This window comes from Mchenga conophoros, linkage group LG14 (assembly GCF_057382185.1).
Source record: "Mchenga conophoros isolate Kocher_MC1m ecotype Shallow Benthic linkage group LG14, M_conophoros_male_GT1.1, whole genome shotgun sequence".
Lineage (NCBI taxonomy): Eukaryota > Metazoa > Chordata > Actinopteri > Cichliformes > Cichlidae > Mchenga > Mchenga conophoros.
The window spans coordinates 29,984,631-30,109,162 of NC_140539.1; the positions used below are offsets into that span (position 1 = coordinate 29,984,631).

General features: G+C 41.3%; 4 protein-coding genes across 5 annotated transcripts; 3 read left to right on the forward strand and 1 right to left on the reverse strand.

Moving 5' to 3' along the window:
- Positions 1-20,741: 20,741 nt before the first annotated feature.
- Positions 20,742-25,279, forward strand: LOC146560062 (diablo IAP-binding mitochondrial protein-like). The gene is made up of 6 exons (XM_085243879.1): positions 20,742-20,834; positions 21,244-21,376; positions 21,480-21,602; positions 24,109-24,219; positions 24,370-24,466; positions 24,807-25,279. The coding sequence occupies exons 1-6, from the start codon at positions 20,791-20,793 to the stop codon at positions 25,010-25,012; spliced, it is 714 nt and encodes a 237-aa protein (XP_085100005.1). The 5' UTR covers positions 20,742-20,790; the 3' UTR covers positions 25,013-25,279.
- A 4,603-nt stretch (positions 25,280-29,882) lies between these two features.
- Positions 29,883-67,524, forward strand: nectin3a (nectin cell adhesion molecule 3a). Of its 2 annotated transcripts, none has more exons than XM_085243880.1 (6): positions 29,883-30,216; positions 53,555-53,905; positions 57,490-57,789; positions 59,741-59,858; positions 61,127-61,278; positions 63,576-67,524. In XM_085243880.1, exons 1-6 carry the CDS (start codon positions 30,129-30,131, stop codon positions 64,229-64,231), a joined length of 1,665 nt encoding a protein of 554 aa, XP_085100006.1. In that variant the 5' UTR covers positions 29,883-30,128; the 3' UTR covers positions 64,232-67,524. The 2 variants fall into 2 exon arrangements, with proteins under 2 accessions (XP_085100006.1, XP_085100007.1); XM_085243881.1 differs by having other exon boundaries at positions 53,558-53,905.
- Positions 67,525-103,410: 35,886 nt separating this feature from the next.
- LOC146560064 (uncharacterized) lies at positions 103,411-116,838 on the forward strand. The gene is made up of 14 exons (XM_085243882.1): positions 103,411-103,498; positions 105,791-106,105; positions 106,311-106,619; positions 109,897-110,181; positions 110,268-110,403; positions 111,200-111,363; positions 111,449-111,730; positions 111,862-112,161; positions 112,259-112,543; positions 112,624-112,786; positions 113,691-113,851; positions 114,010-114,085; positions 115,663-115,690; positions 115,797-116,838. Exons 1-14 carry the CDS (start codon positions 103,432-103,434, stop codon positions 115,941-115,943), a joined length of 2,718 nt encoding a protein of 905 aa, XP_085100008.1. The 5' UTR covers positions 103,411-103,431; the 3' UTR covers positions 115,944-116,838.
- A 188-nt stretch (positions 116,839-117,026) lies between these two features.
- On the reverse strand, positions 117,027-123,238 carry rrp8 (ribosomal RNA processing 8). The gene is made up of 8 exons (XM_085243883.1): positions 123,056-123,238; positions 122,820-122,937; positions 122,438-122,693; positions 120,177-120,981; positions 118,445-118,574; positions 118,253-118,359; positions 118,072-118,168; positions 117,027-117,733 (listed from the first exon to the last, which is right to left on the reverse strand). Exons 2-8 carry the CDS (start codon positions 122,922-122,924, stop codon positions 117,620-117,622), a joined length of 1,614 nt encoding a protein of 537 aa, XP_085100009.1. The 5' UTR covers positions 122,925-122,937; positions 123,056-123,238; the 3' UTR covers positions 117,027-117,619.
- Positions 123,239-124,532: the final 1,294 nt, after the last annotated feature.

Below are 124,532 nucleotides of genomic sequence, written 5' to 3' on the forward strand. Positions count from 1 at the left end.
ATTTTAGTGTTTTAAATGTTTTGATGTTCTGTTTGATATTGGACACACATAAATACACGCTGAATGCTTGCTGTGGAACACTGGGCAGGACAGTTTGGTTCTCCGTTGTTCACAGATTACACAATTAAAGGAACTAGGTTCCTCTTTTGGTTAAAATAATACACCACACATAGAATTTTTTACACATTTATTACATACATAAGGAGGGTAATGAGTGACTGCAGGTAATGTATGAAGTGTGAATGAGACGTGTGAACAAGGTGACAACCAACTAGCACCCCTATCAGGAAGCTCTAGGCAAGGTTACCCGCCAGACTCCGGTTTGGTAGAAGCCTGGTAACACCTGAAGGGATATTTCAGTGCTGACTCACCTTTAAAGCAGCGCCCCAGCTGTTAGTGCCTAACAGAGGCAGAAACCCAGCTGGCCCAAATTCTCCTTTAAAATCAATAAATAGAACATAAATTACCGGTGTGTGTAAATAAGTTGTATAAATCTGTTAGATCTGAAACTCCTGCTAAAAAACTTCCTCTCTACAACTCTTTTCTCTTCTCTCCCTCTTTCTCTCAGTTGGGATTCTGTGTGTGTATGTGTGCTGGAGAAATAAAAAAAAAAAAAGGAAAAGGGTCTCTCTCTCTGTCTCTGTGAGAGGAAAAAGGTGGGGGCCGAGTGAGCCCGCGGGGCCGAGCGGGTCCGCGGGAGCGAGCGTGTATGCTGTATGAGGAAGAAGGGAGTGAGAGGGAGCGAGTGAAAAGAGTAATCGAGTATTTGGTGATTTTTTATTATTTCAGAGGCACTGGGTAAGAGTTTTGACTTTAGCTGTGAGAGTTGTGAAAAGAGCAGGTTTTTCTTTTGTTGTAGACGGTGAGTAATCGGTGTTTTTCTGCCTATTGTGCTGCGTGGAAGACACAGAAGTGTAGAAATGTTTGTGGTTTATCTTTGTTTGACGTTTTATATAGAGTTGGTTGATTCAGGGTGATTTCTCCCGTTTAAGGGAGGAGTTGCATTGTGGTTATGTTAAAGCTTTGCTGTAGGGGTATGTGTGTGATTTTGTGCTGGCTTCGCATGTTTAAATGGATGCATAGAAGTTTGTCAGTGAGAAATTGTTATGGTGGGGTTTTAAAGTTAGTAAAGAGTCAAACAACGCCCACTGTTTTAAAAAGGCCCAAAACATCATAAAAGACACCTCACATCCTGGCCACTCCCTGTTCGAACTGTTGCCCTAAGGCAGACGGTACAGGGCAATCAGAGCAAGGACTAATAGACTCAAACACAGCTGTTATCCAACTGCAATAACACATCTGAATACTAGAAAAATGTCCACCATGCCACTCTTGTGTTAATCTATGCACGGTCTGAAGCATGACGGTGGGAATACTTAGTATTTTAAGTATTCTATCTATTTTATTGATTGAATTTTATTGTTTTTTTATATTTGATATTACTAGGGATGATGCAATGATCGGGGACCATTCTTAATGTCGTCGGTCTCATGACAATGACAATAAAGTTTTTGATTTTGATTCTGATTCTGAAATACACCCTCCTCAAGAGTTCAATGATTTAGGCAGTTATGTTTATACAAATACTAAATGTATGTTTAGTGTCTTCATACAGGTGTTTTTTCTTAACCTGGAAGCCTGAGTACGGCAGCAGAAGACAGGCCAAGCTTTGGCTAAAATTCACGGCTGGACACCAGAGTTGTCCTCACCCCTCCCGGTAAAACAAAAAAGAGAGAATGTAGTTTGAGGCGGGTTTTTCTCGCTGAACTGCTCTGGGTGCTGTGTCCCTGAATCTCACCAGTGTTAACCTCTGGCGGAAGACATGGAGAAAAGGAAAAGATGTTCCTGGTAAATCACTGAAACAAATAAAACCACACACAACCAGAGAAAGATATGAGAAGGGTGAGGAACAGACACATGTGCGTGTTAGAGAAATGCCTCGTTTGAGAAAAAGTTAAAGTAACCCATATACAGACGCACCCATACATGCAATGAAGAAACAGCTTACATACATGTGCACGTACATGCAAGGTTAAAGTAGCGACACTTAACATACACCTGTTTTTAAATGATATAGTTTATACATTACTGACAATTAAACGCTTTGGGTTGCAGGACAACAACGTAACGTCAAAAGACAAAGACACTGGTCTGAGGATTAAGTGAGGACACGACAAATTTAGTGGTTAAAAGGGTCGACTTGGGACATGTTTTTGTTGATCGTTTAAGACAAATGACTACTGAATGATAGGAAATTCCTTTTTAGGTTTCTAAACAGGATCTTAAGAATTTTAACACGTACCTGTGTTGTCCTGTCAACTTGAGGGGTTATGAGTTGATTATATGGTGAAAAAAAAAAAAAAACAAAAACAAAAAAGGGGGGAGACGAGATCTCGTTGTTTCTCCCCTCTCGGGATAACACAGCCAACACAGCACAGCCAACACAACATCATTTTCCTGTTCGCCTGTTTTGTTTTGTTTTTGTTTTTTCTGAAGGGCCGAAGCTGACCTGGACTCCTACCCTCCCCTCTACCATCGTTGCCCTCTCCGCGACCATCTTTGACCCTTTGACCCCTGAAGGCCACAGCAGCTGGACTCACAACAACAACTTGAGGATGTCAACAGTGCTGCAAAAGAGTGATCTCATGCAGCAGAGACGGAGAGCACTAAACCTAAAGCCCGTTTCACTACACGGGGGAAATTCCCAGGCTGCGTCAGCTGACAGAGCTGTGACGAGACGCGCATTAAGCCCGGAGGAAAAGGGACGGTGAGCAGAAGGATGCTGACCTCTGAGAAGAGCCGAACAGCAGAGCTGCAGAAGGCCGTGGACCATACAGAAGCAAAAGGGTCAAGGTACAAGGAGAAGATGCAGGCAGCTGCAACAACGGATGAAAACAGACCCAAAGAGGAGGGGAGGACCCTAGGCCATGCGTCAGGCCGCTGGTTTACCTAAACTACAGAACAGGAAGGTGATGAACACAAACATATACCAACACACGAACACACACTTCTGCATGCGCCTACTTAGAATGAAGGGAAACACACACATGAACACTTATGCACTTGTTGAGGGAGTAAAAACTGATACATACCCATGCACTAAAATCAAAATGTTGATTTAATTTACTAAGAAGTGACACACAATGCTCCAGCTGCTGCAATGAAGAATGCTTTACTGACAAAGGCTCAATGCTGCACACAACAAAGTCAAATACAGAATTTGCTATAATAATAAGCCCAGAGGGCATTTGTGTGGTCTGGGGAGCAGAGTCCGGAGCGGTTTGGTTATGAAAATGATGCCCGTGCGAGATATCTGGGGCTTAAGGCCTCGACTTAATTGTTTACTCTACACTAAAAAGAAAAGAAAACACTCTGAGCAGTGGTGCAGAGTGAAAACGAGGAATTAACAGTGTGAGTTTTATTTCAGAGCGCCACGTCATTGTGATGGAGATTTAATAAAGGAGGAACACACGGACAAAGAAGAAGAGAAGGGGGGGCAGCCCTTGAACGCGATTGCCTGAGGCATTAAAGTTCTGTACTAAATTCTGGTTTCCAGTGTGAGAAAAGTCACGCAGTGCCAGTAGTAGAGCTAGGTTGAGTGATGATTCTAAATTACTGTAAGTAAATCATCGTACACCGTTCAAGTTTCATGATAACGGGGATCTAGACTTTGTTGAACCCTAGGCAATTTGAACAGGTAAAAGTCGAGTGACCAAGTAGCAGTTGAATAAAAGTCATTGAATAAGTGTTGAAATAAACTGGCAGAATTAAGAGAATTAAAACATTTCAAGAGCTCAAATTACTTAATGGTTCAATTTTGTTTCACGAACGCAAAACATATAGGTTTAGGAATATGAAAAGGTTGAGGTGGTGTTGATTTGACTCTGTGTAGGTTTAGGTTGGTATTTTTATTGATGGGAAGAATATTCAGTGACAAGTCCTAAGACCCGGGCGTCTGCATTTTGTTTTTGTTATTTTTCATTTTATTTTGTTTTATATTTACTGATTTTTGTTTGTGAATCTTTTCTTTAAGCAGATCTGCACATCGGAAATTACAAGCATTACACGTCGGCGAGAAAATTGTTGTAAGTGAGTTTCTCCGCATTGAAATGGGTCCTGGAGGAAACACTTGTGGGGACAATTAGAAACGAGAGTCCCTGTTTAAAAAAGGATTCAGCGAGGTAATCCAAACTCAAGTTCTTGTTTCTTTTTGAGATGACGTCATTTTGCTGAGTGTGGAAACTAGATGCGACGACAGGTTTCACTATCAGCAAAGAACGGATGAATGGATGAAAGACTGGGAATAAAAACAAACGGACTGACTGGTAAAAGATGACAAGACTTGACCATGACTCAAGGTTAACCACCTCCACCTAGATAGGATAAAAGGGTGGATGAATTTATGTGGGTTTCTTTTACAGGAGTAGAAGGATGACAAAATATTCGAGGATGAGTGAACCTGTAAATGCCATTTTTGTGTCTTGTGTTGCTTACAGAGGTAACTGCGCAGCGTTACCATTTACATTTTCTTCCCTACAGGGTTACAGTTTTAATGTTTTTCTATTACAGGATTTCTGGGCGGATGTGTGAAGAAACGGTGTTTATGGGTTAGGAGTTGGGGATGCTATTACACTGTATTCTGGTGAGAGTGTTGGGGGAGACACACCCTGTCTTGAAAACTGTGATTCTTTTACAGGAAATGTTTTATAGCACCTATGGAATGAGGATGCCTGACTACGGTCAATGTGCTGCTAATGTTTGCTTTGCTTTGGTGAGAGGGGTGCAGTAGAAAACAGACAAGTGACATGAAAACAAGTAATAATAACAAATAACAAATTTGGGGACAGTTTGACCTAGAGCCCACTAACTGGCCATTAGGGGCTCTCTCTCTCTCTCTCTCTCTCTCTCGCTCTCTCTCTCTCTCTCTCTCTCTCTCTCTCTCTCTCTCTTGGAATAACATTGCCCAAAGGGTGAATAAAGCAAATTGTGGCAATAATAGTGATTTAATGATTGGAGAAACCTGAACATGATACTTGTCTGTTGAGCTGAATCGTTTATTACTCTTATGATTTTCCGGTGGGACTATGAAGATTTTTTTGGTACAGATTGCAGGTTGTTGCTCTTTAACTCCTAGAACACGCCCTTGGCGAGGTGGGGGGAACTGGACCACCTTTCTCTGCCCCATCATCCTCTATTAGAAGACATCCAAGCTAAGTAAACATGTCTTGGCCCTTTCCCCCTGAAATGACAGGCAGGCAAAGATGTTGCGTCTTTGTTTGCTTCCTGGCCCTGGGTCTCATTCCCATTGGCATAATCCTGATCGTGAGGGTGACGAACATTATCGTCTTTCTCTTGTTTAAATGCTTCTAGAATGGTTGTTTCTCTGTGGTGTTTTGTATTAGGCTTGTTATTGATTGTTTCCCTCACCCACTTCCTCTTGAAGGATATATCTGGTTGAACTGTGTCTGGTCGGGTTGTGAGGGTTAAGCGATGTTCTCAGGGTCTCCGGACTTAAGCCTGAGCGAATGTGTACTCCCACCACTGGATATAAATTGTTTTTTTCCACACCCCTTCCTCACGTTTTACCATATTCACTTTTGAATGTCCTTAGCAGTTACCGTTCTGAGTTTATTTTACGGTTGATTTATTCTTTCACATTTTCACGTTTATATCTCTCATTATTATAGTATACTCTGTACTCTCCACATTTTTATCATTACTTATGTTTTTTGGTTGCTGGGTTACAGGAACTGTTAATTTTGTGTCACTACCCTGGTTGCACTAACTCGTTGTATCCGTGTGTGCAGGACAGCTGTTACTGCTTTCGTCGGGAACCGAGACTGCTTGCAGCCGACCCCTGGGCAGGGTGGTGCCTGGACTCTTTTCTCCTCATCTGCAATGACAGATAAAGACAAATGATAAGACCCGAGGAGTTTTTCGAGCCAGGCTTCGACACGTCTCTGTGTTCCTTTGAATGTTACTTATTTTTGTGTGTTGACCCATTTAAGATGGGTCAAAAGGGGGATTTGAAGAAAATATAATCTGATCAAACATTATTCAGCTTTAAATATTGTTCAGCTTTAAAGTTACTGTGCAACTGTGTAATAAAAATGTGCTCACGACTTTGGCCTTGAGAGCGATAAGAAGCGATCGCCTCATCCTGCAGGCGAAAGATATCTGCAAGCGAAGAGACTAGAACACCCAAGGCCGCTTTCCTTTTATGGAGTTGTTTTTCTGCTAATGCAGCACTTTCCTCACAACCCCCTCCTGTAAGTTTTAGAGAATATATACCCATCCTCACAGCAAATATTAGGAATCTCCTGATGTGAGCTGTGTTGAGAGGTTGTCTCTGTCTCAATAAAAGTTCACTGATTCCCCATCTGCAGCAGGTGTCCGGTTGTCTTCATTCTCCGCCAGCCTGGTTAAGTCAATTCCTCCTTAACATCTAAAAGAACCTATTTAATGAAGGAAGACGGGTTCACTTTGTGTTTAATATTATTCTATTGCTGTTGTTGTTTTTTTTATATCCTTCAATGTTTACAAAAGAGAGGTCCCAAAAATCGATCTATATAGAGGGAGATATTATAAGTCGCGCTGCTACACTCCGATACAATGGGCCTTCTCGGCGGGATCACATTTGGTACTGTCCACATCTGCGGTCTTTGTGGATCTTCGGGAGGTAGAAGGGAGGTAAAACTGCCTATTTTGGGGTTCATCCGGGCCATATAAGAAGTCTCTTTGTTTTGCAGTAATGTATTTTCTACTATATAATTTACTCACAATACTGCGGACCTGAATTTGTGTATTTTGCTGAATGCTATTCTCAATAGATCTGTAATATTTTGCATTAGCTAACTGTCTATTAGCTTCCAAAATATATTGATGTTTGTCCAAAATCACAATCTTTGAGCCCTTATCCGCTGGTTTAAAGATAATGTTTTTATTTTGTTGAAGTTCCCTAATCAGTTCCATCTCCTCTCTTCCAGCACCATCTGTACGCCTTGTCCACTGTCGGAATCCTGCAGAGTCACGCGAATCGGCTTCAATTAGCTTCCCCACTCTCTCATCCAACTGGCCCCAAGTAGGTTCCCAATTAGATGGTAGCGCAAGAAAAGCCCCATAGTCCCCATCCTTTTTATCCTCCCCAAAGTAATCCAAGAGTTTAATCCTCCTATGATATAAGGAAATATCCCTCCATAAATCCTCCCTGTCTAGCGTACTTGGGGCTGGAATATAAGAAAGCCCTTTCTCTAAAATTCTATTTGTCTCATAGTGGGTTGGAATAGAGTTGATCAATTTAATATATTACTCTCCTCAGCACGCCAAGTGTGTCTAGAGGATTTCAAATCATGCAACCCATCTGTGGGCAAATGAAAATCCAATTGAATTCTATTAAGTGGATCAGTGAGAGACTGTAAATGGAAGATGGAGGCCTGCTTCTCCTTACAGTGATCCCGAGTAGAATCTGAAGGGAGATCCCCTATATTAGGTTCAGTATGAGTTAAAAATCCAATTGCAACTCGCTGCACCACTGCTTGAATATTCGCCCCGCTGTTTCCTGAGTCCAGTGGATGTTATCTGTGACCGTATGGAATTGGTTCTCGGCTATATGGCTTATCACAGGCAAGCGCTTTAGCGCAAACTCATTCACAATGTCTAAATACTGTTTCTGTTCCCGAGGTAAGAAGTGTGAATAATTAATCAATGGGAAGTAAATGTTTGCATTGGGGAAGACAGACTGAGCCTTCCTGTAGAGCATTCTAAGCTGTTTTATGGATGTTTTATGAGGGTCCTGGTCTCTGTTATTGATACCTACCGACACCACCACCAGCTTCACCAGTGCACGCGGAGGGGTTTTTTCCAGGATCTGGTTAAAATGATAAAACGACGCTCCTGGATAACTGTCGACCTGAATCTCACCTGAGCAATGTGGCGACATACGATACAGATTAGAGTCCCCCAGGAACCAAATTGGTTTGTTACATCTGAATTGCCAGTCCATAATCTTTCTCCCCTTATGGGTATTGGGAAAATGTACATATTTGTCTTTCTCTCTCTCTGTCATTTGTTTTGAGTTATTTCGTTTTTGATGTGAGGTTGCCGCTGACACATTTAGGGAGTAATTTTAGGGTCAGATGAGGTCGTCTGCGTCCCACAGTCGGCATTATTGCGCTTGACCGGGCCCTGCATCATCATGCTGTTATTTCCCGCTACTCTTTTAGCTGTGTCTCGCTCCCCTGTTCTTGTGTCCATTACAGCGGCACTCCCTTCAGCTTGCAACCTGTATTTTGCTGCCGTAGCAGTAGAATAAGAGATGAGTGTTACTCTCCTGTTCAAAGCCATGAATTTGTAAGCCCAGGTCATTCTGAGAGACCGCCACATTGCTCCTTGCCTGTGTAGGCTGGTGAAGAGATACACTGGTCAATTTTGTGGGTCTAGAATAATGTTTATTTGTTCTTAAACTGCCCTCACTTTTGTTAAATTTGCCAGCTGTTTCGATCCGATTAACATTACCTTCTGTGAAGTCACCTTCAGATGTTCGAAAGGGGGGTCTGTTTTCTTTCTCCCTATGTTGTCGGTCTCCCTCGCCCGCACATCCTTGTTGTGAAGGCTGTGGGGCAGAGAGGCAGACCCCTTTTGACTTACATTAGCTTCACGTGTCCCCAAATGGACCTGAGTGGGTGCAGCCGAGTTATTTTCCACAAATGTGGGTATTGGTGTTATAGGGGAGAGGGTCCGATTACGGGTCCCCTCTAGTGGTCTATTCATATGAGGGTCTATTGTTAATTCCTCTCCAAACGGAGTGGATTGAGAGTCCCGTGGGGGTGGATGGACCCTCTCTGGGCCGTGGCTATTCCTCCCTCTGTCATTTAAGGCCGCAGCCATTGATCTGGTCTGCTTCCCAACTATCACTTTGGGGTAGAGGGATGGGTGATGTTCTTGTTCTGATCTTTGCAATGGTGGAAAATCTCCTTCACTGTCTATGTCAAAATCTGATGTCGATGTTCCCTCCAGTGATATCTCGGGGGATGATTCTACATAAACTGACCTATCAGGTGATTCTCCCTCCCCTGAAAAGAAGTTCTGTATGGTTTCCACAGTAGATTGAGAGAATCTAGCCTTATATCTTTTTCCTGCCCAAGCAATTGCTATTCGGAGAGCATTTTCATTAAAAGAAAGGTTAGCGTAGTTTGTAATCACGCTGATGTAATGTTCTTGCAGCGCCAGCAGGTTGTTCTCTAACCACTGTTCTGTATTCCTCTCTACTGCTCTTTGAACCTCCTCAGAAGGTGAGGCTGGTTTAATGAAGCTCGTGAGTTTAATCACTTGTTTTGCCATCCCTCTTGGTGGATTTTTATTTGTAATGGCTAGATCTATGATTGCTTTATGATGGATTGCCTGTATTAATTTGAAATATTGTTTAGTCACAACACTTAATGTTGCCCGTTGCTAGCCTGAGGTTGGATGTATTCTACGGACCCGACATCAAGGACAAAGTGGGTCCCCGAGGAATAGGTTACCCTGCCATCCAGACGACGTCCTTGGTTACGCTGTATGTGAAAGTGTAGCCCTTTGGTAGCCCAGTGCTTTTCCCACGCACTGTCGCCGAGAGACAAAGGTATGGTTTCTATTTTCCTTGCTTTCGTGAACCTGAGACTGGACTGCTCACTCCCACTGCTGTAACTTTGGTCAGCTTAATGGACTGGGACCCTGCAGTCAGCTCCTGTTCACTACAGTTACACCTCAAAAAAGACTGTATATGGTTGCATGTTCAAAGGACATTTTGTTGGGACTGACTCGTAGGAACTGGGACTATTACCCTGTGAACATTGTAAATTGTGTCATGTTTGTGATACAGTGTTAATAATTCTGGAGAAGAGAATTTCTTTGTTTCATTATTTTATTTGTATCGTGATTTTTTTTTTTTTTTTTTTTTTGGATCCCCGTCTGTGGCTAGTGTAAACCCAGGGTTTTACAACAGTGGGATCACAATTGCCTGTTTCATTCGTTGAACCTGATTTCTTTTTATTTCTTTTGCATTTTTGTTTCTTGCCATCCATGATTTCAGGGCCCATCATAACTGATGGATGGTAAAGTTCAAAGGGCCATCTGAGCAAATTAAAGTTTAACATTGCTTAGAAGAGACCGTTTCATGTTTTTGTCTAACCCAAGTTGCCTTGGAGTAGGGGCACCCAAGCTATCTGGTTGGGGTACAGAAAATCAGAGGAAAGGTAGGCTAGGCTGTGTTTGTGTCTGATAGTATAGTATACTCCAGGCAGGCATCGTTTCTCAAGATTGAATCCTGGAGCCCCTCTTCTGTGCCCGTATCAGCCAGACAGCTAAAACCATTCTTACAGAAGTAAGTATCAGGGTCAACTGTACTGGGGGGGGGTCACAGACTCAGATCCCACCACCCACTAGTCGTTCAGGGCAACCTGTGCGCCTCTTCGCCCCTATATAGCGGGGCTAGTAGCCCCTTACACATGGTTTGTATTTTATCCAGCTTCTCTCTCAATAGCATCCTCAGCTTCTGAGCCAGAGGAGACCCAATGGATGGTGATTTTTCCATTTGTTCATTGAGGCAATGATCCAGCATAGTGAGCAAAGGTATGACCTTTGACCCAGACACCCTTTTTTCCTGAGAGAGCTCAGTGGTTATATCGTTAAATGGTGCTAGGACAATCAGACACTCTGAAATTATACCAAATTCCTCAGATGAAACAGGTGGGATGTCTCACAACAGACATCCCACCTGAGTTGAGGCTTCCTTAGTTGTTCCTGCACCACTGAAAGCCTCTCCTTACAAAATACAATTAAAGAAGCATACATTAGATTGTCAAGGGAGCAGAACTATACACTTAAGTAGCATTTAAGAAACTGTAATTAAGCCACTTAAGAACTTACCTTTGCAGTGGTACTGCTCCTGAAATATCCCACGATCTTCCTGGACTTGGCGCGGATGTCAGAGACCTCAGGGGTCTGGTCAAGGGCCTTCTTCACCACTTCAAGTTCAGGGTGTGAGCTATGCATATGGCATGTTTGGGTTATAGCTCCATATAAGCCTCCATATTGGCAGCTCCATCTGTTACTAGGCATGTGACTTTGTCAGTAATAGCCCATTCTGTCATGAGTGAGCCTTTCACTTGTGCAATATTTTCTGCAGTGTGTGCATTAGGAAAATATTGCACTCCTAAAACAATGTGCTGGACTCATCAGCAAAATGGCAGGTGACTGCAAGATAGGCCTCTGTGTTGATGGAGGTCCACATATCTGATGTCAGACTCACAGCTGCTGCCTTCTCAATGCTGGCCTTAGCTTTCCTTCATCTCACACAAACCAAAGGTCTCCATTACAGTGTTCATGAAATGCTGGGTGTATCCATCTTCTGGGGCGGGCCTACGGAGGAGTGCTGAAGATTTTCCTGTGAAGGAGCTGCTGGTGAAGATCATGAGTCCTGCTTGATCAGTGTGATGAGCTTCAATCTTCCTAGTGTTAAATGATGCCTCTCTCAGTCAGTAAACAGAACATCTGGCACAGGACAGCTGTGATGAAAGAAAGGGAAGATGTTTCTCCAAATCTTTGGACCCAGGAAACCCGGTTTGGTCCTCATGGTCTCCCTCACTAGTTTCTCCCCAGCGTGAATGAAGCTGTTGATAATAATGTGGAATCTGTTATTAAATGAAAAGAACAAATTAAAACTACACTACTATGAAACCTTCTGCTGCTGTCTTTATTTAAAGTTTCCATGTTAGCAGGCTGTGGAGTGCTCTGTCAGTGTAATTGATCTAAAAGTGTTTAAGTCTTCAGTCTTATGTTAAAATCTCAAAGGACAGCATTACATTTTTATATTAACAGTAACTCTGGGCCTCTGTGGATTGGGCAGCTGATCTAATCTCTGTCTAAAACTGGATAACAAAAACTAAGGAGTGCTAAATCATTCATTAATACAGACTATTAGAGTAACAGGTGTGTAGCATCGCTAACTAGCTAGCAACAAACCTCCAATACATTGTATATGCTAGCGGCTAATCTAGCAAATGAATTAACAACAGAGTGATTTTAGATGTTGTAGAACTATAAGATGATAAGCTGTGTGGTTTTTTGGGGGGGTTTTTTATAATTGTGACATGGCTGTATTTACCTTAATTGAATGAGTCGTCAGTCGTGGTAAACCCATCGGCAGATAAAGGAGCAGCCAGACTACGTAAAAAGTGTAGGGGACGTGTTCGAGGTCACGTCCAGCGGGTGTGTGTGGACGGGAGCGTCACGCAGACGCTCCACCTCAAGTCGCTACTGTGCAAACTCTGGCTCCAAAAGTGCAACATGGCAGCGTCGACATGCGGGATATTTTGGCTTCATTTTTGTACAATGGGATGAAGTGCTGTAGTGTCGTCCATGTTTTCTACAGTCATTGGCTGGGACCTCACAACAGCAGCACCTGAAGGACGCTTCTCTCTCTCTGATAGCTTGTGTTCTGACACCCGAGACCTGACTTTTGAGACCTGACACCTGAGACATGACACATGATACCTGACAACTGACACATGAGACCTGACAATTGACACCTGAGACCTGACAGCTTTTTTTCCTGAGACCTGAGGATGTCCTAAAATGTACACCCTACTGGAGATAGACAGATGAATTGGTGCTGCAGCTGCAGTGATCCAGACGCTGTACCAGTCCCTCTTGGTGAAGAGACAGCTGAGTGTAAAATGGTAAATGGCCAGTATTTGTATAGCGCTTTACTTAGTCCCTAAGGACTCCAAAGCACTTTACACTACATTCAGTCATCCACCCATTCACACACTGCTGATGGCAAGCTACATTGTAGCCACAGCCACCCTGGGGCGCACTGACAGAGGCAAGGCTGCCGGACACTGGCGCCACCAGGCCCTCTGACCACCACCAGTAGGCAACGGGTGAAGTGTCTTGCCCAAGGACACAATGACTGAGACTGTCGGAGCCAGGGCTTGAACCGGCAACCTTCCGATTACAAGGCAAACTCCCAACTCTTGAGCCTCGATGCGAGCAAAGCTCTCAATTTAAAAGTTGGTCTACATCCTTTATTCTCCCATTTGGGTAGTGACTAAAAGAACGAGATTGCAGATGCAAGAAGCGGAAATGAGCTTCCTCCAAAGGGTGGCTGGCATTTGACTAGGAGGCCTCCTCGGTCGAGAATGACAATGAAGTTGCCCCATCTATTGAGGACAAACGGTTCATTCAGTTGATGAATAATGAGATGTTCATAGATGATGCTAACAGTTGGGTAGCTCCCCTTCCCTTTCGCATGCCAAGACCACGGCTGCCTAACAACAGAGGACAAGCTCTGACTCATTTCACCAGTCTCTGCAAAACTCTAGAAAGGAAACCTGAGATGAGGAGACATTTTCTGGCTTTCATGCAGAATATCTTTGATCGAGATCATGCTGAACCAGCTCCAGCACTCAACGATGGAGATGAATGCTGGTACCTTCCCAGTTTTGGCATCTATCATCCACGCAAGCCTGGCCAGATCCGAGTTGTGTTTGATTCAAGCGCTCCTTATCTTGGCATCTCCTTGAACGATGTGCTGTTGACAGGGCCAGACTTAAATAACACTCTGCTGGGAGTCCTAATGCGGTTTAGGCATGAACAGGTAGCCATCACAGCAGATATTGAGCAGATGTTTCACAGCTTTGTTGTCAGGGAAGACCACAGGAACTTCCTCAGATTTCTGTGGTTTAAAGACAATGACATCACGAAGGAAGTTGTGGAATATCGTATGAGAGTCCATGTGTTTGGCAACCGCCCCTCTCCAGCTGTGGCTACTTATGGGCTTCGGAGAGCAGCTTTACATGGAGAGGGCGAGTTTGGGGAGGGGGCAAAGGAGTTCATACACAGGAACTTCTACGTTGATGATGCACTCAAGTCACTGCCATCTGCAACAGCAGCTATCAGTCTTCTCAAGGCAGCCCAAGGCATGCTTGCCATCTCGAACTTGAGACTTCATAAAATAGCATCCAATTGCCTAACTGTCATGCAGGCTTTCCCATCAACAGATCATGCAAAAGACTTGAAAAATCTCGACCTGGACAAAGATTCACCTCCTTTGCAGCGAAGTTCTTGCAACTTGTACAATGGGATGAAGTGCTGTAGTGTCGTCCATGTTTTCTACAGTCATTGGCTGGGACCTCACAACAGCAGCACCTGAAGGACGCTTCTCTCTCTCTGATAGCTTGTGTTCTGACACCTGAGACCTGACTTTTGAGACCTGACACCTGAGACATGACACATGATACCTGACAACTGACACATGAGACCTGACAATTGACACCTGAGACCTGACAGCTTTTTTTCCTGAGACCTGAGGATGTCCTAAAATGTACACCCTACTGGAGATAGACAGATGAATTGGTGCTGCAGCTGCAGTGATCCAGACGCTGTACCAGTCCCTCTTGGTGAAGAGACAGCTGAGTGTAAAATGGTAAATGGCCTGTATTTGAATAGCGCTTTACTTAGTCCCTAAGGACTCCAAAGCACTTTACACTACATTCAGTCATCCACCCATTCACACACTGCTGATGGCAAGCTACATTGTAGCCACAGCCACCCTGGGGCGCACTGACAGAGGCAAGGCTGCCGGACACTGGCGCCACCAGGCCCTCTGACCACCACCAGTAGGCAACGGGTGAAGTGTCTTGCCCAAGGACACAATGACTGAGACTGTCGGAGCCAGGGCTTGAACCGGCAACCTTCCGATTACAAGGCGAACTCCCAACTCTTGAGCCTCGATGCGAGCAAAGCTCTCAATTTAAAAGTTGGTCTACATCCTTTATTCTCCCATTTGGGTAGTGACTAAAAGAACGAGATTGCAGATGCAAGAAGCGGAAATGAGCTTCCTCCAAAGGGTGGCTGGCATTTGACTAGGAGGCCTCCTCGGTGAAGTGTTCCAGGTATGTCCCTGAAATAGTTTCTGTTAATTGATGCAAATGTGTTACTTTGTATTTTTTACCCTGGATGTTTTGTCAAATTTCCTTTAAGTCAGACTGAACTGCATTATTTTGAGTGGCAGTAGTACTTTTGTAGAAAACGTTTAAAAGTCCACAGCTTGTTGGTCAGGGTCAGGGTCAACATTTTTGCATTGCTTTGAAAAGTATTAAAAATGTTAAAATATGAGGAAAAAACATAACAGTATAAAAATATATATATATTATAGTCATTTTCTGTTATTGGTTTGTTGAATACATAACTTTTTTTCAAAGTCAAAAAAGTGTCCAGGTGAGTAAACATGTTTGCAAACACCATGAAAAATGAGTTGGTAACATTTCAATTATACTGTTTGTTTGTTTTTATTTTTCTTCTCTAAAGAAAAATAAAAACTCTCAGAAATCACAATCACAAATCTTGACGGAAATCTTGTTTCATGATTTCATAATTCATACATGAAACAGTTTAAGTATGAAACAGCAGATTCTTTTTTTTTTTTTAGGACATTTCAGTGTTGGAATCATTATATCCATGTCAGGAAAATTAGACGTATGTCAGGAAAATGAAACTTTGCTTGGTTTTAAAACATTGCCAAATTACTGCTCAAAGTTTGACCTGCTCATCAGTTTGATGTCATGGGGGAGTTCCAGGTTGTTTGTCATCAGTTGATGTTTTCTTTAATGCAGTCATAATGATGATAATTAGCCAGTTGACTTTATCCCTTTGTGTAATAATAATAACCTCCACTGAAACTAATTAAAAGTGATCATTAACGGGATCATTAATTATTTAAAGACTGCTCTGTTGACTGGCAGTTAATGACAACACATGCAATAGCAGGTAAACAACAGAAGGTTAAAGTTACTGGGGAAAAATAGTCAACAAAACTTAAATTGAAATTACTTATATTAATGTTAAGATATATTCCTGACTGCTAAATGAGTTTGAAGGTGTGGAGAAATAATGCTTATATGACAGGATCTATTGCAAAATGTAGGTGTGCGATATCTTTCACACCTTGCTATCTTCATATGACCTTTTAATTTGTTTAATTTGCATTCGTGGACCCTGATCATTTGTGAAGTACAAAAGTTAGTTACATTAAACTTCCAGTGCAGAAAAGTAAATAAGTGGTATTTAAAAATGCAGTCAAGCATTTTTTATACCCACCCCAAGAGCTATAATCAAAGAATTTTTTTCTTTTTGTTCACCATAACTTTTTTAATCTAGCTTTCAGCATCGTAGCATTATATTGTGATATGTCATAGTTTCAATAAGAAAAATCCGCTAATTTAACATCTCTGTGCAGAAGAACAATCATTCATAACCTGAGTTTACCTGATTTCTGAAAAGTCACTTAAGAAAAATTCAGAAACTGGATTTTGGCAAAACTTTAAATGGTCATATCACCATTTGGGATAGGTGGCTGGTCAAAGCATTCTTGTAATTCTTCAGTATGTTGGAACAGTGAAATTTGCAAGAGCCATCTAAGAGCATGGCTTTGCACAACACTCACTTTGTTATTTACACAATCTACAATTAAAAATAAAAATACTTCTGCTTTCTATTAAAAAAAAGACAATCCAATCCAACTTTATTTATAAAGCACTTTAAAATAGCCAGCACAGCACGTACAGTAAGTAAGTTAAGAACAGCCAAAAAATAAAACACAAATACATAAAATTACATTTGAAACAGCCCTATATTTAAAAAAAAACAACATAAAACAACATAGAATAAACTAATAAAAAATAAACTAAAAAACAACATCTCACAAGGTGTCAAAGGCCAGCATCTCACTAAAATCAGCATCATCAGCTCACTACAACCAATTAAAAAAAAACAACAACAACAACATCTCACATGGTGTCAAAGGTCATGGTGAAGAGATGGGTTTTCAGAAGTGATTTAAACACAGGCAGAGAAGAGGCCTGTCTAATCTATAAAGGCAGATAATTCCACAGTTTTGGAGCTGCTACAGTAAAAGCACGATCTCTTCTAAGTTTACGCTCAGTCCTGGGTACATTCAGGAAACAGCTGACCTGAGAGAGCAGGTGGGTGTATAAGGCTGTAGCAGGTCAGAGAGATAAGATGGGGCTAGGCCATGGAGGGCTTTAAAAGCAAAGAATTTTAAAATGAATCCTAAAAGGAATGGGCAGCTAGTGAAGTGAAGCTTCACAGGGGAAATGTGCTCAAACGTTCGAGTGCCAGTTAAAAGACGGGCCGCAGCATTTTGCACCCTCTGTAGATAAGCAATGTATGACGCACTGACCCTTATATAAAGTGCATCATAGTAATCCAGCCGAGTGCTAACAATTGATTTTACGATTGCCTTAATCTGAATGTGAAGCTTCAGTTCAGAATCCACTTTGACCCCCAAGTTTGTGACAGTTGGCTTATTATATTGGGCCAATGAATCTAAATACACATTGGGGGTCTCAGTGGGACTACCAAAAACCATCACCTGAGTCATTTTGTCAATGAATTTTAAAAAGATAAGAGACATCCAAGCCTGAATGTCATCAAGTCACTGAAGTAATGGCTTTATGGAATAAGTGCCTTTTTTCTTTAGAGGGACATAGATCTGACAGTCATCAGCATAAATGTGAAATGCAATGCCGTGTTTTCTCAGTATAAAACTAAGAGGGAGCAGATACAAAGAAAAGAGGAGGGTGCCTAGAACTGAGCCCTGTGGGACACCACAAAAGAGAGGAGCGGGGGACGACACATGGTCACAGAGACTGACACAAAAAGTTTAGGACCTGAACCACTCCAGTGCTGTGCCCCTAATGCTGTTCCTACTGTTCCAAACTAGAGAGTAAAATGGCATGATCCAGTGTATCAAACGCACCTGTCAAACCTAAAAGCACAAGAACAACACAGTGGCTAGCGTCAGTAGCTAAAAAAAAATCATTAAAAACTTTTAAAAGGGCTGATTCAGTGATATGTAAGGATTTAAAACCAGATTGGAAAACCTCTAAAACATTTTGCTTTTCCAGAAAGGTCATTAATTGGCTGTGAACTATCTTTTCAAGAATTTTCTAGAAAAGATAGTTTGGAGATAGGCCTGTAATTTGCAAGAACCTAGAATCAAGAGCAGGTTTTTTAGTCAGGGGTTTGACAACAGCATGTTTAAAATCATTAGGGACTACACCTGACAACATACTGTGGTTTACCAGCTCAAGAACCAACTGTTGGTAACACCTCTTTTAAGAGTCGAGGAGGGACAGCATCATCTGGAGACCCCGCAGGCTTCAAATGACTCTCCTTTAAAGAGAACAGAGGCCATGTCCACACTAACGCATCGTTTTCTCTCTGTTTTGGTCTCCCGTCCACACTGAGACGGCGTTTTCCTCAAGGAAAAATGCAGCATTTTGAAAACGCTCTCGAAAACGCATACATTTAAAATGGAGCTGTCCCATCACAGTGTGGACACTCGAAAACGCAAACTTTCTAAAACAATGACGCATTTTAGTCATGTGATGCAGTCACGTGACCAATTAAACAAAGATAGCGAAGGGCATTACAGCAGTTGTTTTGATTGTTCTCGATTTTGACAGCCCTAAAAAGATTAATATCAGTTTGTACATGCTCCAGATGGCTTTTCTTCAAATTCTTTAATTCTTATGCGCATACGCATGACTGGAATGTAAGCATTTTGGGCCGTTTCAATGTGGACGCATGTGTGGACACGGAGCGTTTTCAGACGAAAAACACAGTTTTCAAATCTATCCAGGCTAGTGTGCATAGTCAGTGTCACCGGCTCAAACCTGTCAAAGACAGCAGAGCAGGAAGCAGAGACTGTGGGGTCATGAGCAGAAGGAGAGATTTCAACCATGGTGGAGGAGACCTTCTCAATAAAAATGTATAAAAAGATTTTTACAGGCAAGGGCTCGATACAGTCAGTATGTGGTGCACTAAGAACAGAGTTAATGGTCTGTTAATAAAACATGCGAGTTGTGACATTTTGATAGATTAAAGTCAGAGAAGTGCTTACTTTTGGTACCTTTTACACTTTTTTGATACTGACTCCAACAGTCCTTTAGCATCTGTAATGACACTTGTAGTTTGTCCTTTCTCCATATGGGCTCAGCTCACAGCACTCACATCTGACAGCTCGGGTCATGTTGTTCAGCCAGGGCTCAGATTTAGTTTTAGGCAGCCTGGTTTTTAATGGAGCCACAGTGTCCAAAGCAGTCCCGCAGGTGGAATAAAACCAAGAGCTCAGTTCCTCAGTCTGGGTGCATAAAAACTCCAGGATTTTATAGCTCTGGTTAAAAACTCATGAAAACTGCTCAGCAGTGGAGGAGTTAAAAATGTGACAGTGCTGAGCAGCAGTACGAGGTTTAACTGAGGTACAGGGAAGAGAAACTACAAACATCACACAGAAAACACAGGATCACAAATCTCTATGTTAAAAACAGAAAAACCATGAGATAAAACAAGATCCAGTGTGTCCACGTTCATGTGTGGGACCGGTCACACATTGCACCAAATTAAAAGAATCGATAAGGTTTAAAATGCCCTTTGCCATGGGCATGTCAGGGCAACACACATGAATATTTAGAAAAAAAGACACACAGGAAGAAATTTCAAATGCATGCATGAGGTGCAGAAATGTGCCAAAAAGACCATAACACTTCTGGGGGTTTTTTCTGCTTTTAGTTTGGGTGTCTTTTTCTAAGGGCCTTCAACTTGTCTGCCTGTCTGTCTATTTGATTTCGATAGATAGATAGATAGATAGATAGATAGATAGATAGATAGATAGATAGATAGATAGATAGATAGATAGATAGATAGATAGATAGATAGATAGATAGATAGATAGATAGACAGTGCATGTAGCTCTTTAACCACAGGGGGGCGACCTTGTGTGTATTTTGCAGAGCTTTCACTTCATTGTTAGATGAAGATTACAAGATTGTCCAACACAAGGCACATTCAGCCCTTGTAGAAATTAATATGAAAGCTTTGACAGTTACACAGAAATACCATGGGTGAACACTCCAATTTCAGTATTAGCAGCAGCCATTAATACCATGTAGTCAGAAATCAGAAAGCTGTAATACACTATTTCAGGGTTTAAACATGGGGGGGGGGGGGGTGTAAAGAATCAGTCTTTCAATAGAAAGGCCTTTCAATAGAACAAAGATATTTTCTTTTCTTTTCTTCTTTAAATCAAAATCTATAAAAGGGCAGGGACAGGGTTTAAGCAGACCTGATCATACAGAACTGGATATTTGGAGCACTTGACACATAGGAATGTGATATTTCCATGAATACCTGCGTCTAAGGAAGTCAAGAGTAATATCAAGAGTAAACGTCATGAGTATTGTATATATTAAACTCCTAGAAGAACAAGTCTCTTTGTATTTTTTGATTTTACTGAAGAATTTCCATATCCAACAGTCATACATCCTAACATCATATCTTCATCATCATATATTCATTTTTATTATTAGTTTTTATACTGTGGCAACCCCAATGCAATAACAGCCTAATGTTACGCAAAGTGTAAGATAATGAAGATGTACATTTTAAAAATGCATAAATATGCTCCCAGTGCTTTGTTGCACCCTTGTAGTTTGGATCCTGCTGGCATATTTCGCATGAGTGAGTACAGAAATGATTTGTATTCTCACAGCAGTAAGTAGTCTAGTCATTATACTGATAGAAAATGTTTTCCGTTTTATTAGATGTCATTTAAAAAGAACAGCGTTAGAAAAGGTTAAATGGATATAGAAATGCACCCTGTATTGTATGTCCCTCCTTGGCTTCCGTTGGAGCCCTTTGCTCGATGTGTTGTAATTGCGGCCGATCAATATGGCCGCGCTTAGGAAGGGAGCAGTGTATCTCCGTTTCGTCAGGTAAGGCATTAAGGTTGAATAAACATACGTACTGATTTTGTCATCAGGTCGATTTATCCTAGGCTGAACTGACTTTTGAAAAGAAAATCCTTTAGTGTAGGAAAATGATTTTTTTGTTTGATATCGCGGTTAACAATGGCAACGGGAAGTTATGAGTCTTAAAGTCATAACTCAGCTACGCTTAAATGAGCGTTGTTTTTGTGACTCAATAAAAATGTTCAAAATTACATTCATTTGTAAACCAGCTTCACTTTTGTTTTAATGTTTTATTTGGTTTTAGTTTGTTTGTTTTTTTCCCCTCGTTGGGCTTTTTGAGCTTTGGTACCTGATCGACTGGTAAAAACGTCATGGATTTCACTGGAATTCGCAGCCTGAAACTGAAAGTATTTTTTTGTTTTTGTTTTATCAGGAGTTCCGGTAGTGTCCTGTTGAGCAGCAGAAAGCCTGCAGTTAGTAAACTGGGAAAATGGAGAAATATTCTATACACAGGTGTAGCGTCGTTAGCTGTGGGCGGTGGGCTGTGTGCTGTACCTTTCAAACAGGTGAGTCGGCCTCCCTGCCCCAGCAGTTGTTACAAACTTCACAGCAGTATATATCCGCTACCTGACCTACTTTACATGTTTATGTTCTGTGTCTTTGCTGCAGGTTGAACCCCTTTCTCATGACTCCCTAATCAAAAGAGCAGCCTCTCTGGCGACCGACAGCTCAAGCACTTTTCTCTCTCAGACCAGTCTAGCACTAATAGATGCCATCACAGAGTACGCCAAAGTAAGTCTGGCTCTTATGGGAAACTTTCTGTCCAATTAGTAAAATCTAGTCCAAGTTCATGTTTATTGTAGCATTTTTACCATCACAGTTGATGGGAATTTATCTCGATGGGCTCACATATACTGCAAGAAACATCCAACAACACACAACTCTGCACAACATGGTATAAAAATACAAGTTCATGCTATAGATCACCCCATAAAAAACTCCACTGGATCAGTTTTCTTTAAAATGGCTTTAGTGGAACAACAGTCCACAGTGCAAGAGGATCATTTAATATACAGCTTAATATATAACTTTTAATTATTATAATTTTTTGTGTTTATTATAATAAAGATAATAGTATAAATTTCAGTGCATAATACGTTCAGATTATATCATCACAGCTGGATGTAAATAAACTGAATTAATAAAAGGTTCAGTGCGTATTTAAGCTTGGGGGTAGGTAGTACTCCTGAAGTCTGATATTCTGCTACTATTACTCTTGTATCTTTTGCCTGATGGGAGAACATTGAACAGGTTATGTGAAAACTAGTACTACATTTTTCTACTAAAGTATATACTGATCAGCCACAAAGTTGAGTAGTACCTGCCCAAACAGTTTTCACCTGTTATGACATGGTCGCTCTGTGCCCATGCTCAAATCTTGGCAGCAGATCCTTTGGATCCTGTGTTCTGCAGGGTGGTGTGGGCTCCATAGATCAGAACGTTCTGGCCCATCACCTAAAGATTATACTGTGATCATAGGGGTTTGGAGGCATTATATTGTGTTTTTGCTAATGTTTATTTATTTGGTTTCTTGTGTGTGCCCCTTGATTTTGCATTAATTAAACATAATTCAGTTTGTGGCTCCATAATGTAGTACTTAGTATAACACATTTGATTTAGCAGATTAAAGGATGCTGGTTCAATTCCATTTGAGGAATTCCCCTTTGGGGTTGTGAGAGGAGGGACATCTGGCGTAAAATTCAGCCAAATCACTACCTGCCTACTTGCTGTAATGAGCCTCTGTGAAAAGGCAGTAGCCAAAGTAGCTGCTTGTTCTTTTTCTGACAGAATGCCTTTCCTGTCTGTGGGAAACAGTAGCCCGATCATGCCTTGCTCAAAGCAGTAACATCATCACTCTGTCATCAGCAAAGCAGACAATCACATAATTCAGTATATAAACACCTGGTCCACAGACTCCTCAGTCTAACATCTTGTAAAGATTATTACTGCTGATGACACCCACTGGCAGCTATACCTATCATCAAGCGTTGCACAGTTCTAAATAAGAATTAGTAGACTATCAGTAACTACGATCAATACATGTGTTCACGAAATCCTCAAAACATATCAAGAAAAACTGGTATAAAAACAGCATGCTGTGACTGTTATGAACTGTGTGTTTCAGCAAATACTATTTTCGTTAACATAACCGAGGCTGTTTCAGTTGCTTAGTACAGTTCAGTGAGAGAAAAACAAGTAACAATGTCTAAATTTGTCATGTGTAACAAAAAAAATGTTCTTTCAAAAATGAGTTTTTCAGCATTTTGGGGGAGTTAGTTTCTTTTTTGTCACATCCCCATGAAAAAATTGTTCACACAGCACACTTGTTTTTATTTATTATAAAAACAACACAGTGTCCCTGTAAATAAATGTCAGTAAACGACCTGTGGATCATGTGTCATGTCTGGAACAAATACATCAGTGAAGTATTTTTTTGACCTCTGCAGTGGCATCAATGCTTGCACGGTGGGTATAGCTGGGTTTCACTGTCAAAGAGTTCCCACAAACTATTTGCTGATTCTTTTGCTGTGGTTGCTGCTGACACTGATGATGATCATAATGACATATGTTTTTTGGGTATTTAGTGTCATCAGGTTTGTTCAGCAGTCTGCTGATCAAACATAGAAGCACCAGAAAAGCCACTTTGTCAAAAATGGCATGAAACGAACCAAAACATCAGTTAGCTGTGGTCATATGATGTGGCTATTTTGAACCATGTTTCAGACCAGTGTACAGAATATCATGTAAGGCCAGTATCGAGTTTCCCATTCCCAGTGAGTACACATCATGCCTGTTCAAAAATCTGCTTATTAGCTTGATAAATAAAGGTTTATAAAATCACGAGTTTGCAGACTGCAGTGCTTATCCTGCTCAGTGCAACACATTAAACTGCATGTGAAAATGCCTCCAAATATCACTTTGTTCCAACACTTTCATGCTCTCAGATTGCATCATAAATCTAGCAACTGTTTAATCTTGCAGTTAAAACCATTAAAATAAAGTTTAATTTGTTTGAACATGTGCAGTGGAGAAATGGACAACAGTAAATGGTGACCATGGAGCTGTTTAGGGATGAAGTGAAGAAAAAGACAGGGAAATTGTTGGTGTGACTTAAGATAATGTAAAGGATAAGGTGAAGTGGGGATAGATGTTCTGCTGTGGTGACCCCTGAAGTGTTCCTACTGTTTCCAAAGTACTACTAAGTTGTTCTTTAATAAGCTCCTTGTCCTTATTCCAGGCTGTGCACACACTCATTGCCCTACAAAAACGATATCTGGATTCACTGGGAAAACTGACCCCAGCAGAGGAGGATTCAGTCTGGCAGGTGATCATTGGCCAGCGTGCAAAGGTCAGTCTTCATTGCTCTCTTCGGTTAGAAGTATTTAAAGAAAAACATCTCGTTTTGTTTTTTTTCGTCATTCTTTGTAAATGTGACCACAGATTTACAAACAGGTTGCTGTAGATCTGTTTGGGTCTTATTCTGATTTTGTCCTGACAGGTTAATGACAGACAGGAAGACTGCAAGCATTTCGAGTCAACCTGGTTCAGTGCAATGAAGCTCTGTGAAGCAGCAGCTGAGGCCGCATACACATCAGGTGTGTTGTTTTTAAAAAAAAAAAAAAAAAAAACATGAGCTATTTGGCCTGTGTGGTACAACAGTCAGGTTGTAGTGTTGAGGCAAGTTCTCCTAGGGTTCATCTTTTTTAAGCTTTCTACATTGCCATTTGTGGTGGTTTCTATTCAGGTGCTGACAGTGTTGCACCTTGATCGGTGTATGGATCATTTGCTGTCACTCTGCAGACGGACAGGTTTTTGCATTTAAACAGAATGGAGATGATGGACAAGGAAGGCTGCCTAATGACTTTAGCTAATGTCTGAACTGGATAGGGTTGTTGTGTGAGTCTTTGAACACTGTTTGCATTTGTTTTTTTTCAGGGGCTGAGCATGCGTCTGTAACTGCAAGGACGAACATTCAGTTGGCCCAGGCGCAAGTGGAGGAGGCACGAAAACTCTCACTAGATGCAGATAAGAAGTTAGCCGAGACTAAAGTAATGGAGGTTCAAAGGATGGCACAGTATGCCGCCTCCTTAGAGAATAATGAGGAGGAAGAGGTGCCTGAGGCTTATCTAAGAGAGGACTGAAACAAACAGCCACGAGTATCAGAAAACAATAACTTCTCATTATTCTAACACTGTCTTCTTTTATGATGTGTAATATATTTGGTTTGGTCAAACTGATGTGCTTACATCAACAACATCAACAAAAGGGTATCTATAATTCAGAGCTTCTTGGAAGAGTGTTTCTTTAATGGGGTTTTTTTTTTGGGTTACCAACAGTGAACGAACACAAATCATTTGTATTATGTCAAGATTTATTGCAATAAATACAAACATCCTGTGTAAACAAAATGCAAACTGTTTTTCGTGTTGTTGTTATGGTGTTGATCCACAGAAAATGCGTTTTTAATTTCTGCTAAAGTTGGACAGGAGACCGTGTGTCCACTTTACATTGTTGCCAAACTCAATTGTTAGTGTTTCAAATGAGATGCACGAGTGCCAACTATGCGAACAAAATATCCCCTGTGGTCATTGTGAAAATGTTCTGTTTTCTAAAATGACCAGAAGACACTTTGTAAACACAGTAAGTTTGCCCAGATGACTGACTGTCAAGCACCTTCTTTGCGCATTACAATAATTCTTGCATGTTTTGTTTTGTTGTTGCAGTTGAAATGTCTACAGATTCCCACCCGTATGTCCCTCTGAAGAAGTCTTTTAAAAACGGCGTTAGCTTGCTTGTTATTTGTATCTCTTGTTTTCACTCAGCAGCTTTACCTTCACTGCTAATTACCCATGTCCTGATTGAGTTCAATAGAGCTTTTAGGCAGGTTTCAAAACCCCTCCTTTGCTTTCCTGTCGTCACTTCATCCACAGCAGCAGTCTTTCCACACCGCCACTGAACAGGAAAAAAGTGAAGACTCAACCTCTGGAAAAACATTAAAAATGTATGAATTATGATGCTTTAAGGAAAAATTTAAAACATGGAAAACAAGAGTTATTCATAATTGGATATAATGTCTTTGTTCCCAGGAAAGTTAAAAATGTGATGAAGCAGAGAAATTTGTCTTAGGTTATTTATGCTTATTCCAGCAGATGGCGATCTAAGTCCACTCCACTACACATCTTTGCCCTCTGCTTCAGTGGGATGCATTGCATTTACATTTTCATATCATGCCACATGTATTTTATATATGCAAAATGCAACTCATATTTTACTCCAGCACATGCAGCCGGTATTGATTTGTTTTGAATTAATAGTTGTGATTAAACAGGAGCCCCAGATTGTACTGCATACCTACATTTACATATGGCATTTTGTCCCTGAACTGGTGTCTGCACATAAAGTACAGTGAGACTCTGTATGAATTTTAATTAGTTTGAATTCCGAACACTGTAATTTATTTCTTCAGTTGTTACTTTTATGCATCTCTTAAAAGTTGATTGAATACTGAGTAATTTTAAATAACATTTTAAAGCTGTGCACAGTTATCGGCCTTATCCATAGTATGTCCTCTGTAACAGGTACTCTATCTTAATTTCACATGTACTTTCTTAAGGTCGGTGTGTACTACAGAGGCCATTTCATACAGAGCTCATTAAGGGAAAGACCTGTGTGGAGGTGCAAGCACAAGTGTGTAGCGTCAGCAGTGAGGTGACCTCTCCTCGTTGTAGATGGTCAAACCTTGGCAGGAGATTGGACTGAAAGTGTGGCTACAATGGGGGAGGAATGGGTGGGAGGTTTTGAGGTGTGCAAGGGCCAGCTGACCAGTGCGACTAGTAAGGAATGTTGTGTTTAACAAAGGCTGTTTTCACAGACTGTAAAACCAAATTTCCCAGACAGCCTGTGTGGATGTGCAGCCACTGGTCACAGGGGAGGTGGTGCCAGTGCAGCATTGCTTGCCTGGAAGAAAATGTAATAACACTTAGTGAAAAGTATTTTTGCTGCATAAAACCTCAATGAGGTAACCACAATTACAAAGGTCATGGGCCATAAATGCTCATAAACTATTTAGTGCTACTGAGGGGGGTTTAAGTATTTATGCAGCTGTATGCATTTATGCCAGTGGTGTGGAATAAGCCTTGCTGAAGCAGTTTTTGCCCAAATTGTTGATATAATTAACACATTAAGAGTTGGATAATCGAAAATAAGATGTGAATTATCATCTCATAAAGACAAGAGGTTGCCTGCTGCACTAACTCTATCGTTTCAATGCAAAGTGCCCCAGGAGGGGAGATTGATTAGTGAAAAGGCCATCACTTTCACCTGGGGATTTATAGCTCTTTGAGGATATAAATAAACCACCAGAGGGTATGAAGGTAAGGGGTACAGTGTGGTGACACATCCCGGGTCATGCTTTAATCACTGTAAAGCTGAGCTATAGCACTGAGAGGGAGTGAGTTCAGTTCTGCAGGAGATGGAGGTTCCCTGCAGAGTTCACATTGCCCTGATGAGGACTCGGAGCTAATAGAGTCTATAAAGACATCACTGCAGAATGAAACTGGTGGCTCAACGCGAGGGAGGCACATCGAAACAAGCATTTTTGCTTATCTTCAGTGAATAAATATGATGTTCGCCTAAAATTGCTGAGCGAGCAAGTTTATCAGCTCAAGCTTCAGTGCATGATAATAACACAGTGCTGCACACAGCGTCGGATTCCTGAATGTGTAAAAGCTGTAATTATCTCAAAGAAAAGAACAATGCAAGAGTGTTTCATTACCACTTTGTTTTAGGACAGAGTAGTCGAAGTGTGTCTGCATTCACGCTGATGAGTGCACACTTTTTTCCCCCCAGCACTGTACCTGCATGTGATTGCTTTGTCCTTCAGTGACTGATCTCCTGGGGTTTATATTAACTTTCACATTCACTTCCTTGTTTCCACTACAGTTTTAGGATAGTTCAGCATATCTGTGACTGAGTTAACATTAATAAGCTGATTTAAAAAAAACAAAACCTTTGTGTGCACTGTGTGCACTGAGGCTTGGTTAATGGTACAGCAATGTTAGCATTTCTGGTGTGTGTAGGGGTTATTGTCAGTTTCCTTTTTTACGTGCTAAAGGACTGAGGGAGAATGGCTCATGATGCGTATTTTGTGTATTTTACTGTAATTAAGGAGGTTAGAAGGGGCATAAAGTGATTGACTGGACTTGCTAAAGTGAAAGCAGCACTTATATCATCTTACAATCTCCTCAACACCTGCTTATGAAAATGTGATGTAAAATAGATTGGGTTTGGTCATTAGAGGGACTGAAGGGTAACCAGTAGGTTGCTGTTTTTAATCCCCACAAAACCCGTGAACCCACTAAAAGCATCTTTAGTATATTCTTAAGCAACTTGATGAACCTTTGCCTGTTCAGTTGCTGCACTGAAGACGATAATCATGATTAAAAAGCAAATGGTTATTTGTGCTATAAATAGTTCTGTTCACATTTAATGTCTGTTTGCACAAGTGAGACCTTAAAACAAGGAAATTCCTCACTCGTTCCACAAAAAAGAAGAAGAAAAAAACAAACAAATAAACAAACAAAACTTCATTATATGTGAGGTTTTAGTACTTCTTTCTTATAAAACTGTTTATGATCCTTATCAGATAGGTTTATATTAACTTAGGGGTGAAATCAATATCTTTTTTTGAGCCTAGTCATAGTCAAAATTTGATCCTTTCTAACTGCAAAAGTCCTTTCAGATGTATCAAGATAGTCTTATGAAACTGTGCCTCTTAATAAATGTAGTACTATTTCATCAATCTTGCGTATGAAAATGTTTTCGACTCCCTCTTGCTAATCCTGCTGTCCCTACAATAACAACAACAATGACTGCTATTGCTAAGGTTGTAATATTTCATGTGAAAATAATTAAGCAGTTTAGATGTTTCTACTTTTTTTTCATCACCCGGGAGGTTTTTGATCGGTCCCATATTTTACAGCCCAAACATACAGCAACAGATGGTTTATATGGCCCCACGGAGACCCGATTTCAAATCATGCAGTCAGTCTGGGATTGCGTGAACAGGCAGACGATACCAAGACAGCCTAAATCCACTGAAGCACTATGGCAAGTTATCCAAGATGTTTAGACAACCTCATTTTCTTTGACAGGAAGAACTGACACTGTTTAAAAGATAAAGAGTGCTTATACCAAAAAGTTCTACTTTTAGCCGCTTTTTAAATTAAATTAAAAACAAGAATCACTTATTTCTGAAAGCATCCTTTCTTTGCTGTAAAACTAGACTAAGTCGTCTATTTTATGACTGGATAAAGTCACTTCAGTTTGGCAGTTAGCCTATTGCATACTTGAACTATACTGTGACATCTAAAAAAGCTCAAAGCTATCTGAAACGTCAGTTTGGGGCAAGTTTTCCCAACACAATCAATACAAGCAAGCCACGATAGATTTTTTTTTCTTAAGACTGGGTTGTCTACTAAGAGTCAGTGCTTACATTGTAGTATCTGCTCTAGGCTTTGAAGCCCCCTGACATATACCAATGAAATTATAATGAGAGAAGATCTACTACCAGAACAACAACTACTACTACTACTACTACTACTACTACTACTAATAATAATAATAATAATAATAATAATAATAATAATAACAACAATGAGAAGAAGAAGACAAAGAAATGAGCGAAAATAAGAATAAATAACTAAATGGATTTGATATATAAATTTAAAATTTTTTCTTAACAATCAAACATCGACAACTGGCTCCACACGAGAAACTAACTGAAATTAAACGTAATAAAATAACAATTAAACATAATTTAGAGTGCTGATCGTGATAGCCCTGCTACCTATATTTATGTTGCCCGAATCTGTATATAAAGTACCAAAAAAAAAAAAATCCCACAAGAAAACCAACAAACAAAAAGACAAACGGCTCAATGACAAGCATTTCAGAACTGCGCTAAAAGTGTATACACACGGAGACGAGTGGGTCAGCGCGCGTGCGTTCTTAAGTTTCATGTGTGTGTTGTTTTTTTTTTTGTTGTTTTTTTTTTGTTGACTTGCAGAATGGTACAGCCCACGCGGTTCTGTAGCTATGGAGAGAGGCTCCCCAGGAGCACGAGCCAGAGAGAGAGAGAGAGAGTGAGAGAGAGTGAGAGAGAGAGAGCAGGGACGAGCGAGAGAGAGAGAGCAGGGACGAGCGAGGAGCGAGGAGAACGGATCCGGGAGTGCCGAGGCGCACAGACACACAGGAATCATGGAGAAAAGATTACCGCTCAGGAGGACTTTGCCATCTAACGGACTGCGACTTTTAATATCCCTCCTCACCGTATACGGACTTACCGGTGAGTTAACGGTTTCTGTATCATCCCTCCCATAATACTTTTGAGGCCATTGAAAGAAGTTGTTGCAGTAGGATTGCTCGGAGAGGGTCCTCACGGATACAGTCCACTACCCAAACCGGCTGGCTAGTTTTTGTTGTTTTGTGGTGGGCTCGTCCTGCTGCATTTAAGCTAAGCTTAAGCAGGCTAGTTGTTGCCTGTGGACAGTTATCTTTACGTTAACACTGATGGGAAAGTAGCTGCTGCGTCAGTTGACCGTTAGCTAAAACTCACTCTCCTCCCCCCATTTGAATTCAACTCCGTTAACATCAGTTAACTTCTTTACATCGGAGCGACTGTTACACACAAGCTAACTGTGTTAAGATTTTCAGCTTATTCCAGGAGACATAACTCAGACACGGCACTGATTGGTGTTATGGTGATAATGGGCAGACCTTCAAGCTGAGGTTACTTACAGTATGTCACATCATGACTTGGCTAACATCATTCAGGGCGTTTGGGGGATTTACCGGCTAGTTTGTCTCCCACCCACATGGTTACAAACTGAGGAGAAGCAGTGATTAGAGGTGCACAGAAATAGACAAGAAATGGAACAATCCGGGTGTCACGTATGGCTAGGAAAAAAAAGAGGCTCCTTTGTGAAAAGTTTGCCAAGTGGTTGGTTACAGATGGATTGTAGGTTATGTGATACACGACAGAAGGAGAGTCAGTGCAGAGTCTTCAGCTTTGGGGTAAGGGGTGGCAGGGGAAATGAAGACATATTTGAGTGCATGCACTGCAGTCGCAGAGTCTGTAGAAGTATTGACCTGCAGTTGGGCTGCATGCCAGCTGAAGCACCTTCCAGCCCCCTCACTGTCCCGAGGAGAGCAGCTGGAGAGCTTTGCTGTGTCTCAGACACAAACACAGATGGATGCTTAAGTAAATACTACCCAGAAATACACCAGTGTTCTTTTCTTTTCTGAATCCAAGAGCAATACACGAAAGAACAACTTTTACTGTATTGCTCATTGTAATGTGTAACATAGTGTTGGGCGGTATGGAAAAAAACCAACTGCATGATGGTATTTTTTTAAGATTCTGGATGGTTCATAATAGAGCTATTATTATTACTATTAACTTTTTCATGGCCATCTGTAAGGTTTATACAAAAAAAACACTTCTCTTTTAAACCATTTAAAAGAAAAAAAAAACAATCAAAATAATAAGTAAACCACACTTAGACTCTTATCAGTAGTGCTCATGTGTTCAGTAGACTCGGTCCTTAATAGACTGCTTGTTCTGCTTTTAGGTTAGATGTCAAACTGGCTCCTTAGCATTAATATTTCCACAGCAGAGCTGGGTCTGAAAAAGCCTTGACTAACCTCATATCGTTGCCCTACCTGATTCCCTTTTGCTGTGTGCGAGTAGAGTTCCCTTAGACTTGCCTCCAGTGAAAGTCCAGCACAGAGACAGCATGACACAAAGCGAGTCTCATTTCTTTACAATTGAAAAATCAACAATCGACAAACCCAGCTCCTCTCTGGGTCTCAAGTCATTTGGGTTCATCCCCAGTCTTGTTTTTTTCATCCCCCATATGGCTTCACTGTTCTTGAATGTAATGAGGGAAGCCCACCCTTACTTCCCTAGCTGTTGACACATTGTTATGATGTGTTCAAACCATATGCCAACAGAAGTTTTCATGCGGTGTGATTACATACAGAGTGAGGCGAATTGACAGAACGTTGCGCTACAGGAGTTGGGATGAAGCTGTTTGCTCAACTTGTGACACACACAAAAATCCACTTCACTCTACGATAGAGGCAAAAAATAAAGAACAAAGCTCGGAGAAAAGCGAGTGAAATCATAGTAAGGCAAGGCAAGTTTATTTATATAGCGCAATTCAGCAACAAGGTGATTCAAGTAAGGTCTCAAAATACGTGATCCAACTATTGTGTTTATTTTGTCTCTGCCCTCTTTTAAGGGCAAATATTTGTTTGTTTCTAACTTGACTATGTTCATAAGACTAATGCAAGGTCAAACTTTGTGATTTATGTCACAACACTGATATTTCTTGGCACCTTTCTGTTTTAGTCATGTAAATGTACTGTTATTAATGCTTTAAGTGGTTTTATCATTAATTATTCCGTACCATGATTTTTTTTCCCCCACAGGTTGTGGATTGTTAATATTGTGTATGATTGGAACTGAGTTAATATGGGTATCATCTCAGTACACTCTTCTGCGCTCCTAGTGGCAATATAGTGCATGTAAACCACTTGGAAAACCTGAGCGAGCATTTCGCCTGTTCACCATTATTTTCAAAATTCAAACATGCATGAAATTAAGCTCAGGATGCTGCCCAGCACAAGTGTGGCTCCCAATATAACAGTAACTAATGGCCTTTTAAAAGCTGTGCTTTTTGCCTAGACACTTAGAATTACTATTGATTTATCTCTAATTATATTCTTGCTTAAATGCTTGATCCAAACAATATGTGTTACAGTTTTCCAGAGCTTAAGCTGATGTACAGAGATGCCATGTTTTGTCAGATCTGTAATTAAAGAGCAGATATTTTTGCTTTAAAACCCTAGAAGACTGAGCAAAAACTCTCCGAGAAGCCATGTCTTGTCTTAAATTGTATAATATCTGCTCTTATAGTAAACTGATTAATCGGTTGAGCACTTGTCTTTTGCGCCTGTCCTCCTGCTACAGTCAGTTTCATTTCAGTTGCTTTCAACAAATGTTTTTAAAGAAGCCTCTTCGTGCCTTTCTTTTTGTGTCTGTTCCCACAAAACACTGGTTCATAAATCATCACAGCAAACCGATAAACAATGCAATGTTGCAATCTAAGCTGATTAGCCTCAAAGGCGTGTTCAAGTGTGTTTGTTGATTTTCCAGTCCAACATGGTACCTCTACAGCCAGATTTTCTTAGCATGAACACATACGATAACGTAGCCAGCATTTTTAGTTTTAGGGGTTTTTTTTTTCGGTTTTGTGTTTGGATAAAAATGTGCACAGGTTTTTGACTCGTAAAAACATTGTTAGCAGCCATGTGGTCCTAGGGGACATTGTGATGTAAACACTTTTGAAGTTAGTTTTCTTCACTTCGCTGTAGCGTGTGGACAGGATTTTTGAGGAGGGGATTTGTTAAAAGGCGTGGCCACTGGCTGTGAGGACTGTAATTGAAGACCATAGTTTTGTGGTTCCTTCTCTTGGGGCCACATGATTCACAATCTAAATAAATAATGTAGTAATGGAGCCACCCCAAATTACAGACTCAGAAATAGATTTGAAAAAGCAGTGCAGCGACTGAGCAGGTTTGGTCCTTAAGCTTAATATGATTCTGGACTCATTAATTGACAGCATGATGTAGCCAAGAAAGTTACTTTGTCATTAGGAATATAATTAAAACAACCGTGGCTTTGCCACCACATGGTATAGGGCAGATCAGGTCAAGACCCTTTTGTTGGGGGAGGAGATTGGATAACTTAATATAAAGTTACATCCCAGTCTTACTGGCTTTTCTGAGCAATTACAGCGTTAATACCTTGGATCGAGTGATTTAACTTTTTCAGGACTGATTACAGACATTAGTAATTATAGGATAACCAATATTTTAATATATTTTTAAAAATAGCATGTTGTCATGTTTTTATTCTGCTATTTTAATGCTTATTTTTTATGTTTTAAGTATTAGCTGTTATGGTGTTTTAGTGTCTGTTTAAGCCTTATGCACTATTGGGGTTAGCACTGTTGCCTCACAGCAAGAAGGTCCTTGGTTTAAATCCACCATCTGGCCAAGGCCTTTCTATACGGGTACACCGACTGCAGATGTTTACCTGTCTCTCTGTGTTAGCCCTGCGACAGACTGGTGACTTGTCCATGGTGTACTCTGCCTCTCACCCTGTGGCAGCTGGGATAAGCTCCAGCTACCCTAAATTGGATAAGCAGTAGAAAACTGATGGATGAATATTCAGTGTAGTCTGAAGCTGCCTGCTAACTTAACCACTAGCATAACCCTTTGCCCTTTTGCTGTTTTAGTGTAGCTTTCGCCACTGTAATCCTTTTTCCTTATCTATTCCCAATATGTCTTGGTTTTCTTCAGTTTTGACAGCATTGTCTTACTTTCACCCCTCCAGCTGGCCTGATAGCAAGCCTGCTATCCTTGCCTTCATTGGATGTCACTGCAAAATATTGCATTTGATCATTAATGCATCTGGGAAACTGTGCATGCTTGTCATGGTTGTGTGGTCGTACAGCAGAAAGAATTGCAGCATTTATTGCAAGGTCAGCTATATCTGCGATATGCAGTCCAAACCACAGCTCCACTACGGGAGCTGCTTCAGACTGTGTTCTGCTCTGTGCTCAGTGGTGATAGGCTTTTGTCCATAGCATGTAAACAATCAGAACATTATGTGGGTAGGACCCTATATCACAGAAAGTCATACAGAGAGAGGCAGTTTTGTATTGTGACAAATCAGCATGCAAAAACACAGAATAATGACCCCAATAATCAGCCTATCCATAGCTAATGCTTAAAAAAAACACCCTTTGTCATGATAAATTTTGCACCACTCACTTGATGCTTCTGCATATTTCAGCTAGTCTCTTCCAAACAGTGATAGTGATAATTTAGCATGACCTATTGATTTATTTGTCAGTAGATTCAACCATTTCTCTTCATTGCTGATGTTAATTATCCACAGTTGTTATTTGTTATCAGAATTATGAGCAAGAAAAATGGCTTTGAAAGAGCATTTTAGCATTTGGATTCACATGTGTGGGTCACAGCTGTCACATCCATCTGAGCCTCCTTATTTGATCTCAGTTGAGAAGCAGCTGACTGAACACCCCTAATGACATTAAATGCACACAGGGTTTTCTTTTTGAAGGAAGGCCATCAGCAGATGAGTGTGTGGCTTTGTTGTGTAGGCTTGTGTGTAGGCTGTGTGGGGAGTTCAGGGAGCAGTCTGTGGTCACCGGCTCCTGTTGACTCCACCCTTTGCTTCCTCTTCCATGACAGATGTGACTGACTGTCAGAGGCTCTGAATTGCAAGCAGCTTCCTGGTGGTCCTTTAGTGAAAGCTGAGTTGTAAACCGCAGTTTTACCTCTTCAGCAAATTTGTTTGTAATTTAAAACACATCATCGTCAGTGACACTAAAGTTGCTGTTTGTTATACCTTGTAAGTGGGGCATAGAAGATGGCACCACTTTCCATTCATTCCAGTGTGAATAGCTCTCTTTTTGTGTTCTTTCTTCTTGAGTGGGCTAATGCACCAGTACGCTTTGGTATTGACTGCAACATTCCACCAATGTGTTCCAAAGCATTTTGTTGTTTGTTGAACCACTTGTCATTGACATATGAATCTTTCAAAGATCAAAAAGGAGGCACCTAATTCAAGGGATGAACTGCTGTGCTTTTGCACATTTTGCAATAAAGCACATTTCACACAAATGTGCAAGTAATGCAAGAAAGTCTAAGTAAGCTTGGCTGTGTTAAAGAATAAAGGTAATCTTATCAAATATTGACTTTCAAGAATTATTAGAATCGTAAAAGCTCTACTTTTTGACTTATATACTGTATACAACCCAATTTCCCATTGTTCTATTGGAGATTATGTATCGGAATTTCAGGAGCGGGACCACGCCTCCAAACACGCTCCTTCCGGTTGTCATCTATATAGGTTCCCCCAAGTTCTGCAAACTGTTCATTCTTGTTTACATGCCCCACCCTCCCTCCTTGTTCTCAATTCTTTAACTTCTTCACTCCTATTTAGTATATGGGGATCTGCCAGACCCGGGAACCGTCGCCAGTCCTCTTCGAGGCCTTCCCCAAACCGCAGCTCAATTCATGTCCAAGCATTCACCTTTACCTACTAAAACGCTGTCAAACCTAAAACGAGGACGTGGGCCCAGCTAGTGAAATAAAATATAAAGAAATGAGGGGTGACTATATAGAATCCATCTAAAAGTAATTTTTAACCCCACTGTCTCATTTTGTCAGTCACTGACTTCTGGTGGTATTTGTTGTTTTATGTCTGTACCAACTTTAGTAGTTACCAGTCATTATGACTGCAGTGCCTGAGTGCTTAGCCATTCAGAATTGGAAGGAAAGGGGAAAATATAGAAAAATACACAAAAAATGCTAATATTAGCAGTACTATTTTTACTAGTGTGTCTTGCCTACTGAATAAATCTTGGATAGACAGGAATCAAATGTTTCAATTACTGAGTCATAGGAAACGGTGCTGTATAAATGTCTTCCAGATATTTCCATGGTTAATTACCTACCGTGAATGAACAGAGGGAAACTTTTTAAACAGTGTTTTTGTCTACTGTTTTCAGGAGTCCAGGGTTTTTCCCAGAAAAACAGAAAGAGTAGATCACATTGTGTGGCTGTTAGGGTCACATGAGCACACTGTTGCTTTACAGTCCATATTAAAAAGCTATACATACAGTATGTCCACAGTCAGCAATCCAGTTCCCCAGGAGAGGAGCACAGAGGTTATGGGAAACAGGTGTGGCGGCTGAGCTTCATCCGCTCCGTCTCATTTGTTTCACTCTTTTCAAGTGTGGGATGAGCACGCAGTCAGTTGTGTGCACTGACACACCCCCTGCCACCCAGGTGGGAGATTAACACCCACCAGTCAAATACTGGGCAGTGTTGGTCGTAGAGGGGAAGCTATCTGCAGCGTGGTCTCGTGCCCACAAAGTATGGTGAGTAAGGTGCATTAAATTGAATAAGAATAAGCGCACCTTCATATTACTCATCTGCTCAACCGCATCAAATAATCTCCTGTTGTGTTCTGACTGTGTGCCTGAGTGAGTGACATTTTTACCTATGTAGGTAATTACAGTCAAGACTTCTAACACACATACTGCACTTGAAAGTTTCACAAAATGTGTTGGCCACAGCGTTAAGACAATTTTTTTTTTTTTCTTGAAAGTAACTGTTCTTTATTCCCAGTTTGCATCGTACACAGTTTTGCTACTAGTTGGAGAGCAGTTTTGAGAGTGTTTGCAGATCTTTTATACAGACTACTGTGGCAACCCGTTAGTAATGAACGTGATTGCAAGGAGGTTTTTGTGACGTGCCCTCTTTGTACTTGATTTCATCGCGCAAGATCCAGCAACCTCCAGAAACTACTTGACACTCCAGGAGGGAAGGGGATCATTAACCGTGTGACTGAGACCTCAGTTATTTATTTATTTATTTATTTTTTAAAAAGGTATGTAAAGTGGGGCCCTGCGACAGACTGGCGACCTGTCCAGGGTGTACTCTGCCTCTCGCCCTATGACAGCTGGGATAGGCTCCAGCGCCCCCCGCAACCCTGAAAAGGATAAGCGGAAGCGAATGGATGGATGGATGGATGTAAAGTGGGATTTTTTTTTTTTTTACATATTTAAGAAGTCATGAGTACACCTCCTTTCATGTGCATAGGCTCAAACTCTCTCCTCAAACTCCATCTTTTGTTTATTTTTAGAGGTTGTTTAGTTTTCCTTTTAGCACCAGCCATGTTTTACCCATGTGTGCTCTAAGTTCTCTAGCATGATGTTTATTTAGTAATAAGACATGTGATATGCACAGAGAAAGAAAACAGACATTTTATTGAAAGATGTTTTCACCTCCGTCAGTCAGTCGCAATTCTGGCTTTTATCAAAGACCTTATTTACCCTCCTTCATCTGATTCTCATTGTATGGTTCTTTTTTGTGGGGATAATCATTGACATACACCTGAATTAAGCAGTGGAAGCACAGAAATATTTGGCTAATTGGAGGTTGAAAGGTTCAGTTCCTTGTTCCTCCTGTCCTCATGTGTGCTTGGGCAAGGTACTGAGCTTCAAATGGCCCCAGTTGCATCCATCTCTGTGTGAGTGTGAGATGGGTAAAAAGCACTTAAAGACATGTGGAAAAAGAAAAGTCATATATAAATACCAGTTCACTTGCCGTTTACGGTTGAACTGTGATCCAAACCCAGAAGTGAGAAGGAAATGTTCACTGCATGCGTTATTTACAATAATATATTTTCTCATGAGTGACAGCCTTAAATTATTTCTTGCATTACCAAGGGTAGTTTAAACATCTGACTGCGGAATTTAACATTTATCTGAAACAGCCTGTTTGTCTTTAAGAAAATCAATGCCGTGACACTTTTTGGATTTCACAGTTACTGTTTTATCTACTGTGGTCCAGGTTTTCAGACACTCAAACCCAGGGAAGGAAAACCTGTCTCCTAATTCACACTTTGCTAAATTGTCTTTCTGAGCATGGTCCAGAATGCAGATTTGTTGCAGTAAAAGCTTCAACACAATACTGCACAGCCGTACTCTTGCTGGTTTTCAGACAGATTGTTCTGTTCCCCTGAGAATCACCGCTACACTACCCATGTCCATGCAGCCCCCTTCTCCATTCTTCAGTCTCTCTGCTTCTGTTTTAGTTTCTGATCCCTTCTTCCTTTCAGCTGAATACATTTCCCCACCTTGATTAAAGCAGAAGCAAAGAAGAACAAACAGACTGCAGGTTTTATTACTTTTTAATATTGATGAAGGGAAGTGGACTAGGGCTGGGCGATATGACCCAAAATTCATATCTCGATATTTTTTAGCTGGATGGCGATATAAGATATATATCTCGATTTTTTTTTTAAGCCGTAAAGTAAGAACAAAAAGAGAGTTCTTAGTCAAAGCTGTGTCCCAGATGTCACACAGGCACTTTTATTAACATACAGCACAGATGTACATGAAAAATTACTCAAAATTAAATTATGAGCATTCATTAAATAATAACGCTCCATAAATAAAAGAAAACAAGGTTGTTTTTGTGCTAAACAAAGAGCTCACAATTGTGCAGTCAAAATGTAAACTAAAAGACGCTGAGCGTAATAACAAAGACAGACAGATTTCACAGCTGCTCTGTTCCCAAGTTTTACTGTGTGACTGACAGCCTGGAGTTTGAAATCCGCTTCATAACCACGTCTCTTACAGGTGCCATTTATGGTCCTTATACACACACAATACGGTAATATTACGTTGATGCACAGTACGTATCACTCCGCGAAGCTCCTCGGTAGCCGTAATGCGCCGACAATCTATCAAGCGGTGCAGCTCCGTAGCTTACCAAAGTCGTACTCAAACATTTTTGACAGATTGCTGAACGCCGTGTACCACATAAAATCGGTTCGCGGCCACCAAGCACAACCAGAATTCATACATAAGGCGCGTGTGGAATACACCAGGCACAGACACACGCACACACAGGTAGGTACAGCCAACTTCCACATTTATTCAAGTGTTGTTGTTTTGACAGCTGACTCAGTCACACAGTCTGACAGCTCACGAGCCCAGCTGATCTCTCCCCTGGCCGCTCCTCCTTGTCTCACTATAAACACAGCGGAGGGAGACCATCATCAGTCCATAAACAACATCAGCTATTCTTACCGGCCTCGCAGCGCCGCCCTGATGAGCCTTCCGCTCCACTCCTCCCCTGCAGCTGCGCCCGGGGCCACGCCTCCGCCACAGCGCGCTATCAACTTTTGAGAGAATGAAAGGATTTTAGGGTTAGCGCTGTTAGCTCGTTAGCGCGGTTAGCATGTTTAGCTCGTTAGCACGTTGACGCCGTCCAGCCCCACGCATGGGGCGATGCGCAGTAACTCGTTAACGGAGATTTGCCGTGTCCGTCTTGTCGCTGCCTGCACGTGAAGCGATGGGGTAGGAGGGGGAGTTGTCTTCAGTGAAGGCGAGGCGGAGTAACGTTGCGTAGAGACAAAAGTGGACGAAAGCGAGGCAAACTTGCGGCTCCACAACTATAATTATAACGTAACATAGACTATATCGATATAAAGGATATTGTCACATCTTATATCTCGTATAAAAATATATCGATATGTTAAACTCGATATATCGCCCAGCTCTAAAGTGGACCATATCTGTACACTTTTTTTCCCCACATTAAGTTACTCTGTCACTGAGGGGATGAGTCATAAATCAGTGCTAATCTCTGAGAAACTTCATGGTTGTTGTTGTTTTTGCCTTGGAAAGAATAATCAACAAAACAAATGGACAGACCTTTTAGGTCTTAAAAGAGTGGAACAATATCAGATTTTTGAGAAAGCAAGGCACATACTCTACATCCTAAATGTGTTAGGCAAGCAATAACAGAAATCTTTGTTTTGTACATGTGAGCTTGTGTAACCTAAATTTGTTAAATCTATTTGTTAAAAGTTTGAATCTCTTTTGATTTGAACAAATGCAGGTGAATGTGGAGAGTGTGTAGAACGTACTTATGCATTTGCCTGTTTCTCTGAGGTCCCTGTGGATACAAGCTTCAATCAGCTTTGCATTTTGTGTTTTAACAAAAGACCTGAGTGACCCAGACACCTACATATTATCTCCTTGTTCTCTCTGTTGAAAGTGGGTGGCACATCTGAATAGAGAGAAGCGCCTTAATCTGCTGCAGAAAAATGGTGAGAGTATGTGAGTGGGTGTGCCGGAAAAACAAACTTCCTCTTAGCAGGATAATGCTGGGGCAATGCCACACTGACCAAACTACTTACTACTTATATAAACAGGATAGGATTTTGCTGGTTTGCTTTACTTCCTCCCCCTTTTGTAAAACAGCCAATATTGCTCTATACGTGCATAGAAATCATAATATACTAATTGCACTAATTAAAACCCACAGGTGTAAGCCTATCTGAGTGATATCTGAGTCTGTCTTTAAGTTATTCCAGGTGTCTGGATAATATTTTGTATGATTTGTCTGTTTGATTGTGGTAGAAATCATAAAGGGGATTACTTTAATCAGTAATTGAAATCTGGTTTGTTTAACACTTCGGTTAACTGCTGGTCTATGCTAGCCTATGCTAGGCTATAGGCTCGGAGCCTATAGCCTCCACCTGGGTGTTTGCAGGGACAGCAAGAGGTCCTTGTGCCACGGGACTCGTGCACCTTAAGAGAGATCATCTCAGTAGCCACAGGGACAGTGAAGAGCTGAAGCCAAAAACCAGCTGTTACCTTGGTTGCATGCCACTGAACACCAAACAAAGGCAGCTGCAGGTTCATCCTCAGAAACCTTTTACAACTTTTGCCCTGGATAGATCTTGTTGATCAAAGACTCTTTCCGTCATTGCTCAAGTTAAGGTAAACTGTGACTGTGTTTTGGCTTTCACACTTAGTTTATGCCCATTTGTTGCCCTTGCGAAATTTGGCGCATGCCAAGAGTGATATCAGAAATACTGGCAGCAGCACTGTTTTTTGTCTGACACACAGCCGGCACATCCAGCTTGGAACAGATTGGTCTTTACCAGCAATTCAATTACATGTCAGCATAGAAACTTAGATGAAGATGCTGCAGCAGTTGAAAAAAGATGATATGTTTGTAAGAAAACTGGGGATGAAAAAGCATACTGAGGCCAGTACGCTTTAAGCACCAGTGGTCATGGGGCTTTGCTGAGGTTAAAGTTTACACGAGCAATGGCCAATGCATCAAGCATAATCACAGCTTTAAGTTAGGACAAATGCAAATCACCGAAAGAAGAAAGGTTGTGCTTGACTCTGTAATAGTTGGAGCTATAATCTGATAAATTATCCAGCATGGTTATACAATATACTAAAATGTATCAGGATTTTCGTGGTCATGTTTTTAAAAAACTCAGATCCCATCAGAAGGGATCATATTAGCTTCTCTAGTCCAAACAACACCAGGCATAATGTATTAGTACTGGGCATTTGACTGGAATTAAAACTGTATAATATTTTGCCAACTCTAGCCTGCTGACTTTGCAGCATGAAGTATTTTGCTTCATACTCATATTTAAATTAATATCATAATGTGAAATTATTATTTGGGGAACTTTTTGCAACAGAAAATATGACTGCAGTACACACCCTCAGCCATTGGTCATAATCTTGACATTGTGCTTATGTTGTATGTGCTTCAAGGTTGTGGTTTGGTGTGGCTCACCAATGACTAATTGTAAAGTAAAAGAAAGTATGAAGTTGATCAAGTACTTTTGTAGTCCAAGCAACTTAGAGTCACTTTCTTCTGCTTTTCATTCATTTCATATCAATATTTAAGCTTATTAGCATGACCACAAATGTATTTAAATATGCTTGTAATCAACATTCAAGTTAAGTGTTTAGCTGATTAGAAGATAAAATGGCATAATTGAGTATTTTTTCATATCCAGCCACATTATTGTTCCATCTTTGTTGGAGTTAATGAACACAGCTCTTTGTATATACACAGATGATGTCCACGGAGTAGCATTGTTTTTGACATTCATAGGCCTTGGAGATGATAATTTTAAATACTGTTTGTTAGCAGAAATTGGCATCATGCAAGAAATCCAGAATTAGACAATCATGAGAATCATTTGAAAGCAAAACATTGTAATTCCCTCTGGGGGCTGTGGGAAAGTATGTTTCCATTATGTTTGATTGGCTTAATGAAAGTACAGTAGCCCATTTAGACTCAGCGAAAGGCAGTGGAGTCTGTGATCAGTAGAGAACTCATTTTTTCTTCGCTGTAAAGCCCTCAGCACCACCCAACAAGGGCGGGATCTATTTCTGTCCTAATTTCTTCATCAGGAAATTACAGTAATTTTAAGGGAATAATGACATGTAAATGTGGAGGCAACAGCAGGTACCTAAAAACAAAGTGTGCCTCTAAGGTCATTGCAAGGTTAACATAGTTTAGGAGGCTGTTGTTTTCACCCAACTTCTTTTATTAGCACAGAGCCTGGAGTGGAGGGTTATCCTTGTAGCCATAGTATACTGTCCTTGCTTGGCCTGTTTGGGATTTTAACAAATGCTGTGAATGATTTACTGGGATTAGTTAATCGGATACTAAGCCACCCATGAAGCGCACCTTGTTGTTTTGTAGACACTTCACTGGTGCAATGTCTGCCCAGACAAGTCAACAGTTACTAAAGCAATGGATTGCTGTGAAATGTTTATACAGGACGTGTCAAACTCATTTTGGTCAAGTCATCGGCCAAATACATTCCAACTTGATCTCAAGCAAGATGCACCTTTTCCCTTTCTTGAAGTCTAAATATATTCACTTGAATAATGTTTTTTTTAAAGATGTAATGATATGTTCATTACATCCAATTACTCAACTCCCCTAAAAATTTACCAGATTCCAGAAGGTATTATTTCTTTTCAAATTATCTTTCTAATCTATTGAGTAATCCATTTGGAAAGAGATGACCTGCAGCCTAAGTGTAATTTTCGTCACTGTGTTGTATAGTGACAGTGGTCTATGTTAGCACTTACTTGTCAGGGATTTCATACACTTAAGCTCTAATTAAGAAATTCTCAAATTGTTGCCTCTCTATTTTAAAAAAAGAGACCTTCAAAATTAAGTTGCTTATTCTCACAGCACAAAGGCATATTCTTCTTCGTCTTCTTCTTTATGCCTCATCCCATGCCAAATCATTTTAATCTGGGAAGAAATTCCATCTGATCCCCCCCAGAATCAGATAATTTATACTAAATGAACAGATTTTATCTAATCTGAAAGTAGATAAAACATGTTTATGTTTCTCTGCATCGTAGGTATTAGATTGGTGTAGTTTTGCAGTGAAACTATGTTGTATCCCATGCTATTGAGGCAGGTTTCTGGAAGTTGGTTGTAGAGAAAATCACAGACAACTAAAACAAGATTTTACTTCAAATTGTGACATATGGATTGGGTGAAAATTGATTTGGTGGCAAAAATATTGGAAGAAAATAACACAAATTAAAAAGTGCAAAGTTGTGACCCATGCCATTGTACTTTAAAGGTCTTTAACTGACAAAGGATTTGTTAAATGTACTGAAGTTGTATAAAAATATAGACCGGTTTAAATGGAAAGCATTTTTTTTTCTAATTTAACTCACATGTCTTTTTTGCTTTCTTAGATCAGCTGTGACTTTTGTAAATAGCCTTCTCTGTTCTTTTCCACATGCATGGAAAAATAACATTTCCACCCATCTTTGGGTCATCTAGCAAATTTGCACGCACATACTAAAGTACCGCAAACCCCCACAGCAAACAATAACAAATCCCACACAGTAGGACAGGACACTGTAGGAATGTTTATCTTCCACTATGTGCCAAGCAACACAATGCCCTTCACAGGTCCTACGGCACAGCTATAGTTGACTCTGATGAGAGTTTGCTTTCTGTCATGACACTCTGTATGCCTACATTATTGATCTTTTTTCTTTTAAGCTCCGATCTTTAATCAAATGTGACTCAGATGTGAAGGACACACAAGTCTGCATTGCTATGGGGGAGCAAAGAGAAAGAGGTTTTTAAGAGGACAGTGACATGTGAAAGAGGCCTGACCTGCCCCTTTTTTAAAGGCCTGTCAGCCTGTATTTGTCTATGTCATGAATTAGACCCCTGAAAAAAACTCACACCCTCACAGGATATAATACTCGGAAGGAAGGAAGAGGGGGGGTTCACACTGCACAAATATTTCTAACAATAAAAGCATACTATTCACCAATGCACCACTTGGCCGATCCTGTTTCTAACTGATTAAGGAAGAGTTATAGGTGCCGCAAGAATGAAGAAAAGATGTGGGGGCCTGTGTTTGGCATATAGGCATTGTCTAATGATTTATTTTTCCTTGCTACTACTTTAGAAGCTAACAATACTAAGTGGTTCTGCACTGCCAGTTCACTTTATTATATTAGCGGTGTTTAAAGTCATAGATGTCTCTCAAATAGAGGACCTGGTACAATGTCTGCGAAAACAATTCCCATGTCCACTTAAATATTAGCGGATAATTATTTTCTGAATTATATTCTGACCTGCTTTTTGTGTGATATTGGCAGTGTGTGCAAATGAAATTATCAAATGAATGTTAATGAACATTTTTACAATGTGACCTTGATCATCAGAAGGAAGTTTTAATAGTAGGCCAATGGTTCTGTTGGCTTATACGAGAGGGAGAGAGTGTCTGTAAGGAGTATAAATTACTGCACTCATTAAACGGTAATGAAACACTGCCCTTCAACCCACCTACCTCCTACACTCACTTAAAAATCACTGAACCAGGAAAGGGAGCAAGCTGTAGGCTAACAAACTGGAGAGGAGCATGACAGGGATAACCTTTACCTTCAGAATGATCATTTTTCCCACTTCGTTCAGAACAGCTTCAGATATCTACTGTGATGTTATTAGAGTGTAGTCAGGTTCACAGACATATTTTCATTTATAAGCCAAACTGATTTGTTCGATAAGTTCGATAAGATTTTTTCTTAGACCTGGTATTCTGAGGGTTTTCCATTGACATGTTTCATATGCTCCTCCTTGAATCGCTACCTTATCGTGGTGGAGGGGTTTGTCCCAGGGATCCCAGGGGCTATGTTGTCTGGGGGCTTTTGTCCCCTGGTAGGGTCTCCCATGGCAAATTGGTCCTGGGTGAGGGACCAGACAAAGAGCGATTCAGAAGACCCTTATGAAAAGGATATCGAGGGAACAGTTTACCCTGCCCGGGATAGGGTTACCGGGGCCCCGCCCTGGAGCCAGGCCCGGCGAGGGTGCCCGAGCGTCTGGTGGCTGGGCCTTAGCCCATGGGGCCCGGCTGGGCACAGCCCGAAGAGGAGACATGGGCCCATCCTCCCGCAGGCCCACCACCCGCAGGAGGCGCCATAGGGGTCGGGTGCATTGTGTGCCGGGTGGCGGCCAGGAGCGGAGGCCCTGGCGGACTGACCCCCGGCTGCCAAGACTGGCAATAGGGACATGGAATGTCACCTCTCTGGTGGGGAAGGAGCCTGAGTTAGTGCGTGAGGTTGAGAGGTACCGGCTAGATATAGTCGGGCTCACCTCTACGCATGGCTTGGGCTCTGGAACCAGTCTCCTGGAGAGGGGCTGGACTCTGTCTCAGTCTGGAGTTGCCCCTGGTGAGAGGCGGCGGGCTGGGGTGGGTATTCTAATATCCCCTCGGCTTGCTGCCGGTAAGTTGGGGTTTTTCCCGGTGGACGAGAGGGTTTGTTCCCTGCGCCTTAGGGTCGGGGAACGGGTCCTGACTGTCATCTGCGCTTATGTGCCGAGTGGCAGTTCAGAGTACCCAGCCTTCTTAGAGTCCCTGGGGGGGGTGCTGGAAGGTGCTCCACCTGGAGACTCTGTTGTCCTGCTGGGAGACTTCAATGCTCACGTGGGTAACGACAGCGAAACCTGGAGGGGCGTGATTGGGAGGAACGGCCTCCCTGATCTGAACCCGAGCGGTGCTTTGTTATTGGACTTCTGTGCTAATCACAGTTTGGCCATAACGAACACCCTGTTCGAACATAAGAGTGTCCATAAGTGCACGTGGCACCAGGATGCTCTAGGCCGTAGGTCGATGATCGATTTTGTAATCGTATCACCAGACCTGCGACCATATGTTCTGGACACTCGGGTAAAGAGAGGGGCTGAGCTGTCAACTGATCACCACCTGGTGGTGAGTTGGATCAGGTGGCGGGGGAGGACGCTGGACAGACCTGGTGCACCTAAACGCGTAGTGAGGGTGTGCTGGGAACGTCTAGCAGAGGCCCCAGTCCGCGAGATCTTCAACGCACACCTCCGGCAGAGCTTCAACAGCATTCCGAGGGAGACTGGGGACATTGAGTCCGAATGGACCATGTTCAGCGTCTCCATTGCCGAAGCTGCTGCATTGAGCTGCGGCCGCAAGGTGGTTGGTGCCTGCCGTGGTGGTAATCCCCGAACCAAATGGTGGACACCAGAGGTAAAGGGAGCCACCAGGCTGAAGAAGGAGTCCTATCGGGCTTGGTTAGCCTGTGGGACTCCGGAGGCAGCCGACAGGTATCGACAGGCCAAGTGGCGGAGGGCTTTCGCTTTGGTGGCCTCAGAATCTCATCTCTGATTTTTGCGGATGATGTGGTTCTGTTGGCTTCATCGGGTGAGGGCCTCCAGCTCGCACTGGAACGGTTCGCAGCCGAGTGTGAAGCAGCGGGAATGAGGATCAGCACCTCCAAATCTGAGGCCATGGTTCTCAGCCGGAAAAGGGTGGAGTGCCCACTTCGGGTCGGGGATGAGTTCCTGCCCCAAATGGAGGAGTTCAAGTATCTCGGGGTCTTGTTCGCGAGTGATGGGAGAAGGGAGCCGGAGATCGACAGACGGATTGGGGCTGCAGCTGCAGTAATGCGGACGCTGCACCGGTCCGTCGTGGTGAAGAGGGAGCTGAGTGTAAAAGCGAAGCTCTCAATTTACCAGTCGATCTACGTCCCTACCCTCACCTATGGCCACGAGCTGTGGGTAGTGACCGAAAGAACGAGATCGCGGATACAAGCGGCAGAAATGAGCTTCCTCCGAAGGGTGGCTGGCCTCTCCCTTAGAGATAGGGTGAGAGGTTCGGCCATCCGGGAGGGGCTCAGAGTAGAGCCGCTGCTCCTCCACATCGAAAGGAGCCAGCTGAGGTGGTTCGGGCATCTGACAAGGATGCCCCCTGGGCGCCTCCTGGGTGAGGTGTTCCAGGCATGTCCCACCAGGAGGAGGCCCCGGGGCAGACCCAGGACACGCTGGAGAGATTATATCTCTCGGCTGGCCTGGGAACGCCTTGGTATTCCCCCGGATAAGCTGGAGGAGGTGGCTGGGGAGAAGGAGGTCTGGGCCTCTTTGCTTAGGCTGCTGCCCCCGCGACCCGGCCTCGGATAAAGCGGATGACGATGGATGGATGGATGTTTCATATGTAGTTCTAAACATGCCTTAAAGTTTGATGCTTGTTAAATATTAATTAAAAACAGAACACAACAAACAGAACACAAAAATGACCGAATCCCTAAATTTAGCTGAAAATGTTACAAATGGCAAGGAGCAAGCAACAGTAGGCAACTCAGCACAAACCTGCACTCAGCTTCCTTGCTCTCTGACCTCAGTAAATATTTTCCTGATGAGTTAATGACCTCAGTAACTACTTTCAAGGCTTACTGAATTTTGTATTTCATGATCTCCATTGGAGTCAAAAAGGAGGATAAAAGAAGGCCCACTGTGTAACTTTGTTTCAGTCAGATCTCCACATTACCAGTTGTGTTCACTTTCAAAAAACCACATAAGTGAGGATGGAAAGGCTCAACTTGAGATTGCCTTGTGTCTTATAAAAATTAAGATGGCAACATCCATCTTTTATGCGCAGTCTTTGGACTGTATATAAAACTGCAGGTTTGATCAATTATGTGAACTTGTTGAATTTTGTCATGTTCCTTTATGTTTATAAACTATGTAAACATTAGACAATTTTTAGCCATGTTATTGTTTCTTTTATTGTTGTAATTGCAATATGTACAAACATATTGAAACAGGGCTCTGTTGTAAATGAAACATTAGGTTTTAATAAAACCACCTGTATAAATAAAGGTTAAATACAATAAACAAAGCACATTTAAAACAACAACATTGACCAAAGTACAGGACATGAACAATAAAATAAGATATACACTCATATACATGCCAGCTCACAAGAGTAAATATATTTACAGGATTGCGAAAAATACATGGTAAATGGCCTGTATTTGTATAGTGCTTTTACTAGCCCCTAAGGACCCCAAAGCGCTTTACACATCCAGTCATCCACCCATTCACACACTGGTGATGGCAAGCTACATTGCAGCCACAGCCACCCTGGGGCGCACTGACAGAGGAAAGGCTGCCGGACACTAGCGCCACCAGGCCCTCTGACCACCACCAAGGACACAACAACCGAGACTGTCCAAGCCGGGGCTCGAACCAGCAACCTTCCGATTACAAGGCGAACTCCCAACTCTTGAGCCACGATCTCCCGTACAGCAGACTAAATATCTAAGCTCTCACTCCAGGATGTAAGCCAGGGAATAAAAAGTATTTTTAAAAATAAGCAATGGGGAGGCCAGCCTAACATTACTTTATCAGTATCATAAGTGTGAGATGTCAACTTAGAGAAACCCGGTATCAGCTCATGTCAAAAGTTAAAATGACCCAGCTCAGATTCATTTTCATGACCTGACATAGATCAGGATGTTTGTTCACTCTTCTGTTTTCACTGCTGAACTTCTACTGAATAGCTGTCCTATTTTCTTGCTTTGTGTTGTATTCATTCTCTGCTTAACTCAGTTTCCTCTTGCTTTTAGTCTTAAACCACACTCCCTCTTGCACAGATCCTATGTCTGCATTCTTCTCCTGTGAGGTCTTCAGATCAGTTCCTCATGAGTGCTGTTTGACACGATAATCTATGCATGGAGTTTGTCTACATGAACCTGACATATTGTCTGTTTTGTTGCTGCTCATGAATGTTGCTGGCTGTGGATCCCTCTTGTTTCACACTGCTCTGAAACGGACTGCAGGGTTCATTGGGAGGATCTCAAGCCACGAGACTGCTTCCTCAGGGGAGGTCAAGGCTGAAGCTGGGTCGGGTCTCTGATAGGTGGAGATTTTGGCTCGTCTAGTGGCCGACTTGGACTGTTTGAGTGTTGCCAGGCAAAAAGGAAGGTTTTGATTTACCATCGCGTCTTCCGAGCAGCTTGTCGCAATTAGTGATGTCAGCAGGGAAAGAAACAAATATGAGGCATTTCTTCAAAGAGCAAGCGTACTCTTCCCATGAGTTCATTCTTTCCTCGGGTTTCTGAAGAGAAAAGGGGGCAAAAGTGCAGCCTGTTTCTCTTTGGCCAAGTTAGGTTTTGCAGGTCTTCGTGATCTGCAGGCTAAGGTGTCACATTTAAACTGAACCAACTGGATTATAAAGCGTCAAAAACAGTGACAACATATAAAGTTGGACGGCATGATAAGTTTTGTTTGTATGTTTATTTCATAAGCCGTACTTTTTAGATGGATAACCAATAATAAACTTAGTGACACATCTGAGCTGTGCCTCAGCTCTGCGTTCTATTTTCTTGATTTAAACTGTATAACACTGTTTTTTAACACATTGCTTACATTTAGTTGCCTGCCGTATTTTAGACAATTTATCACAGCGCTCTAGTTTGTGAGCATTGGTTGTGTTTTTCATGGTTGCAGCTAGCAGTGCCAAGTTTCCCTACTCTCCTCCTGGCTGTAGGTATCCCATGCAGAGGCCATCTGTCTCTACTCCCCTAATGGTAAGGGTGGAGTCCTCTTTAAACACCTCCCCCACACACGCACTGCCACCACCACCCCGTTCCCTCTTATTTTCAAATGCCTACTGCAAAACAAACAGAGCATGGCATAGATGGAGTTTAGTTTCTTTGTGTGCTTTGACTGGCCTGAAAACTGACACGAGTCAGATAAACTACCTACAGTAGCAGTTGGGGTGTCGTGTCAGGTAGCAGCAGAATGTGGAGCATGTTGAAGAGAAGTTGGGTTAGAGACACGTGTCTGCATACATCAGTACAATGTCACGCATGCCAAGTATGTAAGTGTGCTGCAGGAGGGGGTTTTATCAGCCTGCCATCTACATTCTTGTTTCTGTCATAGATACGTTGTAGGTCTTGATCTCTCTGTCAAGCATTTGTCTTTTTTTCTTTCGTCAAGCCAAACAAATGAGTTGCACTAGTAAGGTGACAAAAAAGAAAACAGCTGTTGTGATGGCTCAGATGACTGTGGAGTAGAGAATGTGGCTCTGACCCTGATTCTCCCCCACACCAGTGCATCCAGAGGACTCCTATAGAAATAATGCAAACACAGGGCAACAAATGCACTGCAAAGCACATTATAGGGGAAATTTTTTTGTGGGGAAATGAAGTAATGACCCAGAGTGACTTTTCCAAATGTCATTTTCAGGCAGATGGCAAATAAGGCCACCTGGACTAAACAATTCAGGTTAAAAGTTTAGATGCAGTGCAGAGCTGTATTGGGTCAGTCTGCACACACAGAAAGGTTTGAAAATGTGTGTGAGGAAGAAGAAAAAAACTCAGGAAAGCCCAAATGTGACAGTACAGCACGAACCTTCACAACACAATGCAACATACATTTAAGACTGAGCAGCCATTCAAAGTATATGCCCGACTCGCACACATGTTCACACACTTATTTCTTATTTTGGAAGAGAGAAACTCAGTGTCTGTTTGTCCGTGTGTGTATGTGTGTAGTCACTGAAATTACAGGGGACGTAATGGAGCACGGGGAGCCTCAGCCTCATTGGCTGTATTCCTCAGAAACCAAGATAGCATTGCTGTGGCTTACCACTCACATTCATGCCAGCAACTCAAAATACCAGCCAGTGGACCACTTTTATAAGCTTTACTCCATACACATCCGAGACAACGGACAAAGTGGAACTTTATGGCTCCCAAATATAACTTACTCTGCAAGCATGTCAAGAAACCCAAGAAATACTGTTTGATTATTTTGAATAAAATCACCTTTTTATGTTTGATGTATGCAACTTTTTCACAAAGTTTAAGGTGGATGTATTCTGCTTTTCAACCTGAAGCAGGGCTGTAAGTCTTTGTACGACTCTGAAAAATGAGTAAACGTGCGTCAATCAATCACTCATTGGTGAGATTGTTCTAGAAAAAAAAAAAAACCAGGAAGGATTTTTTTCCATTTAGAGCACTAGCCAGAAACCTGCAATTTAAGACTTATTTCAGGTTACCTTTCCAAGATACAGCATTCATTCCCACCAAACTAGATGTTTTTGTTTGTTTTGTTTAAACACAGCCGCATGCCTGTCAGCAGTGATCTGTAAAGTGATAGGGATGAGAATCTTTGGCAATAAAAATATCCAGTTCTGATTGTTGGTGTCATGGTTTGATCAATTCAAAAAGGAGAAAGAGGATTTCTTTGTTTTGGTTCTTAGTTCTGTACACAGTAGGGTTGGCACATGTACTCTGTACTCCATAGGCTGATGTTCTTCTTTGGGGCAGCATAGTATTCTTGCATGCACCCATTGTATTATCATTATCCATCCATGCACAATGCACAATGTGTGGGGCACCCATCAGTAAAACGCTTGTATACAATGTGCCAAACTTTTGACTCCTATCATTTGCCTGCTGAGCTGCAAATGAAACTTAGCTGAGTGTTAAGTAGTGCTGATTATGTCATTTTCTGATTAAGGCGTGTTTACAGAAAATGACAGAAAATGTTGGTGGGCACGAGGCTCATTGTGACACACAACGAGCCTCGTGCCCACCAATTTCTGAAATTACCGTTAACTAGAGCCTGGTGAACTCTATCACTCTTGCAGATGCAGTAACTACATACTATTAGTAACACCAATTACAGACAAATGCAGAGAAAGCTCCTTCTGTAAAACTTATTTGTTTAGGTTATTTTTATGTAGCTTATAAATAGTATATTGTTAGTTTTTTGTTGTAAAGTTTGTGTCTATTATTTTGTAAGAAACACAATGGTGTCATCAGCATAAGGCAGTGGTCACACACTTATGGTTGGTTTGTGATGTACAACTAGGCTAATCCTAGCATACGCCTCTTTTAATAGATATTGGTCCTCATATGTGTTAAAAGGTTGTCAAATCTATCTTTTTTTCAAGATAAATCTTTTGACACATACAGATATGATACAAATGTGAAGACACAACCATTCATTTCACCAAACTGTAACTTTTTGCTGTGGTACTGTATTCGTTTTTCTGTCTACAGTATTCAGATGGTCATTAATGTTCAAAGCCAAGTTTACGGGTTGCATTTAAAAAAAAAACTGTGGTGGGCCTTAATTCAAATTAAGGGCCTCATAAAAATAGGCAATGAAGCCATCCTCTGGCTTGCTTTGTTTCATCTCCTTCCAGTAAATTGTTTTCTTGCTTGTTTAAAAGGTACTCTGATAATTAGCAAAAGGGACAGGCTGAGTGTCCTGTGGTGAGAGTGTGTTGCTTGTTAAGAGCAACCCAGAACCCAGAAGATATTTGTTCTGCTTTTCAACCACAGGAAGAAACATGAATGAAACAAATGGCTGTTAGTGTAACCTTGGGAAAACTACTCAGAATGTTCTGATATATTGCTCCATTATGTTTGGTGCACACTGCTAACATTAGAAAATTGGTCCAACATCTCACATAAGTGGGGGAAAAAATGTGTTGTAGTGCAGTTAGATACCACATGCCTTGTGAGTATATGCTGATGTTCTGTTTCCGAGAGTTGACACAATCCTCCAGAAAAAAATCTTCCTGAATTAGCTCATCTCAGCTACTGTTTTTCAAATTTAATATCGTCTGGTGGTGATAGTACATCTATATCAGTGTTGTTACAACTGAAAAACTGGATGAGGAGACGCAAATTGAATCTATGTGACTTCCCAGACAATTTTCTTCCACTGCTACACACCAGAGAATTAAAAAAAAATCTCTTAATCCAATGAAGTGACATTGTCATGAGAAATTCATTTTTCCCATTTTAATTATAAGCTGAAACTCTGTCTTTTGTATTTCTGAATCCCAACTCTGTTTTTTCTCTCAGCAGGTGTGAGCAGTAACCAGGTAGTTGTTCCTGAAAAAGTGAATGCAGTGCTGGGAAAGAACATCACACTGGGCTGCCGAATAGAAGTGGGTCCCAGCCTCAGCTTCACGCAGAGCTCCTGGGAGCGTCGTCTTCCTTCAGGCACTATTACCCTGGCGGTATTTAATCCCGAGTTTGGAACCTCATATTCTTCACAATATGAAAAACGTATCTCATTTGTTTCCCCTTCAATACGAGATGCCACCATTACCCTTGAAGGAGTTGACTTTACGGATATCGGGTCCTACACCTGCAAAGTGGCTACATTTCCTTTGGGCAATACACAAGCATCCACCCATGTTAATGTTTTAGGTAAAGTACTGCTTCCTCACTTCACTTCCTCACTGAGTGGTTCTTCATATTGTCCTTAAATCTCACTTTTTAATGAAGGTCATTGTTTGTTGTGATTTAGCAAAGCCTAGGTGAGCACTCAGTGTCTGCCCTGGAGGAAACAGCGGCTCCCTGAAGCAACCTAACGTTTAAATTACAGCCTGGACACATGCCATGTACATTTAAATCCCTGCAGGAATCTGAAGCTGCATAAAGGCTGCTTTGGTGTGGTCCCACCTATCTCCCTCCCCCACTGTTACTTTAAAAGAAAAGCCAATGTAACTGTTTTTATATTCACAACATTATATCCAAATGTTTCACAGAGTTTCCATGGCATCCTCTGTAAAGTCACTTAGGCCCTACATGCAAGACACAAAACGGAAACCTTCTCATTCAGCAAGCACATAAATATAATGCAGCAAGTTCAGAGTGTCCCAGCTCAATGCAACTTAGTTGCTTGCAACAACAGTTTAATTGTAGGGTGTGACACAGGGTGACTCTCATGACATTTAGTTGCGTTTTGCTAAGCTGGATTACAACTACAGTCTGCACCTCTTTCCCTCAAGGCTGTGACGATTGTTGATAGTTTTCTCTCCTTTAACCATTTGTCCATTATGTCCTTAAGTGATAATCAAAGCAAGGTTATTTGCCAGGTCACTAAACTAAAAATGAAAACTACCTGTGGATCCCTTCTGAGCTTCCAAATAAAATAAACAAAACAAAGCCGTATTATATTTTAATGGGTTTTCCCATTAGTATGTTCTTATTTTATCCAAACACAAAGCATACATTGAAAGCAGCATACGTTCCTTTACATAGAAGTTTCTCACTGTAGCCTCACTTTCCAGAGGAGCAGAAACACTGAACTTTCCCTGTGGTCAGCGTATGTTTCAAGCCCTAAATTGGTGCCGTTGCTGAGAGGAGGAGATTGCAGTGTAGGCAGCAGCAGGTTCTCATCATCCTCCAGAGACTGAAGGAGACTCTGATGTCTAATGAGCGGTACATTAAGTGCTGCTGTGACAGCCACGGTGTCTAGAACCTCACAGGGTTCAGTTACAGCTTTCTGTCTTCTCTGAACACCTTCTTGCATATTTTGTTTTTGTTTTTTGGGGGGGTGGGTGGGTCTTATATGGATGCATATATCCACACTCAAACACAAAAGCACATCCTTAGTCCTACTTTACATTTCAGATGTAATTAGGGTGTGGTGTATATTCTTTGCAGTATGATACATGTCAAGTGGAATGTAGATTATCTCACAGGGTATTTCTCTGTGAGAAGGCACATCACGATTACAACACCAAATGTCAGCAGGTTCAGAGAGGAGTGCCTTCCTCATCTCTGCTTTGTTTAGAGGTGACTTTTACAGTTTCCTCCGCCACTCTTTTGATCATGCAGCCCCACTGTCACAAGTCCAATGTGAACAACAACCACAGCAAACAAGAATTTCTGAATAAAACAAAGGTTTCTGGAGAAAACGTCATGGTTAATCCAGCATGCGATTGTGTACATAATATTGGTTTTCCAGTGTAAATCAAAGTTGTTTTAGTTTCAGCTTCAGTTTGTAAGTTAACTTAAGATTCCCAGTTTTGATTCCTGTTTATACTCTGAGGTTTATGCGAAGACAGATGACTGCGTTTTCGTTCCTTTCAAGTGGACTAAAGTAAATCAATGATACTTTCAAGCCCATGAATAATGCACCAAAGTCACGACAAACTTCATAATGATCAACAGGTGCAAGAGACGTCAGGTTAATTTCAAACCTCACACAATCGTGATGCAAAACTTGCTATGAATAGTATCAGTGCTGTGAGGCACAATCTCAATAATTGTATTAGCTTTCTCACGTTCTTTCATTTTATCTTTGTGTCAACAGCAACTCATAAAAAGGGCCAAAGCTTTTAAGGAACAGTTCAACAGGAAATGTTCTTTGCTATGTGAGCCAAAAGTCCTCGACATTAAACAATCGGAAAGAACCAAAGGAGGAAATTTTGACACATGACCCATTGTTTTCAGATACTTGCAGGGCAAAAGGAAAACTACTGAAAAAATAATTGGCTGTCTTTTAAACAAAACACACTAAATTACTGGCAAGATGTAAGTGTGTACTAATAAATGGTCCTGCTGATAACTCTTTAGAGGTTTAAGCTCCTCTGACTGTTCATATGGCCCAAATTGCAACTCTGTTCTTGAGAAAAGAGCCCAGCAAAGAGATGGCTTTTTCCAGTCTGTTGCCATACCCGAACTACTGCTTCAAACAGTTAATATTTCTAATTATTATTTTTTTATGCTAGATTTTACCGTAAAAATGTTCCAGTGTTTAAGTGCATGGCCATTGACCATGCTTTTAAACCTTTTCTTTATAGAGCTTTCCACTCAGCGTTTAGTCTGCATTTGTGGACAGGAAAGGGCCAGAGCAGCCAGATTGCTGAAGGGAAATCGTTACCCTTTCCCCCAACAGATTTCAACTCATCCAAAGCGTCCCCCTCCCTTTTTGACAGCAACTTCAAATTAACACCCCTGACTGATTTAGGTATTCTGATGCTTCAGCCAGCTCGCGTCCGAACACAGAGCTGCTACTGTTTATAGTCAGAGGCCTGCAAGGAGGGGCAGGGAGGAGGGAGTGAATAATGTGAGGTAGAGGACTAAGAGCAGCGTCCCCACCCCGGGACAGGAGACGCCAGGTTATTTTTGGAAAAAGGCGGTGCCGGTAGTTATTTGAATTTGTTGTTGGAACTCCTGCCTGTCTGAGGTGTCTTAAAGATGATGGTCTCGCCTTGCAGCGCTTGCCCCCGTGCACCACCTTTAAAACTGTCACCACTGTAGTAAGTGGAACAGCTGTTAGTCTTCATTTAAAAGAGGCAGCTAGGGGGGAGACGGTTCAGATTGTGCACTGCGGGACAAAGAATAAGGCAATGGTTTGTGATATGTTTATTTTGTGATAGATTAGAATAAGACAAACAGTTTTTACTGCTTTACACAACAGGTAGAGAGTTGAATTCTAGTCATGTCCCCTTCACATGGATCTGTTTTGTTTCTCTGTTGAGAAAATCCTTGTTGCGTTTAAACATTGAGTCGTTCTCAGGAAGCTGGTGTATCATTACTTCACCTCTAAAGTGCTGAGAAGAGTACGGTAACTCAGCTCCTCGTCTTCCAGTACAACAAAGTCAAATATAAACACAGCACAGTGTTGGCTGCACAGTGTTTTTCTTCAAAGTCCCATGCCTGCTTCAGGTATTGATGCACTTTTCACAGAACAGGACTAATGGAGGTTACTGCTTTGTATTACCTTCACTCAGACATACTTTATTTTTGACACACAGCAATAAAGAAGTCTCCACAGAAATGTGTACATATAATTGAATGGCGTGGTTCATTAATTTTTAAAGCATATAGGTGAAATGGAAGAAGTCAATCTGTGCTCTTTTGGCAGTTAAGTACACTGAAGCCTCCGGGCATTATTTATTCATATTCGTTCACAACGGGATCGATATTCATTTTGTAATCTTTCCCCCGTTCTGTCATTTCTTCCCCCTCCTCCTTCTCTTCACTCTCCCTTTACACAGTGGAGCCAAAAGTGTACGTGTCCGCAGGCCCCACAGCTCTGCTGGACGGTGGCAATGAGTCACTGGTGGCCACCTGCATTGCAGAGCGTGGTCTTCCTGAAGCCGAGGTTTTCTGGGAGACGGAGCTGTACGGGCGATCTGAGAAGCAGAGTCAGAATGAGGCAAACGGCATCACCACCGTACATGTGCGCTACATGTGGCAGCCACGGAGCTCCGCCCAGGGGAAGACACTCACCTGTGTGGTGAGACACCCAGCCCTGCAGACAGAGTTTCGTATACCCTACATGCTAAATGTCCAGTGTAAGTAATGAAACATAAGACCTTCCAATATAGATACCTTAGTTTTGGCTAACTGCAGATACACAGTGTGGCTGTAATACCAGTGTTGAATTAATTGGCTGTATTCCTGCTGAGGAAGAGCCAAGGAATCATCCTTGCAGGCTTAAATTAACATTGGTTTTCTAACTTTGTTTAAATAAAATGTAGCAGTTAATAAAATGTACTGATTCTGTATTAATTAGTAAAATAACAGATAAAAACAGGCTCAAGGTAAATTTAAAGCACATTATCATAGTCTTGTCTTAGCTCTGAGAGAATGTTTAGGCTGCTTTCATTTACAGCCACAAAACCATACACATGTCATGAGCTTCCAAGAGTCAGCTGAAGTGAAATAATATTAGTAAAGTTGTGTACAACACATTATGTTACCATAAAAGCGATAAAATCTACTGAACAAGCATTACACTCAGCCAATGTCCTCCTTGTGTAATTTCTCTATCACTCAACATAATACGTTTAAAGGAAGAGGAAGAGGCGCTAAAACACTGTTGTGTCAACTCACATGACCATAGATTTCAGTTAAGTAAAAAAAAATTCTCCCAACACATAAAGAAAAGCTGCTGGTATAGCTGTGTGAAATCCCTCCAAAGTGCTGATAGCTTCCTTCGTGCTATGTTATCTCTCACACTAGTTGCTGATACTGAGATACATCTACCACTTTGATCTGGCATGCACATATCAAATCTTTGCATCCTTGTTTTTAATGTCAACACTGAGGCTGCTAATACAGATAAATAAAATTATTAATCATCACTTTAAAAAATCAGCTGTCTTTAAAACAAAACAAAAGTCTCAGACACAGCTGAAAATGTATGTAGAGGTAAAAGTGTCAAATATAATCCTGCAGCCACTGCACTGAAATGCTTTTACAATATAGAACAAAATAATCATCATTATTATAACACTATATTTTTAGCCCTAAAACAACCAGTGTATTTTATCAATATTAACCCGTGCTGCTGCCTTGATTTGCAATGAGCATGCTCAGTAAATGTTTCTTCCTCGCCTATAAAAGAGCAATTTAGGAGTCGTCTTAATGTTCTAATCATTGATGCATACTTCCTTGGCGAGCAGTAACGTTACTCTGTGTTTGGACTGTGTGAGTGCAGGCTAATGAAGGTGTTTTATGAAATATTGATCAGACCTCAGCAGGAATTCAAGTAGCAGACTCGGGCTGCTGGGGGCAGCGGATGGAGACGCAGAAAAATCAAGGTTAATATGGGAAGAAAGGAGCTTCCCAGCTCAATAAATCACACCAAGTGCAGAGGCAAGGGATTCTAAGTGCAAAAGAAGCACAATTTCAACGTTGAACCGTGTGAAAAGGGTCAGCGGACATTGTGGGCCAAGACATCTTCTTGTGCGAAATAATGAGTTCCTCATTTATCCTCCAGAGAAATCAAAATGAAAAATTGGATATCTAAGACAGTGTTTGCCATGTTTTATTACAGTGGCATGTGCTGGGCTTCATTTAGGCATCCTCCCGTCTTCCTTGATTTTTTTTTTTTCCCCTTTGTCGTGGCGACGCAGTAGAGTGTATTATTAGCTGCAGTTCATCTGCTGTCTGAGTCTGTCATTTTCGAACTTTCCACCAACCCAGGATCATTTGTTTGTTCGCTTGGCTCGCTTTCACCAACAGATCCTGTGCCCTGTTACAGTCCTGCAAAGCCTTTTCTTTGTCGTCATGTGCTGCTGTGCTTTATAATACGTGCTTTGTTTCCTCCGGAAAAGCTCATTTGTCATCAAGCTGCAGGGATCACAATGACTGATTGTGAAGTCCAAGTCTTTTAACTTGAAAAAGAAAAAAAGAGAATAAATGATGGTCAGTGTGACCAACCCAACTGCAGGAGGAGGTTAAAAAAAGTACAGTAAAATTGTGATTTTTAAAGATTTTTTATTGTATTTTGTTTTACAGTTGCACCAGCGGTATCCATCATGGGAATTAGCAAAAATTGGTACGCTGGCCAAGCAAATGTGAAATTAAACTGTGAAGCCAAGGCCAACCCAGCTGCGCGTCAGTTCACATGGACCAGGTCAGTATGCCTCAACAGTCTCTGATATGTGAAATACAAAAAATGCATTATATCTCTCACACACATTATTATACTGGTCAGTCAAATAGCTCAATAATTAACACAGTTACTTGCAAACTGTGAAAAGCTTACAAGTTCTTTCAGTTGTAATTCAAATGGATAAACTGACTAAATGTGGAATAAACTAAATCTGCAGTACCCAGGCAGGGGATTAATTTGGAAAGGAAAGTGCTGAAGGCAATCCAAGAGCATTATTGCAAAACAGAATGCATTAATCATTTCATCTGAGTTATCTTGTTTGCACAGCACCACCAGCTATAGATCTAAATTTGGACTTAAGGAATTCAAGGCCAGGTACTGCTTAGACTCAGCTGTTGTAACCTTTGCAGCGCTGAGTAGAGTTTGAGTGCTGTAAAAGCGACGCACTTGTCAACTCATAAACCCGAGAAAAATCTTTTGTTGTCTTAAAGCAGTCGGGAGTTTATATTCATGATCTGCACTACTGAAGAATGTAAATAATAGAAGCCAGGGGTAAATACTCTCTATGGGTCATCAAGTAAAATCTCACTCACACGGAAGTACCCTGAAACTTGTGTGTTAGCTTAGTTGATCAGTAGCTCGTCCAATACCGGGCTCAAGGGACGCTTCATTAGCAATTACGACGGGACTGATCAGCTGTTGTTTGGTTCATTTGCATATATCTAAGATGGGTTTAAACAAACCTCAGTGAAGCAATGAAGTGAAGAAGCCTCAGTCTATAAATTACCTCCAGCATAACTTTCGGGCCTGGACACTGGAGCTGTCGAATGCACTGCTGCGCCCATCGGGAAGACTCCCTGCTATAAATAAAAAGATTCCAAACAGTTCATGCATCAGAGCAGCGCTGGCCTATTGGCATCTCTTTGTCATCATCTTGCTTTGAAAACAAGGACTATGCTCTCATTTGGGCTGACAGCCTCAGTAAAGTCTAGACAGCCAACCTCTTTTGGGCCAGACCTTGTGTTCATGCAGAAAGCTTTTTCCTCTCAACTGATGGCAGAGCAGGCAGCTCAGATTATCATGTGATCTTATAATAGTTGCACCAGGAAAACTGGACCAACAGCGCAGTGATGTCATCGCAAGTCTTGAATAGCCTTTTTCAGTTGTACATCGAAAATGATTTATCTTAAATATGAAGTAGTGATGTTTTTTTTTCCAGTCCTGCAGGCTTTTTTCTCTGTTGTACAGCACGCTGAAATGTCTGTCTGTCATGTTTAATTTGTGTACAGGTTGGATGGCTTGATGCCTGAGGGTGTTGAGATCTCAAACAATAGCCTTGCTTTCACTCGGCCATTGGAGCGCAATGATTCTGGAGTCTATCACTGCGAAGTGACGAATGACATCGGTACCAGCAGTCAGGTTGTGAACATTTGGGTACAAGGTATTTTTTCTCCCTTTTCTCTCTCTCTAGCTATTTAACAGCTCTCTTGTTGTTGTTGTTTTTTTTTTTCTTTTTTTGGTTTTGTTGTTTAACCATCTCCAGGGTTTTCACAAGAAAAGTTGTTTGACTAATTTAGACAACTAGTAAATTAGTTGCCAGGAAGGTCCCTAAAAATAAATCAAAACAGCCATTGTATTAAAACCAAGAGGGGTCAGCTTAGCCCCTGCAATCAGATTAGAGTGAAAATCCTGATGTCATCTCAGGAAATCTTGAGAGCTTACTCACTCTGAAACTAAAATGAATAACTGCCTTTTTGCATTTTTCATGCTTTTCTCATGTAGGATTAAATTCTTTTTTAAATCAGGGCCCATATCAACACTTTTAGCAGAGCTAGGTCTTTATATACGTATAAATGCCCCTGCCCTGATCCGCTTCCACACATTCCTGGCAACAGAGGAGCACGGGGTGCAGATAGAGTATCAGTACCAAACGTTTCCAGTGTTGTGGCTTTGGCAACATTAGATGTTTCAGATAAGGAAGCGGGTGTTTACCCCTGCTTGCTCAGCAGAGTACGCACTCATGTAGCCTTTCTCTGTGTTTTGTTTGAGGTCAAGTTTCACAGCAGGACCTAGTGAATTGTGCTTGCAGATTTGCAGTACACACAAGTTTGTTTTTGTACACCATGAAATATGTTATTGAGGAGTTGTTGTTTTTTTTACAGCTGCAGTTGCACAAATTATGATCGAATTAGTTTAATTGAGCACTTCAGAAATGAGACTATCAAGTAGAGAAAACCTCTTAATTGTATACTGGGGTTTCCCTGCAGTTGGATTTGTTGAATGTTGTAGATCCATTGATACAATTCTTGTCATAAAACATGCAGCTCACTGAACTGCCCCCGTCTGCCATCAGGGTGCGGATCCTGAGAACTCTACATCATTTTATTTTCATTTCTCCTCTCCTTCTTTTAATCCTATTCCAAACAAAGCTACTGCTGCTTTTGGCCACGTATTCCTCTAACACACGCAGTCTTTTTGGTTTCCCATTGTCGAAAGGAGTGAGCTGGAGATGTCCCAAAAAAGTCTGTCAAGCTCCATCTGCGTACAGTCCTGGTTTGGAGTCCCGCTCCAAACAAAAGCACAGCTGACATCCTGTCCGAGATGGACTTGCGCTGAGCAATTATCTTGCTTCTCTTGTCAGATATTACAACTTGGACATGCGGCCCCTTGCCTCTCTGTCCTGTAGAGATAGTTGGGTTGAGCTCAGTGATATTTCCTCCCCACACCCTCACCCTCCCCGGAGCTGTTTGGTGTAGCTGTTTCACATTCCCAGTTGCGTACGCAGCCTTGTGGTTTTTGGCCGCTCGTCTCTCAAATGATCAGCTACATAGTTGCAGACGCTTGTAATCTGCGTGGGGTTAAAATGTGCCGCTGCAGGGTGGGATTGATGGTGACTGATGAAGGAAGTGATTGCCAGTATATCGGTTCTCCAACCTTGATCTGTCTTCCTTTTCCTCTCTCCTGCTTTTGCTTTACTCCTGATCCTTCAGGCTCACACACTGTGTGTAATTGTAGGTAATTAGATTCTTACTCAGTTACCAAATCATGGAAATCATTATAGCTCTATGGGGATTCAGATTTTGATAACTGGTACTTAAGAACCTCCTGGTGATGCAGACCTTTTATTAGTGCGAGTCATATTGCTTTGTAGTCGGGCCTTTGATCTGCCTGCGCACTGATCGACAAGGAGTGTCAGACTGCTCTTCGTTTCAGAAGCTGGAGGTCATCATGGAAGCACTTATCCTGACCTTGAGCTCCAGGCAGCCCTTTCCTCTGCAGCTGTAGCAGAGAGCAAATCAGATGCAGGAACCGCACATCGATCAGTGTTTCAGCTTCTCACATGACTTCCCCACAGCAGAGTTTAGAGGGGAAAAAAGAGGGGAGAGCTAATCACACTTTCTCTGATGCGTAGGAGTGCACGTGCTCCGATCCCTCTCCGTCTCACTGTCATGTTCACGCACACATTGACATTTAACACTTAACCTCTTTCTGCCCTGCTTATTTCCCCCCGTTTTGCTCTACAGCACAGCTTTCAGCAGGCTCTCTCTCTCTCTCTCTCTCTCTCAAGAGAGGCATGTGTCTGTGCAGTGTTGGTATAAATTGATCTAAAAACCATTCGCACTTGCTTTGTTACAGAACATAAAGTGTAGTCTTTCTTCCTTTCAGTTTTATGATTTGTCTCTCCATCTGCTGTCTTTCCTCTCTGGTTTAAATCATTTCATCACATTTGCTCTGCAGATCCTCCCCCCACCACCGCAGCCGCCAGCACCACTGCCTCTGTCCTCCACGACACCCCTGGAACCGGCACTGCTGTGGACCGGCGGAGATCCCCGTTCACCTCCCCCACCTTGGCGTCCTTACACGACAGCAGCCTGGGTACTATAGTTGGTGGGGCAGTGGGAGGAGTTCTCTTCCTGATCCTCTTGCTGATCCTTGGCGGGGCTTGCTATATGCACCAACGTCGAACCTTCAGAGGGGACTACTACACCAAACAGTATTTGGGACCCTCCGACATGCAGAAGGAATCTCAGCTGGACGTGCTGCAGCCGCACGAGCTGCAAGAGGTCTACGGGGACAAAACGAGCAAAGGTAGCCAGGATCTGAAACCCAAATTGGGTGGGGATATCATTTACCCCGACTACACACCTGAGCGCAAAGACAGGGACGACTGGGTCGACAGGGGAGATGCCAACAGGGGTTTCAAGGAGGGAAACTACTACCCAGATCACTACAACAGCCAAAACATGCACCCCTGCGGGCCTCCTGTGCACAGCCCCATAGTCAACAACGGCTCCCCCTATCTCCCGGAGGACTGCTATGACAATGGTACAGACAGCGACTACGTGTCCCACATGGACGGATCTGTGATTTCACGCAGGGAGTGGTATGTTTGAAGAAACAAGCAAATGGAGGGGGAGAAATGGACAGCTGACTGAGAATAATTTGACAAATGACAGATTTAAATATCATTAAAAGCTGTGTCATTTCAGTTAAAGGATAAAAGAACATTTCTCAGCTCAGTCTCACAATGAGCTCTTTGAACAATACTGCTCTGCCTTGATTTTAACCACTTAAACCTTAAGGACATGGACATGGATTGCGTTTCACTTTTGTGGCATTTCAAGGAGCTGCAAATATGCTGGAGCGCCTCGGTGATATTATCTGTGTAGGTTTAAGAGGCTTCAGCGTACAGTGACGTTTCATCTGATGTGAATGAGGTTTTTCGTTCTCGTGTTTGCTACCTGTCTTTGTCGCAGGTCACATGTCAGGTGTTCAAAGCCTTGTCAGTGAAGTATTTATTGCCCTGACTGACTGAGCTCTGCTCCCATTAAATTCTGTGGCATTAAAAAAAATGATCTCATGATTGCTTACAGCCTTTTCGTACAGGCGAGCTGTTTATCATGACCGCGATCAGTATTTCTAGCAAATTATATTGCATGGTTTTGTTTTGGGTTTTTTGTTTTCCAAAGTATGTTTGTAAGTGAAAGGGAAAGTCGTGTTTAAAAGGGAGAATTACACAGGCATTGTACCAAAGGAAAGAAAGCTGACTTTACATAGACGCTGCCCCCGTGCACAGCTCTTCTGTGGCTTTTGTCATTTCACAGCATCTCCTGGAACTTTGTTATACTATGGAAAACCTGAGCGCAGTCACACTTTGTGGATATAGTTTTACTTTCAGCTCCAATTATTTTATTTTGTTATATAGTTGTTGTTTGTAAAATGCCAGGCCTGGTTGATTTGAAAACACCCATGGATTTGATGTCACAGCAGCTATGTACAAAGCAAAAGGGGCTAGTAAACCGCTCAACTCAACACCTGATCTGATAAAACTGCGAATGAAAAAAAAAAATCAGTCATTGCTATCTGCCATGGTTTTTTGGAAGACGATTTCTTTAAATGTGAGACAGCAGAAAATGTTTGACACTTTAGGTTAGCAGCACAGTAATAGCAGACTAATTAAAAACTATAATCAGTGAATGTAGCTACTTCGAATGGCTAATCCAGAAAAAGCGCAGACCCTAAGTAGAATTAAAACATTTGCTTTGATATTAACTTACTCATTTTACTCAGTGGAGAAATGTGTTAATTCAGTCACATTCATGCAGTGAAAAGCACAACTCTGTTATTACAGTTGTGAGCAAACATCAAAAGAAGCCACCCGGGCCTTGGCCTTCCCCACTTAGCCATGATAACAGGCTGTGATGCTGTCTTTTCCATTTTCCCTCCTCACTATCCTCGGATTTCTGTCGGTAAGACCAACACCAATAGGGTTTTTTTTTTTTAAACTTCACTTCAAAGTAATGTGTTATAAATACCAGATGTGACTGTAACGGCTGTCATCATCTAACATTACGCGGCTCCATAAACCACCAACAGTTTCACTGCTCCCGCTCGACACTCTAGTGTCGTGATTCATTATTGTAAATAAGCAACAAATGGAGAAGGAGTACTAATAAACTGATCCTTCAGTTTCAGATTGGATGTGTTTGTTTAAAGTGTGATTGTTTGAGTAGCTTGGAAACGTCGCGAGCAGTTGACGTCACTACTGTACAGGCCCTAATGCTGGGGTTTGGCTCCTCCGAGGATACGCAGCAATCATGGAAACGGGAAACTTAATCCATGAATGAAAAAATCAGAACCATGTAGGTTAAAGCTGTCTCTGCAATGGCTCCCCAAGGGAAATATATATATTTTCTTCTTTTTTCCTACAAACAACAAAAAACTTGGAACAAACCCCAGGAATATTAAGTTAAAGCTAAAAAGTCGACATCATCAGTGATCTCATCTGTTCCTGCTTGATTTGACCTCAGCCATTTGTTTCCTCAGGAATGATACATGAATCAAAGTGACCTATGCTAAGTCTCGCATGAATGGGAAAACGTACCCTTTTGGAAACGCACCACTTTAGTCAGCTTGTGTGTTACAGCTAGAGAAAAGTCTATGAATATGTATTAAAGTCAGATCAGGACAGGAGGTCAGGTGTATTTATTATTATGAGGTTTAATAGATTTTGGACGCACTTAAAAAAACCAAAAATATTTCTCCGCCCTTGATTTCTCATGCCAGAGCTTTGGTTGAAGGTTTAGAAGCTGAGAATAAACTACTTTAATCTCTTCAGCTCGCTCTCACTCTCATCGCCAAAACACACACACCCGCCCGCCACACATCTGCCACTGCAGCCCACATTCAAGGAGCAGTCCTTGCCTCAAACTTCAGGCTTTTTAATTAACTTTTATTTTTTTCCCCCCGTCATCACACTCGGCGACAGAAGTGCCCGGGCTCTCTGATATATAGCACGTCCATGTCTGCATGTGCGTTTTGTTTCTTTTTTTTTTTTCTATGGCCGATGATTCATAGCTGTCTGCTTCAGTTTCTTATTCAGTCTCAGCTACATCTCAGAAAGACAAAAATGAGCTGGAGTGATGAATGTTTTTTTTGTTTGTTTTTGTAGTTGTTTGCATGTAAATGAAACTATTTGCTTTTTATTTCTCATCACAAATGTTTCTATACGTGTACATATTGGGATTAGGTTTCGTTTAGGATTAGCTGTTCTCTCGGTTCGGTTTAAATGTTGGTGTACAGTTTGTTCTGGATTCCCCTACTGAATAGTTGGTGCCTTAAATGGGCTGAGCAATGCACAAGCTTAGGAACTTAAAACTATTAATATCATTAAAGAGGAGGACCGACTGGTTCTTTAATATGTATTTCATCTCCATATTTAAGATTTGCTGTTATCAAAGCATTAGAGTTGACAAAAGGTTGATTGTCATGCCTTATACGTTTTAAAAGAAGGACACATGTAACAAGTTGGTTACTGAGAGAATTGCAATAAGCAAAGTTTCACTGGGAATTTAGTCAAGCCAGATTCATAGAAAATATTATTGTCCTGTAAATATGCTGGCTTTTTTTATCATTATTATTATTATTATTGAAGAATCTTATTTTTTGTATGAGGTCTGTAATTTTCTGAGTATTAGTTTATCTTTCGAGCATTGAGGAGCTTGTCTCATGATAACATAGGCGGCGATCCTGTTTTCACTGCATTTTGTATTTGTTCTTGAGAGTTTGTGACCAATTATTTTGTACATTGTCATTTGAATGATTGATGTCTCACATGAATCGGAGATGGAAGTTTGATAGATTGTATTATGTTCCTTTGTTTGCAATAAAAACCACCATTATTGCACTCAGTTGTGTCCTGGGATTCTGTTTTTGCAAAGGATTTTAAATTCTTTTACTTTAATTATCTTGCATAGAGGTTTCCCTTATCAAATTAAAGCCTGTCAGTAAGACACAAGACTAGTACAATAGCCTTGCAAACCTTACAGTTAAGTCCGATTGAGATGTGATGGGCATGCAGACTTTCAGCTTTAATTCAGTAGTTTCACAAAAATGTTGCAGTATGTTGGCTACACCAAAAGTTTAAAGGTTTCTTTAGCTTTTTTTAGTCTAATTATGGCTTATTTCACTTGCATCAAGTTTGGAGCTCATATTGAAAATTCTTGTTAAAAGATAACAAATGCAAGTTCAACAGTTCTTAATGTCTTGATGCATGCTCAATCATCCAGGTACGTAAATCCCAAAAGGTTGATTCTGTCCATCTGGACGTAGTGTTCTCAGTGGGAGAAACGCTTCGTCACTCATCCAAGTGACTTCTTCAGTCTCAGCTGACTGCAGGTTTCCCCAACAAGAAGGCCCTGAGTAAATGTGGTTGTCCCAGCTGGACATTGTCAAAGCTGGGAAGGCACCTAAAGAAACCTCCAGCCGATCCAGGAGAGAAGAACAACTGCTGCCTAAGCAAAAATCCATAGTGATCACCTATGTGTCAGGAATATCGGAACAGCTGAGACGCATTTTTTCTAAACACAGTCTCTGTGGCTTTTAAACCCCAAAACAGGCTGGGCCCAAAAAGTCGTCCACCCCAAGGATCGGGTCCCCAGACACAATCAGAGTAACATAGTGTACGCCGTTAAGTGCCAGGAGGATTGCCAGGATTTATACATCAGGGAAACCAAACAATCTCTCGTGAAGCGGATGGCACAACACAGAAGAGCTACCTCATCAGACCAGGACTCTGCAGTCTATTTACACCTACAGGCCAGTGGACCCTCTTTCAATGATGAGGATGTACACAGAGGACAGAGAGGATCGCTAGTTTGAGCGCGGAGTTAAGGAGGCCATTTACGTGAAAAGGGAAAGACCATCTCTGAAAAGCATAGTAATGATCAAGGAACTGACCTCACAGGCCATTGCTCATTCAGTGGGCTGGTTTCAATTATTGTGCAAATGTACTGTTTACAAGGTTGGGGAAACCTGCAGTCAGCTGAGACTGAAGAAGTCACTTGGATGAGTGACGAAACGTTTCTCCCATTGAAAACGCTACGTCCAGATGAACAGAATCAACCTTTTCGTTCTTCTTAATCTGTCATAAAATAAAGTGCTAACAGTGTTCACCTGATTATGTAACTACATGTCAATAAACTGTCCAATTAATTCTGATCTGAAAGTACGGGTCCAGTGAGCTTGTGATCTCATTCATTGCCTTTGAAATAGCTCCTTTAAGAATAGGGACGAGGTCTGCGACCACTTGCAGTCAGTTGAGGTTAAGCGGTCAATTGCATGCAATCTGTTTGCAATGAATCAGAAATTTGTAAATCCACTGCTGGCTACAGACACAGAATTCACACTCACTTCTTAGATTCGGACTGACTGATTGATTGAAATATGCCTGTGCTTATAAATTAAACAGCAACCTTTGCAATCGGTCTGTCTGTGTGATTGCAGTCAGTGTGAGTCAGACTGGAGCTGTTTGGAAACAGGTCCTAACAGACAACCGGCGCAACTGCCTTGCAATTGCAAGTGGTTGCTGAGAGACTGAGGCTGTTGGATGTTGATTGCCGCAACTACTTACATTCTGTTGCTGACAGCAAAAATACTACATGCAATTATCAGGCAACCAGCAGTTTATTTCTAGTACCAAGGACATTGCTGTCCTCCTATAGTGTAAGTTGTAATACAATGTGATTGTTCGTTATTATTATTATTTGATTTAAAATCCATCGTGGTGGTGTACAGAGGCAAAATTGCAAAAACATTTATTGTCATTCATCTCCACACACACTTGTTAAATGTAAAGTCAGGGGTCAGTTTTGGTGAAGAAAGTGTTTCAGTCAGTGTTGACAAGTCTTCATGTTTCTTTGTGTAATGTTTCACTTGTGGTGGAAAGTTAATTCTTAATCTTGGAAACAAGATTTGACAAACAATAGTTGTGTTCAGGTTTAAAGGTCCACCATCCTAACACTAGCCCCAAAGAACAGCTAGTTTCATTTTCAGCTTCGCTCTATTAGAGAGAGAATATTTTTTTGTATGTGATTGAACTTGTTTAATTCTCTAGTCCCAGTGCAGATATGATTTTAAATATAGCCAAATTGTGGCGGTGAATGTCATTGATTCCAGTCAGATTAGGATCAATGGGGGTTAGTCAATTTCCATCTTGGGGTCTTTGTGGTTTTCCTTGAGCCCATTACTAACCACATGTGCAGTGCGGTGCAGCACATTGTCCTGCTGGGGAAAACCATTGGCATTGGGGACCTTTGTTAGGTGTGTGTGCTTGTCTTCAGCAATGTTTAGGTATGTGGTACATGCCAAAGTTTAATCTGAAGGGGTTGCCAAGACCCAAAATTTTCTGGTCAGTGTTATGCAGATCATCTGTCAGCGGATATTGCTGATTGGGGGACATTATAGACTTGTGTCCATTGGATGTCTGATCATGGATGGATGGATGGAATTCTTCCACACATGAAGTGAAGAGGTCATTGAAGCCAGAAACCATTAATCTCTGTCACCTTCCTCCTCTTCCACTATCCACACCTGTGTAGTTACTAACTGACCCATCTCACAAGGCTCTCCATCCTGTCCAACTCACCACCCTCTTCATCACTGGTTCACAGAGAGAAGAGAGCGATGCCGCTGCGTTTTTGTCACACCCGCACCAAATTCAGGGCTACTGACCACCCACAACTCCCCCCGTCACCCATCAGTCCTCAAAGAATAAGTTGTTTCTCTTTAAATACTGTGAACTTCTCACACTGAAATTATGCCCTGAAAACATTTACAAAGGAATTTACAATGGCATCCCTAATCCAGGCCCTCCTACTCTAAGTGCCTGCGTTTAATCCCCAGTGTTAACCTGGCTTTGGGAGTGCCGCTCACTATCAATATGTGTTGTTTAGCAAAGTGACAATCGCTCCCTCTGGTCCAGATTAAGCGGAGAAGGAGAAACCAGATACTTAATCCTTTGTGGCATGGAAAGAAAACTCCCTTCTTGGACTTCACTTTCATCACCTCAGGGTCCACGTCTGCCAGAACCAAAAGCACTCACTCTATTATCACAGTGTTGCCTGACTGGGATAACCCCAGCCTAATCCATCACTGCTACCATCTGCATGTTTGTGCAGGCAGGGTGGGTAAATAACGCCGTGTTGGTGGGCTTGGGTTACTTCTTGTTTTTCCTTTCTTAAGTTTTTGGCAGATGGCTGCAAGGGGCATTTTTTCACACATAATGAATCAGTCAGCAAATGTGTTTAGTTTTGTTACCTCGTAAACCACAGCGGGTTCCTTCAGCATTCCTTACAGACCCCACCCAAAGAAGTTCACACCAAAATGGGGATTCTCCATCAGACTTCAACAAGTCAAGTTTTCAAGTTTTCTCCCTCCTTGTTAGTATCAGCATTAACTTTATGTTGTACATTTCGTTGAAGTGAGAGGTAGCCACGTGTATTTAGTTCTGTGACCCTATTCTTCTTCTTCGAAAACAGAGGTTTTAGCTAATGAACACGACCGCAGCCCCGGGGAGCTCACATCAAAGGCCACAGCTGACTGAGCTGAACAGACAAATTGTTTGAACGCATGGATTTGGAAATAATGAACTACTGCAGAGGGTGGGAGAGTGTGGAGCAGTTACAACAAAAATGTTGTCACATGGCCCGCGGTCTCACCGGCCTTGTCTCGGTGTGAAGCGTGTGAGGCTTCGGGGCAGGGGCCAACTGTAACGGCAAATACTGGGAACAGAAAAAAAAACGTGTTTGACATAAACAGCTACACTTGTTTTTCTTTAGAGTGTTCACATTTTACTTAATGTTTTGATATTGAACCTTGATTTCGCTGTAGTTGTTTCCCAGTACATAAGATGACATGGAAATGCAGATGTTCAGATTTCAACAGTGGATCATTGGCAGCTTGTGTGTAAAAGGTGTCGCATGCAGCAATGAATCCGCCTCCGCAGCCCCTCTCAGGTTTATTGACCTTAACACTGTGGTTCAGCTCTTTGTTTTGGTTTTCCACCAAAAATCTTTACTGTTTTGGCTCATTTTAAAGCTCTCATAGGATTGTTTGTGCCTGCTCTGTTGGCTGGCAATTTTTTCTCTCCATGTCTAGTCATGGTTCAGTAGTGACCAAACCAATGTTTGTTCTTCAGTGTCCTTCTTACACTTCCTAGCAAGAGAAAGTTTGTGTTAAATGATTGTTTTCAGCTATTTCTTAATCAGCTATGATAAAATAAAATAAATTACATGTGCTCAAATGTCAAGGATGTGAAGAGAAAAAAAGGCTCACCCGGTTCTTTTCCTGGTGATGTTGACACTGGGGACAGAGAGGCGATGTTGGTGACTGTGCTTCAGTGGGAAATCTAGACCATACCTCTGTGGTAACTCCATCCTATCAGAAACCCTATGATGTCACATACGCCATCTTACTTGGACCTCCCCAGAAAGGCAAGGAGAGCCTTTAGAAAAGTCCCAGCATTTTATTTGTTTCCATCTGCTGGCTTTGCAAATAGAACATAGGACATAACCATAAGGTAATTAGCAGACAATGCACAATAAATGTCAGCAGTGATATTATGCAGGTTACATTGCTGGTTCTACAAAGATTCACAGCAGAAGTCTAAAGCAGTGAAGTGTTACAGATTAAGTTCATAATGCAAACAAATGAGAGAGAAGTCTAGAGGTGCATAAATGTAAACGGTTTCAAAGTGTTGGCTCAAGTAATCAAAGTCTGTTTACGTGGCGAAGACACTGAGGCCGTCTGTTTGCAACCATGTGCTAACCATATTAACTGTTTAAACAAAAACAAACACAGACGCGTTTTTGTTTTTTTTATTCATTTCAGTAATTTGATTAGAGCAATACTTCTCACTTTGTAAGAGACTAGACCTTTGTTCTGCATGGAAACAACATCAACATCTGTCTGTTTGTAGTTGAGTTTTGACCAGGAACATGATGCCAGGCATTGCTGAGATGAAACATATGGTATCTCAAGGCAAGCATCCATCCACTGGTCATTTAGAGGGTGCAGTTAAATATTTGACTCATAGGCGTCACCCATTGGTTTTGGTCATTGCAATCTTGTTTTTTCAGGCTAGACAGCTGAACTGAGCTATGACCACCTAGAACTAGTGTTAACCAGCTAGCTCCGGTAGCAAACCGCAAAATTCATTGTGATTCAGGTTTAAAAAACGAAACACAGAAACCAAAACAACAATCCTTTCAGCAACTTTTAGTGTAAACAGATGCTGTAAAGTTGGGCATTTTAACACAGCATGGGTGATTTTGGAGTCAAACTCAAGTAGCCGTTTATGGAAGGGCAGCTTTAAACAGGATTCACTCTTGAGCCAAAAAACATTTTGACTCTCAAAGTGACAACAAATGTGAATCCAAATGAGTCATTTTGATTTACATAAGCTGAATGTGTAAATGTAAAACGTGACAATCTATTTTCTGCTGTCCCAAAATGCTCAAAAGTTATCAACTTTGGTCCTTAAAGACCTCAGAAAACATTTAAAGTTCACCTGGGGAAATACAACTACTGAAAGGACCCTGCCCAGAGATTTTGTTTTTGTTTCGATTATGACACAAATTTCAGGCCACATTTTGTTTTTTTATTCTTGCTATTTATTTTTAAAGGATCCCACAACAAATTAAGGAGTAAGGAAGTTAGTGAAGTAACTCTTTACACAACTAGTCGTTAACTTGAGAAAGTCTATTGTCCATAAACAAATGACAAAAAACTCCATTCTGTCCTTAAGTTTTCCTTCACCCTATGGATGGAAAAGTGGTGCTGTCTGCTAAGAGGGCTGCTGTTCCACTCTGCCTTTTGGTGATTTACATGCCATAAGTGTAGGTTTTCATTGTTACAATGGAGAATTTAAATGATGCCGTATATCACCGACATGACTGCCGCAATGGAAACCGTCTTCATTATCCACTTTCTACTGCAGTGTAGAAAGAAAAGAGCATACAAATTTTGCCTATACAAAAGCTTCCTGGAGACAAGGGGTTCTTATCTGAAGCAGGGCATGTTTAGAAACCCTGCTGCATCACCTTTAAGCAGTAGATTTGACTGGTTTGCTGTACTTCCGACAAAGGAGAGAGGCTGGGCACTGTGACAAAACCCCCTTTGTGCAGTGAGTCCTCAGAGACTGAGAGCAAAGACAATGAAGGTTTTCATCGATGAGCCGCATTGTTACTCTGGATTGCACTGAGGGCCATTCACAGATCAGATCCCGTGTGCGGTTCCCAGCCCGCTCTGCTGCCATGGAAAAGCTTGCTGCTGTGAGGCTGCGTTTCTCTCTGCTGACTCAGAAAGTTTTCCAGAGACACTTTAAGGAAAAGTACTTGGAGCAGCATATCGTGTTGTGCAATATAAAGTTAAATGGGGAAGACAGAGTGGTTTTCTCAGGAGTCCATTAAATATAGTATAAACATGCAGGTTGGGGGAGTGTAGCAGTGAGAAAATATCCATCAGATCATTTGTCGAGGAGAACAGCTATCACTGCAGCCACCTTTAAAGACAAAAAAGCACTCATGTCAGGGTGAAAGGAGCAGACAGTTAACTGTGTGGTTTTTATATAAACCAGCTTCTAATTGGGCTCCGGGCATGCTACAACCTCTGATCAGAATGGGTGGGCAGCCATGTTACTGGGCGGCGACAGAAAGACCCCCATATCCCCCTCCATTGTTCTGCAGTGCTGAAGCAGATATAATCTTCAGTGAATTTTAATCCCTCCAAAACAATGCAGTGGTCCCTGGGAAGTCACCGTAGGGTATATAAAAGGTAACAACAACACACATTTGGAGCAGACTGAAATGCCGTTAGGAGTCAGCTGCACCTGCATATTTATTTGTGAAAGATATATGAGGTGCCTGGAGAAACTGCTTGTTTTATCATTTTAGGGCATCTGTCCAGTAACTGTCAGGATAGTTCAATAAAACGCAAAAATGTCAAACTGCTGGTGACGCTGGAGGACAAGTCAGAGGATCCCAAAAGTCATTAGAATACGTCATCCGGGAACTACGAATAGCCATTTTGGAGATGCTAAGATATTTCACCGTGAGAACTTTGAAACTCCAGAGATGGGTCAATTTAAGTACACAGTGATTTGAGCTGCTCTCAGAAAGCTGCACATTCTGATGTGTGCCACCTGGAATATTTTCAAAGCCAAACAAGTCCAAGCTGCAGTTTAAGTAACATGAAACAAAAAAAGGAAGGGTGACCCTCTTAATTCAGATGAGAATTTGCTCTCTTCCTCTGGTCGAACATTGTATTTTCTGCCTTTTTTCTTCAGTACAGTAAGCATACAATCACCCAAGGTCGCTGTGATTGTTAACTAGTGTGGTCATGGAAACACTCTGCATATCTTTAACTAGTCTATATGGCCTCCTCTAAGACTGAGATTGAGGACCTCCAACAGTGCATTTAAAGGGCACTTTTTTGTTTGTTCACTGGGGTTGCATGTTTACACCAGCTGGGCCAGACATTGTCATTTCCATTTGCATATTTGAGTTGAGCATGTTTGAGGCCTTGCTGCTGCTTGGTGAACCACAAGAACTGCGGGCATTTCCAGGATTTTTTAAATGGGGTTCCACAGGAAGCCTAAAAACTGGCCCGTGAGGGTGGGACAGCCCATGGAAAATAACCACATTCTATCAGAAATGAATATAGAACAAAACCACTTTAAAACTGCATGACAGTTCAACCAGATACCATGCACAGACCTCCTTCCTCCATATACATGTATTAGGAGAGGTGCCTTCCCTTGGCACTGAGACACAACATTCAACCACAAGATAACGGAGTTAACAAAATGCAGTGTGATTATAACCATTAATCTATTTTATCAAAAAGTAGTAAAAGAACGCTGTCTCACACGTCTTTTGTTTCAGGTTTTGTGGGAATTGTGGGTAGTAGATTAAACCACTGTGGAGCAGAATACACCATATTTCATCTATGATTATCACAGAAGCTTTAAGTGTATATTATTACATTATTTAACATTGTATAGTTAAAGTGTAAAAAGTATTTGCCGCTTCCCGATTTCTTGTTTTTCAGATCATCAATTAAATTTTAATATTATACAAAACTAAAGTGACCCTGGCAAGCACAAAAAGTGACCTTGTACTTCCCAAGCAGTTGTAACCATTACACTATGGGCCTATGTAGAATTTTTTTTAAACTAAACCTAATAGCTGCTTGTTAGACTTTTGGCAGCAAGAACTATAAAGAAGTGTTTGTGATTATTGTTTGTAAGAATTTTGGTCCACTCATCTTTGCATAATTGTTTTCATTCAGCCACTCTGAAGGATTTTTGACTATGATTAGCCTGTTAAGGTTATACCAAATTATCTCAATTGCATTTAAGTGTGAATTTTAAATAGGCCACTCCAAAACCTTCATTTTGTTTCAGAGGTGGATCCTGCTGCATAGCCAAAGTGTGCTTGAGCAGAATTCATGGTTCCATCAATTGTCCAGGCCCTGAAGTAGCAAAGCAGCCCAAGACCACCACACTAGCACCACAATCTGTGACTGTTGACTATTCTTTTCATGAAATGGAGTGTTACTTTTATGCCAGATGTGATGGGATGCAAACATTCCAAAATCGGAACTTTTGTTCCATCAGTCCACTGAATATTTTCCCAAAAGTTTTGGGGATCATCAAGAAGTTTTGGGGGGGGGGTTTTGGCAAATATGAGACAAGCCTTCGTGTTCTTTTGGTCAGAATTGAGTTTCACCTTTGAACTCTTCCAGTCTCTTTCTTATTGTTCAATCCTGAACTCTGACCTTAACTGAGGTAAGTGAGGCCTGCGGCTCTTTAGATGTTGTCCTGGGTTCTTTTGTGACCTCCTGAATGAGCTGTTGATGGGCTCTTGGAGTAATTTTGGTAGGCAAGCCATTCCTGGCAAGAATTGCCACTGTTCTTTCCAGTTATTTTCCATTTCTGGATAATGTGGTTCACTGGAGTTCCAAAGCTGGAACCCTTTGCAGACTGACAGATGTCAATGACTTGTTTCTCAGCTGTTTCTGTAGTTTGTAACATGATATGCTTTTTGACATTTTTACTCTGTTTCACGTCTAAATGGGATAGTGAAACTGAACTCAGCTTTCCAAAAAAATATAGTTAAACATAGTTCATTCATAATTTATTAAATAAAAAATGATCTTGGAGTATTTTTCATTATTGTTAATTAATGAGGGAAAATGGGATTTGTGGGGCTTTAACTTCTTTGTCTGAGAACAATTGTGGGAGAGAAATAGTCACAGGATCACTAAAGTCAATGGAATACATCCTCCAGCCACAATGAATATCTGTCCATTGTTTTAGTCTTGACCAAAGATCACCTGATCACCCGATAAACATTGTCATCCTCAGGGCCATGCTGCTGGCCTGCCTAAAAAAAGACCTCTCCACTACCATCGATCATTATCTGTCTGCATTTCCATCTGTCTTTCTGTTGTTCTCTGGATCCTCTGTTGTTATTTTTAGTGTTCAATCTCTGTCTCCTTCACCTGCCTGCGTCTGTCAGTCTGCTACTTCTACAAGGCCCAATAAGCAGTATCTAATGTGACTGAGCGGACACCCACCGCTCCTGCTGCACGCTTCCTGTGAACAGCTGGACCTGCAGTCTGACAGCCGGACCGGCAGTCCACACTCCACTCTGATCCCACCGACTCTGTGCATTTGTGCATGTGACGGCGCTCGTCATGTGACTTCTGCCCGGTTCACTGCTTCGGTGTCAGAGCTTATCAGCCAGCAGACCACCAGCAGAGGCTGTAGATGTTTGTTCCTAGTTCTCAGAGCAGATCAGTGGTCATAAAACTTCACCTCAAAGCCCCTGCCAACTCACCTTATTCTGAATCGGTCTGCTAGTTTGGCTTTTATCTTTTATTATCTGTTTAACTCTGATTTGTGTTGGCCGTCTTCATTTTCCAGCCTTCGCCTTGAGTCTTTTGTCAAGCTGTTTCCCTGTTTCCTGACGTGATTCCTGGCTGGGACAGATGAGCTTGTCGCACTCAGCTGTTCCTCTGGATGATGTATCACCAGCACTTGGGATTTAGTGCAGGGTCAGACAGAGCAGTCACAATTCAAAGCAGCCAGCATCATTATAACTTGAGTCATGTTGTCATTTCATGACTCATGTCGTTGTGTCATTTTGGTTTGGATATTTTAACTACATCTGTCGTTGCTGCGTGCTCATATCTATATACAGTTCTCCCATTCTCCGCTTATGTTATTTTAAGCACGTCCATATTTTCCTCTTTTTCTTAAAATTATCATTCAGTTTCACTTTTGTTGAGAGGCTTTGGTAATTTACCGCAGTAATATCATATTTTGAAGCCTATCTCCTTCTTTCATCATTCTTAACTGTGTGAAGCAAAAATAACTGCAATAATAACAAATCTCCACAAATTCCTTTCCACTTGCATATCCTAGGATAGGATAGAGGATAGACTTTAAAGTCCTGATGCTGGTCTATAAAGCTCTGAATGGTTTAGGACCAAAATACATCAGTGACCTCCTGACCCAGTATGAACCTTCCAGGTCCCTCAGGTCATCTGGATCCGGTTTTTTATCAGTTCCCAGAGTCAGAACCAGACACGGAGAAGCTGCATTCAGCTTTTATGCTCTTTATATCTGGAACAAACTCCCAGAAAGCCTCAGATCAGCTGAAACACTCAGTTTATTTAAATCCAGGTTGAAGCCTCACCCATTCTCAGCTGCATTTGAATAAAGCACCAAATCCACACTTTTAAGCTTAAATTTCAAAACTTACATTTAACTACTGATTTTATCTACTGTTCTGATTTTATCTGTTTTGATTTTATATACTGTTTTGTTTGTTTGTTTGTTTGTTAATTAGTTAGCTTGTTTTAATCAATTTTAAATCATGCTTTTTATTTGTTTTCAAGGTTCAAGGTTCAAGGTTCTTTATTTGTCACATGCATAGTTATACAAGTATAACACACAGTGAAATGTAGCCTGTAGTTTTTGTTTCTAATGTCTCTGTAAAGCACTTTGAATCACCTTGTTGTTGAATTGTGCTATACAAATAAACTTGCCTTGCCTTGCCTATGGTGAAAAAGAATGCTTTCATTGGACTCTAAATACATTCTTACTGCGTCCCCAAGAATTAAGAGAGTAAATAGCAGTCAGATGCTGCTAATAAAATGCTTGATTAATTAATCATCAGTGAGCGTGACCACATCTATAAGAAAGACTTATGGAACAATGTCCTTTGCACAGATAAGACCAAAGTGAAGATTTTCGGCCAGAATGCACAGAACCAGCACGTCAGCACAAACATCTCAAGCCAGCTGTCAAGCATGGTGGGAGAGGGTTGATGATTTGGCCTTGTTTTGCAACTTCTGTAACAACTGTTTTGGAACTTTGCAGTAATTGAGTTGACCATGAATTCCTCTGTATAACAAAGCATTCTAAAATCAAATGGAAAGCAACCTGAGAGCTAAAGTTTGGCATAAACTGTGTCACTAAACAAGACAATGATCCCAAGCACACCATCAAATCTACAAAACAGTGGCTGAAAAAGAAAAGAATCCAGGTGTTGCTGTCACCCAGTTAAGGTCCAGATCTCAACCTGATTGAAATACTTCAGTGAGACTTTAAGAGAAGTACATAAACTACAAATCTTAGTGAATTGAAGCAATGTTGTAAAGAAGAGTGGACCAAAAATTCTTAAAAAAACAACAACATGAAAAACTCATAAAGTTATAGAGAAGATGATTGCTTCATGTTAGTGCTGCTATAGCCTGTAATTAGTTTTTCAGAGGACTTTTTAGTGTCCTGTACAAAGAGCACAGAGTGCTTTTTTCATGACTGTACATAGTGCCAGTGGTAATCCAGAGCAAATTGTGCTGCTGTCCAGTTAACCTGAGGGCCTCAAGTTAGCTGAGTTATAAAATCAAGAGGCTGCATCAGTGGTTGTATAATAGATCAAAACTCACCAGTCATACAACCAAAATCTGTACAAGATGAATGAGATACAGAATCAGAATCTCCTCAGAATCATTTCCCGATTGACCACATGACTTACTTCCCCTCTACTTTAAATTAGGGCACTTTTGACTTAATTAAACACAACCATGATCATATACAGAACCAGGGATGACAAAGCAGCAGAGACAAAAGGAGGAGAAGAACTCTTTTGTGCTAACCACAACACAAGCGTGTGTAGCAGGAGACCTGAGAATGAAGCAAAGCACAACTCATGTCAAAATGGATAAATTACTTGAAACAGAGAGGTTCGGGGGGTGCAGCAGGAGGCCCATTTAGGAGCTTTTAAAGTTGAACAGCATGAAGTCTTAATTACTGAGACTTAACACTGGCCAGTGCTCCGCTCACGCTGCGATGGTCAGGAGTTGGAGGCTGCTGCCCCCATGGTTTCAGAGGAAGGAGAGAAGACTAAAAAATGAAGCCTGAGCAGAACATATTCACTGTTTTTATCAGCAGGTGGGGGATATAATAAAGGCTGGTTAAACTTAATTCCATTCTTGGATTTTTAGATAAAAGGCCTGATCCTGTTTGCCACTCGGTGTCAGGATGAGATGTGTTTCTAACAAATTACACTTTCTCTCCACCTTTTATCCTCCTGTCAGAATGAACCTTCATGCACACTGGAGTTTATTGGCGGTAATGATCGCAGGTTACTCCCTGCTGATTAATCGTGTTAATACTGTTTGTTCAGATTGAGGTGGGTGGGGTCACTTATTTGGAAATATACTGTGTCCGAAGCTCTGCAAGCACTGGTAAGAGTGCAAATGAGAACAGGGATACACATGTGTTCATTCCGCCTGGGATGACAGGGTTCACATGTGTCTTTATCTCTTTAATGCTCTTCACAACGGATAGAATCCATATTTAATATTATAAAATAAATCACACAGGCAGAGCAAACAGACTTTAGGTTTACAACAAGGTCCTATAATAGCAACTGTTTTCTGTTTTTATAAAGAGCAGTGGAAGATTCAGCAAAGAAGACTTTCTACATACTGAGATGTTAATTTGTGGGTGGTCACTGATTTGCCTAAATGCTTTAAAAATTAGCCAAATCTAGAAAAAAAAACATTGTTCTACATAGAGGTGGATATGGTTGGATGATGAACAATAACCAATATTATCGCTGTTCCTGTTTTAAGAAGAACAATTTGTACTCACTATCTGCCTGTTGGTCTCACAGAAGCCAACACAACTGAATCACAAACTTCTGGGATGGTCTGTACCACACAGCAAAACATAATATTAGTCAGATAATTAATTCAAAATTCTCCAAAAGGCTCCAACAGCACAAACCCAGAGTGAAGAAGCTCAGTTTAGTGACTAGAGTCAGCTTCAGCTGCCTGTATTGGACATCTTTCCATCAATGTAGCTACATCCCAAACTCCAGTATCGGAGTAGTACGGATGCCTTATTTTAAAAAAAAAGATTAGGCTTCAGCATGTTCTCAACAGAATTTTATTCATGAAACTATGGAAACTGCAGCTATAGTTAAGTGTAATAGGCATCCATGATTTAGAACATAGATGGAAAAATACTGGAGCAATTAGGAGTCTGCAAAAAAATATTGAAGGTGCTGAGCGTAAGCTTCTTACTGTGAAACGTTTCCCCCTCATCACTTCAGAGGATTCCTCTCCAGTTCCCCTTGGTTCACTTCTAGTAAAACTCCATTGTTGCATTTTGCATGCAGGGACTGTTAATTTACCCAATTACTAGATGTGGAGATGACTAGTGAAGTGTAACTGCATCTATTAGAGCTTGCGGTACCACTTCACTACATTTTTCTTAAAGTTAAAACGTGATATGAGCTGTTATATTATTATTGTCATGTGATGCATGAAAATTCCCATAATCACCAGATTAAAAATACCTCTAAACTGAGTAATTTGAATGGTACTTACACATGAATGCATTCGAATCTATCACATCAAAGTGTGCAAAGCTCAAAGACTTTCACTGTTCTGCTACTTTTTTCTGATTTCTGTATATTGAGCATTTCCTTCCACATCGCAGGAGTTTAAATGATGCATTCAAATGCTGTCTCCCAGTGTTTACCTTTAAGCTTCTCTTAGTCATGGTTCCCAGGTCCTGTTTTATGCTTACTTGTGAATACTACAAGCTAATTTTGTGTGCTAACTGCCTAATGGCCATGTTGCTCTTGTTAAATACATAATGTTTCTCAAGAGAATTAGTGTATAATTTGGTATTTTCAGTATTTGTATTTCTCAAATTATTAGCAGCAATTTTATTTGTTTCATTAAGTAGGAATGTAAATAAAATCTCACCTGACTTGAACTCCCCATCACAGCACAGTCGGGACTCTTTCCTTCCCTAATTAGCTGAACGTCCGGGTGTCTCCTGTGGTGGTATCAGAACAAATGTCACAGGGCATTCTTCTTTTGGCTGATGTACGTGTATGTTCTTGTGTAAAAATCTCCCCGGGCTTTGTTACCTTTGGAGGTCATGAATTGGCCCGTCAGCAGCCGTGATGATACACTTTCATTTCAGCCAGTAATCCCACAGCGCAATAAAACTGTCTGGCCTCTGCATCTGGCTCCAGTCAGACCAGCTTTACTCAAAAAAATGTCCCAGCCCTCCCCCCTCGATATTATTAAGTGGAATGTAAATCCCAAAATACATGTTTAGATCTCCTTTTTCCTCTAAAGGTTACATGTCATTACAAAAAAGCTATTTGCCAGGAGATGGAGAGACAGTAATCATATATAGGTCGTGTGTTATAATGAGGGAGTGCATGTCAAACCAAACCAAGACACCAGCAAGGACAGAGGTCACTGCAGTGTGGTCAAGCTGTGTTTGGGTTGGCAGAGAAGCTGCAGCTTTGTGCAAAAAGTGGGTCTCTGTGTTGAGGCATTATCTCACAGCTGGGTTTGCTAGAATTTTCAAAACAAACAAGTTATTGGATTTTCTGCCCCTGCCCTGCATGTCATCTTTGTAGAAAAGTGAAACAGCTTGAGAAAAAAAAGAAAAGAAAATTAATAATTAATTAAATTATGTGAAATTCTTTCCAGTTCTTCAACTTTAGAGATGCCATAATGTGAATAAAATGTATGACCCTTTCAAAGCATACGACTTGTGCTATGATCAATAAATTATTGAGCGACAACAAAACACTCACAGTGACTACAAACTCACTCAACTGCTAAATCCTCAGTGTTTTTAAGTTTGCTGTTGGTTGTTGGTTTTGTGTTCAAAGTTGAAAACCACCCCAAAGAGACTTCAGCGCTATGGTGACATTGATTCTTCTGTAGCAACAGTACCGTGCAGGTAGAACTAGATCCTACAGTGCTAACAGCTTGAGTCCCCATCACTGCCTTTTACTTGTTGAAGATCAGGCTCTGGCTGTTGGGCTGCAACTTGTTTTTGCCACCACTCTGGCTTCTCTGGTTCTTGTTCTGCGTTAGCACGTTTGTGCAGATGTTTCCAAAGAGCTGAAGTTGTGTTAGCATATAATATACCTGTTTATGTCCTTGTTGCACTTTACCATGATGTTCTTGTCCTTTTGTTCAATAAAAATACAAGTAATTTCCATATTTCCACTCCTCAAAAGATATAAATCCCCCCGCCATTCTCCTCCTCCATAGACGAAAACCAAAATCAGATGATTAAAAGGCACGGCTGATGTTTTTTGTCTTTATATCTGGCTGTCATCCAGATAACTGAAGAATCTTCAGGAAATCTTAGGAAACTATAACAGCAAGTTGATTATTAAATTTAATGCAGAAACTCCTTAAAAGGTTAACCGAGGAATGAATTACACCCAACACTACCAACTACTCATTTGCCTTCAAAGTAAGATATACACTTTTTGAAATGTGTTGGTTTTCATGCTACCCTTCTAGTGATGCCCGAGCAAAGTTTGAGGAGAAAGGGCGACGCCTGAATCATGAATCATCCTCTGGGAGTCATGAATTTACCATAGTTTGTGCTAATCAGTTTGGTATTTGTTAATATATTTCTTTTGGGAACAAAATGTTTGACAGACCAAAAATTACAGCAAAAACAAACAAAGAAACCAAGAGCAAAATTCCCCGGTCATCCAATATTCACTACCAAGGACCATAAACTCAATCATAATAAGTTGACGTATATTGAAAGATGATAATCGATGGGTGGTAAGCACTAATCTCTTCCTGAGAATGCAGCTTGGGGCCTCACTGGAGATCAGCAGCATTTCACAGGGCCTGATGCCACTGAGGAAGTGTTACAAACTGAGAGAAACAGGCATAGAAATGAGTACAAGAACAAACTGGGGCAATAAGGCTTTTATTGATGTATGACTGGAAACGGAGTATATGAGGCTGAACTCAGTACATGAGCAGAAACACATTCATCACACACAAAAAACTCTTGCACTGCAGTGACAGACCGTCTCTAAACTGAGTGCTGCCACTCAATACAGAAAATATGAAACTTACTGATGACCTCAGTTTCCCTCAAACAGATCCATTTCATGCAGTGCAGCCTCGTGACACTGAAATACAAACTTTATGTATCAAATAGCACATGCATCACTTATCCGATCTGTAAAAAATGACTTCCTCGCTCTACATGTGAACCAGACATATTAAAAAGAATGTGAACTTTTAGGACAGTGATTCTCGAAATGGGCCCATACAGTGGTGTAGTGGGTAGCACTATTGCCTCACAGTAAGAAGGTCTGGGGTTTGAATCCACTGCCAGACTGGAGTTTGGAGTTTTCATGTTCTCCCAATGTCTGCATGGGTTCTCTCTAGGATTCCTCTCACCGGCCAAAGCAACCACTCACATGTTTCACAGGTTAATTAGTGACTCTAAGTATTGGCTAGAGGCTTGAATGAGAGTGTGAATAATTTGTCACTGTGTTAGTCCTGTAACTGGATGGATGGGTGTCACTGATCAGTCTGTAGGCCTGTGCGACTGAGACCTAGACAGCCTAACAAAAAAAGTAATCAGGTGACGCTAACCTGTTAAAAAGTAATGCATTACACTCAACACGGTGACAGTGTTTAACTCATGAACACAATTTAGCAGAGGAGTTTTAGTGGCTGCCATTATACTGCTAATAATTTATGACATGGTGCCATAGCTTATGAGGCAGTAATAATCAGAATATGGGACTTTTATTACTCCTTTTATTTCTTGTTTGGCATATATATTAACGATAATGACTTATGTCTTAAACCGAGACTTCACCATTTGACATACACTTAATGTTTCACAGTACACATATATAATGACACTGAATTAAAAGAAACAATTTGAAGCTTACTGTGGATACCAGATAGCTGGAATTTATGGCCTCAGACTTCTGAGGCTTGCGTGGTTAGGAAAATGCTGGACTGATTCTTGACAAATGTCTCTTATCCCCACAGGGCATCATCAGCAGGATAATCACTTAACATTAAGCAGGAAATGCTGAGTCAGTGTAGGTAAGATGAAGGTCAGCTGCAGCCAGATTCATAGAGAGCGATCACTTGGGTACAATGAAGATCCTTCCTGAAAAGTCTTGTTTGAAATGGTTTCCGCTGATAAGGTTTGGGATATGTAATTCCAGCCATCAGAGGTCAAAGGTTTGGATTCTCTTTTAGATTTTGTCATTGCTTTGTTAAATTGCGTGTGAACGCTGGTGACCCTGCAGTACAGTGTGCTGCAAGAATGCACTGCCTGAGGACTCATTGCGTGGAAAAGAGGCGCCAAAGAGATTTTTGAGGGTCTGCATCGTCTATGTGTGTGCTTAATGGTTTTTCACACTTGCTGATGGACTGCAAACCACCTCAGCAGAGGATTATTTATCATGACCAAGTGCTTTTAAGTCTACATACAAAACTGTTTGTTGATTTAGGGTCAATTTTACTGACAACAGAAATGATGCGAACTCTAGAGAGGCAGGAATCATGTTGTCTATACTTTAGGGTATAATTGTGTGTTACAGCTGTGCGCTCTCTGTCAGGTAGTGGCTAATGATGAAAGAAATACTCTTAACTACAACTACCATTACAACCAGATATAAATACTTATTAACAGTGGTAATATAACCAAAATGATAGAGATAGAAGCAGAGATATGTAGGAATACCCTAGTTGTAAATAAGTATAGTCGAACTATGATTACTGGTACAATATTATGTCATTTGTTGCTGCTGGAAGGCATGTTTACAGTCCCCAGACAAATTACTAGGTCCACTTTGTTAGGACCAGGTAGGACCTGGTCAGAACTGGATCAGAGCTGCCCTAATGTTTCATGGCCTAGACTCAACAAGGTGCTCGAAACATTCCTCAAAGTTTGTTCATATACACTTAATAGCATCAAACATTTTTTGCAGGTTTTTAATCTGGACATCCGTGTAGCCAGCCAATCTGTAAATCTCCCATTAAACCATACCCACAAGATCTCTATTCAAATATGGTGACTGGGGCAGACATTTGAGTGCAATCAATGTTATGTTCAAGACTCTAGCTTGAGATAGCTGATAGTTGAAAACATTGATACAAGGCAGGATCCGTGTTTTCATGTCGTTTAAACCAAATTCTGACCATACTGGCCAAATGTTCCAGCAGATATTGAGTTACTGGACCAGGAAATTATATTTCTGTTTTTCATTGTCCAACTTTGGTGAGCCTTTGGTGACAGGAGTGGCTGATCTGGTTCAAGGTTCGATGTATTGTGCATTCTGAGATGCTCTTCATACCTTGGTTGTAATGAGTGAAGTGACTGCTGTTCCAGTTTAGTGCTATATATAAATATATGATAAAACTGAATTTGAGTTATTTTTGCCTTCCTATCACACTGCAGAACTCTGGTCATTCTACTCCGACCTCTGGCATCAACAAGATATTTTTATCCCACTCACTGGATATTTCCTTGTTTTCAGACCATTCTTTGTAAACCCCAGAGAATTTGTTCTGATGTGAAAATCCCACTAAATCATCATTTCTGAAATACCAGTCTGTCTGGCACTAACAGCCATTCCACGTTTAAAGTCACTTAAATCATGGAAATCTTGACCATGACGTGCCTAAACTCACTGAGCTGATGACATATAATAATAATAATAATAATAATAATAATAATAATAATAATAATAATAATAATAATAATAATAATAATACACTTTATATCCAATTTGTCTTGAGAAGGATCAGAACATAATTCCAGAGACTCATCTGTGGAAAAGGAAATTAGCTTTACTCAGTGTTCAGATTTCTGCACATCATGTTAAGTCAAATATATAATTGTAATTAATTGTCATGGCATCTACAGATGTGTAGTATATTACCTTAAATAAATATTGTACAGTATAGAAAAACAGTAAATGATGAAAAATGTCATCCATGTACATCTTAAAGCCATTCTCACATATGCTAGAAATGCTCTTTACAAATGATCTTGGGACTGGGTTTAGACTTATTTTTCATTTCTGATGTTTTGCAACATTTTAGATATTGTATGCAAGCTTCCTTCTACTATGTTGAGTACTTTTTACCAGAAATCACAAGTTATCAATTCTACCTACAGGTGGCAGCCATTAGTTTTGTTCAGCCAAAATTTTAAACAGACTTCTCACATAAACTTTCCACCAATGACTTTTTGTCTGTAACGTGAAACTATGCAGAGAAACGTGAAGTGGCATCGTATCAAGCATAAAAACAGGTGTAATAGTAAGAACAGAGACATCACATCAACTAACAGAGAGTAAAAAACATAATATCCATCACAGCTGTCTGAAAATGTGTCATTTCACTCCTCTACTGAACAGGCTAAGACAGAAAGATGAATGAAAGTAACAGAGCTAAGGAGGAACACTTAGATGGGATTCAGGTCTATAAAACTCTATTGATTTGATGCTCGCCTTCCTGCACAGTCCCTGCCTGGCTGGTGCCAGAGTAATTTGTCCCCTAGGTCTAAGGTTGCATGTGAATTTTCTGTTGTGTCAGCTGAGTTTAGTGCAGAGCATGCCTGAATGGAGGTGAACTCTCATTATCCCATACTGCTTTAATTAAGAGCTTGCTGTCAACGAAAGCAACAGCTTTAACTCATTTATTACCTCCTGCAGAAGGCATCCTCACACTGCAAAAGGCAATATTTCATCTTCAATAAAAGAGCATGCTTTACTTTGTCACAAACACATAAATTCAACAGGAAATTTGTGTTTGATTTAACACAAACCAGTATATGGAAACTGTTAAAGGGCAGTAAGCACATTTTTAAAAAGAAATAATCGTATATTTGTATAAAACCTTATATTTACTGCCGCTATATATAAATAAAGTTATGATTTGCAGTGGGACAAAGACAGCTAGCCAGCAGAAGGCGACTCCACTTGTCTCTTAAAGAAGTCTTACAGATGTCAGTGGGTGAAGTCACTGTTGTCATGGCCAAAGGCCAAACCAGGTAAACAGACTCAACTGCAGATACAGATGGAGGCACTGGTAACGTGAAAACAAGGCTTTATTTGCAAACTGAGAAAGATAACTGTGAAGCAACCATGTGAACTATGAAGTTTACGTGAACTATGACATGCACGTGAAATTCTATGAAGTAATGTAGCAAACGTGAATTGTGCAATACACATGAAACACTAGGAAACAATATTAACATGAACTCTGGGGCGCCCCAGAGTCCCTGTAACACAAGGAGGAAGTTCAGAAGGTGTTCTGGTGCAGTTCAGGTAAGAGCAAAACGTGGACATGAATTGTCTTACTTGTTGCAGATGGAGGGCTGGCGTGGAAGGGGTAAGTGGTCCGAGTGAGACAGAGATAAAGCCAGATGATGATCCAAGATATCCAGGAGCTGAGGCAGGGAGGCAGCCAGGGGAGAGAAGTGAGCATGAGCTGGGACTGAAAGAGCTGCTGAGAAGACCATCGTCCAAATGAAGGCTAGTATTGTCAGCATTTGAGCTGTGGATCACTGCAAGCAGACAAAGCACAGGGTGAGCAGAGAAAGCACTGTGAACAAAATCACAAGAGCTGTGGTGGCCTACACTAACAGAGGTTAGCTGGAGATTGACAACAGGTGTGGACTGCACCCAGAGGTGGAACCATGGGAAAAACCCTGCACTCACCCGGATCATGACAACTGTGGGTACGTCCATCTTTACAGGGAGTGCAGAATTATTAGGCAAGTTGTATTTTTGAGGAAAAATTTTATTATTGAACAACAACCATGTTCTCAATGAACCCAAAAAAACTCATTAATATCAAAGCTGAATGTTTCTGGAAGTAGTTTGTAGTTTGTTTTTAGTTTGAGCTATTTTAGGGGGATATCTGTGTGGGCAGGTGACTATTACTGTGCACAATTATTAGGCAACTTAACAAAAAACAAATATATACCCATTTCAATTATTTATTTCTACCAGTGAAACCAATATAACATCTCCACATTCACAAATATACATTTCTGACATTCAAAAACAAAACAAAAACAAATCAGCGACCAATATAGCCACCTTTCTTTGCAAGGACACTCAAAAGCCTGCCATCCATGGATTCTGTCAGTGTTTTGATCTGTTCACCATCAACATTGCGTGCAGCAGCAACCACAGCCTCCCAGACACTGTTCAGAGAGGTGTACTGTTTTCCCTCCTTGTGAATCTCACATTTGATGATGGACCACAGGTTCTCAATGGGGTTCAGATCAGGTGAACAAGGTGGCCATGTCATTAGTTTTTCTTCTTTTATACCCTTTCTTGCCAGCCACGCTGTGGAGTACTTGGACGCGTGTGATGGAGCATTGTCCTGCATGGAAATCATGTTTTTCTTGAAGGATGCAGACTTCTTCCTGTACCACTGCTGGAAGAAGGTGTCTTCCAGAAACTGGCAGTAGGACTGGGAGTTGAGCTTGACTCCATCCTCAACCCGAAAAGGCCCCACAAGCTCATCTTTGATGATACCAGCCCAAACCAGTACTCCACCTGCACCTTGCTGGCGTCTGAGTCGGACTGGAGCTCTCTGCCCTTTACCAATCCAGCCACGGGCCCATCCATCTGGCCCATCAAGACTCACTCTCATTTCATCAGTCCATAAAACCTTAGAAAAACCAGTCTTGAGCTATTTCTTGGCCCAGTCTTGACATTTCAGCTTGTGTGTCTTGTTCAGTGGTGGTCGTCTTTCAGCCTTTCTTACCTTGGCCATGTCTCTGAGTATTGCACACCTTGTGCTTTTGGGCACTCCAGTGATGTTGCAGCTCTGAAATATGGCCAAACTGGTGGCAAGTGGCATCTTGGCAGCTGCACGCTTGACTTTTCTCAGTTCATGGGCAGTTATTTTGCGCCTTGGTTTTTCCACACGCTTCTTGCGACCCTGTTGACTATTTTGAATGAAACGCTTGATTGTTCGATGATCACGCTTCAGAAGCTTTGCAATTTTGAGACTGCTGCATCCCTCTGCAAGATATCTCACTATTTTTGACTTTTCTGTGCCTGTCAAGTCCTTCTTTTGACCCATTTTGCCAAAGGAAAGGACGTTGCCTAATAATTATGCACACCTGATATAGGGTGTTGATGTCATTAGACCACACCCCTTCTCATTACAGAGATGCACATCACCTAATATGCTTAATTGGTAGTAGGCTTTCGAGCCTATACAGCTTGGAGTAAGACAACATGCATGAAGAGGATGATGTGGACAAAATACTCATTTGCCTAATAATTCTGCACTCCCTGTATATACAGTCTATGAGGGCCAACAAATCTGAAGTTTTATAGTTCATGTGTCATTTATTGTAAACAACAACAACAAACTTTATTTATATAGAACGTTTAAAAACCAGTGGTGCACCAAAGTTCTTGACATACAAGAGGGTAAGATGAGGTAACAGGGAGGATGAAGGCTATGGCAAAGTACAAACATGCTAGCATGTTAAATAGCATTAAAAACACAGAAGCAAAAGAAATGCATATAAAAGCATGAAAGAACAATATGTGTAAGGGATAAAACAGTCAAAAAATTTTAAAAATGATTAAAAGTAGTTAAGAGTAGACCGAAGATAGAAATAAGCATTAAACTAACTAACAAACAATCATTAAGTGGTAGAAAAGGCGAGGCTGAATAAGTGGGTTTTAACCCCGATTTTAAGGATTGAATAGAATCAGACTTGCAGATAGTGATGGGGAGGTTACTCCATAGATCGGGTGCAGCCAATGCAAACGCTCAGTCACCTCTAGTCTTCTGCCGGGATCTCGGCTGCACCAAAAGTGACTGAGAAGATTATCTTAGTGCTCTAGTAGGTGTGTATAATCTAAGTAACTCAATGAGGTAGCTTGGAGCTATATTGCTAATAATTCGGAAGGTGAGCAGCAGGATTTTGAATTGAATGCGATACTTAATGGGAAGCCAATGCAGGTGGGCAAGGACAGGGGTGATAGAGACACACCGCCCACTACCAGTAAGGAGACGAGCGGGAGCATTCTGAGTTTGCAATCTATGGAGAAGAGTAGAGTTAAGACCAAAGTAAAGGGAGTTGCAATAATCCAACCTAGATGTCACGAAGCCAGACATAATGACAGAGCAAGCTACCAACCCATCAGTTCATTCATTTTCTTAGCTGCTTATACATTCAGGGTCAGGGTGGGGGAGCTGTCATCAAGTGGGCACACTCTGGATAAGTTTCACAGTTTATGTCTTTCTGCTGGAGATTTGTTCCTGTTAAAATGGAGTTTTTCCTTCCCACTGACGCCAAACTGCTTCCTCAAATGGGGTCATATGATTGTTGGGGTTTTCTGTTTTGTTTGTATTACTATAGTGTCTTTATTTTACAATGTAAAGCACCTTGAGGCAACTGTCGTTATGATTTGGTGCTATATAAATAAAACTGAATTGAATTAAAATACAACTGTGGAGGTTTTGGAGTATGGTGGTCACATGATGAGGGGCCTGATTAAGAATGTGACCAGCAGATGTCACCAGGAACTGGAGTTCATAGCGCTCACTCATGACATTAGTTGTGATTCCACCAGGTAAGCCACCCAGAAGCAACTCACTGCTGAAGAATGTGCCTGTTTTTAATGAAAGTGCATCAGTCAGGCAGGCTTCACAGCAGATGATCGGGGCAGGAAGTCAGACAGGAACGGCACAGAGCATCTGGCTAATTTTCAAGTGTAAAAAAGAAAGAAAGAAAAGGAAAGAACCCTGTGCAGCCCAAATGGCATGAATGAATCCATGTGGAGGACGGGAAAAAAATGCAATTGCTCCATAGTGATTGAGCGCTTCAGAAAGCTTCATTTTCACCATCACTAATGACATGAATCTGCAGATTTACATCCATCTGTAGACATGTGTCCCATCTTTACTCTCCTTCCAGCTCTGTTTTCATCGTCTAAACTCCCAAAGGAGCTATTGGACTTTAAATGCTACAGTATGTTCACCACCTATTTGTTAATCGTGTCTGTCTGTTGCTTGATGCTGAGCAGAGAGTTGAAAACATCTGCATGCAGCTGCTAAAAAAAACAATGCCGAAAAACTGAGAGACAAGGAAAACTGAGACACTTTGTATCACAAAAAAACAAGTTAATGGGCAGAAAAACACCTAAATCTTCCACAGTGACAACTGGAACAGCTTAGTCTGTGAAAAATCTCTTTGTAGTTGTTAATATGAATGAGCAGTTTCACATTGCACATAACAATTTCACCTGCTGTTGATATTTGACTGTATTTAGGAAACATTATTCAAAAGTATACAGCAGAGAAGCAGAAAGAAGAGAGAGGGGATCAAATGTTACAAAGGTTTCCTGTGAGATTTGAACCAACACTGTTGTAGTTGGGTGGTATGTTTCTGGGACCAGAATGTGACGCTGACGCTCAGGTTTTGAAATAAAATAGAGAACTGACTTCAGTTTCATAAGCATGCCTTGGCGCTCTGTAGTGATTCAACTTTTCACATCACATTCTGTCAAAACCTATTATCAGTGTTACAATCAGTACATGCATCATGGTTCCTTGTGTTTGTGATTATTTGCATATAGCTAATGATGTCAATTTATAGCTGCTGAGTCATATGAATGTCAGCTCAAACGTCTTGAATTTGGCTTTAAATATGTACAAACCCTGCAAGGTGACCAGTGACTGACCTTTTCACAGGGCGGCTAAGGGAAGTGGTTACTGAGGCGTGTCCTTTGGGTTCTGTAACAATAATTTCTTAGCCGCAACAAAAACAACAACAGCAGCAGCAGCAGCTACAGTTTAGTGATTTGTAACAAGATAAAAATACAGCCACTCAGATTGATTTTTTATTATTATTTATTTGGGACTTTGTGATTGCTTTATTTAGGCCCAAAATTCATTGTCTCTCTAGATGCACCTTGTAACTCACCTCCTCCTCTAATGGGAGTATTGTAGGTTGCATTAGCACAGACTCAGCCTGCTGGTGCTGTGGCGGGGAAAGCCAGGACCGGTGCCAGGTCTGAAGGGGTGCACCGGCCCAGTCATGCTCAGCACATCCCAAACAACCGGTGCATGAACCAGAACCATCTGCTGTCCATTTCGCTTACATTCTCACTTGATGCTCAGCCAGCAGCTCGCTTTTTCACCCCTGGAACGAGAACAATCCTCCCATCTACACACGAGCCACCAAAAGCTTTGGGTTCAGCTGGCAGAAAACAAAAAGCTATACTTCCCTGAAACATGTTTCAAAGCACATCATTTATTACTAACCCTCTTTCCTCACTTCCACTTCCACTACTTACTGTAATGACCAGATATGCCTCCTCACTCTACTTGAGTGTGTTTGAGTAATTTCCATCAACTAAATAACCATAAAGCACTCAACTGTCCAGCCTCAACTCTTGAAGTTCATAAATGGTTCATGACCTGAACATTAAGATGCATCATCTTTAGAACAGCCCGCATCACTGTTTGAGTAATTTCCACGAACTAAATAACCATTAAGCACTCAGCAACCACCTCCCCTCAACAATTAAAACACTCTTGGGCATCAAAGAAGAAGAGATTGATCAGAGACGTTATGAGTCAAAGAGGAAAAGGAACAAAGAAATGGCAGAGAATGTTTCAAACATTTGAAAGTTTTCAACTCTATAAGCATGTACCTGCACAAAACTTTCTACTCTGTGATAAGTACCGTCTGTTTATATTTAATGACCTTTCAGATTTAGAAATGATTCTACCAAAATCAGTGTCTCAGAATGAGTCATCTTACGCTGCAGGCGCACAACAAAGTGCCTGAAGCCAGCGTGTCCGTGTGTAGTCAGTGTATAATGTCATGCTGCTGAGTGATGGATTTACAAAGCATTAAAGTGACTTTAGAAGGTTGTCAGACAACAAGTCATAAACATCCCTGAGATGCCTATGATTCATTGTCGATGTGTACTGTTTTATAGGAGCTGATAAAACGCATCAGCGACCATTATGTGCTCCTCACAACAAGGTCAGGAAGTTATGTGAATGAATTGAAGTCATGAGTGCCCTGATATATGCTTTAAGAAGAATTTTATGTTTAATGTTTAGCAGACCTTTGAAGGTGCCGTTACAATGTTGGCTTCTGTTCTGCTTTAAATGTGTTTATCTTTTCGTGGTTACAAGTGCACAGTTGCTTTTGTGGTCAGCACCTCCTCAACAGCGGAGTGCACCATGTACCCCCATCAAACTCCCGCGAGCCGCCCTTTAGATTTAGAGATGACTGAAACCCATGAATTAGGATGCATGAAAATGCATGACAACAAAAATTGCGACTTGAGAAAATATGACGCATCGCTGCAACAGAATGCACGGGAAACAACCCCCTAATCCTACGAGGGTTTATGAGGAACTTACACTCTTGTAATAAATCCTCACATCGTGAAAGTCATAATACAAAATGTGTATTGAACTTCTTTTAGAGAAGACTTACATATTTAGACAGGTGTTATATTGTGATTTAAGGTGGACTATGTAGCACAAACATCTGTAGTATAATTCAGTAGAGAAAATGAACATCAGGGAACTAGTTTAATTTTATAGAAGGGGATATTATGCATTATAACTGTTTTTATGTTGGGTACATTTAGATGATAAAACCATGCTCTATGGATTGTCTACATTGCATGCTTTTTTTCACCGTTGCTACTCTTAGCAACACAGTTTCCACTGTACACCTGCCTGGCAGCATTCGAACAACTTGTGATACTGACAGTAGTATCTCTTTCTTTCTCTCTCACTCTCTCGTGAATGCGAGTATGCATGACGTTCTTCCTGGGGGCGTGGTGTGCAGAGGTTTCCCGCGCTTCCTCGGCCAGTGCACCTGTTTCCATTTCCACTTACCTGCAGTTTAAAGCTTTGACCCCAACCTTCACTCGTCGCAGTCATCATACCCGGTGTGCTGTAGTCTGTCAGACTCATTCTAGCTGTTCGTTTCCTGTCTAGCATTTGTTGTCCTTCTTCCTTACAGGTAGTCTACCAGCTATGGCCCCCAGTCCTGATTCCTGCCCACTCCTACTCTTATTCTTGATTGACATTGCTAAAACACCCTTTTCCCCTGATTCCTCTTAACCTGAGGGCCCGAAGTACCAGACCTGCCCTGACCCATACATTATCTTGCTATATCTTGTTGAAAATATTTTTGACAATAACTAAATATAATAAATTAAATAATATTTGCAGTTATTCACTGATCCACAAAATTAAAACCACTTACAAGTGAAATGAAAAACAACACTCCTCAGTGCCAATGGCCTTCTCCAGCACCCTGTCACAAAAGAAAAGCAGCTCAGGACCAACTTGAGGAACTATTAGTCAAGCTTTAAATTGGCCTTCAAAACCCCTCATTCAAAACTGGCCCTGAGACCCACAGGACCCCAAAGATCCATGCCAAGGTCTTGGTGTGTATGTCCATGCTCTAATGCAGGGCTGCCCAATCCCAGTCCTCGAGAGCTACTATCCTGCAGCTTTTAGATGCATCCCTACTCCAACACAGCTGAATCAAATGGTTTGATTACCTCTTCAGCATGCCATCGTGTTTGGCAAAGGCCTGATAACAAGCCATTCATTTGATTCGGGTGTATGGGAACAAGGGTGCATCTAAAAGCTGCAGGACGGTAGCTCTCGGGGACCGGGATTGGGCACCCCTGCTCTAATGGCTCAGTGCTGTTTTGCTGGCGCAAACAGTATTTGGCAGGTGGTTTTAATGCTGATGCTGTTAGGATGCCTGGGTCGTTGACCCAGGGTTTTTGAGTTTATTATATTATTTATAATTTCTAGTCTTTGGTTAATTTGTTAGAGTTCTGTCTTATGGTTTATGTCTCTGTGTAATCCTTAGTTGCTGTCTCCCCTGACGGCTATATCTCTGTGTCAGTGTCTGCCCTGGCCCCACGTCTCTGTTCCCTCTGTAGTGCCTCCCTGTGAGTCTGTAAGTTCAGTCTGTGTTATGTTTCCTGTTTTACTTTGAAAGTCCGTGTCTCATGTAAATGCGTCTGGTTGTGCTTCCTTTGTCTCGTTAGGCCTGATTTGCCCCAGCTGTGTTTCCCTCCTGTTACTCATTCCCTGATTGCTCCCTCTATGTATTTAAGCCCTGTTTTTCTCTGTGTCGCGATCTACACTTATCTAGCTGTGTGTTCTGTCTGTGTAATTTTATTTTGTATTCCTAGTTTTGTTGCCCCCTGAACTGCCTGGTTCTGGACTCTTGGGCTATCAGCCTCTGGGCTGGCCCCCCTAAACTTTTTCGGAACTGTTTTCTTGGCCGGCCTCCGGACCCCCCTTCGCCTGGGTCGCCGCCGTTGCCGTGCGCACAGTCGGCCCCCTGAACTGTTTCCACCTCGTTGCCGTCCACACGGTCGGCCCCCTGAACTGCACTGTGTTTGGGATACTTTCTTGGGCTCTGGTGTTTCCTGTGTCCTGCTTTTGTTTTCTGTTCTGTCCCTTTTGAGTTCAGCATTAAAGCTGTTTTGAGTTCACGTTCCGCCTCCGAGTGTCTGCACATTGGGTCCTCCTACTACCACTCCTGCCTGCACACAGCCTACACTTAACAGATGCTGATTAGGGTGTGTCACTATTTTGTGTTCAGCAGACAAGGCAGCCAAAAATGTGATGGAAATAGAGAAGTATGCATGTCTCATCTAGCCAAGAGTGAGACATTGCATTAATAAGGTGTTACATGCAATCTGGCTAATCTTGTTCTAGTTACCGGCAAGCAATTCTCTTTCTGTATGGACTAAAAGTCAGGATGCATAAGACACAATTAGTGAGGTTTAGTGCTGGTAGGCTGCCTTTGTTACCACTGGTTCCAGTCTGTGTCAAGCTAACCTTACTATTAGAAATTGGTTGTAATCTCCTTTATCTCTTTGGAAAAAGAAATGAGTAAGCATAAAACCAAAAATGTTAGCCTATTTTTTTAATAACAGGCCATGTTTATTTACATTTAAAGCTGATATTCATTGAAGCAAAACGCAGTTTTTCTTTTTTTATTTGACTGACTTGAGTTCTTTTTTCCCCTCTCACTTTCTATTTGTATATGCCCCACATGTTTGCAAAACTTCTTGATACTAGATCATACTTTAAGATGCATAGTCTAGAGAATGATGCATGCTTATCGTATATATAGGGTGACTTTAATTTTCTCCTTTACGTGAATGCCAATGCTGGTATGCAACTCGGATTGATAGCGGCATATCAATCAAGTTGCATGTCAGGCTAGAATCTGTTAAAGTGCCTTTGTGTGTGTGGGAGGGCTGGAGGGCCTGGTCATAGTTCATCTGTAAATGAAGAACAGCAGGAGGAGACGTTGCAGATGATCAGTTACTTTCCTCCACTCCAGAAATTGATGATAAGGTTCCACTGAGTTAAGTGGGTTACCACGCAGCCCTTCACAGGCAGGCTTCCTGATGCTTTACTGCACACACGTTATTACTGGCTGATCACCAACTACCTTTTATCCAGCTGAATTTCCACATATGTGTCCATAAAGAAAGCGATAAAGAGAAAGACAGCCACTGGAAAAGGATGCCAGCTGTACAGCTGTGAAATCAATAAATACCCCGTCTGTGAAATGTTGACAATTCATTGTCAGTAAAATGCATAGGCTCGCAGACAGCAAAGGGCACACCCGCAAAAGACTGAAGGTTTCCAGGCTCCTTCTCCAAATTTCCCTCCGCCTCCTTCCATCTTTCTGGAAAAACTGCTTCAGGTAATTTAATTAGCATCCATGACCATGTGATTCCAGCAGGTATTAAGAGAAAAACTCAACTTCGTGTCAAGTGTTTGCCCTCAAAACCAAATGTTGCATGTAATTTAGGTAATAGACTGAACTGAGTTTTACCTTCCGGAGATATGATCGTCCACAGTCAGAATCAAGTCAGAGAGCAAAACTGGAAGTAATGAGAGCCGTAATCTTCTTTAGATCCCACTGACAAAATGTCTCTCATCTGTCTGTGTGGTTCATAATCTGGTTTGCCTGATTACAGATAGTAAATCTTACACATCACAATGCAGTTTCCCTTCATCTGTGTTCAAAATAATTAAAAAGAAATTCAAAAACAAATGATACAGTGCTTGAAATTTGCCAGTTAGCATGAAATGTGAATGAGATTGTTACACTTGAAGGATTAAACACGTGAATTTGATCTTGAACTGGAACCAAAGTACACACAATGTCAATATTTAATAAAATAGCATTTGAATGGATGTTTTCCACCTCAAAAGTTCACTTTATGCCTCTACAGTGGTTCAGTATATTCCCCACATATTTGCAAAGATTCTTGATTCTAGATCATACTTTAAGATGCATAGTCCAGAGAGTGATGCATACTTATCATATCCAGAGCCTAATGAATGCTCTGCGTCTACAAGTTGTATTTACATAATCACACCATACTCACACCATACTCACACCGGGGTGCAGTGTCCAAAAAAACAGGAAAACTGTTGTAGCATTTATTTTTTTATTTTTGCTGCTGGTATCTTTTCTCTGCTTATAATGAAATTGTGTAATAATAACAAGTGTATACAGTGGCTTGCAAAAGTATTCGCCCCCCTTGAACTTTTCCACATTTTGTCACATTACAGCCACAAACATGAATCAATTTTATTGGAATTCCACGTGAAAGACCAACACAAAGTGGTGTACATGTGAGAAGTGGAATGGAAATCATACATGATTCCAAACATTTTTTACAAATAAATAACTGAAAAGTGGGGTGTGCGTAATTATTCAGCCCCCTGACTCAATACTTTGTAGAACCACCTTTTGCTGCAATTACAGCTGCCAGTCTTTTAGGGTTTGTCTCTACCAGCTTTGCCCATTCTTCTTTGCAAAACAGCTCCAGCTCAGTCAGATTAGATGGACAGCGTTTGTGAACAGCAGTTTTCAGATCTTGCCACAGATTCTTGACTGGATTTAGATCTGGACTTTGACTGGGCCATTCTAACATATGGAGATGTTTTGTTTTAAACCATTCCATTGTTGCCCTGGCTTTATGTTTAGGGTCGTTGTCCTGCTGGAAGGTGAACCTCCGCCCCAGTCTCAAGTCTTTTGCAGAATCCAAGAGGTTTTCTTCCAAGATTGTCCTGTATTTGGCTCCATCCATCTTCCCATCAACTCTGACCAGCTTCCCTGTCCCTGCTGAAGAGAAGCACCCCCAGAGCACGATGCTGCCACCACCATATTTGACAGGTGTCAAATATGGTGGTGAACAGAGTGATGTGCAGTGTTAGTTTTCCGCCACACATAGCGTTTTGCATTTTGGCCAAAAAGTTCCATTTTGGTCTCATCTGACCAGAGCACCTTCTTCCACATGTTTGCTGTGTCCCCCACATGGCTTGTGGCAAACTGCAAATGGGACTTCTTATGGTTTTCTGTTAACAATGGCTTTCTTCTTGCCACTCTTCCATAAAGGCCAACTTTGTGCAGTACACGACTAATAGTTGTCCTATGGACAGATTCCCCCACCTGAGCTGTAGATCTCTGCAGCTCGTCCAGAGTCACCATGGGCCTCTTGGCTGCATTTCTGATCAGCGCTCTCCTTGTTCGACCTGTGAGTTTAGGTGGACGGCCTTGTCTTGGTAGGTTTACAGTTGTGCCATACTCCTTCCATTTCTGAATGATCGCTTAAACAGTGCTCCGTGGGATGTTCAAGGCTTGGGAAATCTTTTTGTAGCCTAAGCCTGCTTTAAATTTCTCAATAACTTTGTCCCTGACCTGTCTGGTGTGTTCTTTGGACTTCATGGTGTTGTTGCTCCCAATATTCTCTTAGACAACCTCTGAGGCCATCACAGAGCAGTTGTGGAACTGTTTTGCAAAGAAGAATGGGCAAGGATTTCAGTTTCTAGATGTGCAAAGCTGGTAGAGACATACCCTAAAAGACTGGCAGCTGTAATTGCAGCAAAAGGTGGTTCTACAAAGTATTGAGTCAGGGGGCTGAATAATTACGCACACCCCACTTTTCAGTTATTTATTTGTAAAAATGTTTGGAATCATGTATGATTTCCATTCCACTTCTCACATGTACACCACTTTGTGTTGGTCTTTCACGTGGAATTCCAATAAAACTGATTCATGTTTGTGGCTGTAATGTGACAAAAGGGGGCCGAATACTTTTGCAAGCCACTGTACTGCAGCATTTGTTCAAGTCATTTTTTCAACCAATCACCATTCACCTCTACTTTAGCATATGACTTTTTATCCAAGTTCACAGTTCTGCTTTTATGTCTATTTAAGATTATCCGATTTCAATTCTATCACTAATCAGAGTATCGGAATTTAATCGCATGTACAGTTAAGTCCATAAATATCTGGACAGAGACAACTTTTTTCTAATTTCACTGCAAAAACTCAAAATCTTACTAAGTATATTTGTCATATTTCTAGTTAATATTATCTCATTACACTTAAAATAAGACACAATCAGCTACAGAGCGACATGTCAATGAGATGTATGAACTTGTTTCAAGACTGTGAATCTTGAAACTAGAAAACTTTCACTTGTTCCATTGGCAGATTTTTCACTTATTTCAAGCTAAAATATCTTGTATTAAGTGAAAAAAGTCTGCATCTGAATTTTAAATAAAACAATTCAAATGCAGTTGAAGTGCAGATGTTCAGCTTTAATTCGGTGGGTTGAACAAAAAGAAAGTGTGAGGAACTAAAGAATTTTTTAACACAACCCCTTCATTTCAGGGGATCAGAACTAATTGGACAAAATAAATAACTGAAAAAAAATGTTCATTTCTCATACCTTGTTGAAAACCCATGAGCCTTGAACTCAAGAACGTCACCAGGTACACACCGGCTCACTCCTTGGCGGCCGCTTATCGGGGCCTGGAGCCTGGGGCTCGCTCGGGCCACTTCGGAGGTGGGGTGCCCCCGGCCTCTCGGCCTGGGGCTCGGTCACTCAGGCACGGCTGGCTGCCGGCGGAGCTCACGGGTGCGTCACTGCAACCCCCCCTGGCTTCTGCTCCGCGGCTGCTGAGTGAGCCCTCATCTGGGACTCTCCTCAGCTCTTTCTGGGACAGTGGCGCGGTTGCCCCTCTGTTGGTCTTCCTTGGTCTCTTGTGTTCTGGGGGCCTCTGGATGTCTGGAGTTTTGATCTCCTCCATACCTGCTTCATGCCCTGGAGGACGGGGCAGTGGCCCCCCCACACCCTCTAGCAGATCATTACATGAAGGAACCTTTTAAAAAAAACAAGCACGTCCATGCTCACAGGTGTACACACGGGTGATCACACCCACAAACTACACCCTTTTTGGCTCCTACCTCAAAGCACACTGTGTTCTGTTGATCTATGTTTAATATTTAGTATTTACTGTCATATTCCCATATATCATTGTGATGCTGTTTATTCTATTACTCTTGTTCTCTTCTGCTTGTTTTCTTTTTTCTTTCTCAACAGGTGATCCAGGTGATTGATATATGCATTTTTTTTTCTGCTCATTCTGTTGGTTTTTGTCTTTTGCCCTTCTCCCCCGTCCCTCTTCTCAGCTGTTTTTCTTTCCCTGTTTCTTTCTCCCCTTCTTTCCCCCAGTCAAGTCTGTCCCGTATTCAGTAAGTGAAAATAAAATAAACAATAAAAGGTGAATCAAATGGACCATTATGGCAAGGCTGGGATGGTCAATTTGGTAAAGTAAATCCGTTGGGCATCTTTCTTCGCCTTTAGACAACAATTCTGATGACAAAAGAGCCAAACGGGACAGGCAAAAAAAAAAAAAAGAACGTCACCAGATGCTGGGCTTCCTCATTTTTAATGTTCTGCCAGGCAATAAACAGTAGTGTCACAGTAGTGACACTACCTCTTTATTCCTGAGGCTTATGTGTGGCTTGCACCTTGCAGTAAACCCCCTGTATTTACTTTAATGCAGTCTTCTTTAGTGTAGACACTGATATTGATATGCCTACATCCTGGAAAGTGTTGTTCACTTGGTTGGCAGTTGTGAAGGGGTTTCTCGTTGTCACGGCCAAAGGTTGAATCAGGAAAATGGACTCAAATGCAAACAGAGACGTGAGTCAAAACTAAATACTAAGAGACAGTATGAGCTAGAATAATACTAAGAGCTAAGACGTATCGTGAAGGGATCTTTATAGAACTGCAAGGACGTTCTTCTCCATAACTTTGCTGTTGGTTAATTTCCAATATTTTTTCTCTCTGAGTAGTCTTAGCGCTACATAAAAAGACACAAAGTCAGGACCATAAAACCAGCTTAACTCATTTGCCATAAATCTGTTTACACTGTTATAGTTCAGGGAGCTGCCTCCCTTTTGGGGTTAAAAGCTCCTCTACATAATGTAAATATGTCCATTTTAGGGTGGGGACTTGATTTAAGGTCAGAGTAAGCGTCAGGTTAGACAAGTAGTAGCTATGGTGGAGTCTTCAGGAAATGTAAAGTCCTGTGAAGTAATGGAAACACTACTCTGTATGGGTGTGTGAGTATGTGAGGTTGAGAGCAAAAAAGGATGAGATATCTACCATTTTCTTTGTTGTAAAGCCAGTTTCATAGCCTACAAAAGCTCTCACTATGGGTGGCAGTTTCATACCGGATAATTCAAAAACAGCCGTTACAAACCACACGATCAAAAAAAAAAAATGTGTTGACAGAAATTTTTCGGTTAGGTCATTTCATTCACTGTCTTCCTCTTGTGGTCCACATGAGTCAGTGCCAAAGTGAATCAACTTTAGAGAAAGATGGCAACCTCTGACAAGCTGTGCACTGCTGAGCCTCTGCAAGATTCGCTGTTCTCTACCACAATTGTTTGGTTTTTATTTTTCCTCGTAGGGTGGTAAATTATGCTGAGAAAGAGAAGAAAGAAGAAACATAAAACACACAGAGTCAAAGTGAATTAGAGGAGCATTATGCCACGAAACAATGACCAGAAGTGAGTGATTTCACAAACTGCAGGGCATGAATGATAGCGAGCTGTTTCGCAGACAGGCAGTCTCTGCAGGCCCCAGGCGGGATGGGATGCATAGCTTTACCACTTCCCAAGATACTGTGCTATATGAGGTGGCTGAGTAACTGAACAGACGCATCCTGTATAGCGATGCTGACAAAAACAGAACTGTAAGACATGTGCAAAACACACAAGAGAACACCTACTGTTGCAAACTGAAGAAGTTGCTTTTAAGTGTGTGTGTGTGTGTGTGTGTGTGTGTGTGTGTGTGTGTGTGTGTGTGTGTGTGTGTGTGTGTGTGTGTGTGTGTGTGTGTGGCTCACACAACTGAATATCAGCTGTAGAGGGTGTGTGCCATAAACCATAAACCACATAATACACACACCCTATAAATACCATGTGCCCTGCATACAGCTGGTCTATAGTTCTGCTTCAGTCAATGACACCACCATGGGATGCTCATGGCTGTTGATTTTGGGTCTTCTCTTACATGTTGCTCATTCTTTGGAAATTCTGGGTAAGTCTGCAGAGTTACAATCCATCTGTTGCAATCAGCTGTTTATGTGTTCATTTTACTGGACCTTAAGCTCTTGTTTAACCTGAGGCATTTATACCCAGCAGTGCTACTGGCTTTCCTTACTGATTAGTCCAACTATAATTACAAATGAGCAATAAAACTACACACTGGATGCATCACAAAGTTCTAAATAATACATTTTTCAGCAGCACATTCCTGATTGTATGTTTGTAATGTCAACCTGGCAGGCAACTCTTTATTAGGAATCATATGCGCTTCCTCGATGTGACCACTGCATTTTTTTTACAGGCTTTTAAAACTAATATATGAGGTCTTTAACATTTGGGGAAAACCCTCTCCTGGCTGTACTTATTTAAAGATTCTTCCCTTTGATTTGGTGCAGTCCTTCATTCTGCAGAGTCACCGAGACTTCCAGCTGGAGATGAAAGTTTAAACGTGTGAAAGAGCTTCATTTTCTAAAGTCGAAAGTCTTTATTTGTTTACCACATCCCTAGTCTGCAGAGGAAGGTGTGCTTTGTGCCACTGGTGCATTGTTGCTGTCTGGTGAGAAAAAGAAGCCCCTGGGACTCAGGAAATATGATGCAGTAGAAGAATGTGTGATTTTTCTTTCACAGTTATTACTTAGTTTGTATCCTTAAGGTGTGCCTTCTCCATTCTTGGCTGACATTTATTTTGGCACTAACCTGCAAGGGCAAATGAATTACAAGCCCACCAGGCATAATTGAACTGATATAGCATATTTATTTCTCTTTCTTGCTTTCTCTTCCTCTTAAAAGGCTCTGGAGCCTCTCCACATTGTTTCCATTTGCTGTGATGTATAGTAAGACCAACAGCATTAACAGTGCTTGATGCAAACAGTTTAGACTGCAGCAGCCGGCTGCATATTAAGAGGTTTTCAATGAAGTAGTGCAGCAGTAAGCTGTCGTCATTTTACTCATCATGTACCTTAAGCTGAATAGAGGTTCTTGGCTCCAGCTGACTGGTAGAGCAAGCTGTGTCCTTAAGTGCACTTTGATGAAGTCTGGGGAGGAAGCAGAGAGAGAAGGGGACTTGGTATGCATTAAAGTCTGCACACTGTCCTCTCTGAGAGTGCTAAAACCTGCCAGCCTATATTAAATGCCCTCTCCTGTGAAATGCCCTAACTGTGGCTGATTTCTATAAGATCTGGGTGTGGATCTTATTTTGGATGGTTTTCATTTCATTAACATAATGGAGTCCTCCATCAGATACACAGGCAGGAGACAAGGCTGCATTTATTTATTACTGTCACTGTGTGCAAGTTAACCTCTTGTCTTTTGCTTTTTCTCTGTAAAAACAAATAATTTACCAGAATTTTACAAAGTGAAGACAATTAATTCGCTTAATCTTTTATTGATCTTTTATTTTAAAAAATATTATGATCCTAGGGTTTGGGGTTTCAGTTTAGGGCCTGTTAAATTCTGGGAATACTGTTTTAATTTCTTTATTATTCTAGACTGTGAGCTTTGCTTCTGGTGATATTATTATGAATGAGTCTTTAATTTCTGTGTTTATTTTATGGGTGACTTATAGTTTCCTCTGTCATCTTTCTGTGCCTGAGAGTCTTCTCCTCCCTGTTATTCTTTCTCTTTTGGCTACTTCCTTTGAGGTCTGGTTATCTTTCATGTGATGTATTAGTTTCACTTCCCGTCTCTGACTGTCTTCACCTGTGTTAATTACTTTTACCTGTGTCTCATTCTCATCCTGTTTTTCATTCTGCCGTCAGCCCTCGGTGTATAAGTAGTCCCGTCTTCATCATCGTCACATTCCCTGTGTATGCTTCCCTGTGTGTTGCCCTCTGAAACTCTTCGTGTTCTCCTGTTTCCTCACTCCTTGTATTTTTGGATTTTCCTGTTGGATTGTGTTACTTTGTGGATTAAAAAAAGGAAGCTTGCTCGTTGTCGACGCAGTCTGCCTTCTCTGTTTCAAACTGAGCCTTAAACTTTTCATTTTCATCCAGTTTTCTTTTCAGTTACTTTTACTTGTAACAAATTAAATATAGTCTGTTTGTCTGTTTTAGCCTTATTTTTATACGATTTTATGTCTTTTTTTAATTGAGAAATGACTGAGGAGTTTATCACTACTGACCTAGTTAGTCTACCTCTTTGATCACAGTTTTACTTAACTAGCGACAGACAATAGGCTGAGTCAACACAACAAGTAGCATCTATCACCCTGTGCCCAGTCCTCTCATCAAACCCATTCCCCCTCAAGGCATTTCTGCTTTCTCAATGTTTTCTGATCTCTCATTAGGTTCGAGTGAAGAGCCTTTTGAGAGCATCACAGCAGTCCTGGGAAAAGACATGTATCTGAGCTGTATCTATCTGGGTGACGATCCTGTTGACAGCAGCGAGTGGAAACAACAGATCAGTTCAAAAAAAAAAAAGCGACTGGCAGGATTTATCAATGGGAGACCATTTCAAAGAGATAACTTTTCACTCCCAGTTTCTCTCACCAACCTCACAATTCAGATTAGGGTGACCAGTGTGGAAGTAGAAGGACAATACACCTGTGAGTTTGAATCACTTGAAGATACTTACACTGGCACTGTAATCGTCACTGTAGTAGGTAAGCTACGCCAATAACATGTGATTTCTTTTCTATAATCGACTCACCTCTGTGAGAACAAATAAGCCCGATGAAGTTGCCACAAACAGTTCTAAAATTAAAAGGTGTTAACTGATGCACCACCAGATTTTAATTAAACAGATGCATTATTATCCTGAGACATGCCTATGTCACTCAACGTGTTTATTTTTCAATTTGTTCACAGTTCAACCAGAAATCAACATCACTCTGAATGCAGAGACCATAAATGGGACTCACTATCAGTCTGTGTTATGCTCTGCCATCAATGGCAGGCCTGAGCCCCAGATCAGCTGGTTGGTGAATGGGTATCCTCCTTCAGATTTCCCCTTCATCGAGGTTGTGAATAACACCCTTCCTTCAAATGACACCTTCACCGTCAGCAGCGTCCTCCGCTTTCCCACCCACTTGCAGGAGGAGGACAACGTGACCTGTGTGGTTGAACACCGGACCCTCCCACAGCCCGCGGTCACCACAGTTAGGGTGGAAACCTACAGTAAGAGCATCAGAGTTGTTGTGTTTTTATGTCCCTGTTGCTAGGTGGTGACATATTGTGTTGCATTACCACTCATACGTTTGCAATCATGCATCATGACTCAGCATCTTGCAACACAATAACTTTCTCCTGCTGAGTTTTTACGCAGCCTGTTCCTTCTCACTCTGCTCCACATGCACAGTGACAGACCATAAATCACGTTGCACAGTGTTATGCATTCATGTGGGAATGCGCTCTTCCATTGAAGCTGAGTATATGGAAGCAAAAATGAAGCAACGACCCAGTAACTAATTAATAACAGTACTGTAATATGGTGCAGTGTACAGTTTAATGGCTCAAGTCTAGCAGGTCAAAAGATGCGCACCTGCATCTGTTGACCTGATGAAAATCCGACTGCATAACATTAAAGCTAAAAATCCAGCATCCCAGTTAATCACGATATTTTGTTTCATAGATTTCATCAAATCGTTAAAGCTGCTATAACCAATATCTTGATATAAAAAGCGCAGGACGGGGGGTCAAAGTAACGAGTCCGTACTTTACCTGACTCTGCAGTTCTTCCCAGGTCCACTGAGCATTTTAGCATTTGGGTCATGATATGGGGTTTTTTTTGTTGTTGTTTTTTTTAGGGCAGCACCTTTCTGTTTTATCCACAGCACTGCAGAGCTGCAGGAACATGTTGCATTTAGAGGGTGCAGTGCGGATGACCAATACGAGCAGAGCAGCACTCTGAGTTATTACAGAGCTGATAAAATGAAAAGTTAGTTAAAAACTTTAAAAAATATATTAAAAAATATATATATAAAATATAATCTTGGTCTATGAAAGCATAATAATAAAAAAAAACATTTCTGATGAAAATATAGGCTAAACACACATACAGAAACCCCGAGCTCACAGGAAAGACAGATTAATACAGCAAACATCAATATAAAACCATCCACACTGTAATTTAGTGCACCTGCAAAGACTCACTCTTTAGCACAACCCTCATTGACACTGTTATAGAGTCAGTAATGATAATGAGCAACCACAAAGCAAACAAACATTATACCTCAGCAACTTTGCACTGACTGTCATGAAAGCGTGGTTACCATGACGAGACCCCTCACACTGTCAGTATTCACAGGCAAAGGCAGGACGTCGGATCATTAACTACACCTAGATGCTTTAGCTCTACTGGTATTGGACCAAAGCAGGAAAGATTTCTCATACTATAAAAGTTTTCTTTCACTCAGGATGAAAAATTTCACCATGTCATGTACATGTCATTGCTAACTTAATAAATCTTAGCTCCTTGCTCTCTTCCCAGCAAATAAATACCCTTAGTACATGGACTGTCGTCATATGTAGTGTAGGAACAGCTGCTGAATCCGATGATCTGCCATCCATCTGTTTACAATGATGGTGGTGATCACACTGATCAGAGACATGACAAGCTCGAAGCAACCTAAACCTGCTTTTTCCACTTCAAATCCTAACATAGAAAGATAAAAGCTAAATGCATTTAATTTTTATTCAGTAAGACTTAAAATGACAGATTTTCATGTGGTCATAGAGCAGGGGAGCTGTGGGCCATTTTTGCCTGACTTTTACACCCAAATCAGATCTACGTCATAACTTCATAACTACGTCATAACTACGTCCTACTTCATAACTTATCCCATAACCAGAACTCCGTCACAACAACTTGAATTACACAGCAGGTTGTGGTGTAGAGATAAAATGAGTTTCTGATTACTACATATGAACACAGAAGTCTAAATGAAGCTGTATGTCGATCAGCATATTTTTGCATCTATATTAGTGGCCCTTGCTGGCTATTTAAAACACCATGTAGTCCATGAATTTCACTCACCGAAGATGCAAATTCAAAAATGAATCACACAAATTTAAAGTGAAAACACAAGAAAACAGTCAGTATAATATGGTGGTGGTAGTGTGATGATCTGGGGCTGTTTTGCTGCGTCAGAATCTGGAACTTGCTGTGGTAAATGACCACATTCATTCACCACAGAATGTCGGGCCATCTGCTTGTGACCTCAAGCTGAAGTGCACTTGGGTTCTGCAGTAGGACAATGATTCAAAACAAACGAGGTCCACCTCTGAAGATCTTAAGAAAAACAAAATGAAGACTTTGGAGTGGCCTAGTCAAAGTCCTGACCTGAATCCGATTGAGATGCCTTGGCATGATCTTAAAAAGGCAGTTCATGCTTGAAAACCCTCCAACGTGGCTGAATTAGAACAATTTTGCAATGATGGGAGGGTCAAATTTCCTGCACATGGCTGTAAAAGACTCATTGCCAGTTATGACAAATGCTTGATCTTAGTTGTTGCTGTTAAGTGTGGCCCAATCAGTTAGGTTTAGGTTTAGGGGGTAATTAGTTTTTCACACATGGACGTGTAGTTCTGGATTGTTTTTCCCCTTAATAATAAAAACTTCATTTAGAAACTGCATTTTGTGTTTACTTGTATTATTTTTGTTTGATGATCTGATTGAAGTGTGAAAAACATACAAAAAGTAGGCGATCGGGAATCAGGGGCCAAGCACTTTTTTACACCACTGTATATGTTTGGTAATAAAGCTTTAAATGCTCTCTTCATACAATCATACTAATATGTACAGCATTACAGCCTCTTACTGCTCTTTCAGTGGCAGACCTAGTAACAGTCCTATTAACGTAAGCCACACCACCCAGTTCATTTGTCCATAATACATTTCCACTTCACTGAAGCACAGCAGCTTAGGTAATTTTCAAACTGCAGTGGTTAAATGCAGACATAACTTTATGTGTAAACAGATTGAACTTTTTTTAAAGCCAAAGAGCATTAACTCACTCCAAATGTGTGCACACCCCTGTCCAGCACCCAATTTATTATGAGGTGTTAACCCACTTGCTCATTAGAGGCATTTGACTGTTGCGTAACACCAAAACTTTTACGTATTTGATAATAGACTCTGATCTATGCTGATTCCTCGTATTAAAGCCTGCGGTTCTCTCAGCTTTGGTTGGGTAGCAGCTGGGCCAGACATCTGCTCTCAGCTGCAGCTCAGCCAACAGATGGGACAGGTGATAAGCCTAAGTCAGCACTCTCCAAACCCAAGCAGAAGCTCCTCATGGCGTGTGTTTAGCTAACATTCAGCTCATCCGGCCCCAGCTTCCTATTTAACCAAAACACCCTGAGCCTCTACTTGCTATCTGACTTTTTAATTTGCTGGAAAAAACATTAGAGCTTGTGAAAAATAACTCTTCTCGCCCTTCTTCCTGCTCTGCAGCAAGGCCAAATGTGACTATTAAAGCAGAGATGGTACAGCAAGAAGACGGAAATGATTTCTGGGTGGTCTCTTGCATTTCATCTGGAGGGAGACCTGACACTGACATCTCTTTGGCTTTGAACACGGCTGAAGAGCTGGCGAGAGAGAACGACACAGACTCAGACATACAGAGAGTCTCAGTCCGCCTCCCCGTAACAAAATACGGGGGTCACAACATCACTTGTGTGTTTGACCATCCTAAATTTACACAAAAGGAGTCACAAGCCCTAACACTGCCAGTTTTCTGTGAGTACAATCAGTGTTGAACAAACTGCTAATGCTCAAGAGGTAACAGAGGAACAGAGTTTGTTTTTGTTTTTTTAAATCTACAGATTTGGCTCCAGGTCAGTTGTACTCAGACTTGGAAGGGAACAGCAATGACGTGGAGCTGCAGGAAGAGGAGACTGAAGCTGTTATCAGACTCGAGGTCGAAGGGAACGTGCCACGCTACAATGTTACCTGCAAAAAGTAGGAAATATTTGGTGTCAAAGGACTACTACATCAATTTCATATATTATAGAAGCGTTCGAACTCTAAAAATGATAATTATAACAGACAGACTGCGTTATGAGCTGGCATGATGATGAAATTCATCATGTTAGGGAAGGTTAAGGTTGAGAATCTGATACAAAGTAAGTCCACTCCATTATTGTGCACAAATAATGGAAAATAATGTGCAAGACAGATAAAAATGACTTATTAAAAAAGTATGGGGAAATTGCCCATTAATGACAAAATAAAAAGTATATTCATCAGTAAGTGCTCGTACTGTGTTTGATTTCCCTATTTTACCGTATTAGGTGCAGTTGTTCAACTGTGAATCAGTGCAAATATCTAATCAGCAACTGAGTGAATTTAGGTCATGGTCGAGTAACCTGCAAAGAAACATTTGTTGGTGCTGGATGGGCTGGTTCAGATATTTGGGAAACTAACCACATAACCAAAAGAAAAGGAGCAAAAATGAACAGTACCTGCAAAAATAATATGCTTTTACAAAAATAAAAACAAGCTTCAGTCACACTTTTTTCATGTATATATACAGAGAAAGAATATACACATCCTCCACAGGATATGTAGGTAGTTTCAGTGGTGGCATATTTGGTGGCATAAAAACCACAAGTGACTGTAAGCAGGAACCATATTTAGATACATTTTCTGATTCAAATGTTTATTTATTCAAGCTTTGTTTTCCTTTTGTATTCTTATATTAAGACAAATGAAAACATTTCTGAATTCCTGCATATTTTGCATATTTGCCCTCCAGAGATGATGGCCCCTTGCCTGAGAGTGTGAAGCTGGTGGACAAGAGCCTGAGACTCCAGGGCCCTGTGGATCTTCAACAAGCTGGTCTTTACAAATGCACCTTCTCTTATCAGCACCTTACAGCAGTGCTGCGGTTCAATGTCACTGTTAAACCTATACAACAAGGTAGGTGAAACTCTGCTTTGACCTTCTCTATCATCTGACTATGAAATATTGATGTGAAATCTTCTCTCTATACGTTTCCCATCAGTTCCTCCTACAATACGAGTTGATTTGCGGACTGAAGATGGACACAGAGTGATTGAGTGCTCAGCAGATGATGCTGTTCCTGCAGCCAACATGTCCTGGCTTCTACCAGAGGGTGTGTCTGAAGACTTTTGGTTCAACTCCACTTCTCATAATGGAAGCCACTCTGTCAGGGGGTTTGTACTCCTCCCTCCCTGCTTGCCTTGGGAGCTCACTGCAGAGTGTGTGATAAATCACCCAGCATTTGAAAAACCAGAGAACAGAAGCATAACACTCCCTCTTTGTGGTATGTTCAGCAAATCAACCAACCAACCCTAATTTCTTATCAGTAGTGGATATATGTGGCCATAGATTAAATTTTTTTCATCAAGTGGAAGCCCTCCACTTCCTGTTGTTTAACTTCTCTTTCCTGCACAGCTCACCCTAACATCACCGTCAACACCAGCACTGAGTGGAGACAAGGTCTGAAGTACACAAAGGTGCAATGCTCTGTGGACAGCGCCCCTCCAGCAGCAGTTATAACCTGGCACGTAAGGAACACCAACAACAGCATCGATAGCCTGGTGGAGACCAAACAGCAGGCTGATGGTCTGGTATTTGCTCGCAGCTCTGTGCACTTCCTGTCCTCTCTCTATGCCGGTCAGAATTTGACTTGCATAGTAAAGCATCCGAGCCTGGAGGCAGAAGAGGAAAGAATAATAAACATCCCCATGCACAGTACGCTAGTCATTTCTTAGAAATATTACCTTCTATGACACAGACAACCTCACGCGGTTGCTCATCCCCTTCCTGACACCCCCCTTTTCTTTTTCAGAAGCCCCCCTGCTGAGCGCATCTGTGGTGAGACAACAAGACTCTCATCTCTGGCTGGCAGTGTGCGAGTGCACAGGGGAGTGTTTCGAGACAAACCTTGCATGGGACCTTCCCGAAAAAAATGAAAGGCAAACCTCTGTGCACTCAGAATATGAAAGAAACTCAATGAATCTCAGGGCGACTTATGAATTTCCGCTGAACCGTCATGAGGGGCAAAACCTGACTTGTGTGTACCATTTTGAACCAGGGGTCACACAGAGAAGGACTGTTCATATGCCCAGATACTGTAAGAGCAACAGAAACAATACTCGATTGAACACTAACGCACAAAGTTCATCTTAAATATTTCTACTGTTTTTTTGCCAGATATCTCTTCTCTGAGAGTCCTGAACTTCACGACTCCTCTGCAAAGCCGCTACAGCGATCAACCTGTTGTATACAGACTGTCCCTCGACAAGAATCGTCACAACCAGAAAATACTGCTCGAAATTGAAGGCAACGTGCCAGAGTACGAGCTCAGCTGTAAGAGGTGCTGTATCCGGTGTTTCAAACCACCTGTTCACAATGAGGAAGCTGAACATAGTGCACTGCACAAAAATCTGTGCTCCCACAATTAAGAAGTAGCTCTCTGAAAATATCAGTTGAGTTATTTACATAAAGAGCTTAGTGCAATAGCCAACAACAGCAAGGAGACAGTTTAACTTTGCTTTATCTGGGAGCAGGCAAACAACTAAAAACAGCACCTTTAGTACCAGGTGCATTAACTTTCCTACTGTTGTCAAAAAAACAGTAGCCTGTCCAATTATAGTCTCAGCTGGCAGGAGGTATATCTGTTATCTACCACCTAATCATGATCAGGAAGTTCCTGTGAACACACAAAATTGAGTGTTCCCACAGTAGTAGAGGAAGTAGAAGAAGCAACACATTGTCATAGAGCACGATTTATTAGGGGGTATTTTACCGTTTAAATAAAGGCAAATAATTACCCTGGTTCTGTCCATTTGTACACTTTTTGTTGATTTTTTGTAACCACGTGTGAACAACTTTTGTAATGCAGAGTAATGTGCAGAGATTTCTTAACCAACTTTCCACCTGTTTTCAGTCTTTCAGATGATTTTACCAGCTAAGAAATGATCTGGCATGTAATGTCTATAATGGAAACTTCTACACTTTTGGTTTTGTTTTGGGGTTTTTGGCACAATGTGAAGCGTTAAAGTGAGCTTTAGGGATAGTGGTGCAGAGCCAGCTTAGCTCTTTCCCTGCTTCCACTCTGTAAGCAAAGTTAAGCCAGTTACCTACAGCCTCCTATTTACTGTACAGACATTAGAGTGATTAGAGTTTTATTTTTAACCCTCAGAAATACAGCACATGGCTATATTTCCCCAAAAATGTCACTTAAAGAGAAACTCAGTTGTAAATCCCTGGTATTTCAGGAGTGATGGCTCATTTGTGCAAACGGAGGGATCTGCGATGATCTTCCAGTCAGAGCTTGCAGAGCTGAACAAAGGCCTGTACACCTGCTGGGCATCCTTCTGTCACCACACTGCTACAGTCAGCTTTCAGGTGGAAGTCACAACTAGGCTTGAACAGCTCGGTACGTGTCTGCCATGATGGGCTTTTGCACTCAGAGGAACATGACACAACAGAGAGCTCCTGATAATATCGGCATGCTTACGTGCGTAACCAGTTTCACTGTGAGGTTTTCTGAGATGTTTAGCTGATATCAGTTTCTTTGTGTGCTTTGTGTTGCAGCTCTCACATCCATGATTTGCATCTCTTCAGCATTAGCCCTCGTTCTTATCTCTGTCATCATCCTCTGTGTGTGCTGGTGAGTTAAGCGCTTCCACAGGTGACAAACAGCAACTCGGCAGGTGATGCGCTGACGGGCAAATGAGGGCAATGTTGCCGATGGCACAGAGTGTACAGAGAGTACTAGACAAACAGGATGTGTGGATCGTTAACCCAACTAACCAAAACCCCAGTACCAAGCTGTTATTCACAAACAGGAAGTAATGTGGCTGAAGCAGACAGGTGCCTCTGCCACCACAGCCCTGCTTGCAGACAGGTAGAGGCTGTTAGGCAGTCAGAAAAACAGATTTATTTTCCAGTTTCCTGTTCTGGCTTTTAGCGGTGTTACTTCTGGCAATTTGTGCAGCAGACTGCTGTTCGCTGGCCAATTATCATCACCGACACTTTGCAAAAGGGAAGGTGAAATGTGCAGAAGGTCCACATGTTCGGAAGTTATTAGTATAATAAAATTCAAGTTGCCATTCACCAGTGGAAAAAAATCCACAAATTCATCTCTTAATCCTGTTGCTGTTGGAGAAAGAGTCACATCTTTTAGTACTGATGTGGGATATCTTTCACAGTCCTAGAACTGTTAATGGTTTCTGCCTCCAGAAGCTTCCACATTTCCACATTCACTGCCAAATCTAACTTCTCACAAGAATGTCTGTCAGGATCAGATCAAGCCCCGCTGTGAATAGAGCTGCACAAGAGTGGTTTACAGGTTATTTCAATACGCCTGTCACTCTGACTGGAACATTTGGTGAAGGTGCCATTGGCTGACGGAGTCTAGGCACGTTATCGCATGCTCCAGTGGGAGGGTCCTGTCAAGTTAATTTGGGAAGGTCAGGCACCCAGTGAACAACAAGAAAACATGACTCCCCACAGAGGAAAGTTATTTTGGGACTAATGTCAACCCCCCACTCCTCTTTCCCTCATCTCCAGTGCTGCATGAGGACATTTTTTTTGTCAGCAGCAGGACATCACTGGGTTTGTGTCACTGAGGTCGCAGTGTACAAAGTGAGCGTCTGCTTTTGACACCAGAGATCAATGATGAAGGCTTGGGTCACCACTCGTATTCATTGATATTCCCGTCACATATAATGCATTCACCTCTGCAGCTTGCTTATTTGAATTGACTCGGTGTGGCCAGTTATGTCACAGTGCCATCTAGTGGTGAAATCTCTCAAAAAAATTTTAAAACGGGTTTATTTAAATTGAACTGAATAATTGTCTTTGGTTCACCAAGTCACAAATCAATTTATATAAAAAAATACTGATAGTCATCAAGAGTCATTCATTCATATACATACATAAAACATTAGCAAAACTACAGAAATCACATCACAGCATCTTGTTATTCACTATACTAATTGGATTTGGCACAAAATGCATCCTATAATGTTGTCCTGGGGCCATTTGATCAAATCTGATTAAAGAGGGCGTTCTTAGTCAGCAATAGACTGAGCTCTCTGTAAGGCAGTAGTGTGATACAGTTTATCTAATGAGATTTTTCCAGCTGTTCTGACAATCTTGTCCAGTTTGTTCCTGTTTGCCACAGTCAGGTTGCCATACCAGACTGAGATAATTCACCATCAACCTCTGTTTTTTGTTTTATAGTCAAAGAAACAGCAGGAAAGAGCACAAGGTACATTTAAATATGATAATTTTCTCCAGCTTTGCTAAGTGTCTCAAATCCAAAACTAAATTGAACTCTTTTCCTCCGTATCTCCATCTGTCTCCGTATAATTCAGGAGGAGTATCTCTCAGCCTTGACATCCCTCATGCAGGACCCCGGCTCCCCTGAGGTGAAAAAGCCAGCAGTAACAGAAAAAGACAGCAAAGAGGGCACTCCTATGGTCAATTACTCCATAGTCATTGACGTCAAGAGTACAGTGTGAAGACAACAATGCTTTGTGGGGCTTTTTAAACCACATCCAGTTGTGCACAAACTAGGTGTGGCATCTTAGTGGAACTGTAGCACTCTTTTTTTCCAAGTGTTTTGTTTTTCTGTAGCATTGAAGTAAAAAACTGTGTATGTATATATCCTGAATAATGTGAGATTTTGAGCAGATTAGCATTGATGACTTTACTGTTTAAACTAAAGACTGTATAAAGGATGTACGTAGTCACCCCTTGATACTAGACTCCACATTCTGAAGCCTCTGTGCTTTTTGAGCCATGACCTCACATATTTGTACTAGAGGGTGGAGTGCTAACAAACTATTCATATTCATAAATTGTAATATATCTGGTAATTAGCAGTAAGTCACAGACTAATAAAATACTCATTAGGCCATAATACTAGACTCCTGCAGGAGACACAAACCCCTATGGGAAAATTAAAGCACCTGCCCTAGAGAACAAGGGGGCAGCTAATAGTATCTTTTTATCAGGCCATAATACTAGACAGCACAAAAAGTCCAGTTCTGTGACAGAACAGGTTACAACTATGTCTGCAGACCCACACAACGTAATAAGATGGATGACTTATTTAAAATGATTAAATACCAAATTAAATACAAAATGCATCCACCCTTGAGTTGTTATGAAAGGGAAAAGCATCCATAGAAATCAAAACTGTTTTTCTTTTTCACCATCCTGTAAATATTTCAACATGAGTCACTCACTTTTGAAGCACTTAGGAACTGCAGTTTGGGGCACCTGCCGGCTTTTTTATTCAAATGCATAAAATTTGCACTTTTAGAAAAAAACTAAATCTTACTTGAATTTTTCATTATTACAGTTTCTTTTCAGATGTATATTTTCTTTGATCTGTCAATAAAGTGATTCCAAAGTAAATATCTTTCATCTTTAACTTCTTAGTTTTAACAAACTCATTACAAGCACAGCAAACAGTCCCACATACTGATGACTGTCACACTGCTCCAACATGAAAAAAGTCCTTCTAGTGTCTTTGCAATGCTTAATTAGTCAGGACCATCTGCTACGACAAAAGGAGTGAAGCTATAAATACATTTCTGTACTATGTGTGATTCAGATGTAAATAGACTGAACTGCAGCTTCTCTGCAGCACTGTTGTGGAAAATAATTATGGAGTCAGTTGTTTGTTCATATAGAGTAATTGTAATAGGGTTAGGGAACGACATGTTGGGTCTGAAGCATCACAGACATCACACAGTTATTTTTAAAAGTTTATATTTTTAAAGACTTTTAAAGGTTTTCCCACAGCAATTGTAGCACTTACAGAGTTGTCTTAGAAAATTCTGTCACCAAGCAGCCTCGAGTTTCATTTTTGATTTTGTACCCAACGCAGTGACTTACTCCAGGACTGTAAGAACATTTCTTATTTACAGTATTTGAGTAAACAATACAATCAATGATCTGTGCATTGTGTGATGAGAAAATGTGCGTCCATGTTGATACTGATGATAAAGACTAACAGACCTCTGTTACATGAAAAAAAAATCACGTATCTATAACAAAATGCAAAAGGAATAATCAAAAATATACCAAAAAATATGATACATTTAAGTGTATATTAACTGTGACCCCGTGAAGCATTGTCCAGTTATGTACTGATGCACAGAGAAGTTTATGAATTCCTATTACATCTTCATCTCTTCTTGTAAAGACAAGGCTTCAACTGTAGTCCAACTTTCTTCAGATTTTCTGGAGCCTTTCCCGTCTTCGCAAATTCAAAGGAGTAGAAATGACTATTTTCTGTGTCCTGAAAGGAAGAAAAAGACAAAATAACAGTAATTCTAGCAGACAAACATGAATGTTTAAGCTATTACTCATCACGTGGTCCAAGTGTTCTTCAGACTCAGTTGTTTAGACGACATTGATCTACTTGTGACAAATTTATTAAGCATTTTTCAGCAACAGGCTCTTAAAAAGGACAACGACAAAAGAAAGAAAATACACCTGAACACAGTAAATATTATATATTTACATGTTTAATTCAGACTTTCATCTTATAACTGTGACATGCTTTAATTTTTTAAAGAAGGAAGAAGTACTTGTTTTCCTGTAAACATGGTCCCAAGCATCACCCCTTTTTCTCACCTTCGACACCATCTTGAATCCAAGACTTGACAGTGCAGTGATGAAGTTTCGCACGTTGTCGAATCTGCTTGCCACTTCTGCTATTTTAAGGACTCCTCTGCAACAAAGGTGCCAAAAAATAATGAGAAACACAGTGTGTGCACGACATTAAACACATGCATATGCAGAATCCTTGTCACACCTCTTTTTTAGCACTCGATTGGCCTCTGCTAAAAAGTCCGCCAGATTGGTCCCCATGAGGGACAGGCAAAACACAGCGAGGTCCACAGAGGCGTCATTAAGAGGCACCTGCAGACACGGGGCGTTTCATTTTAGTTCCATTTTACGACAATCGCAGTGCAATTGTGTCTGTATTTTGCAGAAAGACACTCACGTGGGCCATGTCACAGACCGTAACCAGCTCACAGGTGGCTGCCAGGTCAAAGCTATGAACTTTGTTCTTCACGCTGCGCGCTATTTTACAGTCACCACAACCAAAGTCGGCAACCACGAGAGAGGAAGGTCTGCAAAAAGAAAACAGTACAGTAGATGTGTTTCTTTTAGTTAGAACTGTTGTCTTCTGACAAACCGCTGATGTTAACGAGGCAAACTTCTCACAGCAGCAAAACCAGGCATCGATTAAACACCCACAGTGCAAAATTATCAGCTGCGTGAGTCCTCGCTGTCGAGAGTGTGCAGCAGAGTAATGTCTTCTGTTTACCGTTTACAGCAGATAAATGATGTCAGCATCCGGAGTTCTACATGAAGAATTCCTTCTTACTCTTGAGATGAGCAGAGACGGTCTGGAAATGTTTTGGGAAAAGTCTGAAAGTAACAGTGTACACAGGACACCGTGCTTTCTGCTCAAAATATGATGAATCGTTCAGATGTTGAGCTGAGGTGATTAAGAATCTCCTGTCTTAAGCAGTTTTACACATGCACTGCAAACATTGAACTTTTTCCAGACATTACCAAACACAAGTGCGTGTGAGAACACAAACGTTTGAAGCAAATGAAGCAGATGTGATCTCTGTTGCAGGTGAATTTATGGTGAGCCAGTGGGTGTCCCAACCCCACTGCATGCTCTATGCAGACAGGAACCCAACTGAGGATTTCCATTAGTGTGAATATGATGCCTAATAATGACAGAAACCCCTCCCTATTCTCTTTTTTATATATGCACAATGTCACATTGTTTAATGGCACACAGCTCTGTGAAAATCGCAGCCTTGCTGTCCAGTCCTTGTGCTTAAGATGGTTTGCAATTCAGAAGAAAGATGTTTTAAAGGGAAAGGAGATAAAATAGTTTGTTTAGACAGGTGACGAACAGAGGGGCTTAAATCAAAAGTATTATTTTGAAGGGTGAATCAGGCAAAGCAACTCTAGTAAAGTCCAAGAAAAAGTATGGAGGTGGAAATGAGCATCAAAGACCCACTTTAAAGATCATCCTGTGATGAAAAGATCTTAAAGCACAATTCCATCAGTGCACAGTTTGACAAACCAACCTATTCGGTCAGACAACACACTGCAGTGCAGACATTTAAGATTTCATTTTAAACCTTTTGTGCTCAGAGGTCCTGTTCAGCTTTCTGGAGCTTTTCCCTGCCTCCAAGGGACTTTTTCATCACATGAACTTGTCTTAAAGAGGTGGGCTTTGTTATCATCAGGTTAATTGTTTCTGTTTGAAACGCTGCCCAAGGATTGTTATAGCAAAGCCATTATCAGGCGGTCTCACACTTTCTTGACCAGAGAGCACTTTAAGTGGTCTGTGCTCCAACCCCCAATTCAATTAATGCTAAAGCAGTTTAAATAAATGGATATTCCCAGCTGTGCTCTTTGGAACTATTTGTATTCTAAAACATTTCAGTGTTTATACTTCATGGATATATTACCTGATTGTTTCACAGTCATATCACAGCTTCTACTGGCCCAAAGGTTAAAAGGGTGGGAGTAAAGAACACAATGTGCTTGTTTGTGTTGCTGGTGTAAATGTGTATGCCAGCTATAGGCATACACATTTGAAAAATTTGGCACAATTTTATAAATTTGTAATCATGAAGATTCCTTGGTTGTGGGCAAAATTCTATTTCATGCATTAACATCACAGAAAATTGAAGGCTTCTCACTTTTTCTGAATATAAGAGATGATGGCGTCCACTGGATTGGCGGGCCACCTCTGAACCTGAGCCGTGTAACCTTTGTGGTAGATCCAGAAAGCCTGTGGGTCCTGCTTGAACATACGCTTCGCCTCGCCGCTGGACGTGCTGTACAAAACTTCGTTAATGTAGCGGAAACGAGCGGCCTCCAACCGCTGCTCCATCCGGGACCTGAGGGAGGCAGAGCGGTCTTGTTTCACCTCTTCCTCTGACTCTGCTGGCTTATCTTCCTGCTCTGCAGGAGTCTCGTGGTGCTCTGTCTCCTCGCTGTGCAGCATCCTCTGCAGCTTCTGTCTTTTCAGACTCTGAGCTTTGCTCTGCTCAGGTTTCAGTCTTTTCATGGGGAACTGCTGCTGATTAACTTTAATCTCCACTGCAGGTTCACGTGTTTTCTGTTCTGATCCATCAGCAGAAGATTCAGGCACACATTTCTGAACTGGGACACACTTTGTTTCCTTCTCATTACTCGCCTCCTCAGGGTGTTTCTCATTTTTCTTTTTTTGATTGTTTTTGCCAGTGTTGCTGTTGCTATGTGAATCAGGTTTAACTACTTCCTTTAGTTCATGTTTACCCACAGACTTTACTTTATTTACTTCCTCCTCAGGCTGTTTCTGGCGGTATTTATTTTTACATTTCCTCTTGTTCTTCATTTTGTTTTTCCACTGTTTTCTGCCAATCTTTTCTGTGTTCTGTGGATTGTTTACATTCATCAGCAATTCAGTCATTTCTTTATTCTTCTCCTCCCCTGAAGATGTGCCATTTGCCTTTGAAGATCCTTTTGGAAGAAAACAAAAAAACAGTTTAGTCAATATTTTACACTCAGGAAAGATTGAGGCTGGTACTACGTACTATGCAAAAGTCTTCAGTGACCCCTAATTTCTTTAAGTTTTTCTTCCAAGGAGCCAGACTTTTGCAATGATGTAGTGATCTTGAGCAATAGTTCTCCAGGCTTTCTGAAAGACTTAAGTCTTAAGTTTTTCTTTGGACATTGGCTGCTTCTTCACTCATTTCTATCCTTCCACCTGACCTTTTTCAGGGCAAAGAAAGACATCTAACACAACTAATTTTGAATTGTTACTTGCAGCCTGTTGCAAGAGCATAATTTATCCCCATTTATTGAATTGAATCTACAAAGAAATGCCAAAGATAACACAGATTGACAGATATAAAATAGTATTTTTGCACCACAATGGAGAAGCATTGAGAAGGTCAGAAGGTGTTGCACTGTGTCTATTTGGCTCTAGAGAAAGCATATAGTATGGACATATGGACAGAAGTATATGAAGATGTCCAGGACATGAATGAGGACACAGAGACTGTGGTGGGGTGTGCGGTAAGAGGCACAGATAGGTTTAATGTGGTGACTGGATTACATCTGACTCCCTTTTTGTTTCCAGTGGTGAAAGATGAGTTTAGGCAGGATTCTCATGGACAATGGTGTTTTCAGATAACACTGTGATCTGTAGTGAGAGTGTGTGGAAGAGAGCCCGGAGAGGTGGAGGACAGAATACATGTGTGTGAATGAGAGGGGGACATGTGTAACAGTGAAGATGCAAGAAATAGAGGTCATGAAGGTGGACAAGTTAAAAGACCAGGGCAAGATCATCAAAAACAACAGATAATTAGCAGAGAGTGCAGGCTGGGTAGAGACGAGTGACAGAAGGACAGCCTGAAACGTGAAAGGGAAATTTTTTAAGATGGTAGTGAGACCTGCTGTGATGTAGAGTTTTAAGACAAAAACATAAGAGGCATACCTGGATGTGGCAGAGTTGAAGATGCTAAGATTTTCACTGGGAGTGACAAAGTTAGACAGGATTAGATATGAGCATGCTGAGCAGTTTAGAGATAGAGTTAGAGAGGCAAGGCAAGGCTGAGATGGTTTGGACATGTGCAGAGGAGGGATGCTGGACATATTGGACAAATGATGCTGAAGATGGAACTCCCAGGCAGGAGAAAAAGAGGAAGAACTCAGAGGACATGCAGAGGGTTGGTTGACAGTGGAAGATGCTAGGGACAGGGTGAGATGGAAACAAATGGCCTGCAGTGGCGACCTCTAAATAGATGAACTAATTTCTCATTTTCTTAAAAAAATACAAAGAAATGAGATGTGATTCAAGACTTTGCACAATACTGTACATCCAAACACTCCAATTACAGATGCTGGATTAAAAACTCTAATGTGGCAAACCACTGTGTCAGATTTCTAAGCTTATAACCAGCTAATTACTCACCAGCTTTATTGTTTTTCTTCCTCTTTTTTGGTGCAGGTTTCTCCTCCTTTAAGATCTGGTCTGTGTTCTCTTGCTGCTCCTCTGTTTTTTCTGCAAGTTTTCTCTTTTTTCTTCTCTTCTTCTTTGTCCTAATGTTTGATGGAGCTTCTTCGGAGTCTTCATCACTGTCCTGTTTATGGTTGTCGCTCTTCCACTCTGGTACTGACCCCAGAGTCTTCAGTGTCCGCATCAGGCTGCTTTTACCCACAACCCTGGGCTGATCAGAGGATCACAGCAGGTTGAATAATATATTTTTAAAACGAGTAGCGACTACCATAAGTAGAAACATAGTAATGCTTTGCGAGAATAAAAAGTTTTCCGTAAGCGCAAAAGAAACACGTACCTTCACATTGATGCCACTGCTTGTCTTCTTGGTGTTACTGAGGGCAGGTTTACTCAAGATCTGACCCTCTTCTTCATCATTCCAGTCTTCATCCTCGTTAAACATGTTTCTGTGTGTCCTTTTAGAAAAACGCACACCTTTGTAAACCGCTACTGGAGATGAAAAACTCTTTCGAGCGCACTTCTTTGCTATCAGAGAGCTAACCTATAGTCCTATATGATGTCTGAACTACTCACGAGTTTGTTTCTCAGGCAGCAAAACGAGTTGATTTACGTGTCAGAGGAACTCTTCCCGCTGTTTGCATGAAACCTTTTTATCTAATGAACGTGTAACTACACGTAATACCTAAAAGAAATAAAGTTATTCTCAAGCAAAAGCCACGTTGGTTCAGTGTCATGCGCGTCAGGGGAGCAAAACAGAGTTACGGGCGCACATAACTGACGTAAGCACACCGGAGATATCTGGGAAATGGCGTTTTCCGTGATGACGTGGATAAACATTCAGCTTCTCTTAATTTTAAGGATTTTAAGTTGTATTAATAAAAACAACTTAAAAATAGTTAAAATAAAAATGCAACTCTTCAGTGGCTCCAACGATTTTCAAGAAAATATAGTTTTACAAAGATTTCTCTCACCAAACATGTCTCTGAATAATCAAAATTAACAGTGTTTTTGTTAGGATCTTATAGATATTTGTAAGATCCAATCTAAACAACAATAAACAGACGGACTGACTTAAGTAAACCTACATATCAAATACACAATATATTTGTTGCATAATTGTTATATTCTGTAATTAGGGACACGCAAAAGGACACACTGGGTTTAATAAATAAAATTTAAAAAAACATTTTTCCTTTTTACTTGAAATTTGAAACTTACTTTACTTGAAATTATTTGTTTACTTAAAACTAGTAAATTAGACGGAAGGAATGATTTCCAGACCACTGAGGCCATATGTATGTTCTTAATCACCTGTAATAAAAAAAACTTTCTTAAACATCATATTACATACCATGCAATATGACAAGACAAGAAATGTTGTGTTTAAGGATGGATTTTCCCCTTTACAGACCCCAAAATGTGTCTGTAACATGTCTTTGTGCTTATGATTAGAGACAGAAGAATGGAGAATTTAAACTTAATCTGCAGACACTACAAACAACAGACAGTTTTATTTACATGTTTACCGCTTAAGTGGACCCACTAGGAAAGCTCCTTCCTTGTTCATTTGTTTGCTTTTAAATGAAATAAGTAGAAAGCCCTATGTCACTTCAGAAGGAAGATATGACAATTTAAACTGACCCTCTGTAAAACTCAGATCCTTTACAAGGTTCAAAACGGTGCGTGTGTGTGTGTGTCCTTCATGAAGGCCTACCTGGAGGAGATTAGGAACCTGGAGACCTGGTGCCAGGAGAACAACCTCCTCCTAAATGTCAGCAAGACTAAGGAGCTGATCGTGGACTTCACTAAAAAGCAGGTGAGGAATTATGAGCCCGTGATCATCAATGGCATGCCAGCGGAGAGAGTGGACAGTTTCCGGTACCTGGATGTCCACATCACTCAGGACCTGTCATGGTCCTGCCACATTAGAACCCTGGTTAAGAAAACCCGACAGTGTCTCTTCTTCCTCAGAAGGCTTAGAGATTTCCATCTGCCACTGAGGGTGCTCAAGAACTTTTATTCCTGCACCATCGAGAGCGTCCTGAAGGGA

Bases quoted from the DNA above. Each gene is read 5' to 3' on its own strand.
- LOC146560062 (XM_085243879.1), top strand. From the start codon at position 20,791: ATGGCCGCGCTTAGGAAGGGAGCAGTGTATCTCCGTTTCGTCAG. The intron at 20,835-21,243 runs GTAAGGCATTAA...TTGTTTTATCAG, and splicing joins GTGTATCTCCGTTTCGTCAG to GAGTTCCGGTAGTGTCCTGT. The intron at 21,603-24,108 runs GTAAGTCTGGCT...TCCTTATTCCAG, and splicing joins CCATCACAGAGTACGCCAAA to GCTGTGCACACACTCATTGC.
- nectin3a (XM_085243880.1), top strand. From the start codon at position 30,129: ATGGAGAAAAGATTACCGCTCAGGAGGACTTTGCCATCTAACGGACTG. The intron at 30,217-53,554 runs GTGAGTTAACGG...TTTTTCTCTCAG, and splicing joins CACCGTATACGGACTTACCG to CAGGTGTGAGCAGTAACCAG. The intron at 53,906-57,489 runs GTAAAGTACTGC...CCCTTTACACAG, and splicing joins CACCCATGTTAATGTTTTAG to TGGAGCCAAAAGTGTACGTG.
- LOC146560064 (XM_085243882.1), top strand. From the start codon at position 103,432: ATGGGATGCTCATGGCTGTTGATTTTGGGTCTTCTCTTACATGTTGCT. The intron at 110,404-111,199 runs GTAGGAAATATT...TTTGCCCTCCAG, and splicing joins TACAATGTTACCTGCAAAAA to AGATGATGGCCCCTTGCCTG. The intron at 112,162-112,258 runs GTACGCTAGTCA...TTTCTTTTTCAG, and splicing joins AATAAACATCCCCATGCACA to AAGCCCCCCTGCTGAGCGCA.
- rrp8 (XM_085243883.1), bottom strand. From the start codon at position 122,924: ATGTTTAACGAGGATGAAGACTGGAATGATGAAGAAGAGGGTCAGATC. The intron at 118,575-120,176 runs GTGAGAAGCCTT...TTCTTTTTGCAG, and splicing joins ATCTCTTATATTCAGAAAAA to ACCTTCCTCTCTCGTGGTTG. The intron at 118,360-118,444 runs GTGAGTGTCTTT...CCGTGTCTGCAG, and splicing joins CGGTCTGTGACATGGCCCAC to GTGCCTCTTAATGACGCCTC.